The sequence below is a fragment of the Candoia aspera genome, chromosome 2, assembly GCF_035149785.1.
Source record: "Candoia aspera isolate rCanAsp1 chromosome 2, rCanAsp1.hap2, whole genome shotgun sequence".
Classification (NCBI taxonomy): Eukaryota; Metazoa; Chordata; class Lepidosauria; order Squamata; family Boidae; genus Candoia; species Candoia aspera.
The window spans coordinates 167,997,781-168,141,959 of NC_086154.1; the positions used below are offsets into that span (position 1 = coordinate 167,997,781).

The 144,179-nt window shown below is 40.8% G+C and overlaps 4 protein-coding genes across 8 annotated transcripts; 1 reads left to right on the forward strand and 3 right to left on the reverse strand.

Annotated features, from left to right (window-relative positions):
- Nucleotides 1-7,559: 7,559 nt before the first annotated feature.
- TSTD2 (thiosulfate sulfurtransferase like domain containing 2) lies at nucleotides 7,560-34,439 on the forward strand. Of its 2 annotated transcripts, XM_063294801.1 has the most exons (10): nucleotides 7,560-7,677; nucleotides 11,757-11,962; nucleotides 13,395-13,708; nucleotides 14,881-14,989; nucleotides 15,880-16,005; nucleotides 17,378-17,483; nucleotides 17,932-18,050; nucleotides 26,382-26,540; nucleotides 31,241-31,379; nucleotides 32,458-34,439. In XM_063294801.1, the coding sequence occupies exons 2-10, from the start codon at nucleotides 11,774-11,776 to the stop codon at nucleotides 32,685-32,687; spliced, it is 1,491 nt and encodes a 496-aa protein (XP_063150871.1). In that variant the 5' UTR covers nucleotides 7,560-7,677; nucleotides 11,757-11,773; the 3' UTR covers nucleotides 32,688-34,439. The 2 variants fall into 2 exon arrangements, with proteins under 2 accessions (XP_063150871.1, XP_063150872.1); XM_063294802.1 differs by lacking the exon at nucleotides 7,560-7,677 and having other exon boundaries at nucleotides 11,733-11,962.
- TMOD1 (tropomodulin 1) lies at nucleotides 34,095-71,592 on the reverse strand. 4 transcript variants are annotated; one of them, XR_010067301.1, is made up of 11 exons: nucleotides 71,370-71,591; nucleotides 65,323-65,492; nucleotides 61,890-62,046; nucleotides 56,496-56,615; nucleotides 46,044-46,133; nucleotides 43,886-44,013; nucleotides 41,873-41,980; nucleotides 40,361-40,504; nucleotides 37,881-38,025; nucleotides 36,506-36,624; nucleotides 34,095-34,885 (listed from the first exon to the last, which is right to left on the reverse strand). XR_010067301.1 is itself a non-coding variant. In XM_063294805.1 (11 exons), the coding sequence occupies exons 2-10, from the start codon at nucleotides 65,440-65,442 to the stop codon at nucleotides 36,560-36,562; spliced, it is 1,077 nt and encodes a 358-aa protein (XP_063150875.1). In that variant the 5' UTR covers nucleotides 65,443-65,492; nucleotides 71,370-71,592; the 3' UTR covers nucleotides 34,095-34,885. The 4 variants fall into 4 exon arrangements, 3 of the variants coding, with proteins under 3 accessions (XP_063150875.1, XP_063150874.1, XP_063150876.1); XM_063294805.1 differs by having other exon boundaries at nucleotides 36,560-36,624; nucleotides 71,370-71,592; XM_063294806.1 differs by having other exon boundaries at nucleotides 34,807-34,885; nucleotides 36,566-36,624; nucleotides 71,370-71,592.
- Nucleotides 71,593-74,739: 3,147 nt separating this feature from the next.
- TDRD7 (tudor domain containing 7) lies at nucleotides 74,740-103,848 on the reverse strand. The gene is made up of 16 exons (XM_063294813.1): nucleotides 103,534-103,848; nucleotides 100,601-100,742; nucleotides 99,538-99,742; nucleotides 94,150-94,235; nucleotides 91,895-92,112; nucleotides 89,257-89,828; nucleotides 85,167-85,353; nucleotides 83,726-83,837; nucleotides 82,259-82,461; nucleotides 82,032-82,166; nucleotides 80,654-80,734; nucleotides 79,814-79,948; nucleotides 79,589-79,699; nucleotides 78,031-78,512; nucleotides 77,054-77,214; nucleotides 74,740-75,101 (listed from the first exon to the last, which is right to left on the reverse strand). The coding sequence occupies exons 1-16, from the start codon at nucleotides 103,738-103,740 to the stop codon at nucleotides 74,905-74,907; spliced, it is 3,234 nt and encodes a 1,077-aa protein (XP_063150883.1). The 5' UTR covers nucleotides 103,741-103,848; the 3' UTR covers nucleotides 74,740-74,904.
- Nucleotides 103,849-128,390: 24,542 nt separating this feature from the next.
- On the reverse strand, nucleotides 128,391-141,894 carry LOC134490174 (perilipin-3-like). Its single transcript, XM_063293064.1, has 7 exons — nucleotides 141,817-141,894; nucleotides 138,700-138,895; nucleotides 136,863-136,945; nucleotides 135,578-135,839; nucleotides 133,192-133,397; nucleotides 131,034-131,162; nucleotides 128,391-128,856 (listed from the first exon to the last, which is right to left on the reverse strand). The coding sequence occupies exons 1-7, from the start codon at nucleotides 141,892-141,894 to the stop codon at nucleotides 128,506-128,508; spliced, it is 1,305 nt and encodes a 434-aa protein (XP_063149134.1). The 3' UTR covers nucleotides 128,391-128,505.
- Between the last annotated feature and the right edge of the window lie 2,285 nt (nucleotides 141,895-144,179).

Genomic DNA, 144,179 nt, shown 5'->3' on the forward strand with positions numbered 1-144,179 from the left:
AATTACTTGTTAATTGTAAAGATTAGTTTTTAATTATACTTATCTGATTTATACATTCTCCTCATGTTACTACTTTCATAGCTTCCCATTTATTGTCAAAGGTGTTTTATTAAAAAAGATAAATTTTGTTTTGCTGTTTTATTAAGGTTTAATAAAGGATTAAAATGCTCACAAAAATGTAAGGTATTATTATCATCCAGTGTTAACTCTCAGATCACTGATGTGTGGTCTGAAACAAAAATAGGTGCAATTTCAGCTGTTTGAGTCTGACTCCGTAAGAATCTCAGTAAGACTGATATATAGGATCAATGCCTGTTTAAGTAATATGTAAATCCATTTAATTTTGAATTCATAGTTCCCCATGTACTGATTAACCCTTGAGCCTGTATAATTTTCTGAATGCTTTTGTACAATGAAATCTTTTAGATTTTTGTGTTCCATTTTCTCCAATTTGTCCCTGCTTTTATGTTTAAATCTCCACCCAATATCAAGTTCTGCATGCCCATTCTATTTAACATTTTATTACTTTCTGGCGAAACCTTCTTTGTCCTTGATTAAGGGAGTACATTGAAGCAAGTGTTAATATTTTGTTGGGTACATTCCCTTTTCCAAAAAATAAACCTCCCATTTTTTTTGTATTTTTTTCAAATATAAAATTCAAATTAGCTTTAAGATTAATACACTTCTTGAGTTATCTGTACCCTCAGCAGAATCACTGTTTTCCAAAATACTTATCAGTAATACCTTCTGTTTTATATGTTTTCTCCAATTACTATAGATGGATTAAAACATCTTAAAATATTTATTCATTCTAATCCTTTTGATATTTTCTAAATCTCTAAAATGGAATGAAACTATTTTACTTTGGTCAGTCATCAGGAATGAGTTTTCTTGCTAATAATACCTTTTCGTCTATTTTTTTTTCAAGTTAGAAAGCTTCTGAAATTGATGCTAATAACCACCTTATCTTATTTAATAAGAGCTCTTTCACATAGTTTCCTCCTCTGAGTGTCCTTTCCTGTCCCCATATCCCTTGCTTGTCTAATTTTACATTCCAACCCTCCCACTGCACTCTAGACCAGTGTATTTCAACCTTGGCAACTTTAAGATGGGTGGACTTCAACTTTCAGAATTCCTCAGCCAGCATATGCTGGCTGGAGAATTCTGGGTGTTGATGTCCACCCGTTTTAAAGTTCCAAGGTTGAGAAACCCTGCTTTAGACCAGGCATCAACTCTTTAGAAGAAAAAAATTCACAGATGTTCCCTATGAAGTCCTATTTAGTCTAAGGAAGGGGTGTGGTGCTATATTCCAACCTCCCAGCTCATCATACTAACTTTTAGCCTCTCCCCACATACAGTATGTTCCCCTAAAGTTGATATTAAATAATGAAGATATAATTTACATAGTTCATAGCCCTAATTGTTTCTGTTATCTTCTCTATTTCCTTGCAGCTACAGTATATATGTCTTTTAGGAGCTCCAGGATAATTTTTTGTGCTAATGGTGCTGGTGGCTTTGCAGATAATCCAAAATTCTGTCCATTTCTTGAAGAGTAGAAATTATTTTCTTTCCTTGAGGAATATATTGAAAGCCCAGCCTCCCACCCCTATCTTATTCCTTGTTTAGTCAGTTGCTCAAAGTGGGGTTTGAACATTCTCCTTTTTGGTAAAGTAGCTTGGCTGATATCCTGATATAACACCATTTTATTTCCTTCTCAATTTGTTTCTTCCAGCAAATGTGCCTTTTGAATAATTTTGTCTCTCATGGGAGATTGAGAATATTTTTCTGGTGTCTCTGAGTCTTTGTATCTTTGTGAGCCTAGGAGTAAATAGTCTGTGGGTACATTTAATATCCTTATGTAGTCATTTCAGATTAGGAAAAATTTGTTAAGTTTTGTCACCATGTTTTCAATTATATCAACCTTCTTGGCATTTTCTCTAAGACTTATGACTATTAGATTACTTGTTCTATACCAATCTTACAGATCTACCAAGCTTACCTTGATACCTGAAATTTGTTTTTGAACTTCTAGATTAGATGCATTCTGTATGAGAGAATCATATGCTTAGTTGTTTGAGCTGTGTCAGCCATTTGTTTGTTTGCACATACTTGTTAAGTCCCCTCTTACCAGTGTAATGGACTTTTCCTGTTCCAGTTTTAGTTCTTTCTTGAATTGCCTAATCAAGTCCTTGATCAAGTCAGAGTCAGTATGCTACCAAAATGACTTACCTTAGGTATTTTATTCTAGAGGTCTTAATTGATTATTTCATCCTCATTGCTGGAGGAGTGCTGAGGCTCACATATTCATACAAACAGGCCTTTGCCTTTACATGAGGTTCCTTTTCCTGGCATTTGTCCTCTCTTTGATCATCCAAAATGGTTAAGTTATTATTTTTTTAAGAATTTTATTAAGCTTGAAACAAAAAGAAAAACTACAAAAAAGAAAAAACTACAAAAAGAAGAAAAAGAAAAACTAAAAAAGTGTAAAACACAAGAAAAAAGAATTTTGAAGATTACATAAAGAAGTGACTTCCAACTTTCAACAACAAGAATATACAGCAATTTCCATAATCAATCCCTTACTCTATATAAAACCAAGATCACATTATTTCTATAAATCCTTCCATTAGCACATATACAAATCACTAATGCAATTGCTCCTTCCCCTTACATGAAATATATATATATATATATATAAATTTCTAAATCAAGTTCCTTCCCCCATAAAACAACATTTACTTAGTTATTTCCTTCCTACCACTATTCTATATATTTTTGTCCACTATAATAAAAATCAAATTATAAAAACATACACGTCTGCTTTTATAATTAATAATACTACAGCAATCTTAACCCTATTAAACCTAAAAACCAAGCAATTACTTTTATACCTTATAGATACCTTTTAAATCTTACAAATCAAACAAACCTTTTAAAAAATCCAGTAAATCTTAATCCAAATCATTAAAGAGAAATGAAATCATAATAGCCTCACTATCAATTCAATTACACATTCTTAAATTTTACTCCAATTCAAAATATGCCAAGACATTTATATATCTCCCTATTACACACAGGGCATTTTTCTTGCAAAAGTCAAACAGCTCAACTGCCCCCTTAAAAACTCAGACTTCTCAGCAAAAAAAAAAAAACCTCCCACAAAGCAGATTCTCTTCTCTCCCATAACATTCCCTCAGAAAAACAACTCTCCTTGTAATTTGCAGCTCAGACTGTCACTTTAACCCCTTCAGCACCAAAACATAGTCTTCATCTGGCATTACTTCAATCTTGCTGTTAGTGGAAAGCTCTCCATCCTTGTCAAAATCTTCATCTTCTCCCATAACATCTTCAGCCAGATGCCACATTTTAGAAATAATATCTTCCCCAATGTCCTGAATATTCTGCAGAATAGCCTGACAGCAATCTGAAAAAATCTGTTTGAAGGTCTGCTTAAGCTCACAACAGAACTCTGAAAAAGCCTCCTTGAAATCCTCCATGTTTCAGGCAGTAGATTATGGCACCCCTAGATATTTGCCTCACCCAAATATGAGTGAATGAGTTAGTAAAAAACTTCCAAGTGAAATTGAAACAAGAGAAAGTGTGCTAACAAGCAGCTCTCAGGGAAAGAGAACAGAGGGCTAGAAATTCAAAACAGCAAATTCAACATGTAGGAAAATATTGAATTCTTCAAATTCAGTACAAAAATAATAACAGGGAGGCAATTATTTATTCTCAGTTCTCCTTAACCTTTAAATGGAAAAACAAGCCAAAACTTAAAAAGATTTTAAAAACTTAATCCAGAAATAACGATAAGCACCAAGAGAGTCCACTTCTTCTTACTGTAGAAAGCCTCTCTTAAGGTACGAAAACTTTAAAAAATATATAAATTGGGTGATTTAGAAATGGGGATGCTCAACCTAATGTCCCTTTAAGGGTACAGCGTGGGTTGGAAATGGTTATGTCCCCACTTCCCATCATCTCTTACCAGATCATCGTGAACGCTGTTTGCGATTCTCTGGCTACAAGACAGCATTTTGGAGAGCAGATGCGATGATTCCAAGCTTTTTCTTTATTCATGAAAAATCTCTGGGCTTCAGGTAAAAACTTGCCCGAGCCCCAAAAAGGCACTGCATTGTTAGTTCTGTCTGTGAAGCTCGCGGACACAGCTGTTCAATCAGCCATGTTCCCCACTGGAAGCCCAAAATGGCTAAGTTAGAAGGGCTGAACTCTTCCAAATAAGCTGGCTTAGGAGGAGGGCAATGAGCAGACCACACCATCTTCTCCAGTGGTTGGCCATTCCCTCCTCAGAAAGAAAATAAAGTTAATGGTTCCTCAAAAAACAAACAAACAAAGGCAGGGGCATGTTTTTCCCCCCAGATATGTTACTCTATCATCTAGAGTGCTGACTGTTTCATATAATATCTGTATTGAAACTAGTTTCTAACATTAACAGTCTAAAATTAACAGTCCATATCTACTTTAAAATCCTGTTGAGTTCAGAGGGAAACATGTATAGTCACACAGTTTATGGAAAAAAGTCTCTTCCACTGAGTCATTGTAGCAACAAGACATAAACAGAGAGTATTGGACACTGGTTTCACTATTCTTAATAGAAGCCATTTCTTAAATAATGTGCATAGGATGACCTAGAAAACATTCTAATTGAAAAGTAAGCTCCACTGGATATACTGTATACAAACTGGATTGCAGTATGAACTGTATATTCCTAATCCTGAGAATATTTCCAGTCCTATCCACATCTACTGAGATATACTGTAGCTCTGTGGGAGACTTAGTACCAGCTAAGGGGATTGTGTCTTATATTTTCTCTGTGCATATTAATATGCTATCCCAATGTCATTTGGCTTCCCGTTGAACACAAACACCTTGGACCACATCAAGCTAGATTAAACCAGAGTGGAAGGTAATGACTCCTCTGAGTTCAGCTCGACTCCTTGGACTACATGGACACATTCATGGAGTTTTCTTGAAGAATATACTCAAATAATTTTGGTTTTGTTTGCTCTGAGAGGACAGTGTGTTGTTAAAAATATATACATACCATTAGTATGCAGATGATACTCAGCTGTAATATCTCTGCCCTGGGCCACTCAAGTGGTGCTGTTGAGGTGATTTCCCAGTGCCTAGAGGCTGTATGAACCTGGATGGAAAGAATTGGCTTTGGCTCAGAACTAGTGGCTGTGGGCTTTACGGTACCTGTATCTAGTGACTTGAGGTCTTTAATTCTGGCTGGGGTGACACTCCCCCAGTCACAGCTGGTGTGCAATCTGGGGTTCCCCTGGACTTTTGGGTCCTGCTCAAAGAGCAGGTGGCAGTCATGGGCAGGAGGACCTTTGCACATCATGTGCACCAGTTGTGCCATTTCCTGAGCACTACTCAGTCCCTCATGCCTTAGTCACCTCTCAATTTGACTTTTTCAGTGTACTCTACATGGGGCTACCCTTGAAGAGTATTCAGAAGCTACATTTGGTTCAGAAGGCAGCAGTGGGCACACCTTTGTATGTCTGTGTAACACCACTGCTGTGTGAAGAGCACTGGCTCCCAGTAGGCTTCCAGGTGCAATTCAAGGTGCTGATTGTCACCCTTAAAGCCCTAAATGGCATGGGGCCAGGCTACTTTTGGGGCTGCCTATCCCCAATGGTTTCTGCCTGTCCTACTACTGTAGGTCTGGCAGGGTGAGCATGCTCTGGGACCCCTTGGCGAAGCAACGTGGCCTGGTGGGGCCTTGGAAGCGTACTTCTCTGTCATGGTGCCTGCCTTAATGGAACAGCCTCCCCCCACAAGAAACAGATGACCCCAACCATCTTGGCCTTCAGGAAAGAGTGAAGACCTGGCTTTTCTGCCTGGCACTGAGACCAAGACATCAATAGGGTGGTTGGTCAATGTATGTATGTTTTGATTGGAACATTAGTGCAGTTTATTGTTTTAAATTGTTGCTTTTAATATATTGTGTTTTTATTTTATTTGCCCCCCAGAATTCCTTTTTGGGAATTTGGGGTAGGAATTCCTAGTTGAGTGGCTATAGAAAATTTGTTTAATAAATAAATAGACAATGGTTACTGTGAATCCAAGCTCCCCAATATACAGGCTGCCACATGTATTTGTTATTTGTATGCTTGTTTATTTTTTAGCTAGATTTATAAGGCTGCCCAACTCAGGCAAAAGCGTACAACAACAAAATCTATGTTTTTAATTGTTTTAATGGTTTTTAAAGGTTGTTTTTAATTGTTTTATTTATATTATGCACCCCACCCGGAGTCATCTGCATGAGATGGGTGGCTATATAACTTTGATAAATAAAATTTAAAAACCAACCACCCTCCCCAAAGCACAATATATTTAAACATGTACAATATATAAGATACAAAATATAAAATGGTGACTGGGCACCGTAAATAAATAACGAAACAGCCAAAAGGGGTCTCCACTCAACTGACTCCAACAGTTTTCCTGAAGGCAAGCAGATTTGGGACTTCTTGCATTGGGGTGTGTGTGTGAACATCATTCCAGAGATCAGGGACAACCATAGAAAAGGCCCATCTCCTAGTTCCCATAAGATGACAAGATTTAAAAGACAGGACCTGGAGCATGCCCTCTCTGTGGAAGCATGTGGGGTAGGCGGATGTTCTTGGGAGAAGACAGTCCCACAAGTAACCTAGTCCTATGCCATGTAGGGCTTTAAAGGTGACAACCAACACCTTGAATTGCACCTGGAAGCCTACTGGAAACCAATGCAGCAGTGGTGTTACATGGGCAAAACAAGATCCACTGATAACTACTTGCCCAGCTGCACTCTGGACTGACCAAAGCTTCCAGATGGTCTTCAAGGGCAGCCCCACATAGAGCACTTGCATTAGTCCAATCAGGAGGTGATTGAGTGAGCTTGACAAGGGCCTCTCAGTACAAGAATGAGTGGTATTTCTGTATGAACCAGAAAATTGCCTCCTAATCTCTACAAAACTTGAAAAATTAAAACTCTTTCATTAGAAGATAATGTGGTTCTAATATCGCAATACTAGCTATGCTTGAGAGGGAAGATTACTCGCTCAAAGGGGATGCATTTGTTACAATGCAGCATGAAATACTTCTTTGGGAGGGTCCCAAATACTACTCCAAAACGGTCACTCAGGCAGAGGCACAACGGGGAATCTTCAAAGGGTGGGCTGTTTTTAAATTCTTACACACCCTCAAGGAAAATTCTTTGGGTGTAAGAAGGAGGCAGCATAACTCCAGTTTTAAATGAAAGCAAAACAGCTTAACCTGTTAACGTTTGGAAGGCACCGCTGTAGTTAAAGAACAACAGTTTCAGCGGGCTGCAAAAATGTATCTTCCTCTGCGTTCTTCTTGTCAAGTTAGCCCGGTGGACAGACTCCGGGATTATCATTATTACTGGCACCACAAGTACCTCCGCGCTTGCGACGCCCAGGCCATCTCTGCTTCCTCGCAGTCCTTGTCTAAAAAGGCTGAGAATTGCAAGCAGTCCCTCAAGTGAAGTATTTCCATGAGGAGGCGGAGTCAAAGGCTTAAGCGAGCCCGCAGCCAGCCATGCTCTCGCTCCGAAGGGAGCGTCAGTCAGTTCAGCTGCCGGCCAAGGAGGAGAGGAAGGAGCGACTGCGCGGGTCGGGGAGGTCCTGCGCACCGAGAGCGCGTGTCGAGGTAAAAAAGGGGAAATTGGAGGAGAGCAAGAAGAAAAAGAAGAAACGGCGGCAGAAATCTAGCGCGGCTGCATGCGAAGGAAGCCGCGAGACGACGAGGCACAATTGCGTTGGTTTGGCTCTTAATGGCTCCTGTTGAATTGAATGGGACAAAAGTAAATGGCTTGCAGTTGGGAGAGGGTCCAAAACTCGTCCCCCCAGCCTCTTTGTTTTTCCCTCTTCCCCTCTAAATCAAAGATTCATTAGGTACGGATTTAACTCGGAATGTGAGCCCTCGCGGTTAACTTTCCTGCGCGCCAACAGGCAAAAGTTGTGCGCACGTGTCCCCTGAGGGATTTCTTCGTGATATAACTGTTTCTCAATCTCTTCCACTTTAAGATGTGGGGACTTCAACTCCCAGAATTCCCCAGCCAGCATGGGCATGAGTGACTGTTCGAAGGGCCTCCCCATCCAGGAAAGGGCGTAACTGGCGCACAACACGGAATTGTGCAAAGGCCCTCCTGGCCACGACTGCCACCTGCTCTTTGAGTAGGAGTCGTGAGTCCAGAACGACCCCCAAGTTACACATCAGGTCTGTCTGGGGAATTCTGGGGGTTGAAGTCCCCACACCTTAAAGTGGCTGAGATTGAGAAACACTGAACTGGAGAGGAGTCTGGTAGCCCCCTTTTATCAGTTGTTTCTGGTGAAGTGAGCTACAGCTCAGGAAAGCTTGTGCCTTTTAATGAAACTGGGTACAGTAGTTGGAAAAGGGAATTCCCGACTCCTGACTTACTTTTTGTTACCATAGACTACAGTATCCGGCTCTCCTCCTGCAGTGTCGGCAATACACTTTGGTAACGATCACATGATAATTCATCACATATGCAAGATGGGTGGCTGTACAAATCAAATAAATTCAAGGCATTTAATAAAATGATCTTACTATTATAATAGCATTTTTTAAAAGGCATTATTATGGTCATACAGATGTTTTATTTCCCTGTTATAGAAGAAAGCTTGGTTGAGTCACCCAATGAGTCTATGTTTCCAATGAAAATTAAATTAGGACTTCCTGATTCTTAGTTCTTGCATTCTTAGCTGTTTATACTGTAATTCCAATTCTACAAATGAACTTCTTGGCTACTATGGTATTTTGTGGCCAGAACATAGATGCTGAGGGAACTAAAGACATTGATTAAAAATCTAAAGATGTACTTAACACCTTGCCAGCCATTTCATAGATCTAGAAGATTCAGAGCTGTAATGAAAAGTGTGAATGTTACTTATAAAAAGAAACTGCTCTGGTTTACAGGCAGGCAGTCCTAAGTGCGTTTCCTGGTATCTTCAGATACAATGAGAAAAACTCTCGTCTAACATTCAGAATTGCCATATGTTTTCTGAGTATATACCTCCTCATAGGCTGGGCTCTTACAACATGGTAGGGTAAAATAGCATTGAATAGGTTGTAGTTCACGATGTCATGCAAAACATCTACTGGCCATCATATAATTGGGTATCATCAGTATGCTGATGATACCCAATTATACATCTCCATCCTGGGTGAGATAAGTGATACTGTGACTGCCCTCTCTCGATGCCTGGGGGCTGTGGGGGTCTGGATGGGGAACAGGCTTCAGCTGAACCCTGGTAAGATGGAGTGGCTGTGGGTTAATGGCTTGTCTGTATCTGAGAAATTGTCATCTTTAGTTCTGGACGGGGTTGCACTGCCCCAGACAGACCTGATGTGTTTTTGAGTAGGGGTCGTTCTGGACTCACGACTCCTACTCAAAAAGCAGGTGGCAGTCGTGGCCAGGAGGGCCTTTGCACAATTCCGTGTTGTGCACCAGTTATGCCCTTTCCTGGATGGGGAGGCCCTTCGAACAGTCACTCATGCCCTTGTTATCTCCCACATAGACTCTACATGGGGCTTCCCTTGAAAAGTATCTGGAAGCTACAGCTGGTCCGGAATGCAGCTGTGTGGGCAATTCTTGTGCCCCAAGATTGGCGCATGTAACACCCTTGCTGCGCAAGCTGCACTGGGTGCCAGTTTGCTTCTGGGTCCAATTCGAGGTGTTGGTTATTGCCTTTAAAGCCCTACATGGCATGGGTCCAGGTTACCTGAGGGACCGTCTCATCCCCATCACATCAACCCGTCCCATGTGATCATGCAGAGGGCATGCTACGGACCCTGTCAGTTAAAGAACTCCAGTTGGTGGGGTCCAGGAAGCGGGCCTTCTCTGCAGTGGCACCCGCCCTTTGGAACATTCTGCCACTGGAGGTCAGGCTAGCCCCATCCCTTTTGACCTTGCGGAAGTCCCTGAAGACCTGGCTCTGCTGCCATGCTTGTGGCGGGGTGGGGGGTAGTCATTCTTGAGGATGGCTGGTGCCTTAGAGTGCTCCCCCTGTATTTATGATCTTTTGTAGCCATCTGGTTTTTTATCTTCTATTTTTATTTTTATATTGTATTGTATTATATTATGCTTTATTATGCTTACTGTTTTTAATTTTTAACTAATTTATTGTAAACCACTCAGAGTCCCTTTTCGGGGGGAGATGGGAGGAAGTATAAATTTGAGAAATAAATAAATAGATAAAATATTAGAGTAGGTGAACCAAAGTTCTGAGTGGGTAGCTGACATTGCATGTCATATTAAGACATACATACATACATACATACATACATATATATATATATTGCTTAATATGTGCATAAACTCAAATTCAACCAACTACAGCATGGCTCAGCAAATTGTGTGAATCAGACTGGCAACATTCTTAAGATGTCTACATCAGAAATTGCATTTACCCAGCTAAGTTGACTGCTCAAGATGTTAGATGAAGGAAAATATAGGTTATCATAGCTGGGAAAACAGCATATGGTCTTGTTTCTGAAATTAAATAATTATTAGCATAATAATATTAATTTTCCATCAGTCCTGTAAAGCAGACCAGTAACATTATCAGTACCACTTTGATAGCCATGATAGGGCAGGTGGATAAGGTTTAAAAAAATTTCATATATTTTCAGGGGACAGATTGATTTTGACAAGCTGTGGCTTAAAAAGTCTACCCTAGCGACATTGTGACTGACTTGAATATTTCAAACAGAGGGTATAGCACAGCATTCAAAGACGTTCAGCAAAATGGCAACTTTTATAGGTGAATACAGCTGTTAATTAGATAAATTAGAGTATATTCTAAGCTACCAGGTGAGTCTAATTTCAGGTTGCACCTGAGGCTTCCACAGATATTCTACCTTTTAATTTTGGATAATGCTGTATGCTATTTCTAGCTTCTACCTAGAAAGAAAGACCATATTTACCTGAAATGAAAATGATCCTGATTTTAGAATGATCCTCCTCAAAGGGAGCTTAGGTTAAAAGAAAAAGTCACCTGCCGTATTCTCAGCAAATTTGAGATGTCAATTCTATTTTAAAAATTAAAAAAATGTACAATCATGCTTGCATAATAGTTTATCTTGTACGCCTTATTTTATTTTCTACATTCTATTCTGTAGCTTATAATAATGTATTAAACTTTAGTAAGGCTTATTTAGTCTTGGTCATTGACTTGTAATAAAGGATTTGTTTTGGTAATAAATTATTAGGGAAATGATCTAATCTTTCTTTTGGATAAATACAGTGGGAGTATTTTTAGACTGATTGTGATTGGGTGGCTTCCAGAGTTAACCCCACTGTTCCTCAATCCTTGAGAAAGCATTGAGGAAACAATCCTTTGATCTCAAATGTATGAAACCAGATTTCAGCAAAAGAAAAAGGCAGGTGGAGGCAAGTGTTCCCATCCGTGGTACACTGAAGGTGGAGGAAGGTGAGAATTCCTACCAATGGGCCAATAGAGTGCCCAGAAGCTCTGCAGGGGACATGCTTCAAGAGAAAAAAGTAGATTTTCTCTGGTTTAGTATACATTGCAGCAGAGTTAGCAATATGCATAGACAGCTGGACCCTACTGAACTGCATCAGGCAGGTCTGGAGCTGATTCCAACTCATTTTAAGAACTGCTGTGGAAATGCTCATTCAGGTCTTATTTTATTTTCCTTGCATGTCTGTTAATAAATCCCTATTTTGGAACAATCTTCCTTAGGCCACTGAGGAAAACTGATGCCTAGCTGCTGTGACGTAGAAATGATCTCTTTGCCATTGCCTGATGGAGATGATCCAGTGGAACATTGTATCTTAACCTCTGCAGACCCTGAGTTGAAAGATCACATTCCTTTCCCACCCAAAAGCCATCTCAAGACCAAAGTAGACAGCAGTGCCAAAAAGAAATATGCCTCTGCAAAGAAGAAGGTACTTGGTTTGTTGTTGACTGTCCATCAGTGTCTAGTGCCAGTGAAAAATTGTTGTGCAGCTCTGAGTGTCTTGATCCCACTTGTATTCCAGTCATAAACAGTCATTCTGAATTCAGTTATGACTGATGTGCAGAATTATTTGAGACAAATTCCAATCTCTGCTGTACCAGTCTGAAGTCAGTTGTAAATCCTGGTTATCCAGAATGTATTTGGCAAACCGGAGTTCTCTTGACTGCAGAGCAGCAGGAAAAGGCTGAATTTGCAGGGGGGAGTTGGTGTGTGAAAGCCAGGGATGTGCTGTCCCTTGCTCTTCGCTGCAATCCTCCTTTTATAGGATTATAGACTCCTGTTTGTACTGTGGTGAAAAGAAACCAGGAATTGGAAACAGGTAGGACCATAGGTGTCTTTTCTTGGTTACACTAGAGCATGATGGTATTCGGAGAGAAGTTCATGACCAGAATTTGCAAAAGAGAATTGGTGTCACAATAACATTGTAGTGAATTATTTTTCTGATCACTGTATTTCAAATGAATAACGTGAATTTCCATCCTCTTCACTGTGCAGTTTTTGACCCTCATTACTTCTTCCCTTTGCCTATTTTTTAAAATTATTATTAGATGTTTATACTGCCTTTTGTGTGTGTGTGTGTAGTCAACTCAAGGTGGCAAACATACCTAATATTCTTGCCTCCTATTTTCCCCACAACAACAACCCTGTGAGGTGGGTTGGACTGAAAGAAAGTGACTTGCCTAAAGTCACCCAGCTTTCATGCCTAAGGTGGGGCTAGAACTCACAATCTCCTGGTTTCTAGGCCAGCCCCATCACCACTACACCAAACTGGCTATTATCATTCCGTCATCTCCCTCTTTTTCTTCCCCTTGTAGACTTCTCCCTGGCTCTGTCTTTGTCTGATTTCTCCAGTTACTACCTGTTCTCACTTTGATTTTCTGCCCTTCACCGTTGCTGCTCCATCTGCTTGCTCTTGTCCTGGGATCCCGCTTCATCCTTTCTATATTTTTCTCATTTGGTGTCTGAGAAAGGTGCCAGACCACGAGGCATAAGTAGTTACTTCCCTGGAGCAATGTTCAGTGTTGTTTCTTTCCAGGTTTGAAAAGGCTGAGGCTGGTAAGGGTGTGTTAGTGGGCTCTTCACATTTTCTCTAACCAGATGTGTTTATCTAGGTTTGCCAGTCACATCATAAGTGGATACAACACTAATTAAGTTAGTTAGACAACTTCCAAACTAGAATAATTTTTAAAGCAACTCTTCCAAAAGGAGGGGCTTACAATCTATCTGTGCTTGCTCAGTCAGCTTCTGCTGCCTGTCCTGTAAGCTTTGAGCCTGAGACCCCACTGCAGAGGCTCACAGGGACTGCTCTTATATTTGCTCTTAAACTTCTGGCCCCTCTGCCCCATTTGTTGTCCACGCAGGCATTTGCTCTCTTTGTGAAAGCCAAGGAAGTGGAAGCGGACATGTCTGCTTGCCAAAGGGCAATTTCCTGGAGATGCTGCCAACAGACTTTCAAAGATCTGACTGGCATTCACAGACATGTGGCTTCTCAGCATTCAGGTGACATTGGGCAGCAAACAGCTGTGATCTTAAAGCAGATGACAGGCAGCAGAATCACAAATAGCCCCGCCTCTGTGGATGAAACATCTAGGCCCAACAGGACTCCAGACAGAAACCAGGAGACGATCTACAAGCTCCCAGATATAAGCCACATCAGTACTAATGAAATGAAAAGGTAAGAAATCATTATGCTTATCTTGAGTTAGGGTGAATTGTTCACTTTCTTCTGTCTCCACTCACCCCACTTCCTAAGGGCTGATGGTCTTCTGCTCTGCTGGTGATTATCAGTCATCTGTCATCTAGGAAACCTCTGATAACACAGAGACCGATGATTGCTGTCCACTGACTGAAGAGCATCAGTTTCATGCTCTTGGGATTTATCACTGCCACAAGGGACTGGTAGTTTTTTACCCTCTGGATGATCTCCTGCTCAAACAGTCTTGCCCTCTAGTTTAGCTGGCATGGCGAGGCTTTTTACACATCCTATTTACACTTATTAAGTTCCTTAAGGAAGCTACTTCTTTACTTAAAGCATAATGGATGACTATAAAGGGTTAGAGATGGTTTCTTTGATTTAATGTGATAAGTGGTTACAAAATTGAACATCTAACATGTGGTAGATAATTACAGAGTTGAGCATCTAAAGTCTGGTAAGTGTTTTATGAAGTTCAGCTTCCTCATTTAAGGGAAGGAGAAATGGAGGGGGGAATGGAAGCAGGGCAGGGGGAAAAGGCTCTTAAGGTCTTCCTGGTGTACTCAGACAGTTTCGCCATCCATTGCAAGGTTTTTATCCATCTCTCAGAGACAGGATCAGATGCAGGAGAGGCTCTGGAAAAGTGGGAACCAACAAGATGGGTTGACCTGGGAGGTGAAGTGCACAATTTTCTTCTCTTTTTTCAAACTTGGGAGGTGACAACATCTCAATCCATCATTCTCAGTGATTCTTTACCCTACTTCTCCATATATGAGTGACTATGCCCTTTTTTTCTCCAAGTCCTCTGGGTCTGTAACCATGATGTTTGTTAATTAATGTGTATTAACTTGTTTATGGCTTGCTGCAAAAACTGAAAGCAGGTATGAGGAGGAGAGGCAGAATGGTTCAAAGGTGTGTGTGTGTGTGTGTGTGCGCAAATACAATTTTGCAGAACAAAATGATAAGTAAAGTAAAAAAAAATCAATGCATATGACTATCAAGATGCCAGACACAAACTCAAAAGCAGACGCAAGGCAAGAAACTAGCACCAGGTTGTTAAGGTCTTGTACATTGAGTCATGGAAATACAGACTTTTGCATTGAGTCATGGAAATACAGACTTTTGACACAAACTCTCTCCCCCACACTTTGCAGTGAATTTGGGGAAGTTTTGCTGTACTATTGCTACTGCGAGGTGGCAGATCCTGTGGGACTTTGTATGTGGCAGAAGGCTTTATGTCAGCACCTGCGTCTAACCGGCAAGGTAAATGATTCAACGCTGTCCCCTTTTTGAAGTAACTATTCTATAATCTGAGTTTTAATTGAGGTTTTGGTTAATTTGTTTCTATTCCTTCTTACTAGTTATATATGTTAGTTATACTGAACAGCATTATCTGGTGAAAAACCAGGTATAGCTCAAACAAATTATCATCATCATCGTCGTCATCATCATCACTATAGGCAGGTTGGGAACTACTCTGAAATACCTGGCTAGAATCACCCCTGGTAGCAACTTCGGAAGAACAAGATGCTGACTCATCTCTCATTTGCTTTCAGACATTATGTAGAAAATTGGTTGGCAATCTTTTCTGGCCCTGGACTGTCTAAATAAACAATCAAAACAATTGAAATCTCAGGGAGTGCAGAAGTCTCATGCAAGATCTTGCAAGATTTTGGCAGTTGTCAAGTTCTTGCAAGATTTTTGCAACTGTTTCAGGGTGAAGCAGAAATGCTTCTTGGGCACCTTAAGGTTCTTGGGTGTTACTTTGCTGACCCAGAACAGAACATATCACAATGGATGGGAAGAGAGCTCTTGAATTTTCTTTTTTAAAAGTTTCCTACAAATCAAGGTCAGAAGCAAATTGTAGTCAGCATCTCCTGCACAGATACAGAGCAGATCACATTAGATAACCCCAAGACAATTCTTAGGAATGTGTTAAGCTCCTCCTTTTTTTTTTTTTTTTTGTGGTTGCATTTTGTTTGGATTAAATTTAGATGCAGCTGAACGCTAACCAATTGTAGGTTGTGCATGGTTGAAATGTGCATACTTTCTTGGGAGTAAGTTCTACTGAATTCTCTTAGGGTCCCTTCTGAATAAACCCAGGTAGGCCTTGGGTGCATATCTTGTAATGACTCTTCCTGCTTGGCTTCCAGGTGCGAATTGCTTCAGAAGGAATTAATGGAACTGTTGGTGGGAGCAGGGCATCTACTAAACTATATATGGATTCAATGCTATCTCACCCCCTCTTTAAAGGCACTTTGACAAAGGAAGATTTCAAGGTAAGAGACACAGAGAGCAATCTGACTGCATTATGACCCTACAGCAGTGTTTCTCAACCTTGGCAACTTGAAGGTGTGTGGGCTTCAACTCCCAGAATTTCCCAGCCAGCATAGCCACACATCTTCAAGTTGCCACGGTTGTGAAACACTGCCCTACAGTGAACATTTTCTTAAAGACCTTCTTCCCCAAAACTCTTGCTTTGTGAAATTCTTTATGCCACATGGTTGTACAATTCTCACAGGTCCTATGGGATTCCAAGAGATGGCAAGAGAAACACCACCTGCTTCCTTGAATAATTTTAGGCCCATCTACCCCACTGATTGGGTGATTGGTGACCCAGAAAAAACACTTCTGGTTGATATGCTGTTCATGTAGATTTTGAGTTGGGAACTAAAGTCCAAGGGCTGGATATATTTCTATATATCCATCAGGCTGATGTCAGCAGGTGGAACTTTGGGGAAGGGAACGACTACCCTCTGACTACATCTGTTCTTACCATGGAGGTGGATTTGTGGACCAATGGAGAAAGGCCTGTGGCTCCACATATGATTTATTTCATCTTGTATGATGTTCCTCTGCAGACAGGAAAAGGAAGAGGGCAAAGAGGCCCCTTCCTTATCCTGGATGGAGAACTGTCCTTCATGAAGGAAGAACCAGGCAATATCTCCACCTTCTCCTGCACAGAGTAAGATGGCTAGGTAAGAAACATGGATCCACAGTTTAACTCAGCTTGCCAGTGCTCTATTGCAGGGTTCTTCAACCTTGGCAACTCTAAGCTGTGCGAACTTCAACTCTCAGAATTCTGGGAGTTGAAGTCCGCACAGCTTAGAGTTGCCAAGGTTGAGGAACCCTGCTCTATTGGATCATTCTCAAGTGTGGCTCTTGCTGGCTTCAGCCACTCCTCATCCTACTGTGGCAGAGGAGGGACCAACCAAGCTGTGCTGGGGTCATTCTGTCTGGAATGCACGCAAATGTAGCTCTTTCTGCTGGTGACAAGGGAGGAATGTTACTGGACAAACCAGCCTAGTGGGCTGAGCTAGGTCTGTGGACAGCATGTTCTCTATCCTAAGGTAATTGTGCCCTTCAGGAAAAGTCATAAATGTGTTCCCTCTCAAACAGGTTGAATACATTATTTAGAAAATCGAAACTGGTCAAACTTTGTTCAAGAGGGTTGCTTCTAAATCTTTTTGGCTAAATTAAACTGGAGGTGGACTTCATAATCACTGGTTTCCTGCCTTTGATTCCCAGGGGTTTGGGGCGGAGGGGAGGGGAGGGGTGGGGCAGGGCAGATTGTAGACTGTCTGAAACCAACATGGCAACTAAGATTTCTTGCAAGCTGCTGCTGCTTTGTTTTCTTCCCTTGGTTCTCAGACCAGTACAGGAGGGGCCCACTGTTTCCCTGATCTTCGAATTGGCGTGTTTGAAGAAATAGTACCTATGGGAATTCACCCAGAAAAAGTCTCTTACAAAGAAACTGGTATGGAACTGGTCATAGGTGATCAATTTTTTGTGTGTCAAGGGTTGAATTTTCCCAGAGTAATTTCTTGGGGAAAACTTGCTGGTGGTAGGTGGAATCAAAGCGTAAAATGGGTGTGGCCACTGTATTTTCTCTTCCTCTATCCTCCCTGCCCTTTTTTCTTCCTCCATCCTCCTTCCTCCCAGCCAATGAGCTGCCATGGAGAAGTCAGACCACTTTTGTTGGAAATCCGAACTCATGAAACTAAGCCTATTGTGCTTTACAAGAATTGAATGGAAGGCAGTAAGCCCAAGGAACAAAAACAGCAGCTGCAGAACAGGATTAAACGGTTTAGAAGTCTTTGATACAGTTCTCTGGAATAAAGTGGGATTTGCTGAGGAGGGGTATATGTGTTAAATATGCAAATTTGGCTCACTGTATCCTCTTAATGTCTTTTAATTCTTGGTAGGAATCCATTTGGCTCCAAAGGAGTTTCATGCAGAAGTAGAGAAATACCTTTCTCAGGGTCATAATGCACAGGGGGATACAATTTTGCTGGACTGCAGGAACTTCTATGAAAGTAAAATAGTAGGTAGCCTTAATTTGGATATTTTGTTGTTGTCGTTGCTGCCTCCTTTGGATTTGCACACCTGAGGTTTAGCCACATGAAGACATAATAGGTCCTGTGTATGTGCCTGGCACAGAGTAGGTTAAGAGGCTTTTAAACACCCCTTCAATAGTACATTGCCTGTTTGCTGTTCCCCCTCCCCCCCCTTTTTTAACTTGGAGATGTATAACCTGCCATTTAAAAACTGAATTCTTAAATGACTTTGAAGATGGAATGAAAGATACACTTATCAGCTTTGTAGATGACACCAGAAAGCCAGTTTGGTCTAGTTAAGGCAATGGGGTAGAAACCAGGAGACCGTGAGTTCTAGTCCCGCCTCAGGTATTAAGCCTGCTGGGTGACCCTGGGTGACTCTCAGCCCTAGGAAGGAGGCAGTGGCAAACCACTTCTGAAAAACCTTGCCAAGAAAACTGCAGGGACTGGTCCGGGCAGTCACCGAAGATTGGATATGATTGAACGGCAAAAATTTTAAAAAGTCACCGAGTTAGAAAGTTTGGCTAACTCTGTACAGGGCAAAACAAGACTCCCGTGAACACTGAGTCATATCCAGCAGTAGTGATAAGTGTGAGATCCTGCATCTGGTAGGAAAAATGGAATGCATTAATACAGGATTGGGGAGACCAGGTTGGGGGCAGCATATGTGAGATGCATCTAGGAATACTAGTAGTCCCTCAGTGTAATGTAGCAACTAAAAAGACCAGTGTAATCTTGAATTGCATTGATAATAGTAGCATTATGTGCAGATCATGATAGGTAAGTGCTGTACTGAACTCTGCACTAGTTAAGCCACAGTTAGAATTCTATTCTCTTGAGAAGTCTGTAATGCTGGGAAAGATGGAAGGAAAGAGGATGAGCAGCAGCAAGGAGGATGGACTTGATTACAGCAGCAGTAGGTGCATGATTGGAAGACCTGAAGACCAGACTGGGGACAGATCATCCTGGAGAAGTTCTGCCTATGTGGTCACCACCAACTTGATGGCACATAATCAATCAATAGAATACTGTGCCCAATTCTGTGGGTTACACTTTGAAAGAGACTTGGGAGCGTTGTTCTAGGTGGAGGAAGGCTAGCAGGATGATGAAAGATACTACTCAGTCACTTCTTGTAATGGTTGCCTATTCTAAAACACCATCAGACTCATGAGTGTGAATTCAAAGATATCTGATTTATTAAAGAATAGTATGCAGGATCACAGAGAAAGCTGAGAATGATGAAAGCGCGCCAAATTCAAACTAAAAACCCTCGGTGCAAATGAGATCCCTCCCCCCGTAGAATCTTCCCAAGCTCGCAATCCCAGGTGCTCCTAACGGTTTCTGATGGTCTGCGGGAAAAGGCCTTGAATAGATAACATAACCCAAACACATTCCATTGTACTGATTTCACATACAGAGCTTGGTACAAGGTTTCACAGCAGCTCCCTCCCAAACAGAAACGCGCGTCAGCGCCATGGCATGTGAAACGTTACGATGTATAAACTATATTGAATCAGTGAACATGACATACTGCCCCCCCAAAAGAAAGATTACATTAAGCAGCAGGCTTTAAAGGATAAGCAAGGTGGAAACGGTTAACTAAATCAGGAGCGTTAACGTGGTGAGCAGACACCCATTCAGAATGAGGAAAATGTTTCCATCGGACGAGATACTGCAGGGTGCCTCGAAGTTTGCGGGAATCAACGATGTCCTTGACTTCAAAGTGTTGTTGGCCATCAGTCATGACTGGAGTGGGAGGAGGAGGTTGAGGGTGCCAGCGTGAGGAGTGGTGCATAGGCTTAAGCAAGCTGCAATGGAAAACAGGGTGCAAGCGTTTCAAATTGTGAGGCAGGTCCAATTTAACGGTAACCGGATTGATAAGCTGAACAATAGGAAAGGGACCAATGAATTTGGGAGCAAGTTTTTTAGAGGGTTGAGGTGATTTGATAAATTTAGTAGATAGATACACCTGATCCCCCACTTTGAAGTCGTGTTGTAAGGAACAATGCTTATCAGCTTGCAACTTGTAAGCAGCCTGGGCATCAGCCAAAGCTTGTTGAATTACCAGCCAGGAATCAGACAGTTTAACAGCCCAGTCAGATGCAGAACATGTTTGGGAAGGGGGCTGTGGCAGTTCAGGGATGGGAACAAAGTCGTGACCAGAAACCACGCGAAAAGGGGTTTGTCCGGTACTTTGATGGACAGCATTGTTGTAAGCAACTTCAGCAAAAGGTAATAACTCCACCCAATCGTCCTGATGGTAGTTAATGTATGCTCTAAGAAACTGTTCAAGAGTGGAGTTCAAAATCTCAGTAGAACTGTCAGTCTGAGGATGGGACGATGTGGACAGCGCTTGTTTGGTGCCAATCAATTTTAAAAATGATTTCCAAAACTGGGAAGTAAACTGTGTCCCGCGGTCACTGACCAAACGGGAGGGGCTACCGTGGAGGCGGTAGATATGGAGGAGAAATAGGCGCGCCAATTGTGGGGCTGACGGGATGGATGCACATGGAATAAAATGCGCTTGCTTGGAGAAAAAATCTTTTACAACCCAAATAACAGTTTTTTTCTGACTGGGAGGAAGATCCACAATAAAATCCATAGAAATCTCGTCCCAAGGACGGGTAGGACTAGCCACTGACTGTAAAAGCCCCTGTGGTTTCCCTCCTTTCCGTTTTGACATGGCACAAACAGGACAGGAAGCAACATAGTCTTTTACGTCATGTCTCAAGGTTGGCCACCAAAATTGGCGGTGAACCAAATGCAAGGCTTTGACAAAACCAAAGTGTCCAGCAAGTTTATCATCACGGGAACGCTGCAAAATAGCAGCCCTTAACGTTTCAGGCACATAAAGGCGATGTTGCACCCACGCCAGACCATTTTCAGAAGAAACAGTGTCTCTATTAGCTAGCAACCAAGTGTCAGATTTCAGTGCCTGGAGAAAGTCCTTCTGCAACTGACAAGGAACTTGCACTTTCCGCTTCCCAGACTGGGCTGGGGGCGGGGTTGCCTGTGCATGGGTCTGGCTCCGAGTGACAGCAACCAAGCCCAGTTGTGGTTTAGTGAGAACAGTCCCAACCACATCTGCCACCTGGTCAAGGTCCTGAGGTAAACGTGACAAAGCATCGGCCAGAAAGTTTTTCTTTCCCAGGATAAATTTTAACTGGAAATTAAAACTACTGAAAAACTGAGCCCAGCAAATTTGTTTAGGACTGAGACGCTGGGGGGTACGAAGGGCTTCCAAATTCCTGTGATCAGTCCAAACCTCGAAAGGGCATTTAGCGCCTTCAAGGAGGTGACGCCAGGTTTCTAAAGTGGCTTTTACAGCGAACGCCTCCTTTTCCCAAACATGCCAATGGTGTTCGGTTTTATAAAATTTCCTGGACAGATAAGCACAGGGTTTTAAGTGATTCTCAGAATCCCACTGTAACAAAATAGCCCCAGCTGAGGAGTCAGAAGCATCAACTTGGACCACAAAGGGGCATTCAGGATCGGGGTGCTGTGGAATAGGCTCAGCAGTGAAAAGGGTTTTCAACTTTTCAAATGCTGCCTGGCATTCAGGCGTCCAATTCAGCACGGCTCCAGGGTGTTTTACTTTGCGCGTCTCCCCCAAGCCCTTGGTACGGAGTAAATCAGTGAGGGGCAAGGCGATCTCAGCGAACCCCTGTATAAATTGGCGATAATAATTACTGAACCCTAGGAAACTTTGCAGTTGCCTCCGGGTGTGGGGATGTTCCCAACTTAGAATCGCCTGAATTTTTGCAGGGTCCATTTCAATGCCCTTGTCAGACACTCAATAGCCCAGATAGTCAAGTTGGGTTTTGTGAAATTCACATTTGGAGAGTTTGGCGTAGAATTTGGCATCTCTAAGTTTGCGTAACACCTGTTTGAGGAGGCGTTCGTGTTCCTCCTCGGTTTCAGTGTAAATGAGAACATCATCTAAGTAAACCAGGACCCCTTTAAACAAACGAGCATGTAAAACTTCATTAATCAACTGCATGAAGACTCCGGGTGCCCCTGCTAACCCAAAAGGGAGGACTTTGTACTGAAACGATCCTAGTGGGCAATTAAAAGCAGTTTTCCACTCATTCCCAGCTCTTATGCGAATGCGGAAATAGGCTTCACGAAGATCGAGCTTGGAGAAAATCTTGCTAACATGTCCTTCACGAGAGGGAGAGGGTACTTGTTGACAATAGATACGGAATTTAACCCTCGATAGTCTGTACAGAGTCAAAGCGTGCCATCTTTCTTTCCCGGAATAACACAGGGGCCCCAACTGGGGAATTAGCAGGTTCAATAAATCCCCTGGACAGATTTTTGTCAATGAAGTCCCGTAATGCCTCAAGCTCCTTCTGAGTCATCGGATAAATTTTTGGCTTGGGCAATTGAGCATTGGGGACCAACTCTATTGCACAGTCAGTTTTCTGGTGGGGTAGCTGATCTGCTTCCATCTCCCCAAATACGTCTGCAAAGTCTTGGTATTGATCAGGCAAGCCTTCTAAATGTGCCAAGTTAGGGTGCGGCGTGGCGATCGCAGCCCTTCCAATCCCCGCACGTGCAACTATCTCCACTGTAGGAGCTTGGTAAAATCCATCTTTAAAAGTCACAGTTCTGTGCTCCCAGGTTATATAGGGGCTTCTGTAGGTCAACCAGGGGATCCCCAGGATTACCAAGGGGTTGCCAACAGGTGCCACCATGAATTTCAAAGTCTCACGGTGGCTGCCCATTTGCATTGCCACAGTTCCAGTGAAATGGGTTGCAGCCCCCCCCCCACCATTGAACCATCCAACTGTGTGAAGATCAAAGGCTGCTGGAGGGGGAAGCTAGGCAGGTCCAAAGCAGCAACCAGATCAGGGTGAATTAAACACCTGTAACACCCAGAGTCCACTAAAGCCCATACCTCTGTAGTTTTTGTGTGGGAACCCAATTTCACTTTCACTGCTAAAGTGTGACAGTCAGCACTCACCATAGCATCTTTGCGCCCATCCTCCTCCATGTGCCTGCAGGCGCTCTTCATGGCAGGTGGCTGGCATTTCCCTCTGGCTCCTTGGAGTCGTCTTCAGCCTCTTCCGAGAAGTAGATTACTTCCTCAGCATCGGCTGTACCTTTGGCTGCTGTCATCCGCCGCGAGGGGGGGGCGATTTGGCCGGCGGCTTTCCCGCTCACTCTCCAGCTTTGGCTTTTGAGCAATCAGCTGCTCGGTGGCCCTCCTTTCCGCATTGGAGACACTGACCCCTCGTGTAGCGCCGATCTCTCTCCTCATCCCAAGCTCTATAGCTTGGCCGGGCAGCAGTCGTAGCACTTCGGGGTCCCCTCATGGTGGCAGGTGGTCTTTCAGATTTTCTAGTTTGCATGAAGGTATGCTGAGCATGCTCAGCCTTGCCGGCCAGACAGATCCAGTCGTACAATGACTCTGGGTCGTCTCTATACAACGCCCACCGTAGGACGTCCCGGTTGAGTCCCTCTTTAAACCGTTCTATTAGGGTTGACTGAGACCAGTCAGGGATTTTCCCAGCTAGAGCCTCAAACTCTAGGGCGTAATCAGCTACAGACATTCGGCCCTGGGTAAGATCCTTCAGCGCCTTCTTAGCTTTTGCCTTGGCCAGAGGATCCTCAAAATGCAGCTTTAACGCCCACATGAAATCATAGAAATAATCAAGTGCAGGGGAGTCAGCATCACTTAATTGAACATACCAATCAGCCGCTTGACCCTTCACTTGGTGGCAATGGCAGTTATCTTAGCCTCTTCGGAAGGGAAGTATGCTCCAAACTGCCTCATGTAACTTTTAGCATTAGTTAAAAAGAAAAATAACTTTGTTGGATCCCCATCAAACTTGACAGAAAAGTCTCTCACCCCCACTCCAGTTGGAGAGGAATCGGCAGCTACTTGAGTGGTTGGGCCCCAGGTTACAGTAGCATTCCCTCTTCGGGGTGGGGACACTGGTGATCGAGCCCTGCGGGGTGGGGATTCATCCCGGAGCCGTCTCCGGCCCCACTCTGCCGGCGGTCCGGATGGGAGGATGGGGGATGGTTGCAGGAAGCTGGGATCTCCTCCGCGCCTCCCCTGCCCCTCCAATGACAGAGACAGGTTTCTTAGCATGTACTCTATCGATCCTATTTTGGCCTCCATCACTCTTAGCCTTTCAGGGGCTTGAGAGTCCTCCCTCCTTCACGTGTTCGGCTTTCTCTCTGTTGACACCGTAGTAGATTCTTTGTCTGGGGTTAGCGGGAACCGATACTTCCAGGACGCCCCCGATGTCCCTGGCTGGGGTTCCTCTACTTCATCCAAGGTGAACAACTCTGTGAGCAATTCGCTGGGTGCTGGTTGCTCTGGCTCTTCCCCATCGTTAGATTCCTCCACATCAGAATTGGAACTCGATCCATCCCGGGAGTCTGAAGGTTCTGGGGTGAGGTTCAGTTCTCCACTCTTGACCGTTGACTCGGGCATCAAGCTAGCCATCTCCTCAAGTCCCCTGGTCGTGAGCTTGGACTCACCCATCGTTAACTATTTTCCCTCGCAAGAAACTGATCTTGGTAGGAGCTAACGGTACAACTTTGGGGATTCTCAGCTTTATGTAACGGTTGCCTATTCTAAAACACCATCAGACTCATGAGTGTGAATTCAAAGATATCTGATTTATTAAAGAATAGTATGCAGGATCACAGAGAAAGCTGAGAATGATGAAAGCGCGCCAAATTCAAACTAAAAACCCTCGGTGCAAATGAGATCCCTCCCCCCATAGAATCTTCTCAAGTTCACAATCCCAGGTGCTCCTAACGGTTTCTGATGGTCTGCGGGAAAAGTCCTTGAACAGAGAACATAACCCAAACACATTCCATTGTAAGGAATACAGATACAGAGCTTGGTACAAGGTTTCACAGCAGCTCCCTCCCAAACAGAAACGTGCATCAGCGCCATGGCATGTGAAATGTTATGATGTATAAACTACATTGAATCAGTGAACATGACACTTCTTCAACATGAACACTGCAGAAGTGGACCTGACCTGCATGATGGGGTAAGGAGAAGTGTGTGGTCAGCAGTTGGCACTGGAAGAGCTGTCAGAGGATCAGGCTTCACCTACAGGCAGGGCTGGAACCATTCAGTCAAGTTCACAAGACATCCAGTAGCCTCTGTGAATCAAAACCAGCCCCAACATGTGGAAGCAATTTTGAAATTACCGATCGAAGCAAATATCTGTAGCTCAGGGTTAAACTGGGGAGTCCTTGGTGCTCTCTGAGCCTTGTTGTTTCCTTGCAGACGCTTCATTGCCAGACTAGGCAACATCTTCAGTGCGGGAAGGGAGCAGGCCTTGCTCTCTGTTTATATACTGTGGTTTGTCCAGCTTGTGTTGGTGGGGGTGTTGTTCTCTCCTTGAATTTTAAAATTCTCTTGTGTTTCTTTTTCTTTCCCCTCTTACTGAGCAGACCTCTTAGCTGCCTCCTTTGAGAAGGGTGGCCTGCATTTATCTGTCCCTTGTTTTGACTGCGCATGGTATTTTTCTTACTGGGTGAGAACAAACCCTCCTGCTGGGTCACCAAGTGCTCTGCTTCCCTTATGCAGGGCACTCTGTCCTTGCCCCACTTGCAGATGACCTGACTGGAGGGGGAGGCAGGCGGTGACGGCGGTGCTTCTCCTGAGGCATCGGCAGGCTCAGAGGCTGTGGTGGGACTGAGGGGTGTAGCTGCAGAAGCACGAGCTTCTCACTCCCCCCTCTGCACCCCGCCTCCATCACAGCTACTGTTGGAAAGGTTTTTTTTAAAAAAGATTGAAGGAAACCAAGCCTTACGAGGAAACATTAAAGGAGCAGGAAGATGGTTGGTCTGCCAAAACTGCATTGTACTGTATTGTCACACCCAGAGTTATGTACTTAAGATGGGCAGCTACATAAAAGTTCTAAATAAACCATTCTGCTTGCGGTCTACAAATACCTAAAAGGAAGAGGGAGTGGACCTGTGTCGGAACTGAGGACAGGACAAGGCCCAACAGGTTAAAATAGAAAGAATGTTCCGGCTGACTATTAGGACATATTTTTTATTGGAATTTGCTGTTAAACAGTGGAACCACCTGCCCAGAACAATGATGGCTTTCTCTTCAGTGGAGCTTTTCAACCAGGGCCTGGATGGCTGCCTGTAAGAGATGTACTGAGTAGGAGGGTAGACTGGGTGGCCTATAAGATCCCTTCCAACTCATACATTCTATGGTTCTAAAGAAATTCAGCCGTGAGGCAACATGGTACCATAACAGCTGCAGTTGTTCCTGATTTTATCTTTTAAAATCACAAGTTAAGTAGTGCTTTTTTTTCTTTTGATTCCAGGGGCACTTCCAAGGCTGTCTGGCTCCCAACATTAGGAAGTTCAGCTACTTCCCCATCTACATAGATGAGAATTTGGACCTTTTCAGGGGCAAACGAGTCTTGATGTACTGCACAGGAGGAATCCGCTGTGAGCGGGGTTCAGCCTATCTCAGGTCTAAGGTGAGCCACCCCGGGGGAGAGGACTTCACTTAGAACTGGTCAGCTGGAGAAGACAAGTGACACAGCAGGATTTGTGCAAGGGATTCATGGTTTCACTGGTAGACCTAGCAGGTCTAATCTTCTAGCAGTTATGTAATGCTGAACAAAGTCAAACTCTAGGTAACCACAAATTAACCTGCACAAAATTGCCTCAAGCATTTAAACTAATTACTGTTCAGAAGGGCTGGAAAAGAGCACCTGCTCTTTCACCACCTGTAGTGGATGAATCATTGCAATTTAGATAAAAATCAAAGCTACCCCTTAATAAATTATGAACCCAGCTGTGCATTAAGAAAAGCAGAATCTTTTGCTCAGCACAGGATAAGCAGATGGAGCAAATGTTGCCTTTGCTGCAAAATTTAGTCTGCAGATGGCCATTCTACAGAGGAGCAAACAGCTGAACCAGACCCCAGAACCCATTTTCCAGGGACACTGGAAATTGGACTGACGTTTCTCTTGCCTGCCTTTTACTCATTCTAAGGTAATGGAAAACAATTTCCTCAGCATGGTACAGTAGCTTTGTTAAGTAATTATGGGACAATCCATACCTTCCTTATTAAAAAAATATGAGGGACTTTTACCTTTTCTGAAGGGTGAGCACATCAGTTTCTTGCAGTAAAAATCAACCAACAGTTTTTCTGGTGTCTAACTTATTTGAGAACCAGTTTGGTGTAGTGGTTAAGGCACCAGGCTAGAAACCAGGCGACCGTTGTGACCTCACAAGAATTAGCCATTTAGTTACATCTGGGTTTGTCTTGAAGAACTTGTTTTTTCAGAGGTTAACCCAGGAGTGGAAATAAAATACTAGGACTGAACAAGGTGAGGAAACTGCTAGAACAGCCTTGCTATTAATTACAAAGATCTCTGGATCAAGCTCCTCCCTTCCCATTCTACCTAAAGAGAAAGGGAAGACTGGGAGCACAAGATCTCCTTGACACAAAACTCTCCCATTTCTGTCCTTAAACATCCCCACCCCAATCCCCTAAACACATTAAAAATGGCCCAATTTCTTCAGCCCTATTGCATCATTGGAAGGACTGCCAAGAAAGTAGGAGGCTGAATTGCCCCCATCAAGAACTTGCCTTCCCCTGATTGGAAGAGTTCTCAGTTGCTAAATTAGATAGGATCCCCACTAATGAGTTAGAGCAGAGTTTCTCAGCCAGGGTTCTGTGGAAGCCTAGGGTTCCACAAGAAGTCACTGGGAGATCACAATTTGTTTAAAAAATTATTTTAAATTCAGGCAACTTCACATTAAAGAGATAAGCGTCATTCTTTATGTTTAGTTTAAGAACACTACTAGTGCTTATGTACAGACCTACACATGAAACGAATATAATCATTTTGTAACTTCTGGCCTATATCTGAGTCTGAATGTGCAGGGGTTCCCCGAGGCCTGAAAAATATTTCAAGGGTTCCTCCAGGGTCAAAAGGCTGAGAAAGGCTGAGTTGGAGTGTCTTCTAACTCATCCAACTGTAATGAAGACAAACTTAGTATTATGTCAAGGATGGCTGGATGATGCTGAAAGATACTACAAGTCAGTGGTGGGGATCTTGCCTATGAACTTACATTTTAAAAATCGAGGAGAAATACTTCTAGCAGCAGAGCTATGCAGCACAGCAGTCCTTCAGTTTAGATAAAGGTGAAGCCTCTTTTGAGTCAAGCTCCAATTCTAGTGACTTGATGGATATCGTTATGGAACTGTTATTCATTACCTTTCGTCTGAATACTTCTTTAAAATTCTCAGTTTTGCCTACAGCCTGGGATCTCCTGCCCATCTCCCATTCAGGTTCTACCCAAGTCTGATCCTGCCTAGCTTTTGAGATCAGCCGAGGTTGGCCCTCTGACAAAAGCAGTCAAAGCAACCTGTTCCAAACTAATCTGTTAAACACCTTCCCAAACTCTCAGATTAATTAAGTGTACTTATCACTTCCTTCCCATTGATAACTCATTCTTCCACAAATTTCCAGGTAGTAACAATACTGTATGTTTTAAATATACTGTTCTTACTATGTCTATTCATCACAAACTGGAATTTAGTCAAATCTAGGCTAGGCAATCATTTACAGAAACTGATGCACATTATAATTATAATTTATTAAACTTGCATGCTGCCCAACTCTCAACAACTCTGGGCAGCTCACAACAATCAAAGAAATTACAATAAAATCATTAAACGATAAAAAGCACGATGAAGCGAGGGGTCTCACTCTCCCTCGCCAAAGTCCTGGGTGAAGAGCCAGATCTTCATGGCTCTTCTAAACAACAGCAGAGTGGGGGCCATCCAGATCTTGGGGAACTCGGTGCTGCTACAGAGAAGGCACACTTCTGGGGTCCTGATAGATGACATTGCTTAATCAAAGGAACCTGGAGTGCTCCAAGCCTGCAGGATCAAATCAGCCAGGCAGATGTTATAGGCAACAGGCAGTCTCTCAGGCAACCAGGCCCTATGCCATGTAGGGCTGTCACTGTCACAAGCCTATTAACATTTCTGACATTGCTTGACCTTTTGATGGGCAGGGGAGAGCAATCTTTTGTCCATCTTCAGAAGACAAATACCCATTTAAGGGCCTACTTCATACCTCACAAATGGCCTAGAGCCAAGAAGCTTATTATAGTTCCCTTTTCAGGAGAGATGGGTGGTGATAGAAATTTGAAAAATAAATGATTAGAGATACAGTATGTCGTGTGTGTGCGTGCGTGCCTTTGAGTCAGTTTTTGACTCCTAGTGACTGCCTGCAGTTTTCTTGGCGAGGTTTTTCTGAAGTGGCTTGCCCTTGCCCCCTTCCTAAGATTGAGAGGGAATGACTGGCCCAAGATCACACAGCTGGCTTTGTGCCTAAGGTGGGACTAGAACTCACACTTTCCCATTTTCTAGCCTGGTGCCTTAACTACTACACCAAACTGGCTCTCCTGGCAATTCTGGGATTTGAAGTCCACACATCTTAAAGTTGCTGGGGTTAAGAAGCACTATTTTAGAGTTAGGCCTCTGAGGTCAGAGGGAATGGCCATAGAGGTTGGCCATGGATCATAGAGGTTAATTTTTAGGATCTACAATTAGAACTGGGACAGTTTGGCTTCTGCTTTTAGTTGGAATAGAATCCAAGACTTCTCAGTCTTTGTTGAAAAAGAAGTAATAGAAAATCCACATTTGACGGATACTGTTTTGAAATGGACAAGATTATTCACAAAAGGCTCCAATGAGTGGAATATGCACAAATTGCCAGCTGCTTCTTTGCACTTCCCACATTTATTAATATAATTTGCTTTTCTGAATCATAATCATAAGCAGAACAACTGGGATCCTCCTTCCCCCCCATTGTTATTGACACCTCATGAGTGAGAAGCCCATTTTGCAAATTGCAATTTTTACCTTCATTAAATATGGACCATAAAGACTAGGCCCTCCTGAAGATTCTAAAGCACAGGACAGTTCAAATATTCATTTATTTGATACTCTACTTTCTAACCAAACTTCTTGAAATAGTTTGCAAGCAAGACTGACCCTAAAGTACAGTGAGGATAGACAATTATGCATAATGAAGTGGGTAGTGGCAGTTGACAACCAAAGAGGAGGAGAATGTAAAGGTGTGATGTAAGTGAATGTGATATGCTGTAACATAAGAAATTAATGCTGTAACATAATAAATTGTGAATTCACAGGATAGCACATTGATTGAATACTGTAGAACAGTACAAAAGGCATAAGTTTGTGTTCATTAGCAGTATGTCCAGCCTTGCTCCTTTTTTCTTGGCGCCTAAATTAGCAGTGTATAAATAGGATTAGAGACTTGGGTTTCTATTGAATAGCTGTAAATTGGCAGAAGAAACTCACATACTTTTCCCTAGAGAAGTAGCGGACACCAAATGAATACTTGCTACTTCAGCTGCCCATTGTTTTCTCCTGTAACTTTGACCTTCAACTGCTTTTCTTAGTCATGGAACATGTAAACCAGTATTTTTCAAACTTGACAACTTTAAGATGGTGGACTTAAACTCCCTGAATTCCCTTAGCCAACATTAACATCTTAATGTTGCCAAGGTTGAGAAACATTGATAACTGGGGGACAGGGGATATGGTGTAAAAACAATAAGGGCTATGACTTCTATTTAGCCCATCACTGCTACCACCAATCATTTCGCCAGCAAAGGCTTGGATTCTGTTCTTAGATTTGGGTTTATTACTAAAAGACTACAATGCATCCATTAGAGCTTCCTAAAGCGTGAGGACTGCAAATTTCTACATACAATACTGAATAAAGGCGGACTATATTTCTAGCATTTTTTCTTGCCTTTTCTCTGTAAAGTTGTATTAATTGTGTCTTCCAAGAAAATCATTCCCTTTTGGTCATCATATGTGCATCATCAACACTAAATAATAGTTACTCCATCAGTGGGGAAGACTTTGAACTCTGCTCATAACTAGTGGAAGCGAGACTTCACTCAGTAAGCAGGAAGATCTTAGCTTGGCCTCTTTACACTTTGCTGTATTTTGTTATGAAATATTTCTTTCCTGAGAACATACAGGCCAAGCCAAGATATATTCCCTATGTTCAGAAAATCAGCAACAAGAAATTACAACCAAACTGACTGTAGGTTGTAGGGCTTTTTATTGGCCTTTCAGAAGTTCCTAAATCTTACGTGTGGTGTTGCTTTGAACCAGGGTGTATGCAGAGAGGTTTATCACCTCAAAGGTGGCATCCACAAGTACCTGGAAGAATTTCCTGATGGATTCTACAGAGGAAAGCTTTTTGTTTTTGATGAACGTTATGCCATTTCCTCAAACAGTGACGTGATTTCAGGTAAAGTACGTTCTTCCCAATTGAGTGGCTGTTTGGCGCCTTTGCTGCATGCATTATGTAGGCTACAAAATGTAGCCATTTTGTAGGCGGTAGTTTGTAAACTACTGCAGGAGGGCTTCTTCCTGCTCAGCCTTCTCCAGTTAGTTGCCCTTTGGATGAACAGCAAGATGGCTGGGCATAATGAGAGTTGTAGTCCAGCTCATCTAGTTAGGGAAGACTGTTTGGAAGCACCAAGGTTTTTTTTTCTTTACACACAAGAGTTTTTACTAGCTGATTTTTAAAATGAGAGACTGACTTGCTGTCCATCTCCTCTATCCTGGCTAACTACGCTTGGCCAGTCACAACCCCCTGAATGAGCTCATACATCATGCTAAGTCACACACTGCTCTTCCCCCAAGGGTTTAAATGTTGGATTTGGGCCAGAGAAATTCAAGTTCAAATACTCCTCTATCACTGGAAGATGGAAGGCAAGCCCTACTTTCAACTAATTTGCATTACAAGGTTGTAGGAATATAGTAATCTTCAGTTTAATGGACCTAGGTTTAATAGATTTCAGATACAATGGACAAATTTTTCACTTGTTCTTCAGTCCCATTTAAGGCTAATCTGCTAAACTGAGGTTTTATTGCAGATATTGTCATTTATTTCAACTATGTAACTACTCAAATGATGTATAGTAACACAAATGACCTATATTCAGATTTAACAGACATCCCCTCTCTCTGAATGGTCCATTAAATTAAGGGTTTACTGTAAAATGAGGAGAAGCCTCCCATGGGTGCTGTGATGAGGTTGCAGAGAAGTTGTGGTGCATAAATGCAGTACGTAATAACTAATGTGGAATGTTAGGTTTTGGCTAAGTGTGCTGTGTGATCCCAACCACTGTGCTTATAAAGCACAATTTATGTCTTAGCTGTATGATCCCAACCCATTGTGGCTTACTGAATAAACCATGGGTAGTAAGTGGTAACTGTGTGAACCCAATCACAGTGTCAGAGATCATAGGGAAAGTAGGGTCAGCAGTAACCAAAAACAACTGCTCCCCTTAGAAATTTAAGCTTGCTTTCTTCCCCTTCAGTTTGCCGTTACTGTGGGACACTCTGGGACCAGTACCATCTTTGCTCTACCCAGCTCTGCCGTCAACTTGTCCTGACATGCCAACAATGCCAACAGAAAGGGTTCACAGCCTGCTGTCCCCTCTGCCAGGAGAAAGGTCTTGCACTGGCTTTAGCACCTTCAGGACAGACCTTCAAAGAGGAGTGTGAGTGTACAGGAACACGGCAGCGGGTACCAGTGGAACGCTTTTGACAAAGAGCCCTGAAGTTATACTCCCTCTTTATGGATGATTGCCTGAGATGTCGGTTCTGAGACATGTTTTAATGGATTTGAGGGAGTTAGTTGTGTGGGGCAGTTGAGCAGATCTTCAGTTCCAGCTGCAGTCAAGGTTTCAGTGCAAGATTGGATTCCTCTCAAAAGAAATTGCATGGAGAAGAAAGGTTCGACCATATTTAGAGTCTTCCAGCAAGACAACTTGAGGTTCGTACATGTGATGCTTTAGGAAGGCCTAATTCACAAGCAATGAAAAAATAGAAGATTGGTCTCAACCCAACAGACAAGGCTATAGTGCATGCATCGTTAATTTTAATGAGTTGCATAGAATTCTGTGCTGTTTTTGAATGTTGCCCACTACCGGTAACAGAACTAATGGGATACCATCGGTTGACTGAGTTGAGCTGTACCACAGAGGTAGACAAGCTTTTTCATCCTGAGGGTTACACTTTGGGCCATAGAAATTAGGGTTGCTGATGTTATAATGTAATTAGAGTAAGCAGGGCTCAACATTTTGAGCCGTTTTCAGGAGTGTTAGGGACAGAAGTGTAAAGTGCTCTTTGCGCCTTAACACCCCCAAAACAAGTCATACTTGCCCAAGTTTGGGGGAGGGGATGTTTCAGAGTTTAAGGTGCACGCTGAATATCTAAAATATCTCCTATCTATAAATAGGAAGTATTACGTACACCGCTTTAAATTGCACAAAATAAAGGTGGGAAATAATAATAATGATGATGACGATGATGATGATGTCACCCTTTTTGCTGTTTTAAATCCCCCGATCTTTCTTCAGATGAACAATGGATCCAAAGATTTCAGCCATGCCTGCTTCTGGGCTACCAATGGGGATGCTGGCCGCTCTCAATCATTAATGATACTATGAGCATCAAAGGAAATTCCCCATGTCCCTTAACTGTGGGACTGTCATCTCCATTTGGGAAAGGCAGATTATGACACTGTCAAGGGGGAGGCATACAAGCAAATGGTACCCTCTTTTGGCAACACAGTGGCAAAATCATATTTGTATGGACAGCTAGGAAAATAGAAGACATGCCTTCAACCATTTCAGCCACTGTCTGCAGAATGTAAAGCCACCCTCCATAGAGGAAGTATAGGAGGCTTGTGCAGTGAGAAGAGGTATCCCCATCAACAGTACAGGGAGATTAGTAGATCTTGCCCAGGTACTAATACTGTGCTCTTGCAGAGCAAATGGAATGGAATGAATCCAAAAGCCTTTGTTCAGATAAAGCTTTCAAACATTAAACCCCACGCAGCTTTCTGAAAAACCATGTTGGATCAAGGAAACTGTCACTAGGACATGCGAAACAGAAAGAAATATAATACAAAAATAGTCAATTTGCAAGCATAAAGAGTCCTGACACACTCTTGTGTGTATTATCAGATTTAATCCATATTTTTAAATTCTTCAGTTCTTCAGGAAAAATAGAAATAACCAACATCCCATTCAGCAGCTGCCTTTCTTGTGACTATTGCTTAGGGAAACAGTGGCCTTACATTTTTTGTGCTGGAGGGCTGTGAGGTATAATAGATGATTCTAATGCTGGGTTGTAACTTAGGGTTCTGGATGTTGCTAGCTGATTGCAATTCTCAATTTAAAATAATTATGTACATTGGGATGATAAAAATGCTGTCAGATTAGTAGAATCTTTCTAATTCTTTCAAGATCAAAATAAAGTATTTTTTTAACATTTCTGCTACATTTGCAGAGCAGTATTGCATTGTTTTATTGTTGCCAACTACTCATGCATATCACTGCGCACGTGCACACAAATCCATACTAAAACTAGGCTGTGATCTAACTATAAATTCAAGCTGTTTTTGAGCAATGATATATTTCACCAGAATCCAAAATTGCATCTTGTATGGTTGACAGGCTAAAACTTGGGATTACTCTTTAAAAATAAAGATGCCATCATATTCCACAATTTGATAATGAAGACTTTTGCCTATAATCACTATTTAATTTAAATCTTCCATGTGCAAGGGTGTCATATGAAAAAACAAGCCCCAGAAATTCACTGCACAGTTGCTCTGCTTCCATAAGCCTTCATAAGCCAGTGCAAGCTTGCTGACGCATCTTCGCAACCAAAACTACACCCCAGTTCGACACTTGGGAAAGATGGGTCCAGTCAGGTCTGCAAGCCGTCTTTTTCTCACTGAGGGGAAAAAAATATGTGAGGTCAGCATATATTTCTTAGGTATAGAGTGGAGAGTTCCATAGATATTCTCAATTCTTGAATTTCAAGACCATCACAAAGAAGAACAAGTAACCCTATCACATTTGAACAAACCTCACCAATTTAATCTAGAGGAAGGTCTGAAAACACTATAATCTAGGCTGCATTAATTGCCAGGGCTCCTCCTGTGCCCCTGTCCTGGGTTAATCTGTTTTCTTGGAAAATATATTTTTGTGAAGTACATACTAAGGACTATTACTTCCTTTCCCCAGGACTGAAACTGGAATTCCTAGGATTCTAGAAAAGTCAATTTAGCAGTGCAATGCTATAGATATCAAGTCAAAAGTAGTCCTTGTTTTAAGAGCACTAACAAGCAAATACAAGATCTCAGCCTCTATCTAGAGCAGGTGTTTTCAAATCTACAGGCTGCAGAACTTGTTCATAAAAAAAAAAATTCTGATTGAAAAAGGCAGGGCTTCTGAATGTCAACTGACAAGCCCTGCCCTTTCTACTGTACCTTAGAAAAATTGGTACTGATGCCCCTGAAGAGCATTGTTGAGGTGAGAGCAGATAGCCAAGTGTGTTCAAAGTGTTTTTCCCCTTTTGTCCCTTGCAGAGAGTTAATCCCATTAGTCCCACAGAACTCAAGTCCTTGCAGAACCAGTTTGAAAAACCCTGGCCTAGAATATCTAACAGTCCACTGGAATTAAACAAAGGACAAAACTGGACTCTGCATGTTTTGTTTTACCCCCTCTCCCCCCAGTTCCTGAAGAAATTGGTTCTTACTTTGTAAAAGAACCAGGGATTGTTAATTAAGAAACTCAGGCTGCACTTTAAACTCAGTTTCCCACTTTTAGGATTCTTTGGGACAAAGCCCCCTAGTTAGAAGAGTTGCTACTGAAAATGGTGCAAAAGCTCAGGTTTAGGGCTGAAAGCGTCAATAGATAGCTAGGATTTCTTTCATTGCGGAAGGCCTAGACATTGTTATGCGTTTGCATAATAAATAGGAATAAACATTTTTTAAAAATCTTCACCTAGTTGGAAAATCAAGTAAGTGCCAGCTCTTGAAATAGTTCTTTGCAAAACAGAGATACCAAGTGTTTATGTGATTTTTTCTGACAAAAATAAGCATTGCCCTCCTATGAGGTTAAATTGCTGGCGTTAAAATAAAGGCAACCCTAACGTAGAAATAGGCTTGAAGCTTTAACTGAGGGTATGGTGTCTGGAGAACACCATATCATCTCATCTGGTCTGGTCCTGGTTGGACAGCCTCATGTTCCGTGCTTGGGCCGGAAACATTTGGGGCTGCCTACATTGAGGGAGCTTGTTTTATGCAACCATTTTTCCCAGCCAAAATCATCTGACAGTAAATTGCAAAAGTCAATCACATAAGTAAGCAGAAGGCAGAGGAAGATCAAGGACAGGATGAAAGAATGGGTTACAGTCATTCAACCATGAAGATAGGAGGTCTTTTTCTTTCAGTAAGGGAGCTGAAGCTATTTCTAAAGAATAAAGGACATCCGGAGGAAGGCTATGAACAGAAGTGGAAGGGGACAGTCAGAACCAAGTGGAATAGCAGAGAAACTACAAGTTCCAAACCTGGGAAGGAAAGAAAAGCAATTGCCAAGAGGGGGATTGCAGGGAAATCTATACTTATACATCTTCCAGTTCCAGGGCTGAGGTGTAATGCCAGGGACGGTCACATCGATGTATACGAGCTGCAAATAAGAACTAAGTCAGATATCTTCTGTAGAGCTCTTGCACCAAGGAGGTCAACTGAGACCAGTCCCCAGCCAATTGACATCTATTTCTGCTCACAAAACTGGACTACAAACGCTCGGTTGTGAGAGCTTGCTCCCCATGCAATAGGAATCTTCCTTGCTATTACATCTGCTCATCCAGTCAATGACAGAGGCTTCATATATTTCATAAATGCAATATAATACAGCGTAACAGGCACAACATATTTTGCAGAGCAGGTCTTTTTTTAGTAGGCTTGATCTTCCACGACCACTACCGAATCGCTTAAGCTAATCTGTAGTTCTACAATAGGTCAAGATTTCCCACTGTTTGTGGGCTAGAGAGTTCGTAATCTCTGTATGTGCTTTGTATATGCTGCATGCTTTCCATGCAAATTGTTCCTGACTGAATCCCAAATAATTTCCATAAAAGAATGTCTGAGTCCATGAAGAATTGCTGCAAGTTAAGATAGCAAGCAATATTGGCCCAGACAGACCAACCACCTGAATCATCTGAAGGCAGGTTCATGTATCACCCATTACATTCCGCTTGGTATGAGCTGTTTTTTCCTGAAAACTTTTGGCAACATCAAAAAACAAAACAAAATCAATCCCAAACCCACCCCTTGAATACTGCAGGAATAGCAGCCAGGGATAATAAGAGCAACAGACCACATTTTAAAAGTCTGATATTTTTTTCATTAAAAAAAAAACATCAAGAAGCTATCTTCATTTCCACATATTGCAAAGCTTCCAACTGAAACAGGAAATTTAGTTGCAACTCTAATCAAGGAGTCCATTTCTTTTATTTTGTTGTTCTTTTATACTTCTGGGCAGAAACTTTCTCTCCTTTTAACATGCCAATCTGATATTCATTCAGAAAATCTGATCTCAAGCAACATTTACCACCCAACCCCCACAAAACCCCCACCCACAAATGAATCCAACACTCTCCCATCCACAAAAATATTGAATGAAGGAAAATTGACCAAAGATAGGAAGAAAGCAATCTCTTCTGCCTGCCAGGGAGCCAATAAACGATACAGTATCTTTCCCCAACCTGATGGTCTTCAGAAGTGCTGGATTACGACTCCCAGAATTCCCAACCAGCAGCTGGAGGTGACCAGTTTAAGAAGGCTAATATATAAACACTGCCATCTCTTGGGGTAATTGATCAAGAAAGATGGTCATGTCCATCCCAAGAACCCCTACTTTTATTTTAAAAAAAATCTCACCAAGGTCATTGTTGTTCATCATGGCATTGGACGCCCGAAGTCTGGGTCCCTGTTGAGTGAAGTTATAACCAAACTTCAAGAGAGACGTGTTTTTTTCTAACATACTGGCAATCTCCATTTCTACCTTGTTGCCCAAAAGTTGGCACTTAAAAAAGAACAGAAAAAAAATGTTTGCATAGAAGCACTTTTTAATTTTAGTTGCTTATCTTTATTTCCTGTTTCTTACTTCAAAGTTCTAAATTATGCTTATCTGTAATCAGAATAAAGATTTTTATGAGAACTAAAGTGAATCCCTGGTATTAACAACCACAAAACCTGAATTTGCTACTGAATGTAGTAGTCACAAGTAGTAGTCACAATGCTTTTTAACATTCATATTCATGTATATAAAATTCATGCCGGCAATCCACCTAAAAAAATCAAAATAATGTAGGAGTCAGTCTTTATTTCTGTGTAAAGCTGATGAGAAAATCATTTCAGGTTAAAATGGGATTTTTTGTAGATGGAAGTCAAAGGTTTTATCACTCGCCAGTGGGGCAAAATCTCCACCCCTCTGAAGGAGCTCTGCAAGCTTACCAAAAAATCCTTCTTTGCAAATTGTGCAAATAAGACGACCAAGATGTGGGCCCATCTTCCACTCAGTTATGTGTACCTTGTGTGAGGTGGAGATACTTGTTAAGATTCATATTACCTTTGCCCCTATATAAATAATCCATCTCACTTGTGGCCTTTATCTGCATTTCAAAGAATCTGTTATCACCTGGATCCCATATTGTACTAAACCATCATGTGGTATATTTGGTTTTGGCTTACTATGATATGTAGGATTTTGGTTGGTAAACCATAATTTTAGAGTTAGCAATATGTGGAGTTGCAGCCAACAGCAATTTATTCAGGAAACCAAGGTTAAACGAACCAAGGTTTAGCATGAAATAACTTCAGTCAGCATCTTAATTTAATGCTTGTTTTGGATTCTTTTTTTTAATATATAATTTTTATTGAAAAAATTTCCATAAGTAAAAGACAAACGTAAAGAAAAAATAAGGAGAAGAAAAATAAAAGGAAAAGAAAGAAAAGTACAAAAAGCAAAAAAGAAAAAGTTAACTAAAGAAACAAGAATAAAAGAAGTGACTTCTGACCTTCTTTGTAACAAGTATTAACAAACTCATTACCTCTCCTCCCTCTTTGGTATTACAGAAATCCCTTCAGCCCCCTATTTAATCTCTTTTCAATCATCAAATCCATAAATCATCACTTCACTTTTTTCTATTTTCAGCAAAAAGTCCATAAAAGTTTTCTAGTCTTTTAAAAAACTACTTATTGTTTTGTCCCTGACCAGACAGGTCAGTTTTGCCATTTCTGACATCTTCACAATCCATTCCTCCATTGTGGGAAATTCAGTATTCCTCCATCGTTGTGCATAGAGTATTCTTGCTTGTTTTGGATTCTTCATGTTCACAAGCCCTAGCACTTTTGCTAACTGATCTCTCTACAATTGACTGATTGTGCATACTGTTCTTAAGGAATTAAGTGGTAGCCCTCAACTGACTTTTAAACAAGATGCTTTCGTTTGTCCTTCTTACTTCATAGACAGTGTGCCACTATTTTTTTTCTTTTTCTTCTGCCTGACCTTCAACAAGCCATGATCTTCTCCTCTGCCTTCTTGAAAGACCACAAGCTTGCAGGATTATGCCTAAAGGAAGGATGTGGCAGTAGAAAGGAGAGGGTTCAGCAGAAGAGAACAGAAAGTCCCCCTCTATTATGCTGGAAAAAAGGGAAGATATAGTAGGAAGAAAGGTTGCACGTGACTGGGATGGGAAGAAAGATAAGCTACAGTAAAAATAAAGGAAGAGGCTAATGAGGTTATCTGTAGTCTTGGAGGCCCAAGATTGTCTGGGAAAAATTAAGATCTAGAGAAGCCAGACCCTGAAGGAATCTAGACTGAAACTTCTCTGGAACCTGTGCTCTGGTAATATACTGCTCCAGGCAATCAACAATTTAAGGAATTGCATGATAGAATGAAAGATGTTTTGTGCCAGGTGTGACCCCCCAACACAACTGGAAGCCTTTGACTGAGGATATCAAAGAGTGAAGGCACACATACCATTTCTAGAGCACTGCAGGCACTGGAAGCATCCATGATCCTTGTCTACGGTCTGGACCAGTGTTTCTCAACCTTGGCAATGTTAAGATGTATGGACTTCCAATTCCCAGAATTCCCCAGCCAGCCATGGGAGTTGAAGTCCACACATCTTAACGTTGCCAAGGTTGAGAAACACTGGTCTGGACAGACCTATTTCATCCCTAGCCTGAATGTAAAAGTCAAGCATGCATAATGCTCACTAGCTGTTCCCTCTGATAATCTCATGTATCTTCCCATCTCAGTTTTGTAATACAAAGCCCATTAACAAAATGGAAGAGCCAGTTAATGCCTGGACTGTAAAATTGGGAGGAAGCTGGTCTCATTCTACACAGGTTACCTGGTTGTCAATTTTGAGTTCAATTAGTGTTGCGTTGTGCTGCAGTGCTTTTATCAGGGCCAGGATTCCAGATCCAGTAATGAAATTTGATTCCACATTTAAGCTCTTCAATACGCTGTTTACTTTTAACATTTCTGCCAGCGCCTTCCATTGAAAGAGAAAAACAAAGAGAAAAGCAAAATACTTGTATATTATTATTGTTGCTAATTACTTTAAACAAAGGTTTAATGATAACATCAGTAGTACTGGAATGCTTATTTTGTCATAAATAACTACACTGCTGAGTCAAACAGAGTTTTCTATTCTCTTTATACCAGTGATCTTTTGGATGACCCTGGGAAACCCACAAGGAAGCTTTGACACATCACAGGTTGTTGTATGGAACATAAGCAGTGCCCTGCTGGATTGGACCCCTGGCCCATCTAAATCAGCAGTCTGTTCTCACAACAGCCAACCAACTGCCCTAGGAATTCCCCTAGTTGTACAAAGCAAAGGCAGGATATAAATCTAATAATGAACAAACTAACATTACTAAGATTATACTACATGTGAAAATGGAAATTAGCTTTTAGTGATTAGAAATCAACTAGGAGGATAACAATACAAGTCCTCAAACTTGAGTAATGTTCAACCTGAGAATTCAGCCATAGAGAGTTCTTCATAAAGAAGAATCTTCATGAAGAGTACAGCATTGTTGCCAAAAAAAAAACCTGAAATCAGCCTGAATATATGACAAGCCTCAAGAGTATAAGAAACCTTCTAAAAGGGACCTTGTTCTAGCTCTAGGGACTTGTATTCCTTAGGAACCCGCAATCTTTAAGTGGATCTTTCCAATGTACACTTTTACAGAATGAGTTCCTCAGAAGTTGACAGCTTGGGAAGCTCAAGGGACCTAGTCCCCTTCCTGCTTTATCCATTGCCACAATTCCTTTTCTTTCTATCAACCACAAATATATCTCAAACAAACAGCTTATAATGAGTATGGTTCATTAGAAGCAAGCCATAACCATTTGAGTAAGGACTAGTGTAGTTCAAAGAGCTGTGTAACCCTTATTTTCACCCATGAAAAGCATAAAATCACCGAGTTGGAAGGGACCTCAAGCCATATAGCGACAGCTCTTATTACCTGAAAATTCCTTTAAATACCTAATCTGAATCTCCTTCCCTGCAGTTTCAACCCACTAGTTCTGATCCTACTCTTTAGTGCAGCAGAAAACCAGTTCACTTCATCCTCTATATGACAACCCTTTTTTGGTCTACATCTGAAGACTGCTATCACATCCTCTCAGTCATCACTTCTCCAGGCCGAATGTACCCATTCTTTTAATTGTTCCTCCTAGGATTTGGGTTCCAGTCTCCTCGCCATCTTGATAGCCCTCTTCTGAATTCACTTCTGAAAAGGCAGCATCCTTACATAAGACTTGCATTCCAACCAAATAGGCTGTCATTAAAGCAGACAATCCCATTAAAAGCTTTTCTGAGAAGATTAGGTGTAAGCCATCTGACACTTACAAAAGCAACAGGGTCATTGCTTCTTGTTCCTACTATGCTGAACTTTTTCACATAGGTATTAGTCTTCAGAGCTTCAACGTAGGCTTTCAAAATAGGTACAGGAATATCCTTTAAAAGAGAAACACCAGACAAGGATGTTGTGAGCTGTTTTACTGGGACACAACCACATATTCCAAGGAATCATGGAGCTCCTAAATCCATGTCCAGTGATACCCTTTAAATCCTTTTCAAACTTGCCAGTTCGGTGCTGCCATGCTGCCATTCCCCTGCTGAGCACTGAACTTGAAAATAAAACCATTTAGGACCATTTTCAGAGGCTGAGGGTGGGAGCAGAAGGTAGGGACCTCAACTTCATTTTAAAAACAGGTAGAATAAAGCAGTGGTAAAATACACTGCAAAGAAAACCAAGCAACTGCACTTGGAAAGTAATAAGTCCTTTTGGTCCTTCTGCCATATTTTAGAATCTTCCTTGATTTAGAATTATTGTCCAAAATATGCCTGGAACAAAACATGTGCAAATAACATAGCAGTCACTTGGTTTTCTTTGCAGCATAAGCTTTGTTTCATATGTTAAATGTCACAAAGACAGACATGAAAAGCATCTGTCACATTAATGCCAGTAGGGGCCGTGGTGGTTCAGTGGTTAAGATGCTGAATCAGAGGTCCATTAAGGTCGGCACCTCGGCAGTTCGAAACCCGAGAGTGTGAGCCACGTGACAGAGTGAGCTCCCGTCAACTTGTCCCAGCTCCTGCTAACCTAGCAGTTCAAAAGCATGCAAATGCAAGTAGATGAATAGGTACCACTTCGGTGGGAAAATAACAGGGACATGAAAGGAGCCACCTTGGGCGTCCCCCTGGCAACGGTGACGTCACCAGCAAATCCTCTCAATACAGAAGCGCCTTGGTAGGTGCTTCTGACATGGAAAAAAAAACAGTAATGCCTACCATATTTTCCCTGAAATGATCAACTGCTTTTGATGGAATGAACAATAAGTATACTGTTTTAGGACTACAACCTCAGTTTAATTTCTACTTCATGATTAAACTGTAGTTCTGGTGTGAAAAAACACCTTTGTTTCAAGTAGCTAACTTTCCAGAGTCTGTTTATTTTTAAGTAACGGAGGGAAAAGTCATTTCTTTTACTCTCTGGAGCTTCCTGGGTCATGGGGTGGGAAATGCAGGTCCAACCGATAAATACTTGAACGGGAGACCATTCAAGGTTGGCCTGGGACATCTTAAAAAATCTTGGAAGAAGTCAATAGTGAGCCACTTCGGTCTTATTGTGAAGAACCCCCTATGAGTGTATTCTTTTAGCCATCAGGTATTCAGCTCAAATTGAGTTTTTTACCTTAAGGACTGAGGAAAATTTTCAAAGAAAAAGAATGGGCAGAATAAGAATTACAGGTTCCCATTTATAAACACTCTTCTATACATGCTTATCTCCCCCCTTCCAACTTCAGTGTGATGCTTAAATTATTGCAACCAACAAGATTTAACACAAATAATTTTCAGAAATAAAAAGTAGTTCTGCCCATAATTCTGACTGTTTTAAACAAAAGGCTCTTAGTGGTAATCATTCAGAATTACAGTTACACCTTCCCAAAAAGAGCAGAACCAAAATATTGCCTCTGAAGTATCAGGTATCCAAAGAGAGAACTTTCAGGAATGCAATAGAGCAAAACACAAAGACTAGCTATTAAATAAAAATACATTAAAATCACCTGGCTTTGAACTTTCTCTCTGAATGGTAGATATTTATGTAGGATAATTTATGTATGGAAGCACTGAAATATTATTATTTAGCAGCCAATTGAAATTATAGACAATATCTTGTTTTCCTAACTGCGTGAAACAAGTCTAAGCTATTGGCCAACTCTGCAGGACTTTCTATGCAAGTCACATTTTGATTCTCTTATACAATCTCATTCTTTTCAAAATGGCTCCTTACACAGGAAGTAGGCAGAGGCCCCTTCTGCCTACTCAATGCAAACTCAGGTAGAGAAGAATCCATACCTTAATATTATTGAGATTGATTTCCTCAAGTTCTGGATCATTGTTTTTTACTCGTTCCAAAGTTTCTTCTACATTGGTCGAATTTGGTTCATCAGGAACTGGTTTATACTGGGTGGGCTTAATTATACCTACATGAAAAGAAGTGCATGAATAAAAGAGATAAAGAGCTATGGTCCATTTGCTTCTGACTAGTGGTACAATGAAGAAAGAGCGGGTACCTCACTCTTACTCCTGCAGGTTTTAACTTTGGATCTCCTGAATCTCTCAACATTTCTAGCTGCATTTGTTTTACTGGGGGCATAAATGGAAGAATCTGATTCTTTGACATTGGATCCTTATGCAAATAAAATAAGTTCAGCACCAGCCACTGATGCAGTTTTAAATTTCTATGGACGGAATGGGGATGAAAATATCTTCATTGTTCTACAGAAACACATGGAACAGATTCAGCTTTGGTAGCTTAATAACTAAGCTGCATTTTTTATTCTATTCCCTAAAAAATGCTTTCATATGCCTCTTACACATGCATAGAGCAGACAGCAACTCTGGCTTTTTTTAAAAAATTGAAATCTACTTTCAGTGTAGACATTGTCAGTGTATTTTCTTCTTTAGTAAATAACAACAAATTATATGTCATGGAAGAGACTCCCCCCACCCCAAGAAAATAGGGGAAAAGGTTTTAATATTATATAGGCATGTATTTAGAAAATGTGTTTCTGTCCGATCAAATTCTGAAATGTGTATTTATTTTTCAGAAACTTTGATGCAAATAAATTTAACATTTCTACTATATCAATAATTCCTACATTCTCAAGTGATCTGCTCTGTAGAAGGGAACATGTTTCTCCATAATCAAGCCTAGATAGAAAGCACTAACCAGTAACATTCCCTGGAGTTTATTTCAGGGAAATGATTTTTCCAAAGGCACATGCCCCAAAAGATGTAGTTATGAATTCACTTTATGGATGTACATTTACTATAGAAGCACCACTAGCATCTTTACCTAAAAATTGAAGGTGATTCCCTGAAAGAAAAGCTAAGGAGGAAAGAAAAAAAAAATCCTACCCAATGCCCAGCTTCCCCACCGTGTCAAACCAGGTTTGCTGAATCCAATTGAAACCAAATCTAGAGATTCTTACTGCCCTGACAATAAGGCCCCTGACCTACTTGAATATGTGTGTGTACACATACCTGCCAGAACTCCAAAAACAGAGCAGAAAAGATGTTAGCTAATTAAGAACTACTAATTAAAATTATTGCTTGTAAAATAAGATACTCCATTACTATTTAATTAACACTATCCACAGATACCAACCATCCTCTCTCTTATCCACAAATGCAAACCATTCTCACAAACAGAAGACATGCAGAGACATTCCCTTCCAATAGAAACACACACACACAGAGGGAGGGAGGAACAACTAAGATAGAGCTGAGGCAAGGGGAAAGCTGTTCTGAAAAGGAAAAGAAAGATTAAATGATTAAAAAGAATGGTCCACCTTAACTCTACCCCTTTTATGTCTATGTTGTGATGTCACACATGCATACAAAGGGGCAGAGTTTGCCTTGCAACAGCACAAGGCTGCTTTTGTCATTTTGATGAAAGCACTGGATTTTGGAGATGCCTAGGAAGAGAAGGCAAGAGAAAGGAAGAAAAAAAAAATGTATGGAGACAAGGCTGGGGGAAAAGAAGTCCTATTTAGTATTACAAAAGATTTAAATTCAACAGGTGAGAAGCCTTCCCAAACAGCAGCTAATTTTTAGACTAATCTTCAAAAAGACTCTGTGGTATTTGGAGCCATTTGCAACTCATGCTTATTCTTTTGTTTTCACTATCTTCTTCTGCTCTTATCAGCAAATGTAGGGACCCACACAATTATTTTGGGGGAAAAAACTCCAGATATAAGGGGTGGGCAATTATCTGGATTTGAAGGGAAAAATGTGATTCTGAGTAGTGTGGAAACATAAATCACACCTGTTGAGACCTTCTGAAATCAAAAGTATCTTCACTGAGTATGACACAGGCACCCTCACATATTCTGAATCTGCTTTCCCCTCTTGAATCTGGATTGCTGTACTGTCTTATTAACTATGATAACAACATTGCTGCTTTTGACTCACTTTGCTAAACTATTGTAGTGTTTCAAATCTTACTTACTATCCAATCCTTCTTTGTTGACTATAGTTGTAGTCCCCCGTGCTTCATAATATTGTTGGTTACTCATCAACGTATGCATGCCAAGAATAGCTACATGAGAAGAGAAAAAAAAACAAAGGAAGTTAAATTTATAGATTTCTCCTTCCTGGGAAGGTGATAATCTGGCCAAGACATACAGCGGCCTAGAAGAAAATGTGAAATAACAGTGATAGATGATTTTATTTATTTCGAAAGGAACTATCGAGAAGATCCATTGAAGCTCAGCACAACTTGTATGTTCAAACAGGATGTGATTCCTTGTTCCTTCATAACTGTTTTGGCTAATTAGAGTTTGTTTTTGATTTCTTTAAGTATGCAGCAATTTACTACATTGTGGATCCCTAACTGATATGCCAATTACCTATATATCCTATTAAATGCGAGAGAATTACCCTGCATCCACCCAAAAACCTATGGGAAACAGGAGTGGAATGAATACAATTCTCTTCACCACTTGGCAAGATGCTATAGCTTACCAAGTAGTTGTAGGCACACAGTAATACATTACCATTTAGCAAAGACTCAGTCACATTTGTCCTCTAATTCCAGTATGAGTAGAATCTGAGCTATTGCCAAAATTTTAAGGGCATAATTAAATTTCCCTTTTGCTCTCAAAATAAATAAAAGCTGGACATCCTTATTTGATCTCAGAGTTAGTCCACACCTAGCATTTTATTCTGACATGCTTTCAATAGCACATGAAAACATTAATATCTTATTCCTAGATTAGGAAACATGCAATAGTAGTACATTTGATAGCAACTTTTTGTTAGGAATATAGTAAGCTCTAGGATTCAAATACATATTTTGATACAGACGGTATTAAAGATCAATATTCAGTTGAAGCCAGAACTTTTCCTTTTAGGATTAATGGACAAACAGTTATAAAAAAGCCATGGAAGATGGTTTCACTATATGATTACTGCAGCAAGATTACTATATGCACAGTGATGGAAAGATTCTACACTACCCACCATGGAGGAATGGTTGGTGAAGTTGCTTTTGTTGAAATGGATAAATTGACCTCTTTGATTAGAGAAACGATATTATCTACATTTATTGGTGATTGGAAGCCTCTTATGGACTTTTTGTGTAAAAATGAAAAAAATGAACTTGTGATACATGGTTTTGATGATTAGACAGGACAGATTATAGAGAGAAGAGTATAATATGTATTGTCAGAGAGGTTAAAATATATTGTACTTAATAACTGCTGTGAAGAATATCGGAAGCCACATATATTTCTTTTCTTTCTTTTCTATTTTGCTTTAATTTTTTTTCTTTTCTGGCACTTCCTGCTTTTTTATTTCCTTCTTTTCCCCTTTTCTTTCTTACTTTCTATTAGTTTGTGTTAGTTTTTAATCTTCTTGTTTAAGAGTTTTAATAAACATTATTTTTAAAAAAGGAATACACTAAGTTCTGCAGTACCACAAGTGATAATTATATGTTTTTTAGCCAGTTATTTGCACGTATGTGTTGCAATGAGCACCATCTTAGAACAGGCATTCCTGACTGGTGTATAAGAGAAGAGTGAGTGGCTCTTTTCTAAAACAGTGCCAACCAGCCAGCCACAACTTTTGCAAGCCCCTAAAAAAAATTCAATTAATTAGGGAGAGATTTTTAAACGAATAAAATATCTTAAATTTTCTTGGTTGCATGACTAAGACTACAGTCCTAAAAAGGGCTTGTCAGGGTGCAAACCTATTGGGATCTACAGCTGAATAAAAAGGATAAACTTACACTGAAAACATTATAGGCCTAAATTCTACACATACGAATTATCATCATGGGAAAATTTCTTGCTTGCTGGCCACCCAATTAGTGAGATTCTGGCAAACTCATAAAATTCTGGAGCCTGCATAAAATAAAAGCCCAACCACAAACTCATCGATGACATTCCACTCAAGCAACATCAATATTATCTGTCACATGACAGGCTTTCCTCTTTCATTCACTGTTACTAGGCCTGGGCTGTGAAAAGCTGGACAGCTGCTGGATGGCAGCAGAGAGATACAGAAGACTTTTTGCAGCCCTGATTTGGTAATCCAAAGAGAGCCACCTGAGATTATTCGGCAGGGTTTCATAAGCATAATTTCCTGTGCTTAATTTGCTTGGGAATCACGATGGAACAAAGATATAATCTGTTTTATAAAGAGAGATTTTAGAAGGCTGAATCCGTCTGGGCCGTGAGCTCCCTAGCAAGGTGCCATCTAAGTAGAAGCAGGATTGTGTAGAAGCTTCTACAAAACCTGGGGCAAGTGAGAACCAGTCTTACTTTAGGCTGCCTTCCTTAAAAGACACAACAGTTGTGAGGCTGTGCTAGGTGGATCCTTATCCCAGTTCCAGATTTCCCATGAGCAATTTGTGAATTTGTGGCTGATCTGTGGCAAAGCCTAGGTCTCATGTTAAAGCAGATGAAACCAGCAATGACATCTACTCCAGATCAAGCTTTTGCTGAATTATCAGGGAGGGAGAAGACAGCAGGATTCACTGTCACAAATTCTTTTGTTTGCTAGTACAATCCCATCTCAAACACATCTGCAAATCTGGCTCTCCTTGCTTAGAAAATCCTGTTTCTGCAGGAAGGTCTACTGTTCTAGCAGTTAACTTGTACTACTACACACCAGCAAAATGAAACCAGATGATGGAATGAGCTGTATTCTAGTTGATTCAGCACTTCCAAATTGTCCTCTGCATAAAAATATGTACCTTTACATATTTATTGTATTATAAGCTCTAGCTTCAGCCAGATGTTCAGCAAAAAACTCAGAGCCAGATGTTCAGTTACAAAGGACCCAACATTATATATCTATATATCAACTTGCTGAAACGTATCTTCTAAACAATCCCTTCATATTATAATTTTTTAAAAAATGCAATCAAATTTATCTTTAAAAACATCAAACAAGACAATTACAAAAATATTTTTCTTTTCTTTTCCAGGCTAGTGGCTTCCCAATTGAAGTTTTTTCAAGAAACACTACTAAGTTGAATTGGTCTCTTGCGATATCCCAGCACTTTCAGCAGGGGCTAGAAGGCATGACAGCACATCTTACAATGTGTTTGATGCCTTATTTTCTCTTTGTGCTGTGTGTTAATGAGGGCTGTGGAACTTTTCTACCAGCTGTCTCTCATAGAAATGTGTCCTGCAAGTGCTGTATTCTCCAATGGCTGGCTGTACAGTGCAAGGAAAACCTGCTGGTGACAGACCAACTGTTTGGACATGTGTGTCTGTATCTGTCCATGTCCCCACACTACTGTTATCTTTTCAATCAGGGGCCCTAAAATGCTGCTGAGAATCCTAAAATACATACTTGGAAAATCACTGACTTGGAAAAATGTGCTAGCAAATAAGAATGAAAACAATCTATAAAAAAAGAATTTGCCAATTCAACTTGAGATTTCAAAGAATATCAAGCCACCTCTTGATATGTTTAACAGCCATAGGTTTTCATTAATCAGCTTTTCTCATATTTCTCTATGGCTTCAGTCCAAGAACCATGATATATAAACAAGGCCTCTGTATGCTTTGAAAACAATTTGGAAGAGATGCCTGCCTCTCTGGTTGCCCTCTGACTTGCTGGTGTCACCTGCCCCCACCCTCCTGTGCTGTGGGGAAATAAGGCCTACATATTTGATTGGCCTGCCCTAGGCAACTTAAGGACCCAGAGAGACTCCAGAGAGAGTGGGCAGTTTGGCAGAGGCCTTGGTCACAGCTTGTAATGGGTGGATCTTGGACTTGTTGCCCTTTGTGGCCTCTCCTTGTGTGCCAATTGTGGGCTGCATCTTGGCTTACCAAGGAGCTCCAGGAGATGAAGCTCCCAAAGAGACGGCTGGAGCACCACTGGAGGAACTCGAAGAACAAGCTGATCAAACACAGGTAAGAGCCCATATTTGGGATTATCCTGTGGGGATAAGGACAGCAATATTCCTCTGACCTTATTGTGTCTACCAATTGGACTACTGCAATGTGCTTTATATGGGGCTGCTCTTGAAGACCACTTGGAAGTTGCAGCTGGTCCAGAATGCACAAGTGCAACGCAGGGTATGTCCTGTTACACTCTGCAGGCTGCACTGGTGGCTGGTAGGCTTTTGGGTGCAATTCAAAGTGCCGGTTATGACTTACAAACCCCTTCATAGCATATGGATATTTGAGGGACTGCCTATCTCCAATGATCTCTGCCAGTCCAGTAAGAGCAGGCGGAAATGGTACCCTTTGGGTCCCCTTGATCAAACATTGCCATTTATTGGGACCCAGGAGGCCTGACTTCTCTGTTGTGGCACTTGCCCTCTGGAATGATATCCCACCCAGAGATCTGTTTAGCTCCCATCCTGATGATGTTTGGCAAATCTTTAAAACCTGGCTGTTCTCCCAGCCTAGAGGTAGAATGCTTGTGGAATCCTGGAAGGTTGGTTGTTGTGCAGTTTGTCCAGACACTTTTTAAAAATTGTTATTGTTTTCCTATTTTAAGCCACTCAGAATCACTCTGCAGTTGAGTGGCTTCTAAATCTACTGAATAAATAAAATTAAAACAAATATATCTTACATGCGCACAGTACCAGTTGGTTATTTATTAAAGCAGCCCCTGCTTTTTCAGGCTTCCATACAAGCCTGAAAAAAGATGCATCTGCTTTAAGGTATCAACACATCCAAGTTAACATCTAATGTCTAATTGAAGTTAATGAACCCTTAAACATCTGAAAAAAAGATGGATTTCTTTCTTACAGTAGAAGTGATTGTTAAGTTGAGTAAACACACACACAGTGCCTGCGTGAGAGTGGAGCTGGGGCAGAAGTCTCTTAGAAGTGCCTTAGAAAAACGGGATGCTTCTCAGGATGGGTGAAAATGCAGAGAAGCCATGCTGAGACCAGTGAAGGAAAGGTAGCACAATGCTCCAAGTTCAACTGGGGCAAAGGAAAGTTATTTGAGGTTAAGACATTAATTTAGCAATTCATTTTCAATTCCACAAATAAAAATCTGGATCTGAAAATGTTTGCACAAGTAACTGAAATATATATATTCATGGTCAGCTACTGAGGGCAATTAGAGACCACAATTGTGGAGCTGGTCAGTGTAAAACATGTTTTCATTTAAATATTTAAATAGTTCCTCCTGCAACTACAATTTTAGTGCTATATATTCATACTATACTATATATTCATTGTGCTATATATTCATTGCAGGTGTATATTCAGCAATATTGTAATTAGAATAAATACCATCACCATGGTGCGTCATGGATGAAAGAAGTGTCAGTGTAGGTCCTACACAAATTCTTTCAGCATACTGTAGTCTTCCATGTAAGATGTGCTGTGTATGTACTGTAATCTATTCACTTGAAGTGTTATGTACACAGGGTCTGCTATGAGATATTGTAATTTATCCCAAACAATTAATCGATGCAGCATTCTCTTTAGAATAAAACTGAAGGCTTACTCTTAATATCTGAAAAAGTTTACTTTTAGAAGGTACTGTGTCTGAGAAGAGCTGGGCTGCACTGGGGATACTTAACTGCGGCGATTACAGCTCTTGCATTTATTCCATTAAAACAAAGCAAGCACAATGCAGTGACTCATGCAGAGATATCACTAGTAGTTTGTTCTGAGGATATCTGATTTTGCTATCTTGGCACTAGAAGCAACCACAGGGATGAATACATCCAATTCAAAGAGGTAACAGAATTACCCAGTCCTAGCAGAAAATGATTGGAGGAGAGGATAAGGCCAGGGTCATGCACATGCTGCAGATGAGCAATGCACCAAATTGCCAGTGCAAATATGGTATGTAGATCTATTTGTATGTTTGTATGTATAAGCATTTCTCTTGGAATTCCTGGGGTATTAAACATGGATTTGTTTTTGGAAAGGGCAAGGAAAATCTATACTGTCTCTGGGTAGAAGAATCAGTTACTGCTCTTTACAGATATGCAGGACTACTCATGAGTAAGTATCCCATCGTGGCATGTGAAACATAAGCTTGGGGTGCATTCATTGGTTGCATACCCAGTTTGCCATTTTAACACAAGTTGGAGTTCTGGCAGATGTTTACTCATGAGTGCATGGGCAGGGGGATTCTCCAGCTTGCCGGTCTGCATGTGATGAAGGAAATGTAGAAGCCAATGAACAAGCCTTTGGTGGAAATTCCAATTCACAATCCAGACAGCTTGTGCAAAGAGAAAATGCTAAAGCAGTAAAATAGTTTTGGATAGCAGGAGGGAGCAGCAGGCCTAATGCAGTCTTGCATTCCTAAAGCAGGACTATGAGGTCACTGGCATGGTTCTCTTACAGTCCTTCTGCAACTTCTGCTGAGATGGATGATGTCATGGAAATATGAGAGGAAGAGACAGCAGGCTGGAAGAAACAGACATAGTTAAAGCAGGAATGGGTTGCTTCAGTGAATATGAGCAGAACAAAGGGAAGGGGGTTTTAGTCAAATCAGAGAGATGAGTGTTAATTCACACTTTTGGAGAATAAGCCAGATAAGATAGAATGGTGAAAAGGTAGCCCTGAGCCCCAGAAGAAAAGGCAGGATATGAATCTAACAAAGAGATGCACAGTGGCTTCCTCTACTTCTTTCTCCACACTAACCTGCGTTGTGACAACATAATGCTCCATCTTTGCCTGGACAGGGAAGAGAAGCCACAACAGCAGCATGCTGCAGGCAGTTTGCTGTAGGCATTATGGAGAGGAAGAGAAGAGCTGACCCCTTTGAGCACCATGGATTACAGAGGCACCAAAGTACAGTAAATCTTTGGTTGAATGGACCATTCAGGGAGAGGGGATGTCCATTAAATCCAAATGCCCATTAAACCCAGATGTCCATCATTTGCTTTGATTTATGTCATTTATATCACTATGTAATTGACATAATGGGTATCATTCGCAGTTATATCTTGAAACTTTCAATTTAATGGACAGAGCTAAGGTGAAGTCAAAACAAAAAATGTTCACTGTATACCAAGCCCACTAAACCAAGGATTTACTGTACTTTAATACCAAATTTGCTTTCCCCAGGAGGCAGCTCCGGTATGCTTTACTCGTATTAAAACTTCTCATTTGCACTATTTTCTATATTTGATAAAATCTAGTTTTCCCGCAGTAAAATAATCTATCTACAGATGTCTCTCCTTTTCTTTTTTCCGTTCTCAGAGAAAGCTCAATGATTTCCTGCTTTCCCAACTTTCTCCACAGCTTTTCTAGTCCTTGCTTTACTTTATAAAAAGGTAAAGGTAAAGGTTTCCCTTGACATTAAGTCCAGTCGTGTCCGACTCTAGGGGGCGGTGCTCATCTCCGTTTCAAAGCCAAAGAGCCGGTGTTTGTCCGTAGACACTTCCGTGGTCATGTGGCCCTTACTTTATACTTTCCATGAAATTAATTTACTATGCTGGCAAGATGGCAAGGCACAAAATGGATCTTATTATTCTTCCCATCCCAATATCAGCTTAAAAGTCCAACCAATCTCCAGAAACAATACTTACCTTACGCCTTCCCAGCTCCTACCCAGCCAGGCTATCTGGACTGCAAATGGCTTATGCAGTTTTACAGCAGACAATTAATGAACCCTTGGTCTGAGGTGAGCATAAGAAACCACTATATTTTCTTTTCTTTTTGCAAAGGAGTTTGGATGCCCAACCACATATGCTATCCTCACTTGCTTTCCAAGCCGTTTTCAAAGGACTTTCCTGGCCAGCCTGGCAAAATCTTGTGTGCGAGAGGATAGGGAAAAGTCGTAAGAGGAACTGAGGGAATAAGCAGCTCATTTTGCCATGCTTCTGTTCTACTGGAGAGAAAAGGCTTAGCCAAATTTTTGTATCCACAAATTTTGCAGTCAAGTAGCCTAGGACTGAGTCATTGAGACTTTAGTGTCTCTGCTCAACCCTTTGACTGCTTACTCTGCTGTCTCTCTGCAGTTACAGCAAGAAGAAATATAAACCTGGTCAGTACAAGGAGGGGAAAACGATCATTTAAAACACATACATAGAAGTCCCTTATTGGACTTTCTTCCAGGTAAGAGCTACTTATATCATATTATAGACTGGCTTCGCATATTGTGTTGGGCCAAAATGCAGTGTCCTTGATTCTGTTGGTGTGTTATGTGAACCAAGCCATTGTTCATGACTCAGCATGTTGTGTGAACCAACCAAATGTGGCTTAGTCAACAAATCAGGGCAAAAAACTATACCAATCTAAAATTTGTTGTCCCCATTGCTGATCCTTATTATGGTGTTTTGTTTTTTGGTGCCTTTGACTCAGCCTTGACCTCTGACGACTTCATGGACAAGTCCACACAGCTTTCTTGGCAACATTTTTGGAAGTCACCTAGTTGGCTTCTGTGCTTCAGACAGACCTAAAACTCAGGTGTCCTGATTTAATGTGCTGAGCAGGTTAAACAAAGTCATTGATTAAAGCCTCTGGCATGGCTGCTGCTGCTATTTGAGGTTTATTATTTCCAATTTCCCTAAATTAAAATGGCCTGCTGGTGCTCCTGCTTTGATGGCAACTTTGTTCAAAGCTTTTCAATGGACAGGAAGAGTGGCCAAAGTCTGAGCAACTTGTTCAGCTGTTTCTGCCACAAGGGGGAAAAAAAGAATGGTGAAGGAAAAGAGTTCCTTGGAATCCAAAGGGAGTGGAGGTGTTCACACTAGCCTGAAACGGACAATAGATGCTGGATCTTTCCAATTCCTAGAGGTCACTTGATTGTATCACTGATGGAATAGTCCAGAGCAAGGTTTCTCAACTAGGGTTCCATGGAAGCCTAGGGTTCCGCAAGAGGTCACTAGGGGTTCCCTGGGAGATCAGGATTTATTTAAAACATTATTTCAAATTCAGGCAACTTCACATTAAAGAGGCAAGGTTCCTTCTTTATTTTTAGTTTAAGAACACTGTTAGTGTATATCTACAGGCCTACACATGGATATAATAATTTTGTAACTTCCGGCCTATACTTGAGCCTGAATGTGCAGGGGGTCCCTGAGGCCTGAAAAATATTTCAGGGTCAAAGGTTGAGAAAGGCTGATCCATAGACTTGACACATCTTGGAGCTGCCATGGCTGCTTGTTGACTGAGGGAGTAAAACACTTCTTTAATACTGGAATAGCTAAGTATCAAACTTCCACACAGCTAAACAAGATCAAGGAAGCAAGACTTATATATACTGTATTTCAGTAACTTCAGTGCTAATCTAGGATAATTACAGAATCTTGTAAACTGTAAAAGGAATTTTCCATTTATAGTGAGCAAATTAAGATGGAGGTTTTTTTGAACTCTTTGAAATGCTTCTTCCCAGGTTCCTCTTCACCTGGGCTAAGTTGCCATTTATGAAACTGACTCACAGGCTATCTCTTGATTGTTATGTCTATGTTCTCCTCCCTTCCTCTCCTAGACTCCCTGCAATCTCTCACATTAAGGAAGTTTTAAGTCTGCCTCATTCATGGTAAGGTAAAGGTAAAGGTTTCCCTTGACGTAAAGTCCAGTCGTGTCCGACTCTAGGGGGCGGTGCTCATCTCCGTTTCAAAGCCTTGGAGCCGGCGTTGTCCATAGGACACTTCCGGGTCATGTGGCCAGCATGACTCACGGAACGCCGTTACCTTCCCGCCGAAGCGGTACCAATTAATCTACTCACATTTGCATGTTTTCGAACTGCTTGGTGTGCAGAAGCTGGGACGAGCAACGGGAGCTCACCCCGCCGCGCGGTTTCGAACCGCCGACCTTCCGATCGACAGCTCAGCGGTTTAACCCACAGCGCCACCGCGTCCCCAGTTTAACCCCACAGCGCCACCGCGTCCCCATGCCTCATTCATGGACTGAGGATAAAAAGAAGGCAACAGCAATGGTGGAACAACAATATACAACTGTCGCTGGGGCATGTTCATAATGTGTTTAGAAAAGAAAGGTCTGCTAATGCTGAGGAGTTAAAGTAAACATCCCTCACTTCTAAGTCACCAAAATCAGCCCTGTGAATTTAAGGGTGATTTTCTCACTAAAACATTCCTACATTTAAAAAAAAAAACCTTTCTCTGGCATGGAGGAGAGGAAGTTAACTCAGTTAACTTCCTCTGTTAAATCTGGGAAGAGCATTTCTCTCTCACAGGAGAGAGCCAATCAGTGTTGTTCCCTAGATAGCAGCTTTTGTTGCAAGGTCGCAGAATTATTTCTCCACTCCCCTATAAGACCAGAAAAGGAAAGGGTGCAGCCTAAGGATCCTTAATATTTCAGAACAGTTACACCTATTTTTACCTAAACATAACCATAGTAAAATAAGTAGGCTGTAAAAGCATGTAGTCCCTTTCCCCTTTTTCTTCTCTCATGCATGAATTCTCCTGAAGACTTTGTTCATGCCAAGAACACTAAGTCTTTTAGAATAATGACAATTGCAACGACGACAAAACTAACACATTCCGCCTTGCATCTTACCAGCGATGTCACAGAGCTCAGCATCTGAAGCATTTGCCAGGGCTTCCTCCAGTTCTGGTTCCAGAGTTACACTTTCCAAAACAGGATCAAGAGCTTTCTGCTTGGGGACCCAGATTTTTCCTATAAATACATGAAATGGTAACAGCTTCAGCTCCATTCCAGCAGGCTGGCAATTGTATAGTTTTTACCCTCCTAAGGGCCTACCTAGGTGGTTCTTTCATGGTTACCAACTTTCTAAGACTGTAAGTACTAAGAAAGGGGAAGAGGGTATTTCCATTGAGACCCTGTTGTATGAAAAGGGGCGGTTAAACTCTTCCCTTCCCAATTAAAACCATCCTCTCTGTCTAGCAATAACTCATAGGAAAAAAAAGTCCTACTGGGTGTGAGATTTAGATCAAGATTCAGAACTCACAATGTGGCTGCTAACCTCACAGTTAAAGTAGGGGTTGGGTTTTATGTAATTCCAATTCAGTTTAGGTTAACACAAAATAATTTTTTACAGAATCCTCCTTCTAAGACTGCCTAAATATGGTTGGTGTTCAGTTTAAAATAGCAATGGAGGCAGAGTGTCCTTTGGGGGCCTGGCATCTACAGTGATATCCTAGGCTCTTCTCCAAATTCTCATTCAGGCCTGGCCCTTTGAACAGCAAACCAGATTCCTTTCTTATATTTTCTTCTCCCTCCCACTCCAGCTTTCTTTTAAAAGTAAAGTGATGTCATGAGTACTGATGGCGAGCAAGGAGGGGGCCTCTATCCAGGGGGGAAAACGCATGCGTAGTACTGAGGAATTAAGCAGCCATTCAAAGAGACACAGAACAGACCCGCCTTGACTTTTGGGGTTTATCTGTCTGGGTTTTTCCCACGCTTCTTCAGTTTGTTAGGATTCTGTCTAATGTAGCAGTAATAAACACTAGAGACCTACTCCTCGTCTCAGCGTGATTTCTGACTGTTAGGACAAGTTTGTCTTATTGGTGGTAAAGATAAAGGTCATTTTCCCACTAGCAATTTACAGCACTTTTGATAATCATCCAACCATTGTTGTGCCCAAATAACAGTAATGAAGAGAGGCAATATGTCACTTCAGTGATGACTGGGATGAGGCTTTGAAGATGCTCTAAGTTACTGGTGTGGAAATGGCCAGTCTACTTCAAGTAGTGCTTGACTGCTGATGAGTACATGTCCATGCAGCTCTCTTACCAATAGTATGAAAACGGTTTGCCATTGCTTTCTGGGATTTTTTTTTTTCACTTTCTAGTCTACCCTTGGGATTCCTTGGAACGCTGTTTCTCAACCTTGGCAGCTTGAAGTTGTGTGGATTTCAACTCCCAGAATTCCCCACCTAGCATCTTACCATAATAGCTCAGTAAGATGCAAAACTAGCGAGGGCAGGGGGGTTTTCACGCTGTGGAACTTGTAAATTTAAAAAAAAAATTCCCACAACCCATGATCAAGAGGCAAAGCTCTAATGATAGAAAATTGGCTGTGTTCAAGTGAACTTTTCTTTCTTTCTTTTGCCTTTTTGTCCTTAGTCTTTCACAGAACCCCATCAAGTTCTCATGAAACCACCAGGGTTCCATAGAACACAGTTTGAAAAACTCTGATTTAGGGTACTTCATAGAGAATGGAAGGGTAGTAGAAGAGCCTCCTAAAGCTGGTTCCTTCCCATAATTCCAAAGGACATTTTGCCTGGCAGTTCTGCATTACAGCCCAAAGCTGCAAAATGGCAGAGAAAAAACAATTTATTTATTTATTTATTTAATTCATCCCCATCCATCTCCTCCCATGGCTATTATTTTCCTGTAATACATTCCACTATCTTTAAATGATTTAAATACTTATCTGAAATTGGGAATAAACAGACCCTAATTAAGTCATCATCTAAAAAAAAATGAGATATACTTTAAAAAGGCTCCAATTTAGTGGAAAAGAAAAGAAAAAGGAAATTGATTGATAATGACTATTTACAATTCTTTGCCACAATTATGTATAGATGTTATCATTAGCAACATTCAGGACGCATTTTTGATTATACTTTTCTTTCAACTGAAACCTCTGAGTATGGGAAGAATAAAATGTTTAAGACCTTAGTGGCTGCCTCAACCTGAGGTTTATGCAGTGTGTGCCATGTTATTATACTTCCAACCCAACACTTTTGAGAAAAAATAAATGAAAAGAAATAAAAATCCTGTACATCCAATACATTTTAGCAAAATTTTCAAATTAAGCGTACCAACACACAAAGGAAATGTGTGTAGGCAATGGCTAAAATGCCATCTTTACTGGAAAATGGAAAATGAAGATTATGAAGGGAGAAATTAGAATGTTTTTATATTTCTTTGGGCAATTTTTTTCTTGTAAGAGAGAAAAGATCTGGTTTTGAATGGAAAGCAAAAAAGCAAGGCATAATGAAGAACAAACATAAGGAAAAAGGTTCCTTTTTATAAAACAGTGCAGTCGAATGTCTGTAAAAGAGAGAGAGAGATGCTGCTCCAGGCATGGAATGTGACATGGGAGCTATTTTTGTTCCTGATTCCCATAAGATGGCATGAAATAGAGGACAAAGACCATGCAGTCCCAGCTTGTTGGTGGAGCAAGGCTAAATTTAGGCTCACGTTGAAGCAACTGCTCCTTTTCTCATGAGGGGAGAGGAACGAAGGGACAATACTGTAGAACAGTGTTTCTCAACCTTGGCAACTTTAAGAGAATTCCCCAGCCAGCATGTTGGCTAGCTAGGGAATTCTGGGAGTCGGAGTCCACACATCTTCAGGTTGCCAAGGCTGAAAAACATTGTTGTAGAACAAGGGCTTGCTTTTAGGGATCCTAGCCATACAATCACTACTCTATTCCTTGCACTTGATTTTATTTTAAAGTAAAAGGCAATCTGAATATATAATACAACTATTTAAACTGCTGTGGGAAAGAGTTCTGCAAATTTTTGTATCAGAACAGAAATGGAATAGGATATTTAGCTAAGAGTATCTTTAAGTTTATCAGTATGAGAAGAAGCACAGCATAAATCAATATTCTGGATGGGACACAGCACTTCCAGAATTAGATAAGGTATGTTTAAAGTTATATTTTAAGTCATGGAAATGTTGATCAGCTAATGCAGATTTACTTCATATGAAATGGAGATGGCTGATAAGGAGTGAGTATTGAAGGAAATAGCAAATACAACATCAGAAATATTAGGCATAGCATTCTGAATGTTTCCATTGCTGACCTTCCTTAATTTGACAGAAGTCATCCCAAATGTTACAAGATCACTTATTATGAGCTTATTAATTATGGCAAAGTAATGGAAAGATGTACATCCTCCATCAACAAGAGACTGGCTAGTGAAGTGTCTGGATATTGGCAAAAATGCCTAATTTGATATAAAATTAGGCCAAAAGACATAACAAAAGAAGGATTACGGAGAAATGATTTTTATACCATGTTGGAATGTGTATGCCAAGATACAGTTGTAATTGAAATTATTCAACCCCCATTGCAAATCAGGATGATTGTCAAAATGTACAGACTTTCAGCTGTTTGCAATGAACAAATCAACAAAAGCAACTGAAATAGCTCAACACAACGAATGCTTCAAGTCGTGCCCCAAAGTCAACTGAAAATGCAACTTATCATGACTTCTCCAGTCTCAAAATTATTCAACCCCTTCATGGCAAGCATCTTCAGTACTTAGTAGAGCACCCTTTTGCTGTTATGACCTGCTGCAAATGAGATGCATAGCCAGACACCAGCTTCTGGCAGTGTTCCTGAGGAATCTTAGGCCATTCCTCATGAGCAATGGCCTCCAGTTCAGCAATATTCTTGGGTTTGCATGCTGCAACCGCCTTCTTCAAATCCCACCAGAGATTTTCTATGGGGTTCAAGTCAGGTGACAGTGATGGCCACTGTAGAATCTTCCAGGACTTCTTCTGCATCCAGGCCTTAGTGGAATTTGAGGTATGCTTGGGATCATTGTCCTGTTGGAAGGTCCAATGACGCCCAAGCTTCAGCTTCCTTAGAGATGGCATGACGTTTTCTCCTAGGATTTCCTGATACTTCAGTGAATCCATCTTGCCGTCCACCCACTGCAGGTTTCCAGTGCCAGAGGATGCAAAGCAGCCCCAGAGCATCACCAACCCACCACCATGCTTAACTGGAGGCAGGGTGTTCTTTTCAGCGTATGCTTCATTCTTCTTCCTCCAGACATACCGCTGATGTCAGGCTGAAAAGTTCCAGTTTTGTTTCAGTGCTCCACAGAATAGAATCCCAAAACTTCTGTGGCTTATTTATATGATTTTGAGCATACTGGAGCCAACTTTTCTTGTGCTTTTGGGTCAGCAGCAGTGTACGTCTTGGAGTTCTGGCATGGGAACCTTCTGTGTTTAGTATGCGCCTTACTGTGCTCACTGAAACCTCAGTGCCTGTTGCCACCAAGTCTTGCTGCAGGTCTTTTATAGTCACCCAAGGGTTTCTCTCCACCTGCATTCTCAGAAATCTGGTTGCAGCCATTGACAGCTTCCTTTTTCTGCCCCATCCAGGTAGTGTCACCACTGTTCCTTTAACCTTGAACTTGTGAACTATGCTTCCAACGGTGTCTCTAGGAACATTCAGTGCCTTTGCTATCTTGTTCCTTGTTTGTAAAGGGTGATTTTCTCTTCTCTTACCTTTCTGGACCATTCTTTTGACTTAGCCATACTGTATTTCTAACATGCAGTCAAACGTGACACTCAACAAACCCCTAGCCAGTTCAGGTATTTCATGTGTTCCAGCTCAAGCATACCTGGTGCAACTAATGAAGACCTTGATTAGTTGCATCAGGTATGCTTGAGACAACACCTGTTTTGCATACTGTATGTGTGCTGTTGTGACGGATTCTATTCAGGGAGTTGCATAATTTTGAGACTGGAGAAGTCATGGTAAATTGCATTTTCAGTTGACTTTGGGGACACCACTTGAAGCATTTGTTGTGCTGAGCTATTTCAATTGATTTGTTCATTGCAAACAGCTGAAAGTCTGTACATTTTGACAATCAACCTGATTTGCAATGGGGGGTTGAATAATTTCGATTACAACAGTATGTGCCCCCCATCCTCTACTCGCAATCCAACTGGAAGTTTTTCTGAGCAAACACTACTAAAATGAATAATCTGTTTCAATAGGACATGTTCAGGAGAATGTATCGAAAGGCTAAACCATCTGCTTGTCACTTACATATTACAACTACAACCCCAGTTTGGATTTTGAACCCCCAGTCCTACTGAACATGCAAGAAATGTAACAAATGCACCTTAGAATGAAAATGCCTGTGGGCACTTCTTTAATCAGCTTAATCTAAATTCTAGAACACACATTCCCAGAAAAGAAACCCTCAAACAGCAGTGGTGCTTGTTAATCTCCTACCTCTTTTCTCTCCTGTGAAGGGAACCAGATCATCTCGGTCTTTAGTATCATTTGCCTGCTTCTCCAAATGTGCCAGAAGAACATCTCTATTAAAGGGGCCTGTGGGTGTTTTCTTAGTCTGATCTCTCTGTCTCATTCCTGCAGGTAATATTGCATTCTGGATTTTGGAGAAAGGAGAAAAAACATACAAGTTCCATGATCATTCCCCATCACCCTTTCTTTTTGAATGAAATCCCACTGAACTCCCACATGCTAGCTGTACCTAGTTAGTGAACTGGAGTAGCACTCACCAAATCCTAAAATATGTGTAGAAAAGTTTGTTTGTTTGACCACCCAGTTAACGAAGTTTAAAATGCCATCAGAGAACAATAACAAGAGAATAATTAAAGAAAATGAACCCAAAACAGAGAAGCATAAAAGACAAGGAGAAAACCAATCAAACAGTCCCCCATGGGCTCAGCTAATCTCCCATCCTCCATCCCTGGGAAAACAGCCAGGTTTTGAGGGCTTCCCAAAAGGCCAGCAGGGTCAGGGCCAAACTAAGCTCAAGTGTATGGTGTTCCAAAGGGCACGTGTTACGATTGAAAAGGCACATTTCCAGGGTCCCGCAAGAGAACATTCTCTAATCAGTGGGGCCTGGAGCACGCCCCTTCTGCCAAATCTGATGGGGCAGGTTGAGCCCATAGCAGAGAGAAGGCCCCTCAAATAAGCCAATGTAGAGAGCCAGGGAGGTGGCCTTGAGGCAAATATTCAGAAATGGTTAAAAAAAATCTTTTTGTCCAAGGATAAAAACATTCCTTATGTCCGGGAACAAAGATACCATTAACAAGAAACTCAGGTTGGCCCCTCCCTGACTGACTGGAGTATAGAGAGAGGAGAGAAAATGCACAACCGGGCTTGCAAGATTCTGTTGTTATAGCCTACCTCGATAAAGTATAGTTTCTAGAATTCCTGTGGAGTTGATTTTCTGATCTGCTCTTGTAATGGTATGTGGGAATGACCTTCGGAGATGAGAGGAAGAGCCGCAGCCTAGACAACAGTCTGACAAACGAAATTTGAGTCCGAAGGAGGAGAGGTGGCGAAAGCATCTCAGAAGGGACCCTCCTTAGTTTTTGGGAGAGTAAAAGTGAGGGATGGGAGGGGTACTTTCAGCCTTGCAAGATGTAACCTTACAATAAAGATAGAGCTACTACTCCTGGTTGTGCTTCTTGTCTGGACTACCTTGCAAAGCTAACAGGCCTACTTCATGAGGCTGACACCCAGACCCATGCCATGAAGGACTATACATGACCACCAGCACCTTGAATTTATTTCTTTATTTATTCGATTTATATAGCTGCCCATTTCACTTTTACATGACTCTAGGTGGCTTAGAGCTCTAGAGCCAGTTTGGTGTAGTGGTGAAGGCATCAGGCTAGAAACCGGGAGATTGTGAGTTCTAGTTCCATCTTAAGCACGAAGCCAGCTGGGTGACCTTGGGCCAGTCGCTCTCTCACAGCCCTAGGAAGGAGGCAAGGGCAAACCACTTCTGAAAAACCTTGCCGAGCAAACTGCAGGAGTTTGTCAACAATGACTCGAAGGCGCACACACTCACATGAAAATCAAGAAAGATCAAACAGGGCAATCATCTGAGGGGCTGCCTCTCTCCTGTAGTTTCTGCCTGTCCTATGTGGTCTGACACAGTTGGCATGCTCTAGGTCCCATCAATTAAACAATTTCAACTGGTAGGACCCAGGAAGCAGACTTCTCTGTCATGGTGCCTGCCCTCTGGAACACCATCCTGCCTGAGACTCCTACAGTATGTTTCCCAGCTTGACTCTATCCCTGGGCCCTGGGATAGAATGTGGGGTAGACTCCTTGTGGGATGTTTTGGTTGTTTAACTGATTGCTATTTTCTCTGGACTTCATTTGCAAATTATATATGTACTTTTGTGGGTTTACTGCTTTTTATTGTTGTATACAGTAAGCTGCCTAGAGTCATACAGATTGGGGCAGCCTATAAACTACTTACTTACTTACATACATACATACATACATACATACATACATACATACATACATCTTCTGAAAATTCTCCAGGATATTCAAGAATTCACCAGATTTCAGGGGTGGGAGGTCTTATTGCAGAAGAGGACTGCACAATAAAATCAAACTTCCTTACATAATGAAGTTTGGCTACTTCTTCAGATCCTGAGATGAAACTGAAATCAAGGATATGCTTGCCTCATGCATTGGTCTGGTGAGTTTCAGAAAGAAGTATGGCTATGAATTCATGACATCCTGGACTGGGTGTTGTAGGGCAGCTTCAGAATGAATGCTGAAGTTCCCGGGACTACTACTCTAGAGTTCTCTAATACCACACTTGAGTCCACCCACTTACTTTGATGAGTAATATGAGATTTCTATGATCCTATATCTCCCCCCACAACTCCCACTCTAGGTTGATCATGCTACACTAAGAAACCAGCTGGACAGAAACCAGCTCCTCTGACCTTTAGATCACCTTCAAATCCTTCACTATCAATCCCTGAATTGGGGTTCCTTAACTCTCCTCCTCCCTGCATCTCTATTCCAGAGGCTTACCCCACACATAGAAAACTCAGGTGTTCCTGAGTTCACTTTTCAGATACAAGGTCAGAGTTTGCAGTGCCTTGAATCCTTCCCATTTCCTTTAGAAGACCACAATCATACAGGTCGTCCTCACTTAATGACGGTAATTCAGACTGGAATTTATGTCACTAAGCAATGCAGTTGTAAAGTGCAACGTCACGTGACCGCATAGCTTAGCAATGGCAATCTCGGCAGTCCCCATTGCCATTGTTAAGTGAGATTTGTGGGTCCTTAAACAAGGACCTCACATGACGTGACTTGTGGCTTACTGCTGGCTTCCAACAAGCAAAGTCAATGGGGAAGCCAGCAGGAAGCTGCAAGCCCTGGGTGGCTTGCAAGCAGGCTGGAGGGCAGGTGAGTGCTATGGAGAGTGGCCAGGCAGGGGGGTGACAGCTGCGGAATGCAGGAGGTTGTGCAGGTGGCTGTCGTGGCGTGAGCACAGCCTGGGTTTGGCTGCTGCAGAGTGTGGGAAGGCGCGCAGGGGACCGCACATGACCATAGGATGCTGCAACTGTTGTTAAGTGCGAGACGGTTTCCAAGCACCTGGACTGCGATCTCGTGACTGCACAGGTGCTGGGATGGCTGGAGCTTCGAGGACTAGTCGTAAGTATCACTCCATTCAGCGAACGGCTGCCAAATGAGTGGTCGTTAACCAAGGACTACCTGTAGTATAAAAATCAGTACTATCTCTTTGCTTTATTCTTTGCTCCCACTATCTGCTAAACTGCTGCTCCAAGAAGGAGGTTAAATTTAATCATTATTAAAAGTCACTGGAAAAAAAAACAATGCTACCTTTTAAAAAACTATTTTTTAAAGCACTTACGTCTGGATCTAGGTCTACTAGTTCATCCTCTAGCATCTTAATTTCCTCTTCTGTCAGTGCTCCAAGGATCTGATCTTCATCCAGATCTCGGTATTTCTCTAGACCTTGCCTGTATGACATTTTGGAGAACGTTGGCTTTTAACTCTCTTCCTCTTCCCAAAATATAAGACCTGGATGATTAAAAATATAAGAGAAAAGTTAAAACTTATGTTGTATGATGGTAGGATTATCATATATGGGGTGCAGAAATCAAGGTGATCACAACACTAGATAGCAGCAAAGAGATACAGAAAACCACAACCCAGCACAAACAACCAATCGGGAATCAGCACTCCAAAAATGACCAATCAGGATTGGGCACAAACGAAGAACCAATCGGAGACCCGCCCTCACCAATCTGCACCAATTGGACACCTGCTTGGCTAAAGACCAATCAGAAGTCAGGCCACCTGACAGGAACCCAGTCAGTCCCTGCTCAGTTGCCTGTGGTCTGCTTAGCATGCCAGCCACAGTTGCAGGCAAAACATCAGGAAATCTGTTGTCTAGACCATGGTCACTGGATCCTGAAGCTCAACACTGCACAGCTCAACGCTGCCCAACTGATATGGGCCATGAAAGCCTACGCGAGATAAAGAAAACACTAATGCTTTGTTGCCATCTACTGTTTTCTGTACAGATAGTCATCACTTAATAAATGGGCCCAGGAACACTGTCACTAAGTGAAGTGGTCATAATGTGCAACATCATGTGACTGTGCCGACTTACGATGGCGGTTCAGGCAGTTGTTAGGCAAATCCCACACAGTCACAGCATCCTGTGATCACATGATCGTCATTTGCGACCTCCTGCTGCTTCCCCATTGACTATGCTTGTCAGAAGCCGGCAGTGAAGGTCACAAATGGCAATCACGTGACTGTGGGATGCTGCGATGGCCTCAACAATGAGGGCCCGTCATAAGTACTCGTCATTCAGTGCCAACATAACTTTGAATGGTCACTAAACAAGTGTATGTTAAGTGAAGACTATCTGATATGTCTCTGTTGCCATCGAGTTGTTGTTTGGATATTTTCAGCCCAAATATGGTATCTCTAATGACAGTTCAAGGAGTCAGTTTGGTGTAACGTTAAACCATCAGGCTAGAAACCAGGAGACTGTAAGTTCTAGTCTTGCCTTAGGCATGAAGCCAGCTGGGTGACCTTGGGCTAGTCACTCTCTCTCAGTCCTAGGAAGCAGGCAGTGGCAAACCACTTCTGAAATTGTGCCAAGAAAACTGTAGGGACTAGTCCATGGTGACTACCAGGAGTCAAAAACTGGCTCAAAGGCACACACACACACAAAGTTCAGCTGTAGAATGCAGTTCTACAAATGTTATCAATAAATAACAAATGTGATATACTACCTAGAACACATATCAGGTCTTTTTGGATTGACAGTTATTTGACAATTGCAAATTTAATTTAATATCTTATTAAATATAAATGTTAGTCCCATTCTAGGAATTGCACTGCAAGTCTCATGTATTTTTCACCTGCAACTACAGGAAGTTGTACACTGATTTTCGGTTATTATGACTGAAGATGGCTTGAAACCAACCAAAAAAAGAAAAAGAAAAAGAGGAGGAGGAGGAGGAGGAGGACCGATTGAAGAGCTCAGGAGGGAAAAACAAGGGGCAGGAAGACAGTACCAACAAGCTCCTGCAGATACCCATGGAGGAGCTCATACAAAACTGCCTGCCCCCATTTAAATTCAAGTCATTTAAATGGTAATTCAGATAATGGCCAAATACTCAAAGCAGAGTATATGAGAACAGTAATTAGGGAAACAGATTATAAAATCTTAAATTGTCTAATCTTTATTAATAGTCACATGGAAACAGACTTCCAGTGGCAACATGGCCGACTGAACAGCTGTGTCTGTGAGCTCCATGGACAGAACTGACAGCAGCAGTTCTTTTTTGGGCTCAGGAAGGCTTTTTCCTGAAGCCCAAGAGTGATTTCACGAACAAAGAAAATGCTTGGAATCATCCCATCTCCCCTCTGGAACGGCAGCTTACAGCCTGAGAATCGCAAACAGTGTTTGGGCCGATCAGGTAAGAGTTGCTGGGAGGCTAGATGTCATCATTTCCAAGCTGCGCTGTAGCATTAAGGGAGAGTAGGTCGAGCCACCCCATTTCTAAATCACCCAATTTATATATTTTTTTAAAGTTATGTACCCTAAGAGAGACTTTCTACAGCAAAGAGAAATTATTTCTCTTGGTGCTCGTCGTTATTTTGGGGATTAATGTTCAAAAATCTTTTTAAGCATTGGCTTGTTTTCCCATTTGGATATTGAGGAGAATTGAGAACAAATAAGTGTCTCCCTGCTATTATTTTTGTATTGAATTTGAAGGATTTAACATTTTTCTACACGTTGAATCTGCTGTTCCAAATCTTCAGTTTTCTGTTCTTTTCTCTGAGAGCTGCTTGTTAGCATACTTTCCCCCGTGTCAACAACTTTCAGAGATCTTCCATTAACTCATTAACTCCTACATTCACCAGTCAAGTATCTAGGGGGCGCCATAATCTACTGCCTGAAACATGGAGGATTTCAAGGAGACTTTCTCAGAGTTCAGTTGTGAGCTTCGCTGTGAGTTTAAACAGATCATTTATGAAACCTGTCAAGCTATTCTGAAGATATTTAGGACACTGTAGAAAATATCAGCTTTAAAATGTTTCATCTGGCTGAGGAGGTCATGGAAGAAGTTGATTCTAGTGAAGTTGGAGATATTTCCACGGACAGTGAAACTGAAACTTTTGTTGTGCCAGGTGACCAGATTTTGGTGTTGAAGGAGTTAAAAGAACAGACTGAATTGCAAATCACAAACACAGTTGTTTTTTTGATGGAATGTTATGGGAAAGAAGAGGCTCTGTTCTGTGGGAGGTTTTATACTGAGAAGTCTGAGTTTTCAAGGGGGGCAGTTTGGCTGTTTGATTTCTGTATGAAAAATGCCTTGTAATATGGAAATATGTAAATGTTTTAGTTTGTTTTGAGGTGGGGTAGAGAATTAAGAATGTTTATTTGGATTGATATTAAGGCTTGTATGATTTCATCTTTCTTTAATGATTTGGATTAAGATTTACTGGATTGCTTTTAAGGTTTGTTTGATTTTCAAGATTTATAAAATATAATAATAATTGCTTCATTTAAGGTTTAATAGGGTTAAGATTGTTATAGTATTAATTATAAAAGTAAACAATTTAAATGTTTTTATAATTTGATTTTTATTATAGTGGACAGAAATATATAGAATAGTGGTAGGAAGGAAATAATTAAATAAATGTTTTTGGGGGAGGAAGTTGATTTGGAGGTGTGTGTGTGTATATATATATACTCATTTTTTTAATATAAGGGGAAGGGGCAATTGTGTTTAGTGATTTTTATAATGTGCTAATGAAATAATTTATAGAAATAATGTGATCTTGGTTTTATATAGCATTAGGGATTGATTATGGAATTTGCTGCATATTCTTGTTGTTGAAAGTCAGAAGTCACCTCTTTATGTAATCTTCAAAATTCTTTTTTCTTGTGTTTCACACTTTTTTAGTTTTTTTTTCTTTTTGTAGCTTTTTTCTTTTTTGTAGTTTTTATCCTTCCTTTAAACTTAATAAAATTCTTATTAAAAACAGTCACATGGGAACAGGCTGATGTGCCCTTCTTTGCTGGCAGTATTTAAGTGGAGGAAGGCTTGCAATCTGTCAGGGATGCAAGATTCCTGCACTGATCAGGGAATTGTACTAGATCAGTGTTTCTCAGTCACAGCAACTTTAAGATGTGTGGACTTCAACTCCCAGAATTCCCCAGCCTGCCATGGAGTTGGAGTCCACACATCTTAAAGTTGCTGGGACTGAGAAATACTGGACTAGATGTTCTCCAATGATGTAATTGTTGCAAATATTCTTCTTCCTCTTCCCAGAGCACACTTCCTTCATGGTGGTAGCTGAAATACAATCCGCACAGGGCTGCAACTGGGGGGGGGGGGCAACCAGGTCATGGTGCCGTGCTGGTGGGGCGCCAAAATGAGCGCTGGGGGGGTGGTGCCAAAATGGGTGCAGAATCCATGTTTGCCCTGGGTGACACAGACCCTAGTTGCGGCCCTGAATCTGCATCATCCTAAATTCACAAAAGATTTTGAGTTCTCCTGCCTTTATTTTAAGGCCTAAGCTGCATCCCATGGATAAGTTATTACCTTTTAAAAAAACTTCTTGTGTTGTTAACAGCAGCCTCACACAGAAATTCAATAGATGAGTATTTCCTAGCTCTTACTTACAGGCTAGGAAAAAAAACAATATGCTTATTCATGTGTGAGGGATAGCTGTTGGAACCACCATTTTTTTCTGATCCCGCACTTTTAGCAGCAACCTAATCTAATGTAAACAATGCTACTTTCCATCAATCAAGCTGGAGCTAAAGGAATAAGAGCCAGCCAAAGATGCTATAAATGTGCAAGAACAGGTCTTACAAAGCTGATTACCTAAGCTTGTCAGCAGGTTTCCTGGTGTAACCTTCTGTCCTGCAGCATGGCAACCCACCCACACACAAGTCACATTTTATGACTCAGTTTCTCGGATTGTCAGTTATTATGTAAAATAGAACAGGCAAAGAGAAAAACTACCTTTAATTTTTGCTAAAAAGAACATTGGGTTTCCTCGAATTCTGGGTCAAGAATAAAAAGGAATGCCTATGACCAACAATTCCTTCCCCTACCCACTCACAACATGCATATACACAATTGCTATCTTATTCTCATTGAAACCAAAGCTGACACAATTAGGAGAATCAAGATAATACTTGGAGGCCCAAGAGGGTCCCCTCCCCCCCTATAACTCACAAGGCAGGTGTAATTCCTTAAGATTTTCAGCCCTGATATTTAAAAGCAGCTCATAAGAAATTACCACAAAATGTTTGTGTAGGTTTGATCTGGGATGCTCCAGGACTTTCTGGGATCTGCAGAATTTCTGAGTTTGTTTTTCAAAGTATTCCATTTTTTTAAGTATTCATAGTTGCTGTTATTTATTTCATTACACATTATAATTATAATTTATATTCTCCCTTTCCTCCAAAGAGCTCATGATGGTGTACAGCAGTATTTTTCAAACTTGGCAACTTGAAGATGTGTGGACTTCAACTCCCAGAATTCTCCAGCCAGCATACTGGCTGGGGAGTTCTGGGAGTTGAAGTCCACACATCTTAAAGGTTACCAAGTTTGAAAAATGTTCCTGTACAGGGTACTCATACTTTCAATCCCCCTTCCAATCATGAGATAAGGTATGCTGAGATGCAGTGACTAGCCTAAAGTAACCAAGTCCATTCTATATGTGGACAGGATATTATTAGCTAAATATATTGTTGGAGGTGGATCATTTTTTAGAAACATTCTCTTTGTATGCTGGGCAATATTAAGAGGAAGGAACCCAAAGTCTTGGCAACCTTCCTGCTGGCGCCTTGTCCTTTTAAGCAGCAGGTCCCTGAGCTTTACAGCAGGCAAAGCTTTCTTTTCTCAGCCTGCCTCCCCCATTACTTATACCCTGGCGGGGAGGACATTTAACCTGCATTATTTCCGAGCTCCAAAGACTGGTCGAGGAGGCAACACCCTAGGAGCCACACATTCAGGCCCGCCCGCCTCCATCGGTGCACATCCTCGTCCAGGGCTAGGGGGCAGGGAGGCAACTGCTTTCATTTTGCCCCGGAGCGACCTGAGAGAAGACACTTCCAGCCAAGTCAAGGGGAACTAGAAACTCCCGAAGCCTCTCCTCCCGGCAGTGCTCCCTCGCTCGGTCCTCCGCAATTCCACCTCAGCAAAAAAAAAACAGCGGGGAGCAGAAGCAACAGCTATTTATAGGCTACGCGCCTAGGCCGGTCCCCTTTTGGTGGCAGTGGAATGCTTTGGCCAGATATGGCTTGAGCGGCTCCTGCCGGGGCTCCTGGACGGGCTGAGAGGTGGGGTCCCAATTCGAGGGGCACCGAAGGTTCGCATACCCCCACCCCTCCCCGCTCGACCGGTTAAATACCTGTTCCCGTCGCAGCCTGTGGGCTCGTAGGAGGAGGACGCGCGCGGCTTGTCGCGAGACGCGTGCCCCGGAGAGAAGCTCTAATGTTACGCAGAAAGGAGACGGGGGGACTCCCGCCCCCTCCCACCGCTACTGTCACTCGGGCCGAGGACGGCGATCGAAAGGCCGCCCCCCACCCCCAGCCTTCACTGGAGCCGCCAGCAGCCGCAGCAGCTCGCTCCCCCAGCTTGGCTGAGCGGGCGCTTCCCTGCTTGCGCTCCAAGTGTCCGGAGCGGGGGAGCGGCGACGGCGAAGAGCCGCTGTTATTACAAGAAGCGATTCCATGGTGGGCGGCCAAAATAGTTGCTGCCCGGGTGCGGGGCCATAAATAGATTAGGGTCCTAGCCTGGCCGACAAGGAATGAAAGAAACAACTTGAACGTGTTTCGCTGAGTGCCGCTCTTGCTGCACTGAACAAGCGGTCCCCACCCGTGTGTTGCATGCACAGGACTGCGATCATATGCTCGCACGTTTGTGATCTGTGCACTCAAGTGATAAACGGAGAAGAGCGGGTACTGTTGGGAATGTGCGTGTGTGTGTATAAAAAAAAATTAACGTGCCATTTTCCCCTCGCTGCTCATGTGTGTTTTAAAATAAAATTGATTCTCCTTGGCGCTTAAGTCACATTATTTTGGATTTTATACAGACTTGCAGCCTTTTCTCTTTACTGGGAGTAAAAATACTTTTTTTTTTTTTTTAACTTGGGGCCTTTCCCCCCTTACAAACAAACATGTGGAACATTTTTTTTCATGCCATGTCCCCATGATGCCTTCGTTTAGATCACATCAGCTTAAGTTGTCCACAGTTGTAACAGTGTTAAAGTAGTATTTTCCCCTTACTCTGAGACCATCCAAGGGCAACCTTCAGGTGTGTAAAATCCATTAGGCTTTATCACCTGTCACCTTGGAACAGGTAACAACAGAAGACGGGGTTAGAAGTGGCTATGGGGGCAGCATATTTAATATTCTATAATTTTTGATTTACTTAAGGAAAAATAGGTCGCTGTTCAAGTCAGCACGTGGTTGGATGATACTAAATACTACACTATAAATCATTAGTGAGGAAATGGTGTAAAATTGCCTAAGAGTAAATCTTAGTAATTAGAGAGAGAGAGAGAGAGAGAGAGAGAGAGAGAGAGAGGGAGAGAGAGATGGGGCGGGAGGGAGGGAATCTTTGAATCAGTTTTTGACTCCTGGTGACTGCCTGGACAAGTCCATGCAGTTTTCTTGGCAAGGTTTTTCAGAAGTGGTTTGCCACTGCCTCCTTCCTAGGGCTGAGAGAAAGTGACTGGCCCAAGGTCACCCAGCTGGCTTTGTGCCCAAGGGGGGACTAGAACTCATGGTCTCCCGGTTTCTAGCCTGGTGCCTTGACCACTACACCAAACTGGTTGGACCTGCCTTAATGCTCTGAAGCCAAATTCCATCATAGAGTGTTACCTGCTATGTCCTTCTCAGGACTCTAACCTCAGACAATCCTGCCAGGGAGCATATCACCCAGTGATTTTAACAGGAGGGGCCTCCTAAGGAGGAAAATATCTCCACATTACATAGGAACCTTCCTCAAAATTATGCCTGAGCATTACTTGGAAGCGAATGCCTTTCCAGCTTTTGGGTTAACATACTTGAAAAACAGGATGAATCTCTCCCCTAGGAAAAAGGACCTCACAAGCGTGTGTGCTTTACAGTATAATCGTGGAACATTATTTTAGATTTGTAAGCGATCTTGGAAATGCAATGAAAGGGTAATACAAAAATACTGGCAATAAATATGCACCTGCATCTAGAATGAGCTAGTACTGGCTAGCATGGAGGTTTCAGTAGTATACAAACCCAGTGATAATAGCTACAAGAACTTCATTTTCTGTTTGATGGGTTGGAGTTAAAGGCACAAATTGTTAAAAGCAAAACATGATAAAAAAAAGTTTATATATCCCACTGGGTCTCAAAGGAAGGCATGTTCAACTTAGCAAATAAATTCTGTGCCTAGCCCTATTAAATTCTAAATATGATGCACTTCTGATACAGGATTTGGGTTTTTTTTTAAGCACATGAGTACTAATAAATATTACACAGATCAGTGTGTCATGCATAAACATGTGTATTGTATGTGTATAAGTATATGTCTGTATGTGAAGGATATATACACAATACATAGTCATACTAATTTCTTCCTTTTCCAACTCCATACTGGGAACATTGGGGAAAGGAGGAGAGAGATAAGCTTTGTGAAGTATAGGTTTTAGTAGAGCAGGAAGGAGGATAGTATATCATTATAATTAATTTCTCCCCCCCCACACCGTTTATAAGGTTGGAATCGGTCCATCCCTGTTCCACAGCCGTATGTTAAAATATCCATTTAAGATTACTATTCTGTGGGAACAAAGATTGAGAAATGTTTTATATGAACCTAAAGTAATAATTCCCATTCAGTAACAGTGGACCTAGCCAGTGCTTAATTACTGAGAATATGACTGCCATATACTAGTCTAATATCCAAGCCCTAGCCAAATCTCTGTATGGAAGGATGACTGAGATCAGAAAGACATTGGTAATCTGATGTGCCTAGACTATATGAAGCAGGGTACTATACAGGGCCTGAGCTTTTGTTAAGTATTGTAAGAGTGGAACTATCACATGCAACAATAATGGAAGTGCATAATACAGGCTGCTACGCACACGAACATATACACACAAACACTTTTCGTCTGCATATAAAGAATGCACAGTGCAAGTAAACACATGAAACATGGACATGCTCATAACCAGATTAGCAGTCAAGTACATTTGTGGCCTCCTGTGGCACGGAGTGGTAGGCGGCAGTATTGCAACCGAAACTCTTCCCCATGACCCGAGTTCGATCCCAGTGGAAGCTGGAGTCTTGGGTAGCCGGCTCAGGTCGACTCAGCCTTCCATCCTTCCGAGGTTGGTAAAATGAGCACCCAGCTTGCTGGGGAAGGTGATGACTGGGGAAGGCAATGGCAAACCACCCCGCTATAGTCTGCCAAGAAAACATCGCGAAAGTGGCACCCCCCAAAGGATCAGACATGACTCGGTGCTTGCACAGGGGACCTTTCACACCATCACACATTTGTGGCAAGCCTAGGTTTGGTGTCACATAATTCAAGATATATCTTTAGAAAAATCTACCAATAGAAGGTACAATGGATTATGATCAATAATCTGGTATTTAACCAATGCAGTCCACCCTAACTGCATGAGCTAAATAGAAGTTCAAGTTATCTGGAGGTTGGGAAAGGTCTGTTTCTAACTAGCAGCCCAAATTCAGACAACTCTTAATTTGAAGCACAAAGAAACTGTTCTAATACAAGAAGCTAACAGAAATGTTTATTTATATAAATTTTTAGCACAGAACAGTTCAAAAGTCAATTAGAAGTAAACTGATTTAAGTAATTGTTCTTTTAACATTTATATTGTTATTGCTAAAGTTACTAATCCTTTAGAGTTTTAAAATAATGTATGTCCCCTTTGCGATCTCCATTACAATTGGTTCATAATATCATGAATCCATATATCTTTGTCTGGTAATGATGTGTCCACCAAATAGACAATTACTTTGCGATCCCATGGATTAATCCCTTCAATAACTGTCTGCACCTGGGCCACCAGAGGTTTCTTCTCAACATGGTTTCGGAAGACTACTGAAGCTTCCTCTGACCACTGCTGCCATTCTATTCCTAGAGGAAAGCAGCAAAGAAGGAAATTAAACAGAGTCATAAAGCATCACTAAATGTTTTAGAAATATTTTAACCCATATGCTCAGTAATTTTGGAGCTCATAATCTGGAGCATGTGAAGGAAGAGGCACACTTGCCAGAAAAACTGACCTCCTCACATAAAACTATAGCTTTCATTCTCAACTGAGGCTCAGTGATAGGAACTTAAAAGGTATTAAAGTTTCAGTATTTAGAAAATTAAGCACTAAGATTAGAGACGTGCCTGGAATGAATCAGACAGGGAAACTATTGAACACTGTTAGCATGCCCAGAGTATACTTTTTGTATCAGGTTCTCCTTCTGAAATAAAGCTAAACCATGTAAAAGGTAAAGCATCTTCAGCTCCAATTTTCTGACAAATTACCATGTCATCTGCTGTTCAGCATAGGCCTATTAACAATTCATACGGTAAAACTTCCTGGATCATATAATTCTAAACTGCAACTTTCAAAAGGGGCAGTGTGATGATTGCATATTAGAATGCTTCCCTGAAAGAAATGCCTACTAGATGCTCTAGGAAAAGGTCCAACCCCCTCCCCCCCCCACACACCCATAGTCTTAAATGATACAATCTACCTCACAACAAATCATTTGGAGACCATTCCTTCTGACTGCAAACAAAATGGTCGTATTAAGTATCCCTGACTAGTGTGCAATGATGGTTAATTAACTTGGTCAAGGAACTGGTGAAACAGTATTAATCAATAATGAAGTACTGTAGAAGTATACTTTACATCAGTATTATGATGCAATTTTAAAATGCCCATTGTTAGCTATATAGAGTACTTAAAAGCGGCAATATATCCTGTGTGTGTGTTTGTGTGTGTGTGAGAGAGGGGGGGGAGGGGGGAGGGTGATACTGCAATGTTGCTGTTGTCATTTTGATGAAAGCAGCAAGTTCTAGCAGACTCTGCTGCTTAAAAGTAGTTTCCTTTAAACTGAACTTGAGTGTGGGTAAATTTGTTGATATATTCATGGCTTGCTACTGCTCTCTTCCAAGATTTATTTTTTTGAAGACCTTCATCTAAAGTGGCCACTTGACAAGAACATGCTTTTTTCGTTTTAAAACTAGGTCAGCTTCCAATCTGTTTCTAACAACAAATTCAAAGTACTGATGTTAAACGTTAAAAGCTTAAGTTTACAAAAAGAATTTTTTTCCCACTTAGCCTAAGTACTAATGTCACTGGCCAACATCTTACTATTCATGGGCATAGATCAGATATGGGCAACCCGTCACCCTCTGTGTAATAATAAATTTCAATTCCCCAGCCAGCATAACCAGCAGTAAGGGACTATAAATGTAGTTCAAAATATTTGGAGGATGACACACTGTCCATTCCTGGCATAAACAAACTGAGGAAAAAATGGCTGGATAAACTATATGACTATAGTTCAGGATTAGTCAGAATGATTTGTCCTGATACTACACTACTATATTGGCACAAACTTCTAAATCAGAATTTGTCAGAATAACAGAAACATCAAACTAATGTTCTAATGGTGTACTAAAACCTCTGTGCTGTACCACGTTTCTGATTTGTTTAGCACCTCTTGCAACAGGAGCCAACTGGGAGTGATTAGGCAGAATGGAGTAACCTGCCTATTTATTATTCCTAAGCTAGGATTCAGAAAATCCGGATAGAACATATTATACACAAGCAGCAGATGCCTCTACTGAACAATTATTTTCAAGGAAATGGGAAAAATAGTTTTAGAACATTACTTATAGGAACAGGACACAGTGATCAAGATTAGTTTGTCCTAGCAGATGGTGAAGTCATGAAGTTCACTGACCCCAGTGTGCTTTACTGTATCTGTGTATCTGTCTGTCTGTCTGTCTGTCTATCTTACATCTGAGTTCTGTGTTGTTATTTTTGCAGTAATCATTTCAATTCATCAGAACCTGCAACACACCTGCAAGCTGGGCTGTTATGGCCTGAAATGGCAGCTTTCTGAACATATCCACAAGAGGCCTTACATTTTGGATGCCAATCAGCTCGTGTTTACCATGATCCAGCTCATATACTGACACCAGTCCATTTGCCAACATTCCTTTTATTAACACTCTGTGCCACCTAAGAAACAAAGAAAGATAGGATTCTATTCATTTAGAGTGAATAGATTCATAGAAAGTAAGGGGTGGACTTAACTCCCTGCCCAGTGCCTCTGAGAACACAATCTTCAGGTATTAATGTATTAAAAATTTCCTATTTGACTCCTCTTGACTCCAAGCTGCTGCACTGGACCATCTAGCAAACCAAGAAATGAAACCTTTGCTCCCTTTTTCTACCTAGAGTAGAAGATAGAAGACCATTTAAAAAAAGAAAAAAAAATCCCCTTTGAAGAATGTCTATCATGTGGGAACAACTATTTGCACAAGGGATACATAGTTCTTTGTGTACAGCTATTCTGCCCCCCTTTCCTGGAAAACTTATGGAACTTTTAAAATTCTGTATATGAAACCGCAAGTAGTGCCAAGAAACAAAAAAAAGAAAGCAGATGGCCAAGACATGCTAGGAATAAAGCACAAATACTTTACTTAGGAAGAAGAAAACCAATGTAAATACATAAGACTATATGTTTAACCTTGAGTGTTAAATTATATCTTCATATTTAAGGGAAGTATCCTGGATATTACAGTAAATGTTTGTAGTAAACAGCAGGGGAGGAGGGATGTATCCTGTCTGGAAGCTGGCTAGAAAGTGTTGGAAAAGATAATCTTTGACCTGATCCATCAAAATTGCTCCTACAACTTTGAAGACACAAGAACTGAATCTAGACTATGTCTAATTTTTATCCCACTGAAATCAATAGACTAGTCTTGTTTCAAACCATAGTGAAGAGAATACAAATCCCAAATAGAGGGTGGGGTACTTATAAAAGTTGCTTACTTGTTTTTTACTTTAGCTGCATAGATTTTGTTTTTTTCAACAGCAACAGCTCCATCTTCTGCTGTGCTATAATACAGAAGCATTTCTTCCATCAGCACTTCTAAATTGTGCATCTCTTGCCAAGACTGGAGGATAAAGTAACCTGGGTGGCAGGCCAGTGAAACAAAAACATCCATCTGTTCCTGGGGTTGGACAAGTGGCAATGGTGGTGGCATATTCAAGGTGGTTTCAACCTTGCTGGACTCCAGAATATGACGAACTGTATCTGTGGAGCTCTGTTTGGGCCCTAAGTCTGACACTGCTGGTAAATCTGTTTCCCTTCTCCCAGGGACACTACTGGGAGTGACACTCAGAAAGGCATCCTTCTGATGCTTCCACAAGTCAGCACTGGTGATCTGCCTATTTATACTTCGATCTGGGTCTGGAAAATTCTTTGGTGTAAACAGATAGATGTGTGCAATCTGGTCATCCAGTTTAACTACCTTATTGAGAGAGAGAGAATATTACAAAGATCAAAAATAATTTCTTGATCAGAACAATAGCATAGAGAACTATAATTTAGAAAACTTTTGCACCAGCATTAAAATGTTACCAAGACAAGTGATTAACTGAGGTAATACCAAGCAAACACATAAACCAAGTCACTAATTCAAGAAGAAATAGATCTTAAGGGTACTGGTACACCAAACCACAAAGTTAGTTACACAAAGACAAATATAATGCCCACAAACTTTCCGGTGATTACATCTGGTAGTATTGATGTAGCATACAATATACAAAAGGGTAGATCTGATTGCTAATGCCTCTTGCCGGCCTCTGCAGAAGATTTTACAGAGTGTAACTTACATCAGAACTGATGTCAACATTCCGGGTCCTTAAATATGTCTGGAAAGCCTTTAACAGGTAGGAGCCAAAACTATCCTAACATGCCCCCATACCACCTTGTAAACTGTGAAGCCCTGAAAGTCCATACATTATATCCCTCCCATTTACTTCACTGAGAAGAAATGCACTGAATATTTTTTAAAACTTGAGGACAGAGACAGTAGAAATGCAATTCCTCCCTCTTAAATGACTTGCAATATTAGTTGATCTTGCAGTACATGGTACTGAGAAAGACTAACAAATCAAGTCCTTTATCACAGTCAATGACCAGAGGTAGGTACAATTCAGCATAAATATTACAGGGGAAAAGGTGAGCTGGATAAAGGTAGGTAAGCGATTTACACAAAAGGGAGGAGGAAAAATTAAAAACAGGTATGAACTGGAGTACCAGACCCTATTTAACTTATGTAAGGCAGTGGGAATTGCAAAAAATGCTTAACTGTCAAGTAAGTACAAAGCTATATTGCTGAATGAGAGTCTAGTAGAGTATTAAAATACTATTATATTAAAACATTTAGATAATTAAAATGTGGTGATAAAATGCAGAAGTATAGACCAAAACAGTAAAATTCTACCTAGAATACTTTGAGTTACTACTTTTACTTTGATAAACAAGCAACAGTTCAAGAACATCTTCCCTTGATGTTAAAGAAACAGACGTAATATTTTTTACCTTCATGCTGCAGTCAGTACAGTTCAATACGGTATCTCTTAGCCAAAGTACAGCATCTGGAGTCCACATGCCAATATTAAGAGGAAGGTCAGCCAAGCAGCATTTTAGTGCCTAAATAATACATAGTTGCAACAGCATTCAAGTTACACATGGCAACAAGATTCATGTTTCCTTTGTAAGTTGCTCAAAACCATCTCGATAATTAGTCAATAGAGATCCTCATACCTGAGGTGGTATTGCAATTATTTCTCGCAGGAATATTGAGGGAATCTCTCTCAGCTCCAGCACTTTTACAGATGCTACTGTTCCGGTATCCATAAACTGAACATCAAGAGTCCGGCTACTGTGAACATTTGTTATCTGAGAGGTGGGGGTAATATCAAAATGGCAGAACGATGTTTAACACATGGAAAGATAAGATGCATTCCAGGCTTGGTAAGTCACTAATAATGATCATGGATAGAATTGTCATTTAAGTAGTCAGGCAATGAAAAGCTTGCCAACAATTTACTGCAGCAGGTGGAATCATTCTATCTAATCTATTCATCCACCCACCCAGAACCTGTTCTCTGCTCCTTCACTTTCCTAAATGTTAGTTTCTGAGACTCAAACAACTGTTCTAGATTAGGGAACCTCCAGACGCGTTGAACTGCAACTCCCATAATCCCTAAGTAACATGCCAAATTATGCTGGGCTTTCTGACTATGCAGGGAGCTGTAGTTTAGAAGAGGATGTTTGGCATATTGGTTTCCTAGTCAAAAGCTAGGAATTTTCTTTTACTTTATGGTTTAACTGGTGGGATTGGCTTTTATTCATTTGTTTCTATAGTGGTACAAGAAAAGGAGCAATGTTCCATCTCACAATGGTGTCAGCATTCTGTTTCACCGGAAATTGGCTCAGAAGAACTAAGCAGAAAGAATGTTTCAACTATCGGCAGGTGAGGAGACACAGTCTGTCCTTAATCCAATATTCAGTTATGCAACCCACCTAGAAGATACTAGAGGATAAAATCCCCAATTTTTAGAAAAAGCGTTTCTATCTACTTGTCAATATTATATTTCTTACCTCCACTCGGGCCCATTTTCCTTTACAGTTAAGCAAGCAGATCATGCCACAATAAGGTAGTGATACAGAATACCCTGTTACCTGCTGGAGTAGAGTTGAAACCCGATTATGTAATTATAATGGTTACAATGAAATGTAGGATAAGTTCATAGCGCTTATATAAATTGCTTACACCCTTAGTGTTACTTGTAATTAATTTATTTTATTTCCTCCAATCCTAACAACCAGCACACAAATCGTTGAGTTACCTTCTTATGTCCACTCCAGAGCACCGAAAGTAAAGTATTACCAACAAACTGGAGCAATCACCGCTATTTAACCATCCAAAATGTATGTTGAATATAATACTACCTTAATGCAAATATTTAGTAGCCACCATCTCACAGTATTCAAAATCAAGGCATACTAGTTTATTGTGCAAGACGGAGAGATCTAACTAACAAAACCAGAGTTTTTTTCACTCTGGTATAAACCAAAGGTCAAGAATAAGAATGTGGAAAGATCAAGGATGGGCAGAGGATTTTTTTTGGATGAAGGGCTGTGTTAATATTGTGAAACCCATTGGGGGCCACATAGTTGGATGTGGCTGCCAATGAGTAAGAATAGGACACATCCCACTTTCACAAACACAATGGCTTGGGTATTCATGAATAGATTTAGTCTGCCTTTCTTCTTCAAACTGCCAGTGATCCTAGTTAAGACTGCAATTTCCCACTAATTAAAAAGTCAGAGCACCCTTTAATTTAATTTAATTTTTAAATTTAATTTATTTTTAATTTTTATCCTGCCTTTATTATTTTTACAAATAACAGAAGGCGGCGAACATACCTAATAGTCCTTTCTCCTATTTTCCCCACAACAACCACCCTGTGAGGTGGGTTGGGCTGAGAGAGAGGGACTGGCCCAAGGTCACCCAGTCAGCTTTCATGCCTAAAGTGGGACTAGAACTCAGACACTCCTGGTTTCTAGCCCAGCACCTTAACCACTAGACCAAACTGGCTCTCATAATCTTTGCATTCTGCTTATAGTCCAACAGTGAGAAAAAGAATCCCACTGATTTATCTATAATAGTTAGAAAACTGTTCACTGCACTACATTTTCCATAAAAGGATTTCTGTGTTAAATAAATATATGGGCTTCCTTCAGCATGGGGCATTTATTTTTAGTATTGCAAACCTAACATAGCTAGGTAACCAGTATATGTAAATTTTTAAAAAAGCGATTAAATACCTATTGTACATTGTCAACAAGTGTAGTCAGCAAGAATGAGTGACCAACAGCTTTGAAATTCCTCACTTGTTTATAATGGAATTGCTAGCAACTGCCTTGGAAGTCTCTTAATCTTGTAAATTTTTAGGCAGAAACCAGGTAGACTCACCCTGTGGCGGAAATAGTTTTCCAGTTTTTGCAAAGCATCAGAAAGCTTGGTCAGGCCCTTTGATGGCACTTGACAATATAAAGTTCCATCCGAGTTAACATTGGTTACCCGGACATCCGTATAGAGTGCATCTACCTACAAAGCAAAGCACACGAGACATTGAATGCCTCTACAACTTAAAAACTTACCTGTTTTATTAAAGTGATATAGAGGGGTGAAGGCAGTACCTGAAGATGAAGCTCAAGTGATTTATCATGCAGAGCCTTTAGGCAAGTGGCATTGATGTTGATGTCATCATCGCCTGATGTGTCATATAGGATAATAAGGGGAATGTTGCTTTTCTCCAATATTTCAACAGCAAATATCTTGCCACAAGTTTGAGACTCTACTGTCTTTACCAAGATTGGATCGTCACAGAAGGCCTCTAAACCTACGGTAAGGCAATCAAGCAAAATATGTAAGTTGATGAGCATTACGATTTGGAGCTTTTTGTTTCAATATGTCTTTTAGGACAGTCAATGCTTAGTATCAGGATTATATTACGATGGTGAAAAGAATTCCACCTCTTTATTTTTTACTCTGGCCACTTATTATGCTTTTCTCTATTTTTTTAAGAGAAGTGCTACAAGCATTAAGGAAGCTTGGAGCTCCTATTGCTGCAAAGGCACGATCAATGCCTGCCGAAATCTAAAAGGCTAGAAGGCTGAGTGAAATCATAGGCTTCAAAAACCTTTGAAATTTTTATTTCCTCCCTGAATGGCTAAAGTACCCTAAAATCATCTGCCCAGAACTTAAACTACAACATAGTTGAAGAAAACAGATTTTCTTTATGGGGAATTCTACCACAGAATACACAAACCTTTAAATATACATAACAAACATCAGTGAGGTTTCTGAACGTTGGACTGGCTTCAGCATTATACAATGAATTTTGCTTCATTCTAGGATTATAATTTAACATTACCTGGCTTGCAAACATTATTCAACTATTTTTCTAATCAAAAGGGATCAGCAAATGGGCAGCTCCATTATCAACTCAGGGTATTAAGCAATATTCACACCACAGAATGCCAATGATATCTTGAAAAGCATCAAGGTCAGCTTCTAACTCAAATCAACTAGAGACTATGGCTCCACTATTTTTTTTAATGTGCAAAATGAATATACTGACATTGTTGCCTACTAAGCTGATTTATGAAATTCTGGAAGGTTTTAAATGCAACATTAAATACAAGTAGCCCTCAACTTACAACCGTTCATTTGACAATGGTCCAAAGTTACAACAGTCTCAGAATAGGTGCTTTATGGCCTGTAAAGACTACCAAGCATTGCAAAACATTGCACCACCCTGTGTTTTGACTTGACTTAGATAGAAATTTTGGTCCCAATTGTGGTTGTAAGTCAAGGACTACCTGTAAAAACCATTTTTAGCCCAAATGAAGGCTTTTATTATACAAGGAGTTTTTCAAAAACTAATCACAAAAGGAGGAGGCCTGCCTTCTAGTTGATCTCAAAAAAATCTAGTCATAAGGTCACCACATTTTGCCAACTCTGAGAGCATAAAATGGCCCTGCCAGGTACCATCTTCAACACCTGTTGGAATATTGCAGTCTGTAATCTCTTTCCCCCACTTGTTAATAGGATGTTACACAAATAGCATGTGTACCTATTGAAAAGAAAGAGGCATATCTTACCAGCAAGTTTACATTTGGAAGCCTGGAATGGCAATATATAGAAATGCTTGGCTAATTTGTACACTCTGCAATTTTCTATGATTTCAGTAAAACCATAATCAACGTAGCATACCTAGAAACACAATGAAATGAGACAGCCAGGAGTCTTAACCAGCCACAATACATATGCCATTTAAAAGTATTTCTTTGCACTTTCCCTGAGGGTTTGCCCTCCAAATGTAGGCTACAACTCCCATTATCCTCGGCCAGCATACCCACTAGCTGTACAAGCTACAAGAGTTGTGCTAATAACAGCCCAGCTGCTTTACAACCATAAGTGGCTGTAAGTGAAAGGCCTTGAGTTTTCAGGAGAGGTTTTTTTTTCTTTTGCAGCTTCTTTAGCCATCATTTCATGGAGTAAAAAAACTGGAATATTCAGGGATTTTTTTTTTAACACCCTAGGGCTTTGACACCATGATGAGGCAAGTCCGTGTCACTGGAAATATTAGGCCAGAAGTTATGTAACATGTTATATAGAGCATATTTCTGTCTACACAAAAAGCAAGTCACCCAAAGTGATTTTAAAAAGTTTCTGTTTATTAAACAGAGCTGCCGACTCTGCGGGCAAGAGTATCGAGGCACAACAGGGATTGAAGGCTGTGACTTGTTCCCCTTAGTTCTTTACTCCTGATCTCTTTCTCTCATGAGGATCTTATAGAGAACAGGGAAAACTCAATTTATTTTACCTGAGCTTTCCTATATGTTTACCTCCCAGCTCAACAAGGAGACAGGGACTGGTTACTATGTGTTGGCATCAACAGCCTATATCAGGATTAGGAAAATGGCTAAAGTGCATTTCTCAATATTTCATGCCTCTGGTCATGCTGGCTGGGGCTGTTGGGAACTGCAAAGAGAGCCAGTTTGATGTAGTGGTGAAGGTAATGGACTAGAACTGTAAAGTTAACCCAACTATGGAAACTCATTGGATGAGTATGGCCTAACTGCTCTCTCAGCCCAGCTTCCCCTATAGAGTTGTTGTGGGGCAAAAAGAGAGGAGGGAACACCACACACTGTATGCTGCCTTGAGGCCCTGAATGCAAGACAGCATATAAATGTAACAAACCACATCCCAAGAGTTATAATTTCCCCACAGGTGAGGTAATGGTACAACAAGAAGTAAAAGACAAAATCTCAGTACTGTTTCAGCTGATAAATTGTCCCTTTTGGGAGATGGGCGGTGATAAATTTGATTGATAAATAAATATTAAAATAAATAAATTCTCAGTTTGCCTAAATAGAATTTCACCCAACAAATTCCTTGATTGGAGTATTTTTAATCACAGAGTTTGATTTTTAGAAATATTCATGGTGGCTAAAACAATAAAAGAATTGATTATAATAAAATTTGGGACCAGCATCCAATTTTTGTATCATTTTCACTACAGCAACTTTTTGCACTTGCCTTTAGCCTATTGCCCTCTGTTGAAACAATCTGCGCCCGCAGCCAAGCGTCTTCTTCTGCAAGCGCAGCAACAATCTGTCCAACTCTAGGAGACTGGATTTGCAAAGCTGAGGAATTCTGATTGTACCAATCTTTCATCTCATCTTCCATTGCTTCCTGGGCAGCAGAATAGTTTGCACCCACATATCTATGGGATTTCAGTTTGGCACAAGTTAGTGTAAATCAGTAACTAGGAAAAATCGGAGCATTTAAAGTGTTAATACTCTCAAGTTAATGTAACTGGACTATGGAATGCGTTAACTATGCTTTTTAGTATACGAGTTTTTAAATTCATCAATTTTTAGATCAAAAACTTAGGACTTTAGATCAAAAGTTCTGATCCCAAAATATATTAAAAAAACAAAGAAGCAATACCTTCATTTTCTTACACAAACTTTTGGAATGAGAGAATTCTATACAGATGCATCAGTTCAAGCCTAATAAAATACATATTAAACTTATGTAATGATAAGGCAACTGAAAAAATCCTATCAAGGAAAAAGGGGTTTATAGCACCAGATGTACAGCTACTTGTGGATGAAGTCAGTTTATTACTAACGATGAAGGAAGAACAGCATTAAAAACAGCATAGAATCCGAAGATTGTTTACTGTATATGCATGGCTTGGACAGATAGATGTAATTCAGTCAGAATTACAGCATAAAAGGAGTAAATCATGAGTATATTTCCAAAGAGGAAAACAAAGGGAGTTTGACAGGGTTAGGATGCTTCCTCCTTCGGCAGCAAAAGTGCTGACAGATGAAGCCATAGAGGAAGCATTCAACCTGTGGCACTTTGATTCTTTGCTGAAATTGTGGCAGCTTAGTGATATGAGCTTAGTTGATTTTTTATGCTTTCAGTTTAAAATGCAACAGCATTTAAAACAATTGTATTATTTATATAATCTATGGACCAATATGGAATTATTATTTTCAGATTTGGGGATTTACAATTGCATGTACAGCCAAATGAAATAATATTTCAGGTTATGTACTGTATGGTAAAAACATATTACTGCTTTAAATGCATTAGTATGTTTATATATTTTATTAGCTGCTTTGAACAGCTTCTGTTGGAGGTAGAATAAGGTACAGAAATGTTAATAGAATTATTAAACATAGTAGGTTAATTGTAAACCATCATATAAAACTGAACAGACTCACAGATTAGACAGAAATATGGTTACTGTTACTAGGTTGTTTCAAATTAAACCTATACAATATTTTATATAACAGATGCATTGTTTGAAAACTTTGTATGCTACAAATACAAGTTTACACAGGAATTTCAAGTTTATATTCTTCTGAATATGCCTGATTGCAACGTATACTCTCAGCGATCACCAAAATAGCAATTCAAAATAATGGCAGTTCAACTCTATAATCTTAAGTACTTAGCCCTTAGTAGATCCCACAATTTGTTGATTTTGACGAGGAGTATATCTGTGGCATGAGAGTGTCTTTATGATCTACCTCCTCCAATAAAGACATACATGCAGCACTATTTCATCTGGAATGCTCATCAGTTACAACAGGCAATAAACTAGTATGTGCATAACATTCAAGAAAATATTTGCTTCACTAAATTGGTCACATTACCTAATACAACATTCAACTGGTTTCAACTTCATCCTACCAACCGTGAGTAGCTGTGAATATTAGGGCCATCTAGATCTGGCGATTTTCCATCTCTGACCCTGAATGGGGCAACCCTTCCCCATTCAAGAGTGGTGCAAAATCTAGAGTCTCAGTGGCAGTTGTGGCCAAAAGAGCCTTTATATAGCTTTGCCTGGTGTGCCAGTTGCACCCCTTCCTAGATTGGGAGGCCCTTCACACTGTCACCTCAGAACTGGACTATTGCAATGTGCTCTATATGGGGCTGCCCTCGATGACCACTCGGAAGCTTCAACTGGTCTAGAATGCAGCAGTGCAGGATGTAATGGGCAAGCCTCGGTACACCCTTATGACACCTCCACTTCACGGGCTGCACTAGTTACCATTAAACTTCTGGGTACAATTCAAGATGCTGGTTACTACACAGGGCCAGATGATTTGAAGGACTGCCTATCTCCCATGGTTTCTGCCTGGCTGGTACAATCTGAGAGAGTTGGTGCGATTAAACAGTGCCATATTTTGGGATCCAGAAAGTCTGCCTTTTCTGTCATGGAGCTTGCTTTCTGGAATACGGCCCCCCGAGATCCATGTGGCTCCCACTCTATGGTGTTCAAGAGATCTTAAAGACTTGAAGGTTCTCCCAGGTGTTGGGGTAGGGTAGATGGAGCTCCTTATGGTATGGGTTGTGGAGATGGTTTGTTGTTGTTGTTGAGTGGCCAGATTTCCATCTTATTTATTCATTTTGTATTGTGTTATTTAATTTTTATTCTGTTTTGCTATATTGCAAGCTGCCCAGAATTGCTAGGAGTTGGGCAGTGCCTAAATCAAAATAACAACAATAATATGCAGTAAACAAAGCAGGAAACTGTAATAGATACAGTTAGCCAGGAAATGTACATACTCATCAGTTTATTAAAAATAGTTTGATTTCAGATTAGAGCCTTTATGTAGAGCCTTATGCAGTCTGTATGCCTTTTGTACTATTTGCCTACATATGACATGAACATGAAAATAAGGATAAATATTTCAAAACAAAGCAAAGCTTCTGAATAAATATGGGTAATATTGTGTTTTAACAAGCATCCATAATTTTCCAGGAAGCAAAATAGGGTGGATGCTGGACAATTTTTCTTTCAATTAAACTGCCCTTTTTATTTAATTGGTTCAAATATAGGTCAAACTATATTAATGTGGCATTAATATATTCATATATTAGTAGTATACTGATTATTATCAATAAACTACGAGAATATTAATACATTAGGATATTATTATACTAAGATATATTATAGTAATAATATACATATAATGTAATAAACTATATAGTTTGAAACTATATTAGTATTTGAAACTATACCAATACAGTAGTATAATAAAAGTAGTTGGAGATAAAAAAACATAATCTAGCAGGTAATCATTGTGATTTACAGAATAAGTCTCTTAAACTGTATATCTCACTTGTTGAGTCATTCTCAGAATACTGTTCCTTCCCTCTTTCCTTCACACAGAAATGCAACTTTTAATTTGGCATTTATAGTTGATCCTAGTTTTCACATTTAAAACATGGCCTTTAACATGCAGTAGGCTTTAACATACTTAATACAAATAAATACAGGTCCAATTTTACACCTGTTTTAGACTTACTGTACTGTTGAAACAATTTACAGAGGACTATCCTCTCCAAATTTTAACATGATTATTCTGGAAAAAATTGTAATTAAAACTTTATGGATTGTGTCCAGTAGGGCTCAGGATATTTCAAAAACCTACTGACCTCATGACAGGAATGTTTTAGATTTCATTCTTTTTTCAGCTTTCAATCTGAACTTGAAAAAAAGATGCTGCTGCTTTAATGAACTGAATTACAGCAGCATTTTTTTTAATGCTAGTCTTAAAACAGCTTGTGTGAAAAGACAGGCTGCTTTAACTAATAGAAAAGGAATTCTGCATTCATGTAAGGTCTGAAGTGCTTCCAAAACTTTTTTGAAGCATGTCCAGTCCTAGTAGGCAGGTGAATCTCTTTAAGTCTTAAGTGAATGGCAATTCCCTGATAATAATTATTTTTGGAAATTTTTTGGAAAATAGATTTTTATCCTGCCTTTTTTGATATATGTAACTCAAGGTGGACAATGTACCTAATACCCCTTCCTCCTATTTTCCCCACAACCACCACCTTGTGAGGTGGATTGGGCTGAGCGCGCGCGACTGGCCAAAGTCACCCAGCCGGCTTTCATGCCTAAGGCGGGACTAGAACTCCCAGTCTCCTGGATTCTAGGCCAGCACCTTAACCATTACTCCAAACTGGTCTGTAAGCAGAGGGAAAACACAATAGGCTATACCCATAGAAGTGTTCAAATTGAGATTTTTCCCATTCTTACCTATGATTTTTAGCAACTCCATGCACCAGAGAAATGTCAAAGAGAGGTTTATAAACTTACCTGACAACAACTTCATTTGTAGAACTTAGTTCCACTACCAACACAGATGGTGATATTTCTGCTGGGATAATTAAAGGAGGTACAGAAACACTTTCCAAATCTTCTTCTTGGGATTCCTGCTTTGGCTTAGTAGACTGTTGTTCAGCTGGTCTCTGTAAGTCTTCACATGTGGAGTTCTTAGCAATAATATTCAGGTTCTTCTCTGCCTGCTGTTTTGGCTTTGCGTAGAGAATTGCCTTCTTTGGATTTTCAGAAATATAATTGACTGTACATATATCTGAGAGTAAGTCAATGTTGTCCAGAAAATTCTGAGGCAATGCTGCTTTGTATGTGTCTTCATATACTTTGGGGAGTGCATTAGCCCAAAGACCATTAGAATATTTTATCAAGATGGCAGAGATATTTTGCCTGAAGTCTCCATGAAGGGTAGCAGCTTTAGTTTCCACATTTTGTTTTATTAATGGAGGCTGAGACTTTCTTTCTTGGCTTGAAATGCCCTTTCCTGGGTGATGCATTTTCCCAGGAGGGTTGAGAAGTATATCTCTTTGGCCACCTGAACATACCTTCTCTGCCTTTGAAAGAAGAGAAGGAGGTTTTAAAAAGACACATTAACTAAAATGCTCAAGCTCAATGCTACTGTTCAAGCTCATTGATTTGAAGTTATCGAGCCTTTAGTTCCAAACATTGCTGTCATCTTTCTTCAATTTTTTTCTTACCACCTCAAATTAAACTTGCCATTTCCCCTTATATAAAACATATTTGAAGTGAGCAGCCAAACAGAGGATAAATGTACATTTGTCTGGCATACTTTCAAACATGTGCTTAGTTTAATAAAAGATTTAAAACTTCCAGGTAATTGACGCATGCATGGTTCAAGACCTAGACATCTACAGGACCATCGTCTCCAAGAGGTCTCTGCCAACCTTTCAGATCTGGAAGAGAAATCTCCCTGCAGGTCCCAACCCATCTGGAATGTGATCTGTAGATAGTCCAGGGTTGGGCCTTCTCAGTTGCTGCCCCCTTCCCTGGAACAGCATTCCCCTAGATATCCGATAGGCCCTGCTCACTGTAAAACAGTTACAAAATTATTTTATTTTTGGTTATTTCAGCAACACTTTGGAGTACATGGGGGTGTATTTGTTCCCTTCTGTAGGGTACAATTTTATATCCATCACAGCTGTTCCCCAATGTCTAAATAATTGTATTGTTATTGTTGCTTTTCAACCTACTACTGTTTAGAGATCTAACATGCTCAGAGACTTGGAGCAGCATATATGCCTTACATACTTGTGAGAAAAAGCTGCATATAATCACTTACCTCTTTTGATTATGTTCAGGTAAATCTTTCCAACCCAAACCACTTATTTTGATTGGCTGAACCTCCTACTTTTCATACAACCATGGCAGTCTATTACAACCATGGTCCCTATAGGTACTGGACTGCAACTCTCATAATTACCAACTGATGTGCCAAAATGCCATTCTGGCTAAGAATTTTGGGAACCAAAACACAACACATCTAGAGAGCGCCAGGCTATGGAAATCTGACCTATGGGTATCACTGATTTTTTCATGAGTATTTTAAAAATGGGTTAACACTGTGTACAAACATTTGGAAATATGTTTAGAATTAGAGCAAACTGGAAAAAAGCCCCAACGGACTATGCATGTGAGAATGCAATCTTCAAGTTACAACATATTCCAGTAGACTGTTAATACAGAACAAAATAATGTAACTTCTTAAAACAATTTCCCAATTTATTTCTGGCCATAATTAGTATACTGCTTTACAACTGAAGCCCTACTGGAGCATTTAATTTGCAGGGTTAGCCCTAACTACAAGCAGGAATCTGATTATGCAAGGCTGTACATCCTAAGGCAAATACCTTTTCCAAACACAGCTAGTTTCCATATACAAATGCCCATCCTGTATGGTGCGGGGAATGGCCACTTTTAGCCCAAGCCTACTTAGGGGCTTAAATAAAGCCTAGAAGCACAACCTAAAATCTTTTGTTCTTCAGTCTCTGTTGCCCTTTGATCTGCAAAGTTAGAGCTGCCCAAGGATACAAATTTTCTACTGTCCCTTTGATCACATGCACAGATATTAAGTAGCTATATTTAGGGTGGCAATCCTCTCTACATCCATTTCAAAGAATTTCCACTGAATCATGTGTGGCTTACCCCAGAACATGCACAAAAAGTTTTTGCCTGAGTAGTCATGCTGTTTGACATAAAAAGTCTTCATAATTTGAGAATTAAGAACACTGTTGAGCTCAGATGGGAGGCATATACAAGAACACACAAGATACAGGGGCTCAATGGATGATTTTGTTCAGATATAGTGATACTTTCAGGATTTTAAAACATGAGATCACTCGCTATATTTTGAGTTCAGCAGGAAGCTCTCAAGAACAATTTTATCCAATTAAGAGTGGCATTCTATATATTCTTATTCATGGACAAGCTTCAGCACTTTGACAATCCTAATTCAGCTGACTGCCTAGGCTTTTACATGCTGATCTTAAATTCTGATTTCCAAGTAAGCCAGCTTGTAGATTTTCATTTGAAAATTTAACACATACATTCAAATCAGAAAATTGGTCTACAAATCATTTTATCTGCTCAAGTTGGCACCTACCACACAAACATGAGGCCAGTATTCAAACTGTGCCAGCAAAGCTGTATTAAAATCCTCATCATATGCCTCTCTGTACAACTGTGGTATCTTCGATAACCATATTCCATTGCTGAATTGGTTTATGATGTCTTTTATTCTTTTCTGAATCTCATTTATATCAGTATTTGAGTTACGAGGGGGGACTGGTTGCGTTAACTGTCTTGGTTCTTTTACATTTTCTGCAAAAGCAAACACATATTCTTGAATATACTTATTTTGAAAGGAACAATGATTACAACTATTAATAGCCTAAAAATGAGCCACAGTGTGTTTCATTTAATAAACCACAATTAAACCAAGGCTTAATTCATTACGATTTATTACACAAATTGTAATTATTACATATTCTTTGGGGGGGATGATGCAGAATCCTTAAACCCTATAATTGCAAGTTAAAACATATTTTTAAAAAGCTTACATAAATATTCCATTAATACAAATAGTGATTTTTTTTCACCTGTTAAGATACTCCTACAAAGCACCACTATGTTGCAGACTTTAAAGCGACGCTGGCTGTTGGTGTTTACATATAGATCCATTAATGCATAGACAACTGACAGCATAGTAACTGCTTCTTCCCTGCTATACCAAAAGCTCTTCCTTTAGGTGCTAACAGGAATGAATGTGTTGCAGCTGCTGAGTTAGTTCAGGTATGCTTCACCTACAATACTGTTTTGAAGGTAAGCTCATCATTCTAAAAGTGTAAGGTAACAGATAGTAGGAAAACATTTAAATACTGTTAATCAAAGCAAACACAAATTCCAAATTAATCACAAGGAGCTGATGGAAGATTGAAGGGGGATGCTTAACTGAATGCAACCTCTCTGTATTTACCTGCAAGCCTTTCAGGCCACAGTTTAGATTGTGAAAATACATTTAGTTTGGTATGTTATCAAACTCTCACCAGAATGGTGAAAAAAATCATGTATTTAAAAACAAACAGCTATGTTTAGAGAGCTATGTTGGAACTTCTTGTTGAGGTTCCAACCAATGGTTTAGAAGTGCTGAATACAGCAAGCAAAGATTTCACAGTGCCAATAGTTTTAACCACTGCTGAAGAAATGCAAAGATTTCACAATAACTGACTGAAGAATCTTTGGGAAAGAGAGGCTTCATTTGTTTTACAGGTGGAGCCTATTTTTGTTTACTCAAAACTAAACCTCATCCAATTCAGCTAAAGTTAGAAGCTTCTGAAGTTTAAAACACCATACGTTTTCTCTTCTTTTTGAACAGAGACCTATTTTTTAAATCCATGACATTGATCTGTATGGAATATCTCTCATTTCCTTGCAAAGATATGGATTAAATCACTAATCACTACAAATTAATTACTTTAATTCTATGCAAGATCTTAAAATGTTAACACAGGTTTCATGACACTTAAAGAGTCATAGGATTGAAATAAGTTACTCAAGCCATGGTGCTCAACCTTCTGCTCTGTGCAGGAATCCTGTTAAGTATCCCCCATAGAAAGAAAGTTGGAAAGGAAAAAACAAATACTCACAAAATAGCCTTTTCAAATCCCATGTACTAGGAAGCTAGCATAACCAACTGGAACTAAGTCGGGTAATACGAAGTTCTTGGCTTCTAAAATACCCAACACCCTGTCATTTTCTGATAACTTTTGAAATAAACATTCTTGGAGATAGAACTGACAACTTGACTGCCCAAATCTTTTTTTTTCTTTTTTGGGGGGAGGGGGAATAAATCTGGTATGACCTAAATTGCTTTCAGTTATATATTTGCACAGGAAGTAGAACTGTCTTAAACTTCCAAGAAGAATGGTAAAAAGCCAAGAAACAGAAGCATAAGCAAATTGCCCTTTTCTGGTTCAGAATATAATATTTGCACTCATCCATAATGGGGCTTTATTTTATTATTTAAAAAATAAACTCCATTAGATTATAGGTGATAAGCCAGAACTCCTTTGGCTTAATGTATTATATGAATATAGCAATTGTGATAAGTCATGGCTTAGAACGTACATTTTTTTACCCATCAAACTCAGAATTATGGTCTCAGGCAGAGAACTTGCACGTCAGCTGATATTTTATCCTTTTATATATTAACTTACCTAGATAAAGCATGAATTAGAACTATACTTTTACTGTCTGTGTAGACAGATGCAGTGCACGTTAGCAAGAGCTTCCCAACTATCGGAAAGTGAGAATTAGCTTCCCAGCCAACCATCAAAATGGGAACTTCTAATAACATACCGTTAATGTCTAAAGGCACATTTCTTGTCAGATGAACTTGAAGCTCTTTTTGAAACCTTGGCGGAATCGCAAGTCTTCTCTCAGGCCTAAAAACCCAAAGCAAAGAATCAGACTTTCGTTTTTTAAAAACTCCAGCTAAACAGCCAACAAACCATAGAGACTCTCTACCTGCATTCTTGTGTTCAAGTGTAGTGGTTGTTACCCTATTACATGAAATGGGACTATTTTATTCCATACAAGTTAGGCTGGACAACTGAAGGTAAACTCTTTCCTGCAGGAAATCCACATAAATTTGTGGTTAAATAAACATACAAACAAATGAATATATATAAACAAACTGGACAAAACAAAACAAAAATTAAACAAAAAACTAGGTACACTGGAACAGGCTCCGCTACACGCAGCCTTAATAAAGAATCCAGCATAAATTAATGAAGGCTGATTATTTTCTGTGCCCAGCTTCTATTTTCTTTTGCAGGTTTTGTTTCCTTGCAACACCTTCACAGCCATACCATGCATTCATAGCTACAGAATCTCAATGCAACTGAAATGGCTTGCAAGGAATGTTAAAGTCTGTGCCCATCTCTTTTCAGAAAGCCCTTTTCTGCAAGTCCAACAACCACAGATTTCTCTATCTGTGCAGACCTCACTAGCTTCTATCATGAGAGGACATGACAGCCCTTTGGGCTTTCAATGAAAGGCTGTTTTTATGAATGGCCTTGTCCCCTGCATGGTTCAATGATGGAACAGCCCACTCAGAAAAGAAGCCAAGACCACCCTACAGTTGCTTGGCTTTGCAGAAACAGGGCTATCAAAAAACCCAGCAGCTGCAGTAACAACTCCAACATCTGTAAATTAGGAAAAGACTGGGAAGTGGAGATTGTCGCCATTGGCAGAACTGAGAGTGAAATTCCTGGATGGCTGGTGATTGCTAGATCTACCAGACCCATAGCATAAGCAATATCTATTACTTGCCAGTTTCATCTTCGAAGCTTCTTACACCAAACATTATGTCTCTCAGTGAAACCACCAGTAATTCTGACAGATTCATTCATTTATTCATTCCTGACAAATGTTTTCCTATTTGAGAATTTATATATTACTGGGACTTCTGGAAAAGAAATGTATGGACTGAAGATGGCTCTGTGAAAAGCAGAGCCGCTGACCACGGCAGAATGAAGAGCTGGCAAGTAGCCCAGCTCTCTGATGCTTCCTCTTTGGACAAGGAGAGGACTTGAGATTGCCCACATGCACTCCAGACAGCCATCTTCACAAGGAGACCGCAAGATAGCAGTCTCCGGTGGGTTTAGAGCTCTGGGAGATGAGGCAACGGCCATCTTGCTCAAACTGCTGTCAGCGCCTTTGAAAGGAGATTAGGTTCACACATTTCCTTTTCTAATCACTTTCAGAAATTGCTTGTTAACTGCTTTTCCGCTATTAGGAACCTTTGGACTGACAAGTTTTACAGCACCAGGGGAGCTTCCTTCAACCCTTAGCGAAAGAAGTTTTAAATACAAATTTAAGGACTTAAAAAAATATTTTTTGGAACAAACAGCAAAAAGGCGATTAAAACTTTGGTTTTAGAAAGTTACAAATGGACTAAGGATTCAGATAAATTTGAAATAAGATTTTGGAATTAATTATAAGGAATCCTTCCCATGGGAAAATGCTTTTGTTTTGAATTCTTTTTAAAAAGCATAATAAGACTTTAAATATTAGACACTAGAGGGAACTAGAAGGAACTAAAGATTACAATTAAAGGCGAAGAACACTCAAACGCGACTTACAAATACAGATTTTTCTTCCCAGCGTTTTTCCTGCAGGTGGAGAATGAAGCGAAATATTTTAACATTGGACATACTGAAGGATATTTTTGAACAATGGACCCAGAAGTTAATTTTAAGAGTGTCTGCCTCTATAGACAGACTGTGTTTAAAAGATGTTATGGAAGAGGAACAAGTTTTACCTGACAAGATTGAGACTGAATTGAAAGTGGATTTAAAAATGAAGGCTACAAGAATCACACTGGATGTACAAAAGAAACTGGCTAATGTCTTAATAATGAAAAGGGATATACAAATAACAAACTAAGAGAGTGACCTGGATAACTTTCCCAAACTGGATTTACAAAAGAGGCTTGTTAAAGCTTTGAAGAAGTTTGTGACAAGGGACAAAGAAAAAATGAAGAGAAATCAAGTTCTAGGACATTATTTGAAGAGTCTAAAGATGAAAATTGTTAGAAGTAAAAGGAAGGAGTACAAAGTTGGTTTATTTCATCAAGGTTAAAAATTATGTTATCTCTTGTAACCCTTAATGGACTTTTGCTGACATCAGGACTGAAATGACAATGCTTTAAGATTTGTTTATAGATAATGGGATATGGGAAGAAGGGATCATTTGTCATATTTTAAGAGAAGCTGTAAGTTATTAAAATTCTTTATATTTATTGTGATGAAGGGGGAAGTCATTTCTTTATAAATTTCTTTTTCTTTACTATATTCTTTTTTTTCTATTTTTCTATTTTCCTTCTTTTCTGCACCTTCTATTTTCTCTCTTTTTAAAGTTTATATTAGTTTTTATTGTTGTAATTGCAATTTTTAATAAAATTACTATATAAAAAAAGAGAATTTATTTATTTCTGGTAAACAGTAGCCAAAATATCAAGTCTACCATAGATGGGCAGCATTTGAGGGGTCACGAGTCACTATTCAGTCTCCCAATCTTTTGGAGGACTACAGAAGATGATTAACAATGGGTGATCTCCTATTTTGAAAATATAAGGGCTAGCAGTTTTTTAAAAAAATACTGTATAACACAAGTCTCATTCAGACAACCACAGGATTTCATATTTTCTCAGATGGGGTAACTAGTCATTACTACTACTTCCACTGCCCCTGCAGTTCTTGGTGCAACCTAGAATTTACACAGCACCTAGCAAAAAATATTCCAATTCAATCCAAATCTGTATCTGAGTAATATCTATTAGGACCAATCAATACTATATCAATTTTGTGTTCAATTTCAGTTAGTCCTAATACTCTCAAAATTGTTTTTTTCCATGATCTAACAAAGATATTTTACAATCTACTTAAATCTATTGATTTTGAGAGAAAAAAAACCCAAATTACCTTGCCTTATTTTTGTTTAATATATGATGAATCTTGGGCAGGCTTTTAAGATCCTGCTAATGTACCCTACATCAATAAATAGCATTCATAGAATTATTGCAGTGTTTATTTACTCTCAGCTAAAAAGGACTCACAAACAATAATACCAACATTCTGAAAGGACTATTTTCCTAAAAGCACAATAGGAGGATTAACAAGGCAATATGAACTAGCCTGAAAAATTCAGTCACAACAGTCCTTGCTGGTCTATCTGTATCATCATTTGATGACCCAGAACAGCAGCAAACAATACATGGAGAAGTGATGGCACAGCAGCTGAGCTTGTCAATTTTGATTTCTGCAGACTGTGAAAGGGGGAAGGGAAGAATACTACTAAATCACTAAACATCTGGCATAAAGCACCTCTTTTTCCTTAAATTGTGCATGCACAGTTACAAAAAAAAAGACATGCCAGTTCAGTTTTGTCTAACTTTAAAAATGGACTACTGCAAATTTTGAAATCACAGAACTCCTAGTTTAGAAGAAAGGAGATTATTTTTTTCCTCTTCAACCTAGATTATTCAAGCAGTATAACAACTGCAGGAAACTGGAACAGAGTTTTACCTTCAGTCGAAGCTAAGCACACCTAAATTTAACATGCTGTTTCTCCTGATATTGCAGAAAGAATTCCCATATGCTAATTTTTTGTTCCTGATTTAGGGATGTACAGTTTAAACTTTATGGCTTAAAAAGGTACGATTTATGTAAACAAAAGTCTTATCAAAACAGCTCTCTCCACTTATAGTAAAAAATAAAAATTTAAAAGCAAATACATAAATATTGTGACAAACTTCAATTTACTTTAAAAATATAAATATATTGTATGTAATTAAGTTAGAACATAAGGCTGTACTCTTTATTATCAATGCTTTCACTTTATTCAAGAACAAGTATGTTGAATGTTTTAGTCTTTGAATTAGAAAAACAGAAACAAAGAAAAAAGCAAGTTCAAATCATCATTGCTATTAAAAAGCTAATAAATTATTCAGATTTAGACTATGCATTTAACTTTATACAAAATAAATGTATGTTGTTTTTGGAGAAACATCTCTGGAAACGATCAGATGTTAATTTATCTAATCAGCAGCTTTAAATTTGAAATTAACGTTCATGATAAGGCTAGACTATATTAAAGTAATTGGGGTAAGTAACACTTGCTTATAAATAAACATGAAGAAATGTTGGCTGCAGGTATCACTTGATATGAAGAGAAAATCAGTTATCTATTCTGCTAGCATAACTCAACCATATTTCTCTCATAGGCCTTTCAGATTGTGTGTGTGTACTTGTGCATATGTGTGTACCTTCAAGTCAGTCTTGACTCCTGGCCACTGCTTGGGCGTGTCCCTGCAGTTTTCTTAGCAGGAACTTCAGAAATTATTTGCCATTTTCTTCCTAGGACTAAGAAAGAATGACTGGCCCTAGGTCACCCAGCTGGTTTCATGCCTAAGGCACGACTAGAACTCACGGTCGCCCGGTTTCTAGCCTAGTGCCTTAACCACTACACCACCCTGACTCTCCTTTCAGATCGTAGCTAATTCTAAGGCAGACCACTGAAAACTAAGGGCCTGTATAAATTAGGAAGTTCCTTTGCTTTTCCACATTTATTTCTTGACTATGTGTGTCTAATTTTGAGATCTGTCCATTTATTTTCTCTGATAGAGATATATGAGGAAAGTGAAAAGTGATGCAATTCACGTGTTACACTAAAACATTACCATCAGAAAGAATATGCTTGATTACTTGGGACCAAGAATGTTACCTGCTTAGACAATCTGTTTTAACTACAGCTCTATTTAAGCCATGGTGTAGTGTTAATTGTAACAATTTAAAAGAAGAACAGTAAAAAGTATTTCACTCATCACTGTCAAAGAAAATATTGTGAAGTAATTCTCCACACACTATTTATATCAAACAAAAAATTAGAAAAAGCCTGATCATACTGTACAATTTCTCTTTTCCTACGTTTTCCCATTATACTGACCTTCCTCTTCCTCTTCTGGCTGGCATTTTTTAAAACTTTTCCCATTATTTCCTGTTATGATTTCCCAAACTCCAGTGGAAAACAAGAGATCTATTTGCCTATAATTCCTGTACTATTTTCACTTATCACTGAAGTTATACTTGGAACACCTGCCTATACCATTAAAAAGCAATTTCATCCTAAGGATACACAGAATTCTAAAATATCATTGCAACAACTATTGACAAGTTTTCTAACCTGTTCACCACGGTCACATGTCCTTGTATTAAAACTTCATTAGGGACAGCCACCCCAAATTCAGGGGATAAAGGATATGGTGCAGGGCTCATACTAGGTTTAACAACTGCATAGCTTCCTTTGCCTCTCAGTGGGACTGTACCCCTCTTAACCTCTTCTGAAAAACGCATTAATCCAGGTTTCCTCAGAGTGCCCTTTGGCTTGCCTAAAATACAACAAAATAGACACAACATCCTAAATCTCATTTTCTATTTACCTATCACTAGGAAGCATTTCAGTAGAAGTTAATTACCAAAAAGCTGAGAATCTGATAAGCGAGGACATTTTAGATAAACACTTGGTACCTTAATGCATAATAAATTTTAACATTACTTGCTTATATCAGGATTCTATAATCTCTTCCAGCTTGGGTGATCTGACACACAGACGGATACACACCCACCCATCTCTACAGGCCACAAGGGCCAAATCTAAGTAAAACAGTGTTGTCCTGAGTGAGCAAAGTTGAAACATTTTCACCTTTTTGTGTGTGTGTCCCACAAAAAGAGACATTCAATATAACCTTTAATAGTTTTTTTAAAAAAAAGCTAAAGTTCGCTCTGTTGAAAAATGCCAATTCGCCACTGAATTTTAGCAGGGAGAAAACCCCCTGGAGAATTGAACTGGGCAGAGGAGTGCATGCAGTCCGTGGGCTTATATGGTAATCATTTTGGAAGAAATATACCCAGTTATTAAAGAAATCTACATTTCAGAACATAACCAAATACTGAAGAATGCAGCTTTGTATCAACTTAACAGACTATGAAATTGTAGGCATAATGGAGTATGAAATTACAGGCTGAACTATGAAATAGATTATGACATTATAGGCAGAGATCTTCCTTTTCTTTCCAACATTAGCAACTTTACCATGCAGCTGTGAGGGGCATGTGAATTGTCCAAGTGCTTGCATAGTTCACTGCAGTCAGCAGAAATTCCACACCAGATAAGCTCAGCCAACAATTAGCAAGTAGCTGATTCATTCAGGGGGCTCAGTGTGGTGTTTTGCAGCTGACAAGCTTACCTACTGAGGCAAGGGGAGTTGTTTTTTTCAGCCTCATCTGGCAATTCACTTGCCGTTTTGATTTTCTTTTGGAAGTTCTCTGGCAGGCTACAAGCTGAGCAATCCTTGCAGTCTCCTGGCAAACAACAGCATGGCAAGTTACCTATGCCAGGAGGAAAGAAACGTAGATGGTTATGGATTAACAGCTTTATACATTCCTAGTTATGGGAGACATTCATTCATTATAAGCCATTCCAAACCCTCTTTGCATTTGCTTGGAATGCGTTAAAGCAAGCTTAGCTCACACCTACGCATCTGCCACCACTGTAGAGATTAAAGCAAGCTTAGCTCACACCTACGCATCTGCCACCACTGTAGAGATTATGGCAATGTTAATGCCCAGAGCAGAAAAAGATGGGGGATCCTTAGATATTATGGTTTACGCTCTTCAGCGCCATTTAGAAACATGGCCTTCAACCCTTGGATGATGCAAGCTGTTGTTTTTTTTTAAGATGGCGACCACATGGGCCGTATGCCGAGGCAGCGTTGGTGTAGAAGCTTTTTGTTTCTGTATGTTTTTTTCTGTATGTTTGGTTGGCCCCCACAACCACTGAGCTAGCAGGGGAACCCAGTATAGCACTTAGCAGCTCTCTAGCCTGTCATGAAGACCCAGAGACACACAAGGCCCCTAAGGCTGCAAAGGCTACTGGAGGCAGCAGCAGAGAGACTGGAGACACAGCTGAGGAGCTTAAGCAAGACCTGGTGGCTGTGGAAGATGCAGAGGATTGTGGAGGCAATGAGACACTAGCAACTCTCAGGCACTGGATGGCGGCAGCAGTGGAGTCCAGAGATGGTGCATCTGGACTGTTGAAGCCAGCACTGGTGGAGAGATTGGGGCCACGCCTCAGGCCCGGCTGCTGGGCCTAAGAAGAATCTCAATGAGGCCTATATTAGCCCAGTGAGGGCTTTGACACTGGTATCTCAGTGGACAGCTGGCATGGTGAACTTTGCAGCCTGAGTGGCCTTGGTGGCCCTTAGCCTCCCCCCCCCCCGACACTGGCCTTGTGGATTTGATCACCCTGGGCCTTTTGGGTGCCTGCCCTGTTGGTGGGTGGAAGAGTGTGTGGAACTCTTTGGTGGGTTGGGGTTTTCCTCCCCCTTTCTCCCAGTCCCTATTGGATAGGGAGGGTCCCTCAGAATATCTATTGGGCCACTGTGAGGATTATTCCGGCTATCTGGTGGATCAAATCACTCAGATTTGCTCTGATTTGGACTGTGACTGGCCAGAGCAGGCTGAGGTGCCTGGGGCATGGTCTAGGGGTGTGATCTGGGAGGAGTTCGAGCTGGCAACTCCCAAGGAAGTGGACAGGGTTTTCTATGCTGTCAGCTCAGCCACCTGTTTACTGGATATGAACCCCTCCTAGATCATAAAAGCGGCCAAGGAGGTCACCTGCAGTTGGGTCCAAGCAGCTGCGTCAGCCTGAGGAAGCAAGTGGTACCTCTTGCCTTCAAAGAGGCAATGGTGCACCCCCTCCTCAAGAGGCCATCTCTGGACCCTATGGTTTTTGACAACTACTGACCAGTCTCCAACCTTTCCTTTTTGGGGAAGGTTGTTGAGAAGATGGTCAGACTGCAGCTGATGAGAACCCTGGAAGAAATGGATTATCTAGACCCAATTCAATCAGGTTTGCTGGGATTTAGCACTGAGACAGCCTTGGTCATATTTGCTGATGACCTGTGGTGGAGCCAGGTTGGTGGTGGTGCATCCATCTTTGTGCTCCCTGATCTCTCAGCAGCTTTCGATACCCTTGACCATGGTATTCTTCTGAGCCGGCTCTGTGGGCTGCGGATTGGGAACATAATTTTACAGCCATTCTCTTTTCTCCAGGGCCAGTTCGTGTGGGTGGGGGGACTGCTCCCTAGGCCCTTCCTGGTGGGATGCTGCAGGGCTCTACTCTCTCTCCCTGCCTTTTCAACATCTACATGAAACCACTGGGTGAAGCCATCCACCAGTTTGGGAGTCAGCATCATCAGCAATTAAAATGTTTGACCCTGGCCAGCCAAGTGAGGCTGTCAAGGTTCTGTCCCAATGCCTCAAGGTTGTGCTGGTTTGGATGGGGAGGAATCATCTCTGACTTAATCCTACCAAGACCAAGCGGTTGTGGGTGTTTGAACCACCCTGGACTGGGGATATTCCATCTTTGACCTTGGATGGCATAGTACTTCCCCCTTCAAAGTTGGTATACAATCTGGGGGCCTTCCTGGGCTCACAGCTTCTGCTAGAAAAGCAGGTGTCATCTGTGGTCAAGAAAGCCTTTGCACAACTCCATCTGATGCACCTGTTGTGCCCTTTCCTAGATCATGGGGCCTTCATGCCCTAGTTACCTCATGGCTTGACTACTGCAATGTGCTTTACATGGGGCTGCCCTTGAAGACCAAAGGCAGTTTTAACTGGTCCAGAATGTGGTGGTGCAAGCAGTAATCGGCTTTTCACCCAGGCCTTTAGCAAGGGAGAGTGAGACCCCTCGCTTTATTGCACTTGCCATCTTTTATGTTTTATTGATTTTATTGTAATTTGATTGTTGTGAGCCACCCAGAGTCATTGGGAGTCAGTCAGCATGCAAGTTTACTATATTATTATTACTATTATAACTTTCAAGACAGACACACCGTGTCAAGTTTTGGAGGCAGTGCTCAAAAGGCTCAGATGGATTTTTGTGTATGTATGACAAGCAAGATAAAGACTACAGTATAGTCATCCCACCATGTGAATTACTCAAGAACGGTCATTAAAAGGGTAAGTGCCTCCAAGTAATTACGCACAAAGGTCTGGATATAGATTTTGCTGTGTGTTAAAATAATCAAAATTCAGTTCTAACAAGTTTCAGTTTGTGGGATGTTTACAACCACTGCACATTTACATATAGCTTAATTATAAAGCAAGGATCTCTCACCTCACCACTTTTGCCAATTTCAATCCTAACAACTCCAGGCATACTCTTCAGATATCCCTCTAATGTAGCATGTCCCAGCTGCTTAAAAGGAATCCAATCTCCAGTTAAAGATTTATATTCGCCTTGCAAATGGGAAAAGGGTACTCCAGTTTTATGAGACTGGAGAACAGCTCGAAGCATTTTTGCTACTAGATCTGCTTCCTGCATTTTTACCTGCAACAGAAAAGTAATTATACTTGAATTTTAGATGGAAGTTAGCAAGCATTGTGGATTTGAAGCATTAATATGCAAGAAATTCAATGTTACTGTATTCAGAATTCAAAACTAAATACTCAATCACACTAGGAAGATGTGTTAGTTATTTCATAATGACAAAGCATCTGAAAACAAAAATACTTTGTACAGGACTGTTGAAAAGGATAACTTTCATACATCGGCCTTTGAAGGAAAATCAACAGAAATGTAACAAGTGAAACCAATATTATTATTCTATGTTTTAGGAGAACTATCATCATCTGTGTCAAAACTTTTTTTTGAATTTCGACTGATACTACATCCTTAAGAACCATATGCTATGATTCTCACAAATGAATTGAGATAAAGGCGCAATATTAGCTTAGAACCATTTTCCCCCATAGGAAGATAAAAAGGAAATAAACTTTATATTATTTGAAGTATGATACAAAAATTGTTTTCCTTAAATAGCCAAAACAAATTGTTTATCTGGGGGGAACCCCATAAATCAAGTCTTTAATCTCCTAAACCACACAGGTGGAGTACTTTTTCTAAGGTCCTTGTCAACCCTTGTTTTTACAAAATTACATTCATATCCATACATCAATAAAGGAACTATATAAACTGTGGCACCCTTTTAAAATGAATTTCTACCACAGGAAGCCCTCAAATATTGTACAGGCAATATGGGCCACGTTCTCATTGAATAATTCTATCACCTTGGAATGGAGTGCACAAAATATAAGAAATAATCTTTCAAGAACCAAAATAGCTGGAGAATAAACAACCATTGGAAAAGTCCCTGTTTAAAAACTTTTTTTTTTTTGATTTGGAAAAATTGAAAGTACATTAAACCTATTAGAGATGTAGCACACATTTTACTTGTTAGTCCTTTGAAAAATAGAAAAAAGTGCTGCTGCATTCTACCAAATGCTGCCAGCTTTCAGTAGCACATTTCTGCAGCCAATTTTCATATGTAGCATTATTATACCAACACCACTGTTGTGCATATGTCAAAAGAGACAAACAGTTTTCTTTACTGCTCTTAACTTTTTAAATATAGAATATTGTCAAAAGCAACTTCCTCATGTGCACATGTAGAAGAGTTTGGAACATATAGATCTTGTGATAATACACAGGACAAGAATCCAGATATCTTTGTTTACTTGGAACATTCAGTTCATCTACATAGGAAATGCTGAATCATGCCCAAATCCAGTAATGTAGTTAACCTCAAATTTTAGGGGAAAACTCCAATTTTCTAAGTATCTTATTCATTAATCCAAGGTTTAGTCTAAACAATCTGCTTTAAAACAGAAGCAAATGCTTTTTGTTAATTTGCCTCCATACAGCAAAGAGAATAGGAGGAGGAAGGAGTATTAAGTCTGTTCCCCACCCTGAGTTATTTATAAAAATAATAAAGGCAGGATTAAAAAAAAAAATCTAAAAAAAAAAAGCTCAAGATCCAGAGGCTCTTTCTACCCAATGGCAGTTTGTTGGGTATAACAAACAAGACATTACTACATCTCACATAATAGTGAGTCTTCAAGATACTGCTAACATTGGCATGTATATAAAAGGTGATAATTCTAAATGGATTTGCAAGACAAACCAAAATTAAAAGCTACATCATTGGAAATCAGGAAAAAAAATCCACCTGCAGGACTATCAGTATTTCTTGACAGATATAATCATTCATCAAATCTCAGTGTCGCATGTAGTCTTATCAGACAAGCTGATAATAAATGCTGACACTCACAAGACAATTGTAACATCAAAGACAAAATAAAATTATCCAGGGATTGTCAACATTTACCAGACAGTAACCATTCCTGCAGCACACCCATTAGGTTTTTCTTACACTGATTTTGTCTCATACTTATATTACACATTATTGCCTTTAACAATAATGCCAGATATAAGCTTCAAAATAAGCTTAATTCCCCCCTTGGAAATATGAATAAAAATAAGCTGCAGGCATCATTCTTCTGCCAAAAATCAAAGCAATGAAGCTGGAAGAACAAGAGGCAGGTTGGAATATAAAAAACTGGGATGGTATGAACAGAGTGAGAACGAAAGGGAGGAAAAATAAATGATGCTAAAAGTGATCTCTGGCAGTAGCAGAAATGAAGATGCTCATCTCTCCCTCCCACCTTTCCCCACACAGCAAGTACCACCAATGATTGCCAGAAGGAAAACAGATAGTGTAGAGATGAGAAATGAATAGAATTTCGAAGAGTAGTTATCAATTATTTTGAACATGGATCTATAAGGTATAACCCCAAACCTCGGGGTATTTTAGGTGCTAGGGATTCCTAACGCGGAGTTACGCACGAACGTCCTTCAGCTGCCACGGAACCAAAGGGCATTTTTACCCCCAACCGGGGTTAGGCTATTTGAGCCTGACGAGGCACTAGACGCCGTCGCAGCGGTTTTCCATTAAAAAAGCTGTACTTCGGTCGGCTCCAGGCAGACCCCGCAACCCTTCCGCCGAAGACGGCCGTGATCTGGGCCAAGGCAAGGAGGTGCGGCTCCGCTCACCAATCCCCGGGGCCACACCGCAGGGTCCCAATCTGGCGCGGAGAGGGCGGCTCCCCTTACAATCTCCTTCCCTCGGCGCTCCGACCTCCCGTGGCCCGCCGGCCTGAATGCCGGCTAACGCCGCTTCCTCGCTACTCAGAGGCGCTCCTGTGGAGGCGACACCACCACCCTCCTCCCCAACTTCTCCCTCTGCTCCTCGGCAGCAACGCGCCGACCCCTCCCAACCCCGCAGAAACGTCGGAGGTTGCGAACAGCGAGTCAGCGTATAAAATGTCCGCGCCTGCGTACTAGCCCCGGCTTGGGCGACCGACCACGCCCTCGACCTCCAGCACGTGAAGGCCACCAATAGGATTAGGGCCTTCTTAGTAGGCGGCTTGTAACGTATTAGCTGTAACTATGCTGACCTCCCCCAATCAGGCACATTCCTGAAGCCTGCTTACGTTCGAGATTTGGGAGTGCTTTTCTGTACGAATATTTACTTCATTTGAACCCCAAGCTAATTTCTGGACGCTAATAAAGTGCGTGGGATATGATTTATGAGGGCCTTGATTGGGTGTGAGATGCTTTTTTTTCCAACTGTTAAAAAGAAGGCTCTAGCTCCCTATATGACCACTCGCTCCGTTCACACAACAATAAAGTTCTTGGCTCAATTCTAGTGAGTTTGCCCCCCTACTCTATGTGTAAAGTTATAAAGTAAAGCGCTGGCAATATTAACTGTCAGCAACAATAAGGGCACTTCTAGAACTTGGGAAGTAGTTTAAATCTAAGCTTTATCTGTAATTTTATCTCTCGATGCACTATTGCTTATTTACTTGAATAAATCCTATGTTTGGATTATAACTTGAGCCTCTAGATCAGTATTTCTCAACCTTAGCAACTTTAAGATGTGTGGACTTCAACTCCCAGAATTCCCCTACCAGCATGCTGGCTGGGGAATTTTGGGAGTGGAAGTCCACACATTTTAGAGTTGCTAAAGTTGAGAAGCACTGTTCTAGATGTTCCTGGAGGGGAGGGGAAATTCCTATATAAACAGCCAATTTGAGCTTCCAGATTTGCTTGGTGGGAGTTCAAGACAGAAGGAGGAAGCTTATGACTACCTGAGACCCTAACTCCAGCACTGCTGTCATAATAGGTCCATAATTTTTTGATAATGCAATATCCAAAGAGAAGGGGAACCCTACATGTTTCTAAAGCAATGAAAATGGCATTGAGCATAATCTGAATGAGAGTGGATCAGATCCATGGGCTGGAGCCCACCTCAGATCTCACTGAGTTCTGGATGCCATCAGAATAGGAAAAAGTCCCATCTCCCCCCATGGGAGTCATTGAGCATCGAGGGAGGCACTGTTTCAAGATTCTAGGAAGCCTCTGAGGAACGTGGGCTCGGGCTCCACTTGCTGGGCTCTTTCGTCTTTGGGGGAGAGGCAAGGGATGGGCAAAATATTATGGATTCCCCAGTGAAGAGGAGCAATTGAAAGATTTGGTGGGACAGTTTGGTCTTGAGGTTCCCCTTCTGTACTGTTGCTGCTGCTGCAAAACAAAAATCCCATTAGTGCTCATCTTTTATAAAGAGGGCCAAAAGCTCAATAATGAAACTGTTTTAGCCAGATGTATGAGATGAATTTTGTGTGTGCCTTTGAATAGGTCTTGCAGTCCCTGTAGTTTTCTTGACAGCATTTTCAGAAGTGATTTGTCATTGCCTCCTTCCTAGGCTAAGAGAAAAAGTGACTGGCCAGTCACCCAGCTGGCCTTGTGCCCAAGGCAGAACTAGAACTCATGGTCTCCCAGTTTGTAGCCTGGTGCCTTTAACCACTACACCAAACTGGCTCTCATGAAAATTGTGTGCTCATTTATTCTTAATTTTTATACCAACCTTTACTTTTACCAAAGTCTCAAAGCAGTTACCAATAAAAACATAAATCCAGAATGTATTAAAATAACAGTAAAACCCCTTGAAACAATGCCTCTTCAAAGCAGTTCTCACTTAGTCTAGTATGTGACTCCCAGCTAGTGAATCAATCATAATAAATTATCCTGCCATTGCCAGAGCACAATTAAATGGATCTCCCTTATTAAACGTATTAGTTCAGCACACATATATCCAAACTGCATAGCATTGCTACTTTGATAGCAATCATTCACCTAAAATAATTTTGCTAGAATTCACAGAGCCACAGAATATGCAAAGTGCCTATACTTTCAGACAAAACTGCCTCAAAGTGTTCTTTGTCTGAAAAGTCTTAACCAGGCTGACATTTTCCAGCCATTTAAGCTATTTATTTTCTTTCAGAATTGCCCCACTTACATCCTGAATATCTTACCTTGGAGAGTCACCACTCTTCCTACCTTGCTACGGTGGAGAAATTTTACTGTTTCTTAGCTGGTAAATGCAGTGGCACCACAGAAAATTCAACTGCTCAGGGAATAGAAAGTACAGCTAAATTAAGGGAATTGAAAGTGAAAGGGTGAAATAGAAGAATGCAGAGGAGGAGCCTTGTGAAATACTGTGACCTCTTGCTGTGGAACCTACGTAATGATTTACTGAATCATTATGCTCTATTTGTATACTGAAAATCCCTGTATTTATGGTGATCAGTAGATGCTGTTGCTTACTGGAAGAAAAAAAATCCTCGAGAGTAGGGCATATCAGAAATATATTGAGCATTGAGTATGTTAACTGGCCACCCAAGGTTGTGAGGCTGTGTCCAAACATAAACTATTTTTCAATGTTGCTTTTTTCCCATTTCTGCTTTCTATTGGCCAGGAGGCAGCATTCACATCTTTCATTGCTGTTTCATCATTTGCGGATGAAAAATCAATGAAATCTTCATTCATAGTTTAGACAGAGCATGATATTTATCCTTCTAATTTTTGTCCTGCCAACTACAATGTACTGTCCCTCTCCCCAGTTTGCAGAACTAATGAGTAAGCTCATAATTCCTGCAAGCCCAGTTGACTACTTTTCTTTTATAATTGAGGTTAGGGAATTCTGGAACTCAAGAGAAACATATTGTCAGTTTGCATAGCTTTTTTTTTTCTGGCATGGCTTTGAGTAGTGCATGAATTGGATCAGCAGTAATGCTCACAGGGAACTTTGCATGCATAAACTTCTGCCAGAACTTCAACTTTGGAAAGGCCCACATTAGTCTTTCTACCAATTAATCTCATGGAGTTTTAATTTAACACATTGCTCCAAAAATACCCAAATGTTCTGGAATTCCAGAACAAGAAAAAACAGCAACAAAAAAACCACAGCTCAGCTCAGCACAGCCTGACTTGCTGGACTGTTTGGTGAAGCACTGTGGGATGGACTGAACAAAGCAGAAGAGTACCAGTTGCTCCTGACATACCAATCACCCCACCAAAACATGATGAATTTCATCTAGTGTGACATTGACAACAGTTCCGCTCTTTCCACCTCAGGCAGAATGTACATGGATAAGGTACATCCAAAAGACAGCAGAATAAAGGTAAAACATGGGTTGTTCCATCAGGAGGCTCCATAAAACCTATACAACTATTTGTACTACTTGTTATGTGCAACTAACAAACTGTATTACACGCCCTTCCATCTGAACACAGACTGGGGACAATTCCACACAGTCCCGTTTTCACTGTTTCCATCCCCCCCATCCCATACACACCAATTTGAAGCTGACCTGTGACCATCTTCATTCTATTTATTTATTTATTTAGAACATTTATATAGCCGCCCATCTTATATCAGACCCTGGGCAGCTCCCAACCAACAGTTAAAACAATATCAATATGCCATTAATACGTACATATATCTATTTAAACCACAAACATTAAAACCTGGCACCAAAGTTAAACTTTCACATGCAATCCCTCACTAAGTCCATTTCTGCTGCCTCAAAATGCTGAAAACAGGCAGGGAACATTATGAGCCAATCTGTTGTCCCTCTAGCTGAGAAAAAGGAGCATTTAAAAAATGGAACTGAAAGGGATAATCTTCTGAGCTGCCACTGCTACTGGAAAAAACAAAATCCTATTAGCCCCATTCCACAGAAAAGAAAATGAGCAGTGCCCTGCTAGATCAGACCCCTGGCCTGTCTATTCCAGCAGTCTGTTCTCACAATGGCTAACTAACTGCACAAGGAAGCCCATTAGCCTGCCAGCAGATGGCCTTCAGAGCAGTCACATTGCCATCAATGTGATCGCCATCGATTCCCATGACTTCCATGAATTGGACCAATCCCTTTTTGAAGCCAGCCAAGCTGGTAGCCAGCACCACATCCCATGGTAGTGAATTCCAAAACTGAATTAGGTGTTGTGTAAAAAAAAATCCTTTTGTCTGTCTTGATTCTTCCAAGATTGAATTTCATTGGGTGACCTCTGGTTCTAGTATTTTGGGAAGGGGAAATATCTTCTCCTTGTCCCTTTATCTCACCTTGCATGATTTGTACACCTCAATCATGTCCCCGCTCATTTGCTTCCTTTCAAGACTAAAAAAGCCACCAATGTTGCAATCTTTCCTCATAGGGAAGCTGCTCCAGTCCCTTGATCATCTTAGTTTCCCTCCTCTGAACCTTCCCTAGCTCCACTATATCTTTTTTGATATAATGGTGACCAGTTACCTTTCTTCTATGTTTTACATTTATACTGTATGCACCTTATTTTGTGTGTTGCATGTGCAAAGGATCATTACCTTGTCGTGGTACTGGAGCTTGAGCACCTCAATGATGCCATGAGCTAAACCGTGAAGGGCCACCCAAGACGGGAAGGTCATGACAGAGAGGACAGAATAAATGCAATCCCTGGGGAAGGTAATGGCAACCCACCCCAGTATTCTTGCCGTGAAAACTAAATGGATCAGTACAACCAGAGATATGTCGGTATACCATCGGAAGATGAGACTCCCAGGTTGAAAGATGGTCAAAATGCTACTGGGGAGGAACAGAGGATGAGTTCAACTAGCTCCAGAAGTGATGACGCAGCTAGCTCAAAGCCGAAAGGAGGGCTAGTGGCCGACGGTGCTGGTGGTGAATGGCGAATCCGATGTTCTAAGGATCAGCACACCATTGGAACCTGGAATGTAAGATCTATGAGCCAGGGCAAATTGGATGTGGTTATTGATGAGATGTCAAGATTAAAGATAGATACTTTGGGCGTCAGTGAACTGAAATGGACTGGAATGGGCCACTTCACATCAAATGACCACCAGATCTACTACTGTGGACAAGAGGACCACAGAAGAAATGGAGTAGCCTTCATAATTAATAGTAAAGTGGCTAAAGCAGTGCTTGGATACAATCCAAAAAACGATAGAATGATCTCAATTCGAATTCAGGGCAAGCCATCTAACATCACAGTGATCCAAATATACGCCCCTACCACAGATGCTGAAGAAGCTGAAGTAGAGCAGTTCTATGAGGATCTGCAGCACCTACTGGACAACACGCCTAAAAGAGATGTTATTTTCATCACAGGAGACTGGAATGCTAAGGTGGGCAGTCAAATGGCACCTGGAATTACAGGTAAGCATGGCCTGGGAGAACTAAACGAAGCAGGACATAGGCTGATAGAATTTTGCCAAGACAATTCACTCTGCATAACAAACACTCTTTTCCAACAACCTAAGAGACGGCTTTATACATGGACTTCACCAGGTGGACAACACCAAAATCAGATTCACTACATCCTTTGCAGCCAAAGGTGGCAGACATCTATACAGTCGGTAAAAACAAGACCTGGAGCTGACTGTAGTTCCGATCATGAACTTCTTATTGCACAATTTAGGATCAGACTAAAGAGATTAGGGAAGACCCACAGATCAGCTAGATATGAGCTCACTAATATTCCTAAGGAATATGCAGTGGAGGTGAAGAATCGATTTAAGGGACTGGACTTAGTAGATAGGGTCCCGGAAGAACTCTGGACAGAAGTTCGCAACATTGTTCAGGAGGCAGCAACAAAATACATCCCAAAGAAAGAGAACACCAAGAAGGCAAAATGGCTGTCTGCTGAGACACTAGAAGTAGCCCAAGAAAGAAGGAAAGCAAAAGGCAACAGTGATAGGGGGAGATATGCCAAATTAAATGCAAAATTCCAGAGGCTAGCCAGAAGAGATAAGGAATTATTTTTAAACAAGCAATGTACAGAAGTGGAAGAAGACAATAGAATAGGAAGGACAAGAGACCTCTTCCAGAAAATTAGAAACATTGGAGGTAAATTCCAGGCAAAAATGGGTATGATCAAAAACAAAGATGGCAAGGACCTAACAGAAGAAGAAGAGATCAAGAAAAGGTGGCAAGAATATACAGAAGACCTATATAGGAAGGATAACAATATCGGGGATAGCTTTGACGGTGTGGTCAGTGAGCTAGAGCCAGACATCCTGAAGAGTGAGGTTGAATGGGCCTTAAGAAGCATTGCTAATAACAAGGCAGCAGGAGACGACGGCATTCCAGCTGAACTGTTCAAAATCTTGCAAGGTGATGCTGTCAATGTAATGCATGCTATATGCCAGCAAATTTGGAGAACACAGGAATGGCCATCAGATTGGAAAAAATCAACTTACATCCCCATACCAAAAAAGGGAAACACTAAAGAATGTTCAAACTATCGAACAGTGGCACTCATTTCACATGCCAGTAAGGTAATGCTCAAGATCCTGCAAGGTAGACTTCAGCAATTCATGGAGCGAGAATTGCCAGATGTACAAGCTGGGTTTAGAAAAGGCAGAGGAACTAGAGACCAAATTGCTAATATCCGCTGGATAATGGAAAAAGCCAGGGAGTTTCAGAAAAACATCTATTTCTGTTTTATTAAAGCCTTTGACTGTGTGGAACATAACAAATTGTGGCAAGTTCTTAGCGGTATGGGAATACCAAGTCATCTTGTCTGCCTCCTGAAGAATCTCTATAACGACCAAGTAGCAACAGTAAGAACAGACCACGGAACAACGGACTGGTTTAAGATTGGGAAAGGAGTACGGCAGGGCTGTATACTCTCACCCTACCTATTCAACTTGTACGCAGAACACATGCGACATGCTGGGCTTGAGGAATCCAAGGCTGGAGTTAAAATCTCTGGAAGAAACATTAACAATCTCAGATATGCAGATGATACCACTCTGATGGCTGAAAGCGAGGAGTAACTGTGGAGCCTTATGATGAAGGTGAAAGAAGAAAGTGCAAAAGCTGGCTTGCAGTTAAACCTCCAAAAAACCCAAGATTATGGCAACCAGATTGATTGATAACTGGCAGATAGAGGGAGAAAATGTAGAAGCAGTGAAAGACTTTGTATTTCTAGGTGCAACGATTACTGCAGATGCTGACTGCAGTCAGGAAATCAGAAGACGCTTAATCCTTGGGAGAAGAGCAATGACCAATCTCGATAAAATAGTTAAGAGCAGAGACATCACACTGACAACAAAGGTCCGCATTGTTAAAGCAATGGTGTTCCCCATAGTAACACATGGCTGTGAGAGCTGGACCATAAGGAAGGCTGAGAGAAGGAAGGTCGATGCTTTTGAACTGTGGTGTTGGAGGAAAATTCTGAGAGTGCCTTGGACTGCCAGAAGATCAAACCAGTCCATCCTCCAGGAAATAAAGCCAGACTGCTCACTTGAGGGAATGATATTAAAGGCAAAACTGAAATACTTTGGCCACATAATGAGAAGACAGGACACCCTGGAGAAGATGCTGATGCTAGGGAGAGCGGAAGGCAAAAGGAAGAGGGGCCGACCAAGGCCAAGGTGGATAGATGATATTCTAGAGGTGACGGACTCGTCCCTGGGGGAGCTGGGGGTGTTGACGACCAACAGGAAGCTCTGGCATGGGCTGGTCCATGAAGTCACGAGGAGTTGGAAGCGACTGAACGAATAAACAACAACACGTGCAATGCATGTAAAAAAGAGGTCAGACTTCAAGAACACAGCTGTGGCCACTGTTTTTTAACCCTTTCTCAGCCAATCCTGTTTCCAGTCTTTCAGAATTAGAAGTGATCAGTTGATTCAAAATACTATGTAAGATTCCTATTAAAATTTAATCTATCAATTTTGCATTCTACCAGAGCTGTGCTATGTAACCAACTAATAAAAAAACATTCCCAGAATTTGGTGAGTGTTAATCAGTTGTTGTTTATTCATTTAGTCGCTTCCGACTCTTCGTGACTTCATGGACCAGCCCACGCCAGAGCTTCCTGTCAGTCGTCAACACCCCCAGCTCCCCCAGGGACAAGTCCATCACCTCTAGAATATCATCCATCCACCTTGGCCTTGGTCGGCCCCTCTTCCTTTTGCCTTCCACTCTCCCTAGCATCAGCATCTTCTCCAGGGTGTCCTGTCTTCTCATTGTGTGGCCAAAGTATTTCAGTTTTGCCTTTAATATCATTCCCTCAAGTGAGCAGTCTGGCTTTATTTCCTGGAGGATGGACTGGTTTGATCTTCTGGCAGTCCAAGGCACTCTCAGAATTTTCCTCCAACACCACAGTTCAAAAGCATCTATCTTCCTTCTCTCAGCCTTCCTTATGGTCCAGCTCTCGCAGCCATATGTTACTACAGGGAACACCATTGCTTTAACAATGCGGACCTTTGTTGTCAGTGTGATGTCTCTGCTCTTAACTATTTTATCGAGATTTGTCATTGCTCTTCTCCCAAGGATTAAGCGTCTTCTGATTTCCTGACTGCAGTCAGCATCTGCAGTAATCTTCGCACCTAGAAATACAAAGTCTTTCACTGCTTCTACATTTTCTCCCTCTATTTGCCAGTTATCAATCAAGCTGGTTGCCATAATCTTGTTTTTTTTGAAGTTTAGTTGCAAGCCAGCTTTTGTACTTTCTTCTTTCACCTTCATCATAAGGCTCCTCAGTTCCTCTTCGCTTTCAGCCATCAAAGTGGTATCATCTGCATATCTGAGATTGTTAATGTTACTTCCAGCGATTTTAATTTCAGCCTTGGATTCCTCAAGCCCAGCATGTCGCATGATGTGTTCTGCATACAAGTTGAATAGGTAGGGTGAGAGTATACAGCCCTGCCGTACTCCTTTCCCAATCTTAAACCAGTCCGTTGTTCCGTGGTCTGTTCTTACTGTTGCTACTTGGTCGTTATAGAGATTCTTCAGGAGGCAGACAAGATGACTTGGTATTCCCATACCGCTAAGAACTTGCCACAATTTGTTATGTTCCACACAGTCAAAGGCTTTAATAAAACAGAAATAGATGTTTTTCTGAAACTCCCTGGCTTTTTCCATTATCCAGCGGATATTGGCAATTTGGTCTCTAGTTCCTCTGCCTTTTCTAAACCCAGCTTGTACATCTGGCAATTCTCGCTCCATGAATTGCTGAAGTCTACCTTGCAGGATCTTGAGCATTACCTTACTGGCATGTGAAATGAGTGCCACTGTTCGATAGTTTGAACATTCTTTAGTGTTTCCCTTTTTTGGTATGGGGATGTAAGTTAATTTTTTCCAATCTGATGGCCATTCCTGTTTTTTTCAAATTTGCTGGCATATAGCATGCATTACCTTGACAGCAGCATCTCGCAAGATTTTGAACAGTTCAGCTGGGATGCCGTCGTCTCCTGCTGCCTTGTTATTAGCAATGCTTCTTAAGGCCCATTCAACCTCACTCTTCAGGATGTCTGGCTCTAGCTCACTGACCACACCGTCAAAGCTATCCCCGATATTGTTATCCTTCCTATACAGATCTTCCGTATATTCTTGCCACCTTTTCTTGATCTCTTCTTCTTCTGTTAGTCCTTGCCATCTTTGTTTTTGATCATACCCATTTTTGCCTGGAATTTACCTCCAATGTTTCTAATTTTCTGGAAGAGGTCTCTTGTCCTTCCTATTCTATTGTCTTCTTCCACTTCCGCACATTGCTTGTTTAAAAATAATTCCTTATCTCTTCTGGCTAACCTCTGGAATTTTGCATTTAATTTGCCATATCTCCCCCTATCACTGTTGCCTTTTGCTTTCCTTCTTTCTTGGGCTACTTCTAGTGTCTCAGCAGACAGCCACTTTGCCTTCTTGGTGTTCTCTTTCTTTGGGATGTATTTTGTTGCCGCCTCCTGAACAATGTTGCGAACCTCTGTCCAGAGTTCTTCCGGGACCCTATCTACTAAGTCCAGTCCCTTAAATCTATTCTTTACCTCCACTGCATATTCCTGAGGGATATTAGTGAGCTCATATCTAGCTGATCTGTGGGTCTTCCCTAATCTCTTTAGTCTGATCCTAAATTGTGCAAGAAGAAGTTCGTGATCAGAACTACAGTCAGCTCCAGGTCTTGTTTTTACCGACTGTATAGATGACCGCCACCTTTGGCTGCAAAGGATGTAGTCAATCTGATTTTGGTGTTGTCCATCTGGTGAAGTCCATGTATAAAGCCGTCTCTTAGGTTGTTGGAAGAGAGTGTTTGTTATGCAGAGTGAGTTGTCTTGGCAAAATTCTATCAGCCTATGTCCTGCTTCATTTTGTTCTCCCAGGCCATGCTTACCTGTAATTCCAGGTGCCATTTGACTGCCCACCTTAGCATTCCAGTCTCCTGTGATGAAAATAACATCTCTTTTAGGCGTGTTGTCCAGTAGGTGCTGCAGATCCTCATAGAACTGCTCTACTTCAGCTTCTTCAGCATCTGTGGTTGGGGCGTATATTTGGATCACTGTGATGTTAGGTGGCTTGCCCTGAATTCGAATTGAGATCATTCTATCGTTTTTTGGATTGTATCCAAGCACTGCTTTAGCCACTTTACTATTAATTATGAAGGCTACTCCATTTCTTCTGTGGTCCTCTTGTCCACAGTAGTAGATCTGGTGGTCATTTGATGTGAAGTGGCCCATTCCAGTCCATTTCAGTTCGCTGATGCCCAAAGTGTCTATCTTTAATCTTGACATCTCACCAATAACCACCTTCAATTTGCCCTGGCTCATAGATCTTACATTCCAGGTTCCAATGGCATGTTGATCCTTAGAACATCGGATTCACCATTCACCACCAGCACCGTCGGCCGCTAACCGTCCTTTCGGCTTTGAGCTAGCTGCGTCATCACGTCTGGGGCTAGTTGAACTTATCCTCTGTTCCTCCCCAGTAGCATTTTGACCATCTTCCGACCTGGGGGTCTCATCTTCCGATGGTATACCGACATATCTCTGGTTGTACTGATCCATTTAGTTTTCATGGCAAGAATACTGGGGTGGGTTGCCATTACCTTCCCCAGGGATCGCATTTAGTCTGACCTCTCTGTCATGACCTTCCCGTCTTGGGTGGCCCTTCACGGTTTAGCTCATGGCATCATTGAGGTGCTCAGGCTCCAGCACCATGACAAGGTAACGATCCTTTGCTGAAGGTTAATCAGTAGTACTAGCTTTTTAAGTTGAATCTTTAGCAAGTAACATTTACTCCCCTTTGCAAACATTTATTATTTATTTCATAAAAGTACTTACAGAACCACTTCTCACTGCATATCCACAAAACAAAACAAAAGCACAACCAAAGTGTTTTAGAACATTTCAGAATTAAAACAATTTAAAGTAAAAAAAGATGAGATTATAATTAGGGAGACCAATATAAAATAAGTGGTTTTTTAAAAGGTGCTTAAAACACATCAGGGTAGAGCTTGGGACATATCAGAGGAAAAGTTATTCCATAAGACAGGTGACATCAGAGGGGAGGCCTAATTCTGTGTCACCCCAAGAGGTGATTTGAAGACACAGTACAAAGAGATGCACCTGCCCCATATTTACCTGGGAGTTGATACAATCAAATACATTCTTTACATCAACCTGGTGGTGAATTGTATACCTGTCTAAGAAAGCATACCTGTGTAAGAAAGATATAAATCCTACCCAGCGCTTCTTCAGATAATTCTTCGCTACATAATATGACTATGAAAATCTTTGAAGTGGTGCTTCATTTTATGAAGCTTTGAGCAAAGACTCCCTCAAAGCTGTTTTGTAAGGCAACATGACCCCTTCACTTCTGAGGATCAAGAGAACACATTGTTTCATTCTGCTCTGCTTTGCAGGCCCTTGGGTATTGTCCCCTGACATTTGGAAAAGTTAGGATGGGCTTCTGCATCCATCAGTATTTCTGCAGAGGTCACTGGACAAGGCTGGAAGTCAAGTTGCCTTCACGGAGAAGCTCTTTGTAGAAGCAAATCTAAGTCACATTTCACCAATTTTTTTTTTCTTTTAAGCACTTGTTCCACCATTGCAAGGCCATTTGTTTGTTGTGCACTTGCCTAAGGACTATTTTCTTCAGCCAGTTTGTCACAGAGCCTGACACTGTTTGGGGACGGAGAGAGAGTATGACTGGCCCAGGATCACCCAAATGACTTCCATGCCTAAGGATGGACTAGAACTTGGGTGTCCCCACTCCTAATCCAGCACTGAGAATATCATGGACAGCCAAGAAAACAAACCAATGGATTATCGAACAAATCAACCCAGAGTTCTCACTTGAGGCACAAATGGCCAGCCTCAATTTATCCTACTTTGGACACATGATGTGAAGACCCAGCTCTCTGGAAAAGGCCCTAATGCTGGGAAAGGTGGAAGGAAAGAGGAGAAGAGGATGACCAGCAGCAAGGTGGATGGGCTCAGTTACAGTGGCAATGAGTGCACCGTTGAGAGACTTGAAAGAACAGGTTAGGGATAGATCGTCAGTTTGCACAGAAAGTCCCCAACAAGGTGAAGTAAAAACATCTAGCTACTAGAGTGCTCTGGCAAATTTTTATTTTTGCTTCTATATTATCAGACTAATTTTTTATTAATTGCTGGTCCCTATGACTAATTTCCAAACTATTTTATCTACAGACTGGGTGAGAACAATTTATATTTACCATCAAGAGAAGATTACACCATGGGAAAGAGGAAGAAATGACAAAGAATGTATTCTAGCATGCAGATTTTGCTTAAACCATCCAAGCAACAAAAAATAGATGACCTCATGGAATCCACCAGCATTAACCTTATGAATAAACCAAGCCCTGGGTACACTTCAAATAGGTATGATGTGTTGAATTGGGACTCACAAGATGAAAGGGTAGTAGACTATCCCACTTACAATAGCAGGGATCTTAATTCCCTGGGTCCCCTAGATAACAGTTTTCTCCTCTGAAGCACCTGCAGCATGTTCAGTTGCAGCATTTACTACAAAAAGTTGTCAGGGAGAGATTTCTAAAAATGAGACTACAGATATTGTGTCTAGGCAAGAAATAAAAGTAAAAGTGGATTCATTGAAAGAGTCCTTTGATGTATTTACTTGGTCCTTCTACAATAAATTAACTCAAACTGCGGAAGCAGAAAGCTCTGAGTCCAGAAATGATCAAGATGTTGGAACCCAAAGTAAAGACTCTATTCTGTAATTGAATCTACTGAGAAAAGGGACAGCCCCCCCCCCCAAACCCTGCCCTTTAACTTTTGAGACATGGAAGGGTTGAAAATCAAAACAACTGTAAAACAAACTCACCAGATTTATCTACAAATCACCCTTAACAGACTCAACAGAGGATGGTGGGGTTCAAAGAAAGCGGTACCTTATTCCCTAAGTCAGTTACTTCAATGTCATTACTATGCAATTGACTTACATTGGGTGGAGTGGCTTCCAGTAAGATGGGTTGTAAGCAAATCCTCCTGACATTCCAGCAGTCTATAATTCCAAGTATGCTTTTTAAAATGAAGCCTATGCGGACCACTTTCCTAATATCTCCAAGGCATGTATTTTGTGAGACACAGATCTCCCCACTGTTTGAGTCCCTACATCAAGATGCTGCCAGCACTTTTAATGAGAATCAAGGAGTCGATGCTGCAGCTGCAGCCAGTTGCAAAGATAACAAACCAGCCCTGTCCTTGGGAGAAGCTTATTCAGATAAGGAATTTCAGGCAGAGAGAGGAGGACAGGTTGCAGCTGAACCCCTGGAGGCAGAAGTAATGGACACCTTTAGAGCCCTGCGAACAGGAAGATTTATCGATGAAATCAGGGGATCTGATGCAAACTTTAACCACAGTACACAAGACAGCTGCCCCACTAATTGACTTGGTCTCTGTGCCATATACAGAAGGCTGCAAAAGCAGTACTAATGTGAGTTCATCTCCAACATCCCTCAAAGACAGGCAACTAGACAGACAACCAGTCCGCATCACTGAAGATTCAAATACACCACCAGGAGATGCAAATTCAATTCCGCAAATTACAGAGCCTGCAGATCAGCCCTTACTGAATTCCATCTTAGCTATATTGAAGGGCACTTGGACATCTGACATAGGCTGTTCCAGTGCAGCAGTTGGCAGTGCAGCAGCCGCCAGATATGATCCCCCCAGTGTTTCCCAGGAAGTGTCTACAGTAATACATTTGCCTGCCCAAACTGAATGATATTCAGTGTAGAAATTACCCTTCAAGATTTTGGGAAGAAACTGTTGTAAGGTGATGGGAGATGTCTGTCAGTCCCCATCAACTCAAATGTCTTGTAGATGGAACGAACTCTTAGAACACGAAGCCTGTGTCCAATTCAAAGATTTGTAAGTGATTGGGTGCAATTCAAGATGCTAGATGCCATTATTAAAACTCTATATGCCCTAGGACTTGAATAACTAGGAGACTGCCTTCTCCCAGTGACTTCTTCTGCTGACCCAATAAGATTGTGAAGGTGTACACTCTCCAGGTTCCTTCTGTTAAGGAAAGGCATTTCCAGGGACCATGACAACCAGCCTTCTCAGTCATGGCCCCCTTTTCCGGACCAGCATCCCTCTTGAGATTAGACTGACTCCCATCCCTCTGGTTTTTCAGAAAGCCACAAAGACGGGTTATTCTAGAGAACTTTAGGAGTTCATTTGTGATAAGGGGAATCCTCCTGTATGAGCCTGCATGCTTTGGCACTGTTTGTTTGTTTGTTTGTTTCATTGTGATTTTATAGTAATTCTTGCATTATTTTGGAAGTCACTCAGAGTCTCCAGAATTGGATTGGAATGGCATACAGTGTCATGAGCACTGATGGTGAGCAGGAGGGGGCCCCTATCCAGGGGGGAAAACGCATGCGTAGTACTGAGGAGTTGAGCAGCCATTCAAAGAGACACAGATCAGACCCGCCTTAACCTTTGGGGTTTATCTGTCTGGGTTTTTCCCACGCTTCTTCAGTTTGTTAGGATTTTCTGTCTAATGTAGCAGTAATAAAGCACTAGAGACCTATTCCTTGTCTCAGCGTGGTTCCTGGCTGTTAGGACATACAGGTTGTAGTAAATAGTGTTCTATCTCCCCTCGGTTAGCATATAAGGTAGGGCATTAAATCTTGCTGATGTTCATGAAATAATTAGCTAGGGTAAATAATCATCCCCATAGGCCATCCCTGTAGTAAGGGGGAAATAGAGCTCCAAATGCTTGAAGGTCAATATGGAAATGCATCCATTGGGCAACATCTTATAAAGTTAATTCAATTAATAATAATAATAATAATAATAATAATAATAAGCAAATAGGTGCATTATAAATTATTGTCTTGGTTTCATTTCAGAATATGATATATTCCACTGCAGTTGTCTGAATTGCTATTGATTTACTGTTGTAAATGAACATTTCAAAGTTGCTTATTTTCTAAACCAGTCTGCCCTTTCCTTAGCATTATTTATATTGTTTTATTATTTTTAATTATATTGTTCTTTGTACTATGTTTGTCTTGTATACAGTAGCTTGGAGGCTTATAAGGTGGTTTATAGATCTTATAAATAAATTGAAAAAAAAAGTTAGGGATAGATTTTCCTGGAGAAGATCTATCTATGTGGTTGCTAGGAGTTGAAAATGATTTGATGGCACATTAATAATAATAATAATAATAATAATAATAATACAGCACTTTAACCATTACACCACAATGTTTTTTTTTTTCACAAGCCTATTATATTCTGTAACTTCTGTCATATTTATGTTGTTCTATCTCCACCCATGTGCTTGGTAGTTTACGAAGAATGGGCTTCAAATCTAAAACGGACACTAAGAAAACAGGATGGGAACAGAAATGAATGGAGAACAAAAATGAATGGAGAAAGAATATATGCAATTTAAATTATTTGATTTTTTTCAGTTATTGGGTCTACAGGGATCTTCCAAAAGCTTCAAGGAAGTAATGCAATAGTGTTCCACTCTATCCCTAAAGCATCTGCCTGGTCACAAATGTTTATTAAGATCAATTAATATGAAGGTACACTGTTTTCTGTTTGTCTTTGCAGTGTGCTTTTTTTTTCCCCAATCCACTTTGGACATCATTGTTAGATGCTATGCCATGTTACTCTAGGGAATAAAAGCAAACAATTTTTTAAATGTAGAGTTCAGTAGATTGCATTAGGGTTAGCAGGGCGTATGCTTTCATTTGTTTTGCTGACATTGTGTTTATGACTTCAAAGGCAATCTGAGACATAGAAGCAAAAGGACAGGACGAATTCTGTGCTCATCTGTAAAAAGCAATTGTTTAAAAACATGAGTGCGTTAAAAAGTTAGGATGAGTGAATTAAAAAGATGAGGTAGGTACTGATTTATTCCGTGAGCAGAATTTGGGTTTAAACATTTTCCTTTTACTGAAATTCCAAGTGGAAGTAGAAGGTTGCATGTCTGTCTACTTATTTATCTGTCCATCTATCATCTGTCATATTCATGAAGATAGACAAGGAGGGTGGAGTTGTTGAAAAATATTACCAACTGAGACCAGCAGAAGGCTCTGCAGTGCATGAGACCAAAGGGCTTTCCCTATTACTGAGCAAATTACCACATTTATTAAATTAGCTATCTTCAGAAATGACATCTTGTCTCTCTTCTTTCCTTTCCATGCATGTGAGTACATGTGAATAAAACTTTTATGCCTATTTTTCTCTTTGCTCTTCTCCTTTTCAAAACTAGTACGTGTACCTGTACTTCCTTTTGTGATTTTCAGTTGGGGTGTTACCCTGGCAAATAAACAAGGAAATTACTCAAATATCACTTCAATTATCAAGGTCTTTTGAATGTGATACAACAGACTTTCAGGAAACGTAACACCCAGCTTCATTGGGTATATAAAGCAAAAAATACTGTTGACAGAGTATAAATTTTGATGTTTGCTAATATACGTATTTCTTTTTTTGAAGCCAAGTAGATCTGAGCAATTGGTAAGACTACTCCCCAGACTTCCCTGGAGTAATATTCCTTTCTGAAAAGGTAGGATGTAAGCTGGCAAGAGATAAATCTAATTGAAGTGAATATCTGTAGCTCAGGGTTGAACTGTGGAGTCCTTGGTGCTCTGAGCCTTGTTGTTTTCATGCAGACGTTTCATTGCCAGACTAGGCAACATCTTCAGTGCAAGCTGTGCTTCAGCTCGCACTGAAGGTGTTGCCTAGTCTGGCAATGAAATGTCTGCAAGAAAACAACAAGGCTCAGAGAGCACCAAGGACTCCACAGAGATAAATCTGAATTCTCTACTACAAATCTGTTTTGTCATTAAAAAAAAAAGGTTTAGAAATCTGAGTATATTGCTTTCTAGAAAACATTGAAAATTGAATCAAGGATTAGTTGAAGGGGTGGGAAAGAACCACCTAGAGTTGGGTGGTATACAAATTGGAAGGAAGGAAGGAAGGAAGGAAGGAAGGAAGGAAGGAAGGAAGGAAGGAAATGGCCTGCCCCCAAATATGGGAGGCCTAAGAAAAATTGAGATGGAACTGGTGATCTTATCCAGTGAGGAACAATGAAGGGGGATGATTACGTTTAACTTGAAGAAAATGCAATAAAAAGGGCAATATTTGAAGAGCTGTCATTTAGATGACAAAGCACTTTAGTTTCTGTTTACCTTCTTTCCAGACTTGCCTTCCATCAGAACAAGCATTTGGGAAACAGCCTCTCTCTCCTCTTTGAGATTCAGCTCTAGATCACAGTAGTTTCCTAAATGTATTAATATAATTGTTATTGACTTTCTACTGGAATAGGATGTAGACAAGGATAAAGTATATTTTCATAGTAGTATTATGTCATTTGCTCCTGCTTTGTTCAAATGAAATATTCTAATTAAGGCAAGAAGTCAAAAACACTGAATGCAGAAATTGTTCCCTTTTTCAGTCAAACTGACTCCTTGTGCACTAGACAGACTCTGGCAGGCATGCCTAGTTAGGAAAAGGACCCCAGGAGAAAGAAAACTGGGGTGCCTTCAATAGACCCTTCCATGATACATTTGTGTACAGGAATTCTAGCCACAATGGGGTATAACATTTGTATTAAGAACACAAGGATGAGCTTTCCAAACTGGCACTGCCATTTGCAACTCTTTCCATTTACATCACTGATTGCTAGGTCTTCATAAAACAATGGGAGATGTAGCAAAAGTATATCTGTATAAGGTTTATCAGAGCCATGGAATCTTCCTGGGCCGTACCTTTTCCTTAAGCAGAGCAACTGGCATAAGCTTTTCAATGGCTCATCTGCTCTTTTGAACTTCTGAAATGCATACACCTGTGTAAAAGCCTATAGTGTCAAAGTCCCAACCACACTGGGGCTGTGGGAGCCACCCATTAGAACAAAGCTGGAAGGCACCCAGTTAAATAAGGATGCCATGGTAACCATGACATTTGAAGTAAATTAAAAATGAGGGAGAATAAGAAAAAATGACCAAAGTTTACAGTAGTGTTTATTTAGTAATTCTCATAATAGAATGCTTTATTATTGTGGCCTTTGGGACAGAGAATCACAGGATTAGCTGGCAATATTCCCTAATATTTGGAATTTATAAAAGCATCAAGAATTATGGATCCTTTGTTTATGATGTCCAGTGGAATGAAAATAGTTATTGTCCCACTTTGGAAGGATAAAGTTACACATAACTTGCAGCAATGGATGCTGATATGCACTGTTTGTCAAAACTTGGATTTATCTTTATTGACAGGCAAGGACATTCAAACAATCTGGTCTGACTTTCTTGAGAGGTTTTGGTTATGGTACAGATTTCCAGGCATTTTTCTTTTTCAATTAATTTTCTTTCATATGGATGGGCATATAATAGCACAACACATTACCCTATACCAGACAACAGAGAATGAAAGGGACTCTAGCTGGGCAGTAGCTGGTTTAAGTAACAACTCCATGTTTGGTGTTTGACCTTGAAGTCAAGCTTTGTGAATGCAATATGTCCTTTCAATTTTTTTAAAGCAAGGAAAGCCCTCTGTTTGCAATCTGTCTCGGTAATCTGATGGGTATCTTCCAGGAATGGAATTTCACAAATATTCCTTCTAAGTATACCAACTATCAAAGCAAGGCAGCCTATTGTAGGTAGCCCCTTAGATAACTTGTTCTGGTATAAGCCTGTCTCCTACCCATCCCTCGCAAGCTTTGCTCTCCTGCTCAAAGAACGAACTCTCTTAGAGGTCTAGAGTCCTGACATTGGAGATAGACATGCCTTCATTACTTCATGGCTGAAGGGGAGGCAATGGAAAGTGTGCTAGGCAAGGAATTCTGGTTCTTTCAAAAGCCAGATCTGGTCTTCAGATGACAGCCCACCATTTGGTCCTCCTAATTACTCTGGACTGTAACTTGCTCTGTAGCGTTGCCAGTGACGGGGCAGAGTGCTGTCAGAGACCGAACCTAATCCATCTCTCTGTGTTGCAAGGACTGGCAGTTCACTAAAAATCCTTGCACCTGTTTATGTACTAGAATTGTTTTTGTCTTTTAAAAGCATATGCAAAACAGTAGGATTTATCTGGAATTCAAATTAGGTTTTTGCTCAGATATATTCTGCAGGTATTTGAACATTAACAAAAATTAACATCAGCTGGACATAAACTTTTCCCTGGGATCACCCCAGCATGTTGATGATGGCAACAAAGTTTTTTCCCCACTGCAGTACCATTGTTCTGAGGGCCTTTTTTCAATTTAGAACCTGGGAAAAAGAGAGTTCTTCTTCAATGCCCAGAGAGAGTAAGATCCTACAAAACAAATATCCAGACAAAGAAAACCCAAACCACCCAAAGAAACATCCCACACAAGGTTTACCAATTGCTCTTGCCCAAGGCTGGGGGAGGAGTCAGATTTTAAGGGCTCATTTAAATTGGATCAGGGCGGGGACCATATGAATTTCTGGGAGAACATTGCCCTCTGGAGAGGGCAGAGAAGGCCTGCTTTCTGGGTCTATTCAGATGACAGCCTTATTGATAGAACCTGAAACACGCTAACTCTGCCCCGGTGGTCTTTTAAATAACCAAGCTCTGTGCCATGATGGGACTTATAACCAGCACCTAGAACTACAGCTCATGAGGCAATGTGGTATGCGCATAACTGCCCATGCTGCTGTGTTCTGGATCAACTGCAGCTTCCTAGTAGTCTTTAAGAGCAGCCCCGTGGAGAACCCAGTGCAATAATCCAAACATGAGGTGACCAAAGCATGAGTAACTGTGCTGGGGACCTCTAGGTCTAGTTATGGGTACAATTGGCACACTAGGCAAATTTGTGCAAAGGCCTTCTGGGCCACAGTTTGCCACCTGCTCCTCTACAGGAACTGTGCTCAACAAGGCCCTGAAATTGCACACACGTCCTGAAGGGGGCACTGCAACCCCATTCAGTACTAAAGGTGAAATTTCCAGAGCTGGGTGGTCCAAATACCCAGAACCTTGTCAGGGTTGAGCTTGAGCCTGTTTCTCCCCATCCATACTCACATAACATCCAGACACTGGAGCAAAAGCTTGACAGCATCATCTGGTCAACCCAGGGTAAAGATGTATTAATTGGGTATGATCAGCATACTGATGGTACCTGACCCCAAACTGACAAATAAGTTCATCCAGCAGCCTCATGCTGATGCTAAATGGATGTGTGTGACAGAGTATTAAGCCCTGAGGCACTGCACCATCAGGGATCTCTGACTCAACCTCTCCCCCTGCCAGCACCTACTGAAGCCAATCACAGAGAATGGAGAACCATCACACCACGTCTTGTACTCTTAATCCCCATAGAAGATCCAGAAGAATACAACGTTTGATAGTACTGAAAGCTGCTGAGAGATTAGGGAGAACCAGAATGGTTGTACCACCCCTGTGCTGATTCTACCAGAGGTTATCAACAAGTGTGACAAATGCTGTCTCTGCTATATTCCAATCTGAAACTTCACCGTAAAGGGTTTCCTCTGGGATCCTCTGAAGCAGTAATCTGACCATCTTCTCAACAATCTTTTCTAAAAGGGGATGTTCAGAGGCTGGATGAAAGTTGCTCAGAAGTGTTGGGTCCAGTAGGAGGCAAATCTTTATAAAGGTTGACTCTAGACTGCATGACTCCAGTAAACATTTGTAAAAAATGAATTGAACTATTTTTGGGCAGTTGGGTTTTTGATGATCTTGCATACACACACAGAGAAACTGATCCTTTAAGAGGCTTCTTCTGAAATTGCATGGAAGAATGGATCAAACAGCACACTGTGCATTCCTTAAGGCTGAAATGGGATGTGATGACAAGTTGCAATCTCTAGGAATTGAATACAAAGCTGATTAATGGACTCACAAAATGGCTAATGTTTGTAAAACCATTAATGTTTGGGGGAGAAGAAAAGGCCATCCAAAACCTTTGTGCCAGGGAATCAAAAGGAGGCAAGCAACCTGCTGTTACGAAGGCCAGCTGCCAAAAATCAAAACAAACAAATATAGATCAGCTCGGTTCACATATCACATTAACCCATATACTTTAGTTACTAAATTATAATAGCTAGCTTCACCTATCATATTTAAGCCAAAATCAACCAAACCATATTAAGGCTTAGCATGATCCACGAACTCATCAATAGTTGGAAAGCCAATTCCTGTCCTATAACGATGGCCGCAAACGGTTAGGGACCAGATCAAACACTAGAACCAGCTAGTTCAAGCTTCCACTTACGACACGCTACATTGACCACCACTGTTCCATAGCTTTTTGATTGCAGTTTTATTTGTGTAAATACAATGTGCAAATGCCTCTCATGTATTAAACCCTTAGATTTCTATAGGTATTAGAAATCTTAAGTTATACAGTTGAGTCTTTGACTAGTAGTCAACATAAAGTACACTTACAACTATATAATATTAAAAGTATCATGCATATTATGGAAGTGGTTAATAATTAAAGCAGGTCCACCCATTTGCTAGTTTCTCACCCATTCTCTAAGAGCACTGCCACCTAAGTCTTGTCCAAGGAATTTATATAAATTATCTCTGATGAAGACACTAGATCTCCTCAATATTCATTTTTGATAGTAAAGAGCTAACATACTTTATGCATTTTCCTGTTTCATGGATTCTCCTGCCGAAGATTCAACAGGAGAAAAGGGTCCAACTACCCATGACAGAGGAGTGCTTTTAGTTACATATTCCATGACTTCATACATAGCCTCCTGGGCTTGGTTAATCTTCTCTGAGGTCTCTTTCAGGACACCACTGGGAAGCTCCTGGAAGGATGTGGCACTAGAGATGACAGCTTGTAGCTCTTTCAAATCATACTGAGCCTTTTGGACTTTTTGTTGAAGATGTTCAGGAAGGCCCTGCATGTTAGCCAAGAGTTTCTGGCAGACCTCCTGCATCTGCTGTGCAACGTTGTGGGATGTGGCTAGGGCATGGGATTCCATCTGTTATAAAAAAAGATGTTAACTGCAATGTTCATTATATATGAGATTATCTGAAGGGAGACAGAGATATTCAGGGCAAATGAGTACTCTGGCTTATGCATGGAGGCACCATTGTTTATTGTTGCTCCCTTGATTTCAGTCATACAGTACATGCCATCTGGAGGTGACAGAATTCAAATGTTCCCTCCTTTTCTTTCTCATATAATTTTGTGTGTGTTCTGAAAAGGATCTTTGAGCCAGCATTTCATCTGGGCTTTTTCATACATCTTGAGAAAAACATCAAATCTTTCTTTTAGTGACTGGGTTTAAATTTTGCATAAAGACATGGTTTAATAATGGTTTACTGAAAAAACTATAATTGGCTAGGTTTACCCAGTATGGCAAGCCACAGACCACTGTCAAGGCATTATGGCTTTTTAAAAAAAATCTGTTCAATCGTGTATGATTCTCAGAGGCTGCCTGGACAACTTCCTGCAGTTTTCTTGGCAAGTTTTTTCAGAAGTGGTTTGCCCTTGCCTGCTTCCTAGGGCTGCGAGAGAGTGACTGCCGAAAGTCACCCAACTGGCTTTGTGCCCAAGGTGGGACTAGAACTCCCAGTCTCCAGGTTTCTAGCCCGGTGCCTTAACTATTACAACAAACTAGCTCTAGTGGCTGAATTACTAACATATTAAGCCACACTAAACAATAATTCATATCTATGTTTTGCAACCCTAACCATTTATTTATTTAACAAATTTATACAGTCACCCATCTCACAGAATATGACTCTGGGTGGCGTACATTATAGCTGATAAACCATAGTTTATGAGTGACATGTCCTGGCTTGTTGAATAATGGTTAGAATATGGCTTAGTATGCTACATGAATCAAATAACTATGGCTCTTTCCAGGAAGCTCATATAGCTTCCTGTCCTTGACCAAATCCTCATTTGCATCTAACTGTTGTTGGGGGTATCTAACATAGATACCCCCAACAACCATTTTTTCTGCTATGTCTTCACAACCATGTCTTCAACTCATCCCCAGCCCATTACTGAGGCAGTCTGAAGCTGTTCCTGTGTTAAAACAGTGTTTTCTCTAATCTCAACATATTTTTTGCCAACAATATAATGTGACATACTTCACTAACCATTCTCTTGATGTCACAGTCATATGTCCCCTAGGGCATGGGATCAGCCCAGTTCCTATTGGCCACCATAAGATAGTGTAGGCAGGCGCCCTCCCCTCCAACCTCTGGGCATTGTCGTCAAAGGCCACTCTGATTTGGGAAGAGGGTTTTCAAACTGGACTCTCAGCCTCTACACCCACCAGGTGCCTAGGCCAATCCCCAGCCTGAAGACTTATCTTAGACACAGCCCAACTAACAGATAAGTTCTGGATGGGGCTGTGCATGGTGCACTGGAAGAGACACTCTATGGTACTGTGCAACTGTTCTCTGGCACCAGTTCTCCCCTTCTCCTCCACTTCTCTCAGCCCAGGGATCAGTGCCAGGGCTGGGAGAGGGTGGCAAGACAAGAGGGGAGGTGATTCTTCCAAAGCCCCCAGATCTTCAGTCTCATGGAGCTGTAAGATCAGACTTGACAGCTAAAGAGCCTCTTCTTGCCAGTCTCCTGCCTCCTCTCCTAGCTTGGGCAGGTGATTCCCCAGCTGGGGGAGTTGGCAGGTGAAGAGGAGGAGTGGGCCCAGCCATCTATCGAAACCATTGCAAATCATAGCAGTACTGTGACTAGCAGATGTGTTTGCCACTTCCTAGGGACATGGGGGAGTGGGAGGGGAGCGCAAGGCAGGTTTCCTGCAACGGACATTATGTCATTATCCTTCAGTGGCGAGCTAGAACAGAGGTGATGGAGACTGGTAATGGACATAGCAAAATCTACCCTTTTCTGCTGGTTCACAGATGGGTGGAAGGCACTGAAACAGGGCTGTGGCAAAGAGCCCGAACGATTGCTTAGAAGTACCGTATAGGAAATTGTTTAACAGAGGGACATGATATCAGCTCTTCTTGCTTAGTATTTGTTTAGGTGATTAGCAATGGGTCTCCAAAGTTTACTTGGAGATAAAGGGTGAGTTGTGGAGCATCAGGCACAAAATAATATTTGCGTCTTCACTGAGCGAAGGCCCTTCCCTATTTTCTTGTACCTTCAAAAGATGTAGCATTGTCATGCTGACATACCTACCTCTGCCTGACTTGCTTCACTGCTCTGACCCTGCTCAGGTTGACTTTTGTACCATTCCTTCCACATCTGGTACACTTTTTCTTGACCTTGGTGAACTTTCTGATCCAACATCTCCTTCGTATATTTCAGCTACAATAAAGTAAAAAAAAAAATATATATATCTATATATCTATATCTATATATCATGCACTGCAAGTCTAGTGTTGCGTTTGGCACCATAACCACAGCTTCATCTTACTGGCCAGAACTATTCATTCCCTGCTGTACTCAGATTACCTTCAAACAGTTATCCAGCATTTTGTCGCAATCGGCACAGCAAAAATGTCTTAATCAAGTTTATTCAGGAAGCACTACACTACCTTTGTACATGATCTGTGCAAAGCGTACCATCAGCTGTGCATTTTTCTTCACTACAAAACTGCCGCAGGCTGTGACATTAGCATTAATAAGCAGGGTCCCTGTTTTGGCCTGGGATCCTCAGAGGGCATTGCTAGTGGTGCTCTAACACGAACAGAAAAGGTATGGCCAATGTTTTGGGGACTTTTTTTACATTTGGGAAGAGGACTAAAGGAAGAGATTGGAGCCTCAAGCCTTGCAGAGGTTTAAGGCATCCATCTCACCCGGGGTCAGAGATTTCCTTCCACTAACCTAAGGTCTCTTAGAATACCTTTCTTTACAGTAGTGGAATACACAAAAACAGCCTCAACTTGGTATCCTACAAGTATGCTCTACCACATCTCTCATCATCTCCCAGACATGGCCAGATTGGAAAAGCTGGAAAATGTATTCAACCATTTTTGGAGGAGCCCTTCCAAAGCTTCTAACAATACTCCAACTCTACTCGTAGAAGCCAAATGGGACACAGCACAGAACTCAAAACATCAGGATATATTAAGGTTGCATGAAGAGTTCCAAGCAGCCAATTATGCTGGAGTTAGATTAACAAACAAGACTGAACTCATTTTCAGCATTGCTTTCTTAATCAAAATGTCACCTGCCTGGATTTGCCATTCATTCTTCCTGGTGATTACTCTGCTGCACTCACTGAGGAACAGAGCATACTTTTAAGTCACTGCACTAAATATTGTTGTAAGGCTTCTTGTTCAAAAGGAGGGCACTTTCTGCAATCAAAATGCAATTCCAAAATCATAAGATTCATTTTCTTGCTTCATATCCAAAATAGCCATGCCAAGTGGAGATGATGCTCTAGAATTGCAATCTAGCAGGCACCAAATTGGGGAAGGCTGATGTAGATTATCCTATATACTAATGAAAATCTTGAACCCATGTGAAGTCAAGAAGGAAGTACCTATGTACAAAACATTAGCAGGTTTGCTAGAATACAGAAAATATTCATATTTTCCCCCTTAAGAATAAAATATAGGCACAACCTAATGCATTCTGAACCTGGTCAATGGAAGATGTAGGTCAGTGTTTCACAACCTTCGGAACTTTGTGATGTGTGGACTTCAATTTCTAGAATTCTTAACGATGGCCATGCTGGCTGGGAGTTGAAGTCCACACATCTTCAAAGTTGCCAAGGTTAGGAAACACTGCTATAGGTAGATGGTTGAGCAAGAGTAGGAAGTGTGTGTGAGAGAGACAGTGCAAAATTCTGAAAAGGGGCACAGCTGGCAGACTACCTGGTTATCTTTAACATATCATATATTGTGCAAAACCCTCTTTTTTTTAGAGCAAACCCAAATCCACTCAACAACTGAATTCAGCAATTGAATTCAAACCCAAATCTACTCAACAATTGAATCAGGCAGTTCATTAGCCTTTTACTGGACACTAAAGGTAGAACAGGACCCGAGCATTTGAACATAGACATGTTCCTACAAAGGGGTAGTTATTAGAGTTAGATAACTAACCATCATTCATCATCAGCCCAATATATTTTAAGAGTTTTGCTATGTACGTTGTGTGTCAGTTTCTTCACTAACAGACCTGTGAACCTGTAAGTTACTCTATGGAAGCTTTCTGGCTCCAGTCCTTGGCTGAATCAATCTCCCTGGGCTCAGCTACTTGGACTGTTTGCTAAAGGGACCATTCATTATCTTACATGCTCCAACAAGGATGCTTTCTCTCCCCCAAGGTCCAGCTATTCACCCTCTGTCATTTCCCAAGCACAACATGGAATACCTCAGTTTCTTACCAAGTAAATGATCTGTTCAAGCTGGAACAATGCCTGCTGTGCACTTTGCTTGATCAACTGCACCTTTGCCAGGGAATGCTGATAGGCTCGGCTACGGAGCTTGGTTGACAAGGAACCCAGACGCATGTAGTAGCTTTGCTCTTCTCTCTGCTTCTCAAGAGGGGCTACTCCAGAGCCTTCAAGGCTGGCCGAGGCTGCAATGGCAGCTAAACAAAACAACTAGATCAAAAATGTCCCCCTCTTGCAGCACCAGAACTGATGTCAATAGTAGCCACTTTATTCCTCAAACAAATCCCTCTTGATTAAGCTTCTGGGAAATCTTGGCTACACTTATAACTAAAATGGGCTTCAACCCCTCTCCCCCATTGTTACAATAGTTAACAACTGGGGGAGAGAAGTGGCTATTTTAGGGCATATACTATAATTTTCAGGTACTTTTCACTGCAAGCAATTATGGTCAGGAGCCACAAAAAAGGGCCCGGGAAGCTCCTCTTCCCTGCCCCTGCACAAAGCCATACTAGGTTTTTAGCATAGTATGTTGTGTTAACCCAGCCTCGATGGCACGTAAAAACAAGGTCCATGGCTTGGCAGGTCATGTGAAACTCAATTAGGATTTGTGAAACACACACTGGCAGAGTGCAACATGCACATTTCATAAATCTGCACCAGGCTCCACATCAGTCATCTGCAACACTTCAGGGTAGTGTTTCTCAACCTTGGCAACTTTAAGATGTGTGAACTCCAACTCCCAGAATTCCCTAGCCGGCATGCTGGCTGGGGAATTCTGAGAGTTTGGGTCCATACATCTTAAAGTTGCCAAGGTTGAGAAACACTGCTTAAGGGTGATCTCTCTAGAGACAGAGTGGAGCAAAGTATTTCATTTTTGGTGACCTTACACCAACCTGTCCTGGCCTTGTACTTTTCAGATTTGTTGAACTTGCAAATCCCAACATTCTAGACTGAAAGGGCAGAACCCTCTGCTCTTACTCATTGGACCAAGGAAAAAGGCCAACTATTTCTCCTGCTCAAGAACACCAGCAGAGGGAAATCAGCCGGGCCTGATCTACATGAGGACTACTATTTTATTTTGGCTCTGAAGAACTCTCTCCCCCTTTCCCCTCCACTCTCCTTCTCTAGCAGCTATTTTTTGTTTTGTTTGTTTAAAGGGGCAGACATGCCCATGTCTTTCATTTACATTGCATTAGGAGACAGTAATAGTCTGAAAAGTTGAATACAGATATGTTAAATAAATCCTGTGCTCCCACAATCACAGCAAGGTATTAGAAGTTACAGATAACCTTTCACCTAGCCTTCAACTTTATCTTTGCATGTGACTCAGAAATAAAATCAGCTGTAAGGAGGAGGGTCAGTTGGAAAGAGGAACAAACGAGGAGGAGGGATTTAGAAGAAAAATTGTAAGAATGGTAGGCCTGTAATTGGTTTGCTAGACTGTAACTTAATTTTAAAAAAAGTCTTAAAATGAAATTTGTTCAGGAGCATATGAAAGAATTGTATGCCTGGAACTGATTCTTAGAATACTTACTTAGTTCTTCTATTCTGCAATGAAGTTAATTTTTCCACACCTCTAGCTTTTCCCATTGGTCTTCGTACAACTGACTGAGAGCACCCAGCTTCTCTTACAACTTTGCATCTTCTCCCCTGTCCATTCTCTCTACTTCCTATCAATGCTCTAGACTGCAGGTGATTTGGGAGAAAGACCTATCTTCTTCTGAGGATGCAATATAATTCAGCAGCTTTATCCTAAGTGAGATCATTCAGTTCCTCTGTACTGACTAGGATCACACCCATTGGGCTTGGGTTAAGCCATGGTCAATTGTGGTTTGTTGAATAAGTCACAATAGCTGGCTTCACATATCATCCTAAGTCAAAACCAAGCAAACATCCTTATGGTTTAGCATACTCACTGACCAGCAAGGGCTCTCCAGGCAAGGGTTTTTCCTTACCAAAATTAAAAGCTCCCAATTTTAAGAAAAACGAGCTAAAAATATTATATTCTACCTATAATTTTTATAAACAAGTAGTCTGTTGAGTATATCTCCCAGTGCTTACTTCTGACATATTTCCAATATTTTATAGCTTCATTATGCCAGATACCATATTCTTGGTCTACACCAGTGTTTCTCAACCTTGAGAACTTTAAGATGTGTGGACTTCAACTCCCAGAATTCCCTAGCCAGCCATGGTGGCTGGAGAATTCTGGGTGTTGAAATTCATACATCTTAAAGTTCCCAAGGCTGAGAACCTCTGGTCTACACTTTTCCCAGCCCAGTACCCTTTAGGGGTTTAGGCTTTATCTAAGGAATAGGTATTTAGAGGTCCAACTCACTAGAACATGGATAACCAAGAGGGAGATGCGTGTTCTTACCTAACTCTTCATCTGTGATTGGGAGAAAGTGCTCTAGTAAGTCCTCAGATTTTTCTATCACCTTATCAACACCACTGGCCACCATCTGCCCCACACCAACTTTCGTCACAGTGTTCACAGCACTCTTCACCTCCTCCATGCTTTCCATGGCAGATTCAATGGCTACATCTATCATGTTTGACACAATATCCTTTGCTTTGGTGACTTTGGTATAAGCAGAATCCTTGACACTGGTAATAAGGTCTTTGGTATTTGAGACTACCTGGGGAAGAAAAAAAAATCCAAGAACAGAAGATATCACAGCTGAAGAATGGTGAAAATCAACAGAACCAAGGACCAGCACATATAAAAATTTGGGTTATTTCTAGTTCTCGAGTCTAATTTGGATTAGATTTGCTACATTTGTTTTTTCTGCAGCAATTATTTTTTTAACAACAACAACAACAAATATGCACAAAAGGACCATTACTGAGGAATGTACTGAGAAATGGCTTGGGGTAAGCAAGGAAACAAAAATATCAAAGAACAAACGTTCATATATGTGCCATATAGCCCCAAATCCTACTAAATGGTTTCTAAATCTAGAACTCAATTACACTGCTAATAGGCTAGGTAAAGGTAAAGGTTCCCATTTAGCCGTGTCTGACACTAGGGGGCGGTGCTCATCTCTGTTTCATGGCAGAAGAGCCAATGTTGTCCGAAGACACATCCGTGGTCACGTGGCCAGCATGAGAGTCATGGAATGCTGTTACCTTCCCGCTGAAGTGGTAACTATTTATCTACCCACATTTGCATGCTTTCAAATTGCTAATAGGCTAGTACTACAATAAAACCCACCAAACTTGAGGAGCTGTTTTGCATTTTTAGAAAGCACCAAGAACATTACAAAATGCTTGCTGGAGGAGCCCTGCTAGTCACAAAATTTGGAAAACAAAGGATTTAAAGGAGGAGGGAGAAAAGAGTGAGAATATGCTTCCTTTTCACAGGAAGGAAAGGCTGGTTGGCATTTCAACATGGCCTGGCAGGTACAGCATCTGATGATAGCAACTGTGTCTGAAAGCCAGGCTTATGAAGCTGATTGCTTACCTCTTGTACTGTTTACAGCAGAGGTAGGCAATTCGTGGCCTTCCAAGTTTTGCTGAATTACAGTGCCCAGCATCCTTCACATCACATGTCCCAGGGATGTTGGGAATTGTAGTTCAGTGAAATCTAGAATACCACATGTTGCTTTCATGAGTCTACCCAGATTGGTAGCATATTAAGGAAGATAAGGTCAAGTGATTACCTCTCCCACTGTCTGATGCATAACAGGAAATGTCTCTTGTAGCTTGTCAAGACTCCTACAGGCATAGTTATTCGCTGCAGCAACTGTAAATAATATTAAAGAACAGTTTGATCACTTATAAGATGCCCAGTTATGGTCCACAATTGGATGTTGTGTTTAGGAAAAGTTTCCTGTATTTGGGGTTTATTGCTACTTAGCAATCCAAAAAGCAAATATTTTGTGCCACACTGCCATGACAGTAAAGGGAAGTGATCACATGAAAGTGAGACTACATTGCTATGTATTCATTTAGGTGTCAGAAAATTCACTCTCATATGGATAAACACAAATAGCACATCAAAAGGGAAGGGGGGCTGTGTGCACGCCCTCCTCCATGCATACTATTTGAGTTTGCTTACCCTGAAGCCATTGTTCTTTCTTTTAAATGCAGCTTTGCTTCTTATATCCTCTTGACCACTAGCTGCATTAGAAAAGATGCAGCTTTCCCTTGATTGGAAAATTGGTAATTTTAGGTGTTTCCCTTTTTCCTATGGGATTTCCCTTTCTTCATACTCCTTTCCCCCCGCAAGGAAAGCTCATAAATGTAGGCTTTCTATGATACCATGTAACTTCCTCAGTAAACTTCACTTGTCCTTTTAAATTTTAAACATCTCTCCCTAAATTCTCTTAGGCTTGGTTCCATCCCCAAATGCATAGTCTGCTAAATATGGATCCCAGTGAATGAACTGAAGGAGACCAACCAGGATTATCTCAATATCAAAGCTTACATTTCAGAAGATCATTCTTAGAAAGCTCCTAAAAAGATGTCCTATACAGAATCAGACTGCCTACCTCGCTTACTGCAGTTTGTAAGACTTGATGGCTCATCAAAAAGTTTGCAAAATGGCAAAACCTATTTGAAAAAAATTGTTTTGAGGGTTCTTTCTTTCTGTGCTACAAAGGATAGACATAAATACATGATAAAATTTCTAGCACCCTCATTAAGTCAGAGAGCAACCTGTAGCCTCAAATACTTCAGTTCTTTCCCAAAGGAGATATTCACACACCAGAAAGGAGATATTCACACTCAGTGAAAGATCTTAAACCTAGTTCATCTGCTGGGCAGTTCAAGAGGACCTTAATTCTAGGTAAGTTCTCTACTTTCGAGAACTCAACATAGGAAAAGCTCTAGTTTCTCTTGGATTTCTAGCTAAATTGCAAGATATACACATAGGCTTAATGCTGATTCAGATCAGCTATTTCGCTGTTCAGGTATTTGTTGAAGTGGGAGAGGAAGACTCTTGGAAGATGTGGACAAAAAGCTGTTCAGTGGCTGGCTCCACACATCATGCCAAGCCATGGCTTACATAACCATGGTCTACTAAATAAGTTACTGATTCATATATTATATTGAACTATAAAGAAAATTACATCTTGAATTAGTGTGATGTGCCAAGCAGTCAGTGCATTTGTAGCTAGCTGCTGCAAGCCTGTTGGTCACCTCCCCACACTTGCCTAGAATTGAATCTTAAAGAGGAAATATCTGGGTGCAGGGAAGGCAAAACTATATTGGGTTTAGATAAGATAGTGTGTCTTAAGTTTGAAAAAAACTTTGAAAACTCAGCTTCACTTCCTAGGCTTTGCCCTAAAGAACCTTTGGCATCTAAGCCAGCCTTTTCTTACCTTCAGAATCCCCAGTTGCTGTTGGACTACAAGTCCCATATTCCCTACTCAATGGCTTACAGCATCTCAAGAGCCACGCATTGGGAAACCAAGCCCAAAGGACAAACCTGGCATGGAAGGAAATAGTGTTCTGTATACTTTGGAGTGGGCCTACCAGCTATGACTAATTACTTACTCTGAGGTTCAAATATATTCAGAAGAGGCTCTGCAGTGCTTGCTGCTGAAGTAGCAATGTTCTTCATGCCTGCCTCTGCCATCTCAAGGACTGCTTGGAGAGCTGGATGGGAATTCCTGGCAGAAGTATAGGTAGACGAAACCATCTCATAGGTAGAGCTGACCAATGGCAGATCAGCAACCCTTCTGATGACACACTAAGAAACAAGAAAACACAGAGTCACCATCTTGCTGGATCCCAGAAGATGCTCTAGATTGCCGAATTCCAATCAGATCACCTATTCACGAAAGAGAGTTGTCAATGGAGCTATGATTCATGCTGGTAGGTAAAACCACGTAGATAGTAGTTTGATACTGCTGAACTCTAGATTGTTTCTCAGCCAGAACATTTCTATTATAAACTTAAAAACAGCACAACCCTCCAATGCAACAATGCTGTCAGCAAGTTGGTCTTCTTTAAGAGCCACAAAAGCTTTCCTTGGCATTTTATTAAGTTCTTTGATAGCTTTACTGGGACTAAAATGGGAGCCGACGTACCTTTGAATTTTTTAAAAAAAGGATACAGATCAGAAGACCCATGTTGGGGTCTACCCACCCATGTATAGTTTGGCCCTTGGATACTACCATTGCTTCTTTCAGTCTGGAACAGTAACAGGGCATAATTGTCCACCTACCTGGTCTTCATGTTCTGTTTTTTCAGGGCTTACAGACTTTGCCTCTTCTCCAGGAGAAGACATGATGATGAGAAAGAAGAACCACCACTACAGAGAGTCAAGATCCAATTCAACCTTCTCACTAACACATCCAGTTACATTACACACAATTTAAGCAGTTATTGCAGTAGAAGTAAGGCTAGCTAAACAAATGAACCCTACCCTAAATTTAAGGAATGTTTATTCCAAGCTTGATCTATTAACACTATGAGGGCATCTAGAGATCTCAGAGTATGGCTTTAGAGGTGAGGGCAAAGAGTTTCCTTCCATTATAGCACAGCTGAATTCACAAAACATGCTTTGCTGTACCGTAATGTGATTTGCTTGGTTTTGGTTTATAAGCTACAGTTTATTATTGTACATTTTGCCAACTAGCTAACTGTGGTTTGTATATTCAAGTAGCTTTACATGATCATGAACCTGTGATTTACAAGTTAACAGTTCAGGCTTCTGATAAGAGCTCTCTATCATCTATAGAGAGGAGGAAAGAAAAAGCAGTGATCCTACACACTTCTGGGACAACCCACTTCCAAGAATGCCACCCTCAACAGAACATAACTATTTATAGAATCAGGATTGAGATATTGATCAGCTTAATATAATGCAACTCCTTTCCACACAGTAATAGGTGGCATTTCTGTACATAATTTACAAGTGTATGCATTTCATTGCAGTTTTAAACTCAAATTGGGAAATACCTTTATTGGGGTCAGTTAACTCTGGCACAGGTAGAGTTTCTCTCCAGCAGAACGTGGATGACCAAAAGGTCCTTCCCTTGCCACTATTTTTTATTTTTATTTATTAGATTTATATTACCACCCCTCTCCCCCAAAGGGAGAGCAAAGAATCACAGAGAATGCTAAAACTTGCATATACTGGGTTGATAACTGGGTTAACCTAAACTGGTATTTCTGCTTTGCCTTAGGGGCATTTTCCATGCAGATTAACTAAGTTGTTCAGGAATGCTAAAACCAAAACAGCTTCACCCTTCCAATTTTAAAGACCATGTCTTCTTCCTTTCCACAGATGGAAACTAAAGCTCTTCTAAGGAATAGAGATTTGTCATCCTGGGGTTCTTGCGATTGCAATTCCCCAGCTATTTATTTATTTATTTGATTTCTATAGCCGCTCATCTCAGCAAGTGACTCTGGGCAGTTTACAACAATTAAACTATAAAACAGTTTAAACAATTACAGTTAAAACATGTAAAACATAGCTAGCTATGTTAGCCTAATCAAGGAAGGCCAATAAAGTTGGGCGTGGCTGTGCTGGTTTCTCAGAGCAAAGCCAACAAAAGAAACTCAGTCACAGCATTTCAAGGTGGAGCCAAAGATTTCTGCAAACAAGCCAAAGACAAAAAACACTGGGGCAAAACCGGATAGGGTCCCTTTTAAGAAGCTTGGTTAAACTAAATTTTGGGGAAGTACCCGTTGTCTCAAGGTATAGCAGAGGTAAGTTGTGCAGGATCTTTGCAGTTACATTATAGCACAACATAACATTATCCAAACTACACGAGGCCAGGATTCTACATCTGACAAAAGTCAATAAAATATTTTTGCAAAACCTAAAGGCAGGGCATAAGAACAATAAACCTCTTCCCCTAAGCCCCAGCATTTGGTATTCAGAAGTATCTAGAGGCATTCACTGCCTCTGAATCAGGAATTTCGATTCAGCTATCAAGGCTGTCAGACTAACAGTTTGCAAAAATGTTTCAGTTTTGCTTTTCAGAATCATATTTAAAAAAACAAAGACTTGTATACAACTTTAAACCACAGTTCAGACACAACATAGCAGCTTAAGTTAGCTATACCTATACTCATACATACCTCAAAGCCAACTATAGACCTACTTCCAGCCTCTGGGGTCTTATATACCATGAATGCAGAGGCGGGCTATCATTGACAGACTGTTGCGAAAAGCAATCAGAAGCGTTCTGCACTGCTGAATGGAAGATAGGGTAATTATGTCAGGTATTCTTCAATGAAAGGTAATGGCTGCAATCTTATACTGTACCCCATTTACAACCCATGATCAGGCTAAAAGTTATGGGAACTGGAGTGCAAAAATCAAGAAGACCCGATGTTGGAAAAGTAGCTTTAAATTCACAGTGATCATATATCCTTTATTATAAAGCCAGTCTATTTCAGAATGCTGTCCGTTAGATTTATTTAATTATTTAGTATTTGGATTTTGCTCTTGAATTTTCCTTTGTAAAGCAGTTATACACAGAAATAATTGAATTCTTGTATCCTCATGATCTTCTTTCAGATTTGCCCCCTTTTCAGGTTTGCCCTTTATTTTTTCCAAGAAAATATGGTCACTGTATGTAAATTAGAAAAAAGGTAGCAATTTTCTCTTTTGACCTCTGTATGTCCCCTTTTCTTACCACCTGTCTTAAAACATACCTGAAGCCATTTACCGTATCTGCAAAGTGCATCTCCTGTGTAATAGCGAATGTATATGCACTTGTCACTCATAGCCATGATAACTATTTAGTTTCTGATTCATTTGCAGCTCTCTGGCTCTGACGATCAATTATAATTCTGTGGAATTGCTTTCATACAGATAAAGTAGTTCACAGACTGTTACTGCCTCTAGTGAGAGAAAGCTGGCAATGAACAGAGGAAGTTCATTTTAATGAACTGTCATTAAATTGAGATTTTAATGCTTATGTTGGAGCTGGATTTTATGGTAAACTGCCCAGAGTCCCTCTTTTGGGGGAGATGGGTGGTAATTAAATCTGAATAATAAATAAATAAAATATAAGGTAATTCTCCTCTGCAGTTCAAAATGTTAGCAAACGTCCGCCATGCTTTGCAGTGTTGTGCCCTGTAGTGCTATAAATCATTTAGGTGCATAGCCCAAGGGACTGAGGTCCTTCCTAAATCATCCATTATTGAAAAATTGGTGTAACAAATGAGTTGCTAGAGGTGAATAATTGACTTAGCTAAAAGCAGGACTGGCCCATCCTGTTGCTTATTCCTAATGAGGCTTCTGAGCAAAAGAATGTTTTGCTGATGATTGCCTTCACAGAGCTTGCTTGCTTGCTTGCTTGCTTCCTTCTTGAACAGCAAACATTCAACAGGGGAAGCTTGCCTCATCCCTGTACGCTGTCTATTTGCTGATTACTTAACTGTTTATAGTTCAGCATTTCTAACTGAAAAAAAGGTGACGTTTCTGAATTAGTGTGAATTTAGAAAGACCCCCTTTTTTCAGTTGGGAAACTTTTTTCAACTATGGAATGAATAAGTAGTGCTGTGCTTTATGCTGCTGCTGTTCTTGAGTTCTTCCTGGTGGGCCAGCCGATTAGGGTGGCCAAATATTAAAAAGAAAAAAAGTCAGCTCCTGCATCTTTAATACTTGTGTAGAAGCCAGAGCTGCAGCTTGTAGAATAAGTTCACATCTGCTGAGATTCATCCCTCTGTTCCCTCTTCTGCAAACCTATTCACACTGTTCAAGCTTTCTTCTTGCTAATATCTGACTATCCTAGTGGAAAGTGACTTAGAAATGTCTGCTACTTTGTTTGACTGTGGCAGTTTGCAGCTTTGAGCCCCTAAGTGAGGAGGGATAGGTACTGCAATACATGGGCTGTCTATGAGTGAGAAAGCTGAGCGTCCATTGTTTGTGCTTCTATTCGTTGCTTTAATGTTTTGCAGCTTATTTATCATTGCCCTTTGTGTTCTATTTCTCTACAAGTTCTTTGTTCCCTTGTGTATTCTCAAGGGTTGTATTTCACAGGAATAGTTGTTTTTTTTGAGCGACTTCTTGACTGACTGAAAGAAAGCCTAGCTTATCTGGAGAGGGGTAAATTGGGGGAGTTTGCTTTAAGGCTTAACCAAGTCTTGACATGGTGTGCTGCTGTCAGCAAGCTTCAAAGAAAGTAAATGGGTGACAGCATTCTCAATGCACTTTAGCCATTTTAATTTATTTCCAGTTACTATTCATGGTATTGCTTTGTCTTAGCAAGTCCAAAATATCTGCAAAACTGTCTTCTTTCCCCCTAACTTGCACATTTGTTGAGATCATCAGCTGAAACTTTTGTTCAAAGTTTTGGGTGGCACCCAGCCATAAAAAGTCCTATTCAGCCATACTTATCGGGGGCCATTTTGCTATCTTTTAGATACTAAGTAAAATGTGTTCCTTTCCCCAAATATACAATGGGATTTAATAAATGATGTTCAATCCACACTTAGGTTTTTCCTCACTGCTGAGTTGAAGTACCCTTTACCCATCCTTGAACTGGCAGAAAATTACTACTGTCTTGAAATTCTTACATATTGCTGATCCCTATCAAGCCTCTGTTTTGACTTGCTGCAGAATGGTGCTGTCCTGATTCTGCATGTGCAGTGCAGAATAAACAAAATGATTGAACAACTTTGCCGTTTTTTCTTTTGTGTACCAGTGAGAAAAAGATTGCCAATCACAGCAGGAATGGGGAGGGTCTGGCTACAAGATGGTTTTCAGTGGAGTCCTTGGTGCTCTCTGAGCTTGGTTGTTTGCTTGCAGACATTTCATTACCCAATTAGGTATCATCAGTGTGAGTGACTGTGGGGTTTATTTATTTATTTATTTGATTTCTATAGCCGCCCATCTCAACAAGTGACTCTGTGCGGCTTACAACAATAAAACCATATAACGGTTAAAACAATTATAATTAAAACAGTTAAAATATAAGATAAATACAAAATAAATATATATGGCTGCCAAGTGAGCAATGCATAGATATTAATACAGCCAAGAGACAGGACCATCCACACGCTCGAGGCCC

Coding starts and splice junctions, on each gene's coding strand:
- TSTD2 (XM_063294801.1), top strand. CDS start 11,774: ATGCCTAGCTGCTGTGACGTAGAAATGATCTCTTTGCCATTGCCTGAT. Junction 16,006..17,377: donor TGACAAAGGAAGATTTCAAG/GTAAGAGACACA, acceptor CTTGGTTCTCAG/ACCAGTACAGGAGGGGCCCA. Junction 26,541..31,240: donor CAGCCTATCTCAGGTCTAAG/GTGAGCCACCCC, acceptor GCTTTGAACCAG/GGTGTATGCAGAGAGGTTTA.
- TMOD1 (XM_063294805.1), bottom strand. CDS start 65,442: ATGTCATACAGGCAAGGTCTAGAGAAATACCGAGATCTGGATGAAGAT. Junction 56,616..61,889: donor CTTCACAGGAGAGAAAAGAG/GTAGGAGATTAA, acceptor ATGTATTTATAG/GAAAAATCTGGGTCCCCAAG. Junction 36,625..37,880: donor GATGAACAACAATGACCTTG/GTGAGATTTTTT, acceptor TCTTATTTGCAG/CTCGTATACATCGATGTGAC.
- TDRD7 (XM_063294813.1), bottom strand. CDS start 103,740: ATGCAGGAAGCAGATCTAGTAGCAAAAATGCTTCGAGCTGTTCTCCAG. Junction 83,838..85,166: donor CAGAGGGCAATAGGCTAAAG/GCAAGTGCAAAA, acceptor TTGTGTTTCTAG/GTATGCTACGTTGATTATGG. Junction 80,735..82,031: donor AAAACTATTTCCGCCACAGG/GTGAGTCTACCT, acceptor CTACTCCAGCAG/GTAACAGGGTATTCTGTATC.
- LOC134490174 (XM_063293064.1), bottom strand. CDS start 141,894: ATGGCTATGAGTGACAAGTGCATATACATTCGCTATTACACAGGAGAT. Junction 138,896..141,816: donor GATACGGTAAATGGCTTCAG/GTATGTTTTAAG, acceptor CTTGTTTCTTAG/TGTGTCATCAGAAGGGTTGC. Junction 131,163..133,191: donor TTGAACAGATCATTTACTTG/GTAAGAAACTGA, acceptor ACTTTATTGTAG/CTGAAATATACGAAGGAGAT.